At 31.4% G+C, this 118437-nt stretch overlaps 6 protein-coding genes, 1 non-coding gene and 1 pseudogene across 9 annotated transcripts; 4 read left to right on the forward strand and 4 right to left on the reverse strand.

Moving 5' to 3' along the window:
• The first annotated feature begins 13137 nt into the window (after positions 1-13137).
• LOC131847346 (U2 spliceosomal RNA) lies at positions 13138-13330 on the forward strand. The gene has a single exon (XR_009357708.1). It is a non-coding gene; the product is annotated as a U2 spliceosomal RNA (small nuclear RNA).
• Positions 13257-21880, forward strand: LOC131847309 (uncharacterized). Its single transcript, XM_059196854.1, has 14 exons — positions 13257-13378; positions 14232-14511; positions 14811-14926; positions 15208-15465; positions 16474-16604; positions 17339-17387; positions 18096-18188; positions 18638-18676; positions 18791-18832; positions 19389-19544; positions 19800-19988; positions 20637-20989; positions 21456-21520; positions 21799-21880. Exons 1-14 carry the CDS (start codon positions 13257-13259, stop codon positions 21802-21804), a joined length of 1899 nt encoding a protein of 632 aa, XP_059052837.1. The 3' UTR covers positions 21805-21880.
• Positions 21881-22125: 245 nt separating this feature from the next.
• On the reverse strand, positions 22126-35713 carry LOC131847304 (ATP-binding cassette sub-family B member 6). The gene is made up of 18 exons (XM_059196846.1): positions 35541-35713; positions 34549-34638; positions 34265-34306; positions 32771-32928; positions 31618-31817; positions 30718-30865; positions 29267-29438; positions 29016-29182; positions 28315-28552; positions 27133-27308; positions 26603-26672; positions 26208-26343; positions 25440-25647; positions 24682-24860; positions 24129-24243; positions 23859-23999; positions 23200-23321; positions 22126-22765 (listed from the first exon to the last, which is right to left on the reverse strand). The coding sequence occupies exons 2-18, from the start codon at positions 34631-34633 to the stop codon at positions 22588-22590; spliced, it is 2535 nt and encodes an 844-aa protein (XP_059052829.1). The 5' UTR covers positions 34634-34638; positions 35541-35713; the 3' UTR covers positions 22126-22587.
• A 653-nt stretch (positions 35714-36366) lies between these two features.
• LOC131847315 (G protein-coupled receptor kinase 1) lies at positions 36367-80280 on the forward strand. Its single transcript, XM_059196867.1, has 16 exons — positions 36367-36832; positions 42322-42398; positions 51305-51378; positions 51688-51789; positions 54914-54988; positions 55981-56042; positions 56483-56591; positions 57622-57756; positions 69102-69267; positions 72420-72561; positions 73705-73879; positions 74636-74736; positions 75139-75301; positions 75674-75842; positions 76219-76463; positions 76771-80280. Exons 1-16 carry the CDS (start codon positions 36720-36722, stop codon positions 76966-76968), a joined length of 2106 nt encoding a protein of 701 aa, XP_059052850.1. The 5' UTR covers positions 36367-36719; the 3' UTR covers positions 76969-80280.
• Positions 80281-80562: 282 nt separating this feature from the next.
• LOC131847331 (uncharacterized) lies at positions 80563-83624 on the forward strand (annotated as a pseudogene).
• Positions 83625-83644: 20 nt separating this feature from the next.
• On the reverse strand, positions 83645-88724 carry LOC131847339 (pyridoxal kinase). 3 transcript variants are annotated; one of them, XM_059196908.1, is made up of 5 exons: positions 88636-88724; positions 87208-87310; positions 86678-86921; positions 85362-85628; positions 83645-84982 (listed from the first exon to the last, which is right to left on the reverse strand). In XM_059196908.1, exons 2-5 carry the CDS (start codon positions 87295-87297, stop codon positions 84684-84686), a joined length of 900 nt encoding a protein of 299 aa, XP_059052891.1. In that variant the 5' UTR covers positions 87298-87310; positions 88636-88724; the 3' UTR covers positions 83645-84683. The 3 variants fall into 3 exon arrangements, with proteins under 3 accessions (XP_059052891.1, XP_059052890.1, XP_059052889.1); XM_059196907.1 differs by lacking the exon at positions 88636-88724 and adding an exon at positions 87995-88337; XM_059196906.1 differs by lacking the exon at positions 88636-88724 and adding an exon at positions 87745-88337.
• LOC131847340 (biogenesis of lysosome-related organelles complex 1 subunit 1) lies at positions 87232-89907 on the reverse strand. Its single transcript, XM_059196909.1, has 5 exons — positions 89733-89907; positions 89528-89596; positions 89279-89351; positions 88636-88897; positions 87232-87310 (listed from the first exon to the last, which is right to left on the reverse strand). Exons 2-4 carry the CDS (start codon positions 89586-89588, stop codon positions 88648-88650), a joined length of 384 nt encoding a protein of 127 aa, XP_059052892.1. The 5' UTR covers positions 89589-89596; positions 89733-89907; the 3' UTR covers positions 87232-87310; positions 88636-88647.
• Positions 89908-94603: 4696 nt separating this feature from the next.
• On the reverse strand, positions 94604-103268 carry LOC131847338 (acyl-CoA Delta(11) desaturase-like). Its single transcript, XM_059196905.1, has 7 exons — positions 103171-103268; positions 102332-102560; positions 101683-101813; positions 100228-100433; positions 98004-98189; positions 96599-96755; positions 94604-94938 (listed from the first exon to the last, which is right to left on the reverse strand). Exons 1-7 carry the CDS (start codon positions 103207-103209, stop codon positions 94765-94767), a joined length of 1122 nt encoding a protein of 373 aa, XP_059052888.1. The 5' UTR covers positions 103210-103268; the 3' UTR covers positions 94604-94764.
• Between the last annotated feature and the right edge of the window lie 15169 nt (positions 103269-118437).

The following is a 118437-nucleotide window of genomic DNA, read 5'->3' on the forward strand; positions in this document are numbered from 1 at the left end:
TTCCGGCATGGTCTCGGCCGGAACGGCAACATCGCATATGTTGCGCGTTGTTGCCAAATGTATTCGTCGATAGTAGTAGATACCTATACGCGATATATATTTTTTCAACAATTTCCTGCAATAGTGAATCCGTATCGGCAATTTTTTTTAAATGCACAAAGATTTTTTGGCTCTGAATATATTTAAAAATCATTTACTTGTGTGTTGATGAATTTATATACTAGTACATGAAGTACCTAATACTTGTTTTGATTTGAATAGGTAGCGATATTATGAATTTATTATACGTAATCTAAAGATTTTGACGAAATAAAAGTAATTAGTTATCTGTTAACCTTGACTTCATGCTGGCACCAGTATTATCAGATGATGAACATACTCTTCGAAAACTTATGTACAGCAGAAATATCGTCTTTGGACTCATTAGATAGGTCTCGATGAATAGAGTTTAAAAAACTTAAAATAAATGGTAAATTAGAAATAATGTATAAATACCACTTACGTAAAATTCAACCACTTTAAACTTAATAATAATAATAATTAGGAAAAGAAAAGCTATACATGTACTGAAAGTAATTGATGTCTTCCACACAATATTTTCACTATTAAACAACTCTGTTTGTTCAGTAAAAGTGTAAATACACTGGTAACCTTTAATCATATTTTATATGCAAACATTACATATACAAACCCTAAAGTTTTATTTCAGAATAGCCAGTAGTTTTGAAGAAATAAGTCTTTGAAATTGTACGTGTAACTTATATATATACTAGTTTTTTCACCATAACAAACAACACCAATATGGCCTAGTTAGTAGTTTACCTGTGTACCAATTAATAATAATAGTAATCTCAGGACAATTCACACAGCTTCATCTAGACCCAAGTTAAGCTAGCTGAAGATTATGTTATGGGTACTAGACAACTGATATAAATACAAAGATTTTTTTCGTAAATACATATATATTATCTATACATAGAAAACACCCAGACCGTTACAAACAATCCTACTCACGAATACAAATGTTTGCAGCGTGCGAGGAATCGAACCCTCGACCACCAAGCAGGAATCAAAGCAGTGTGCTAGCTAAATCGCTAGACTACCGACAACTAGCTGTACCGCGTGGAATTTAACTTCTTATATTTTAGAAAAATAAAGTTAAATTCCACACGGACGAAATCCCGTGTACAGCTAGTCATCAATAAAAAAACACGTAGGTATCTCTAATATATTATACAGTAGCTGTTCCCGCGACTTCGTCCACGTGGTTTTTAACTTTATTTTTCTAAAATAAAAGTAGCCTAAGTTACTAGGTAGTAGCCTTATTACATCAGCTACCTGCCAAAAAAAGTCCCGTCAAAATCGGTCCAGCCATTTCAGAGATTAGCCGGAACAAACAGACAGACGGACAAAAATTGTAAAATATGTTATTTTGGTGTATTATGTACCGTATTTATATTCATATGCAAGTAGTAAAAAACGGTTATTTCAATATTACAAACAACAGGCTTCAACATTCTCAAGTACCACAAAAAAGATGTTTTTATTAAAAACAAGCTGTTCCCGCGACTTCGTCCGCGTGGAATTAAACTTTATTTTTCTAAAATAAAAGTAACCTAAGTTACTCCTTATAAATCAGCTACCTGCCAAAAGAAGTACCGTCAAAATCGGTCCAGCCATTTCAGAGATTAGTCGGAACAAACAGACCGACAGACAGACAGACTAAAATTATAAAAATTGTTATTTTGGTATATGTACCTTATATATATTCATATGCATGTAGTAAAAAACGGTTATTTCAATATTACAAACAGACACTCCAATTTTATTTATATGTATAGATGTATAGATTATTATTTATTTATTTATTTATTTATTCATCCAAAATAATACAAATTGTGTAGGATAACGTAATAGTAACATTACAGTAAAATTTTGTCAACAACATAATAGCAACTTAAATATTAAATCTCGGTATATCTATAGACTAGCTGGCCCCAGCGACTTCGTCCGCGTGAAATTTTATTTTATTTTTCTAAAATAACAGTAGCGTAAGTTACTCCTTATTACATCAGCTACTTGCCAAAAAAAGTCCCGTCAAAATCGGTCCAGCTATTTCAGAGATTAGCCGGAACAAACAGACAGACAGACAGACAAAACTTGTAAAATATGTTATTTTGGTGTATGTACCGGATTTATATTCATATGCAAGTAGTAAAAACGGTTATTTCAATATTACAAACAGACACTCCAATTTTATTTACATGTATAGATGTATAGATTAAAAAAAAAGTAACAGTCATAAGGCTAGTCGTATGCCTAATATATATAATAATGTAATAAATTCATTTAAACAGAAATTGCGGGAATATTATTTAAATTTGTAACTTTTTTTACTGTCCTTCTCCTTTTTTAACATCTTTCTGTTATATCCCTATAGTTCTCTCTATATTTTCTGTTTTTCTTACTTTCAATTTGAGACTGTACTTATAATTTGATTATCGGGTCATTATGTATTTATTTATACATTTATGGGTTATATATTTATGTATGTATATTGTTATTTTTTTATAGAAATGTATATTTTGCTTTGTATTTATATATCTTTTTTTGACATTTCTTATTTATATTAGTGCACCGCCAATAATCTTTCGCTGCACCACTCATGGTTGCCTGGTAAATAACGCGGCAAGATATTAAGTCCGCCACATGTACAATTTTTTTTGTGCATTAAAGTTAAATAAATAAAAAAAATACAATACTGTTTAATGAAAATGCGTATTGTCTAGTGCTTTGAGATGTATCAAAATAAAGTCAATAAAAAAGTCCGTGATGGTATATGTCTATCTCTCAAGGATAACCAACAATAACCATTTTTTATCTTTTACATTTTACGGGATTTTTTTTATCGTATGTTTCCCTTAAAATCATGTAAACTATGCTATTATGTCATAATCTAAAGAAATAATAATATTTTATAGTGAAATATCCACTATAAAATAGTAATGTAAGTAGCAATGTAATTCGTTACGCGCGAATCAGCTGTTATAAGGTCAAAGGTCGGTGCACCCCGCGTATTTGATAAATAGTGCTTCTCTGGATGTCTTTAAGAGAAAATGGCAGTATGTACGTGTATATGTACAAGTCCTTAAGTGTTAAGTTTTTCAAATGTACAATAAAGAATAAATATTTTTAAGTACAGTACTTACGTACATTAATATAATACCTACTTTTTACTTGTATCTATTGTCATCAAAATTAAATTATAAGTTCTTAACTTGACCACGACTATGTGACCCTCTCTTGGCGCCAAAACGAGTGAAAAAATGAACAGCATACGACGACGACGCATACCTATAGAGTGGAGCAACTGCTTATTCAGTTTTATTCAATTATTTAGTCCCTCCACCGTTACAATGAATGGAGGCGGATATTACAATGTATGTAGCATTGCGAATATAAAATATCTAGATTAGGTATAATAAATTCATAATTGATAGTCCGTTACGGTATCAGAGCCAAAAAGTCTTCTTTCTTTATTTATGTACTGTTAGATGCGACATCGACTTTGTTTTATACTACACTATGTAATGATTGATATACCTATGTAAAATAAATAAAATATCTGAGGTTTGGACAAAAATTCAAAAGGTACTTTATTTTGAAAAAGTATTTTGAAAATACCTATTTTGCATTTAGTATTTGAAATACAAAACTATTTTTGTTTTTAGAGTGACATTTCTATGAATTCACTGTCGATAGCGAGCGGTGCGATGGAAAAAGATAACCGTTTATAAAAATATAATAAATAGCGCTGGACAATTAATACAGACTGATACTGAACTGATATAAATAGATATTTTTATCTTGTAAATACATATATAATATACATATAAAACACCCAGACCGATGAAATCAATCGATGACCGATGAGTACATATGTTTGCACCGTGCGAGAAATCGAACCCGCGACCATCGGATGTAAAGCGGTGTGACCACCGAGGCAGTCGAAATACATAAATAATCTTATGAATTTAATTTATTCTAATTTGTTTGTGTGCGCGGGGTGCGGTGTACGGTGCTCCCCCTGCCTCCACCGTTGCTGGAGCTTGCATGTATGGAGCATTGCGAATATAAAATATCTAGATTAGTAAATTAATAAATTCATAATTGATAGACCGTTACGGTATCTATATATATTCGGATTAAAATAAGTATCGCAGTAAGGACCAGTATATAAAGTGATCAACACAATTAATTGATTTTTGAAATATATATACAGAGCCAAAAAGTCTTTGTGTATTCAAAAAATATCTAATTTGTTTGTGTGCGCGGGGTGCGGTGTACGGTGCTCCCCCCTGCAACGGTGGAGTTACTATGTATGAAGCATTGCGAATATAAAATATCTACATTAGTAAATTAATAAATTAATAATTGAAAGACCGTTACGGTATCTATATATATTCGGATGAAAATAAGTATCGCAGTAAGGACGAGTATATAAAGTGATCAACATAATTAATTGATTTTTGAAATATATTCAGAGCCAAAAAGTCTTTGTGTATACCAAAAATTTAGCCGTTCGGAGCCAGTCATGCACGAATTATTAGTAAAAAATGTGTCGAGTATATCGTACTATCGACGAATATATATGGCCACATCGCAAAATAGAATGCGACGTTGCCATACCGCCTGAGATATACGCGATAGGAGTCAAGTTATTCAGTGCAAAAGGTGGAATCGGCAAGTGTTTAGGTTGTGGCGTGATCAACAAAGTGCCCAAAGAGGTGTTTATATATATATATACAAACACAAAGACTTTTTGGCTCTGAATATATTTCAAAAATCAATTAATTATGTTGATCACTTTATATACTCGTCCTTACTGCGATACTTATTTACATCCGAATATATATAGATACCGTAACGGTCTATCAATTATGAATTTATTAATTTACTAATGTAGATATTTTATATTCGCAATGCTCCATACATAGTAACTCCACCGTTGCAGGGGGGAGCACCGTACACCGCACCCCGCGCACACAAACAAATTAGATATTTTTTGAATACACAAAGACTTTTTGGCTCTGTATATATATTTCAAAAATCAATTAATTGTGTTGATCACTTTATATACTGGTCCTTACTGCGATACTTATTTTAATCCGAATATATATAGATACCGTAACGGTCTATCAATTATGAATTTACTAATCTAGATATTTTATATTCGCAATGTTCCATACATGCAAGCTCCAGCAACGGTGGAGGCAGGGGGGAGGCAGGAGGGACCGTACACCGCACCCCACGCACACAAACAAATTAGAATAAATTAAATTCATAAGATTATTCATATATTTCGACTGCCTCGGTGGTCACACCGCTTTACATCCGATGGTCGCGGGTTCGATTTCTCGCACGGTGCAAACATTTGTACTCATCGGTCATCGATTGTTTTCATCGGTCTGGCTGTTTTATATCTATTTACAAAATAAAAATATCTATTTATATCAGTTCAGTATCAGTCTGTGTTAATTGTCCAGGGCTATTTATTATATTTTTATAAACGGTTATCTTTTTCCATCGCACCGCTCGCTATCGACAGTGCATTCATAGAAATGTCACTCTAAAAACAAAAATAGTTTTGTGTTTTGTATTTCAAATACTAAATGCAAAATAGGTATTTTCAGAATACTTTTTCAAATTAAAGTACCTTTTGAATTTTTGTCTAAACCTCAGATATTTTATTTATTTTAGGTATATCAATCATTACATAGTGTAGTACAAAACAAAGTCGCTGTCGCATCTAACAGTACATAAACAAAGAAAGAAGACTTTTTGGCTCTGATACCGTAACGGCCTATCAATTATGAATTTATTATACCTAATCTAGATATTTTATATTCGCAATGCTACATACATTCTAATATCTGCCTCCATTCATTGTAACGGTGGAGGGACTAAATAGTTGAATAAAACTGAATAAGCACTTGCTCCACTCTATAGGTACTGCGTCGTCGTCGTATGCTGTTCATTTTTTCACTCGTTTTGGCGCCAAGAGAGGGTCACATAGTCGTGGTCAAGTTAAGAACTTATAATTTAATTTTGATGACAATAGATACAAGTAAAAAGTAGGTATTATATTAATGTACGTAAGTACTGTACTTAAAAATATTTATTCTTTATTGTACATTTGAAAAACTTAACACTTAAGGACTTGTACATATACACGTACATACTGCCATTTTCTCTTAAAGACATCCAGAGAAGCACTATTTATCAAATACGCGGGGTGCACCGACCTTTGACCTTATAACAGCTGATTCGCGCGTAACGAATTACATTGCTACTTTTTGGTATTTTATAGTGGATATGTCACTATAAAATATTATTATTTCTTTAGATTATGACATAATAACATAGTTTACATGATTTTAAGGGAAACATACGATAAAAAAAATTCCCGTAAAATGTAAAAGATAAAAAATGGTTATTGTTGGTTATCCTTAAGAGATAGACATATACCATCATGGACTTTTTGTTGACCTTATTTTGATACATCTCTAAGCACTAGACAATACGCATTTTCATTAAACAGTATTGTATTTTTTTTTATTTCTTTAACTTTAATGCACAAACAAATTTGTACATGTGGCGGACTTAATATTTTGCCGCGTTATTTACCAGGCAACCATGAGTTGTGCAGCGAAAGATTATTGGCGGTGCACTAATATAAATAAGAAATGTCAAAAAAAGATATATAAATACAAAGCAAAATATACATTTCTATAAAAAAATAACAATATACATACATAAATATATAACCCATAAATGTATAAATAAATACATAATGATCCGATAATCAAATTATAAGTACAGTCTCAAATTGAAAGTAAGAAAAACAGAAAACATAGAGAGAACTATAGGGATATAACAGAAAGATGTGAAAAAAGGAGAAGGACAGTAAAAAAGTTACAAATTTAAATAATGTTGCCGCAATTTCTGTTTAAATGAATTTATTACATTATTATATATATTAGGCATACGACTAGCCTTATGACTGTTACTTTTTTTTTAATCTATACATCTATACATGTAAATAAAATTGGAGTGTCTGTTTGTAATATTGAAATAACCGTTTTTTACTACTTGCATATGAATATAAATACGGTACATACACCAAAATAACATATTTTACAAGTTTTGTCTGTCTGTCTGTCTGTTTGTTCCGGCTAATCTCTGAAATAGCTGGACCGATTTTGACGGACTTTTTTTGGCAAGTAGCTGATGTAATAAGGAGTAACTTACGCTACTGTTATTTTAGAAAAATAAAATAAAATTTCACGCGGACGAAGTCGCTGGGGCCAGCTAGTCTATAGATATACCGAGATTTAATATTTAAGTTGCTATTATGTTGTTGACAAAATTTTACTGTAATGTTACTATTACGTTATCCTACACAATTTGTATTATTTTGGATGAATAAATAAATAAATAAATAATAATCTATACATCTATACATTTAATAAAAATTGGAGTGTCTGTTTGTAATATTGAAATAACCGTTTTTTTACTACATGCATATGAATATATATAAGGTACATATAAAAATAACAATTTTTATAATTTTTGTCTGTCTGTCTGTCGGTCTGTTTGTTCCGGCTAATCTCTGAAATGGCTGGACCGATTTTGACGGTACTTTTTTTGGCAGGTAGCTGATTTATAAGGAGTAACTTAGGCTACTTTTATTTTAGAAAAATAAAGTTAAATTCCACGCGGACGAAGTCGCTGTTCCCAGCTTGTTTTTAATAAAAACGGTTTATTTGATAGAAAAAACATCTTTTTTGTGGTACTTGAGAATGTTGAACCCTGTTGTTTGTAATATTGAAATAACCGTTTTTTACTACTTGCATATGAATATAAATACGGTACATATACTAAAATTTATTTTTATACAATTTTTGTCTGTCTGTCTGTCTGTTTGTTCCGGCTAATCTCTGAAATAGCTGGACCGATTTTGATGGGACCTTTTTTGACAGGTAGCTGATGTAATAAGGAGTAACTTAGGCTACTTTTATTTTAGAAAAATAAAGTTAAAAACCACGCGGACGAAGTCGCGGGAATAGCTAGTGTATAATATATTAGAGATACCTACGTGTTTTTTTTTATTGATGACTAGCTGTACACGGGATTTCGTCCGTGTGTAATTTAACTTTATTTTACTAAAATATAAGAAGTTTCATTCCACGCGAACGAAGTCGCGTGTACAGCTAGTTGTCGGTAGTCTAGCGATTTAGCTAGTACACCGCTTTGATTCCTGCTTGGTAGTCGAGGGTTCGATTCCTCGCACGCTGCAAACATTTGTATTCATGAGTATGATTGTTTGTAACGGTCTGGGTGTTTTCTATGTATAGATAATATATATGTATTTACGAAAAAAAATCTTTGTATTTATATCAGTTGTCTAGTACCCATAACATAATCTTCAGCTAGCTTAACTTGGGTCTAGATGAAGCTGTGTGAATTGTCCTGAGATTACTATTATTACTATAATAAATCTTTTCAAATCAGCCGATGTTTATTTTTGCCATAATACGTGCTGTTACCATGTGATAATATTACGTAGTTACTGTTTGATAATGTGATAATATTACGTACTTATTACTGTTTTAAATGTGATGTGTTCATTATTTATATTTCCTTTGAATTAAAGACAAGTGTATATATATATATATATACGCGCACTTAGTTGTACACTTTGTTGATCCAGCCACGACCCGTAGATACATTTGTTGGTTCCACTGTCTCTCTCTTTCTACCACTATAACGGTATCGTGGTGGAACGGCAACATGTTGCCGTTCCGCGTTCCCGCGTGTTCCCTAGATAAAGTATTCGTCGATAGTACCTGTACTCGATATATATTTTTTCAACAATTTCCTGCAATAGTGACTCCGTATCAGCAAAATTTTTTAAATGCACAAAAACTTTTTGGCTCTGAATATATTTAAAAAATCATTTACTTGTGTGTTGATGAATTTATATACTAGTACATGAAGTACCTAAAATACTTGTTTTGATTCGAATAGGTAGCGATATTATGAATTTATTATACGTAATCTAAAGATTTTGACGAAATAAGAGTAATTAGTTATCTATCTATCTGTTAACCTTGACTTCATACTGGCATCAGTATTATCAGATGATGAACATACTCTTCGAAAACTTACAGCAGAAATATCGTGTTTGGACTCATTAGATTGGTCTCGATGAATAGAGTTTAAAAAACTTAAAATAAATGGTAAATTAGAAATAACGTATAAAAACACTCTACGCAAAATTCAACCACTTTAAAACTTAATAATAATAATTAGGAAAAGATCAAAGCTATAAGTGCACTGAAAGTAATTGATGGCTTCCACACAATATTTTCAGTACTAAACAACTCTGTTTGTTCAGTAAAAGTGTAAATACACTGGTAACCTTTAATCATATTTTATATGCAAACATTACATATACAAACCCTAAAGTTTTATTTCAAGTAAATAACTAGTTTATTAGCATACAACGTTATAATTTAATTTTCTCATTGCTTTCTTGATTTAATTGATTGATTTTAGAAACATGAAAGCGTAGCGGTTTTTGTATTGATTGCCGCATGCATTCTTATGTAAAATGTGAATACTATAACTATCAGATGGCAATTGTAAGTAGCTTTGACGTAGTCTAGTGTTTTGAGTAGTCATGCTCACTAAAATGTCCAGACTTGTGGCGGCGTGGTGGGCCGGGTCATTGGGCTCCCTAAAATATGGTCGAGCGCAGTGATGGCTGGCTCATCCGTCATACTCGTGAACGGGTGCTGCTTGTAGGGACTGGTCTGCTCTAATCACTATGACTGATTTTCTCTTATTAATTGTTTAACCAGTTGGTTATATATTCAATATTTTTTCTATTTGAGTATTTAATTGAATTAGTGCTAATTGTTGGTTTGTATTCACACACTTAAACTTAAAAATGTAAAGTAATAATAAAATTATTTAAAAGAGCAACACGCAAGTTTCTTGCTCATTCTTCTTGTGATGAGACAGCTTTCCGAACGAGCGGTAGATTAAAAAATGTAATGACTATTCAAAAGTGCTTCAATGTAAGTTTATTTGAATAAATGATTTTCTATTTCTATTTCTATTTCAGAATAGCCAGTAGTTTTCAAGAAATAAGTCTTTGAAATTGTACGTGTAACTTATATATATACTAGTTTTTTCACCACAGCAAACAACACCAATATGGCCTAGTTAGTAGTGTACCTGTTTACCAATTTACCACATAGATACTCCGATTTCGAATCCTACACTTTTTTTTAATTATTTATTTTTTTGTTTTTTTTTTTATTTTATATTTTAATAATTAATTTATGATTATACACGATTATGAATTTATAATAAAAACGTAGTTAAGTATTAAATTAATTTTACTAGTTAGGAGTGTACCTGTGTTCCAACTTACCACACAGACACCCCGGGTTCGATTCCCACCATTGACTATTGTTATTTACTTCTTTTTTTTTTTTTTTAATTTAATATTTTAATAATTAAATTAATTTATACGATAAAAAAACGTAGTTAAGTATTAAATTAATTTTACTAGTTAGGAGTGTACCTGTGTACCAACTTACCACACAGACATCCCGGGTTCGATTCCCACCATTGACTATTGTTATTTACTTCTTTTTGTTTTTTTTTAATTTATTATTTTAATAATTAAATTAATTTATACGAGAAAAACGTAGTTAAGTATTAAATTAATTTTACTAGTTAGGAGTGTACCTGTGTACCAACTTACCACACAGACACCGATTCCCACCATTGACTTTTTTTTTGTTGTTTTTTTTAAAGTAATATTTAAAATTAACTATTTTAATAATTAAATGAATTTAATCGACAAAAACGTTGTTTAATATTAAATAAATTTTAAGTGACATTAACTATTATAGCATGCACAAAAAATATTTTGTAATAATAAAGAAAATACATTTGAAATGTTGTTGAGTTAATTATTTATAAGATCTTACTATAATTGTTAGCTGCTTTACAATTTAGAAAGTATAATAGTTAATGTAAATTAAAATTAATTTAATACTTGACAACTTTTTGTTCGATTAAATTCATTTAATTATTAAAATAGTTAATTTAAAATATAACATAAAGTCAAAACAAAAAAAATTCTATGGCGGGAATCGAACCTTGAGCGTCCGTTTGGTAAGTTGATTTGAAATTCAAAGGCTTATTTCTTCGAAATTACTGGTCATTTTGTAATAATACTTAGGGTTCGCATACCCTTATCGGATACTACTACTACACGGAGTTTCTTCAAAATAAAATATCTAGGTTAGGTATAATAAATTCATAATTAATAGACTGTTACGGTATCTGTATATATTCGGATCAAAACAAGTACTATGAAATAAGCACGAGTATATAAATTGATTAACACAAGTAATTGATTTTTGAAATATATTCAGAGCCAAAAAGTCTTCTTTCTTTATTTATGTACTTGTTATATGCGACAGCGACTTTGTTTTATACTATACTATAATATGTAATGATTGATCTACCTAAAATAAATAAAATATCTGAGGTTTGGACAAAAACTCAAAAAGTAATTTGTTTTGTAAAGGTATTTTGAAAATACTTATTTTGCTTTTAGTGTTATAGTACTTTAAGTGTTATATTTTAAGTAACAATGTTTAATTATAATTAATACCACTGCACCAACACTCCGATCGTGCAAAAAATTTAGCTGTTTCATTATTTTTTAGTTCAATTAGTGGTCTACCTAAGTCCTGGGCTAAGGGGGGGAGAGTCATGACCCCCCATGACTCCCAAGACCTCCATGACGCTCCCCCCTGGATCCGCCGTTACGTCTTCTCTTCATTCGCTCAGTAACGTTGTTACAAAAGGAAAAATTCCCGTCCAAAAAATAACAAGTATTGAGTTTTGATCTGGAGTCACGTTACTCCAGACTGATTTCAATAAATATTTAGATTAGATAGACTATTATTTTTGAAATACTAGCTAGACATTATTAAGTTACTGTAGCCATAATGTAGTAGCCCAAACGTGCCAATGAGGAAGCCCTTGGCAAATGCTGCGCCCTGATTGGCCTGTTTGAATTGGATCAAGAAGTGGTCGTATGCCAAAAAGGTGGATTTGTATAAAATCGTGTATAAATCGCTTAATTATTATTATTACTCGTCGTGACAGTTGTGGCTCAAAAAGGATCAACATTTATATATCGTCAGCTGGCATTAGATCAACAAAAGGCCTCCGGATCAACAAGTGAAAAAGGATCAACAAAAAACTACCTATACGGCACGTCTGAGCCACAAAGTGCCCAAGGGGATATTTATATATATATACTTAAGAGATACAATAATATATAACATAAATATATACAAATATGATACCTATATACACATAAATATATACATATATATGCATTAAACTTAAATATATACCAAATAGTCTGACAGTCACAGAACTAAAGAGAGTTAAATCGAAAAAAAGTGAATTCAGAGAAGAGAGAAAGTTATAAATTCAAATAATATTCCCGTAGTTTACGTTTAAAAGAAAATTTATTCGTAGCAGTTTTGATATCAAATCCACTTATGATTTGAAGAAGTAAGTTAATTTATGTGTTTCTTTCTAAAAACCTCACACGCTCCACAACTATTTTAGAGATCTACAATAAATTGTATAAAATGCAGCCCATGTTACTCCTAGTATTGTAACTGTGTCAGTAGACGACAGAATATATCATACTAGTGCTTCCGATAAGAACAGAATTTTGTTTTTATGAAAAAAAGAATATTATTATTAAAAAGGACATTAAACAGAAAGTGATGTTGTGTATAAATAAAATATCGCTGTAAAGCACCACGAACATTATATAAAACAAGAACATGAAATACAGCGACGTACAGTCAGCTGAAATGCTTGCTTACATAAGAGTTGGAACAATGGTGTAGTTCTCATACAGTCCTCCTAGGTGGCGCTGCTTAAAATGCACACAGAATCCTAGTTGGCGATGTTAAGATTTTTTCGCTTTGAATGACCTCCCCGGGGTACGAAATAGTTGTTATCGCTTCTCGGCCTTTTTGCTAAGATCAAAGTGTAGTATCTGTTCTTTTCAGCTTAATATCTGAAAGTTCCCTCACTGAGGGACCAGTATATTAAACTGATTTTTGTAAACTGACAAGATGTTGGGGGCTTGCTCCACTCTCGTCACGGGTCGGCCCAGCATTGCAGTGCCGCAGGGATTGGCCCACAAAATTCACACAACATCCTACTATTCGAACCCACAGCAACCACCGGTACGGGGGTAGTCTACACGTCGTACGCTTTGCATATAAGCGTACGACGTGTAGACAAAACCCAAAAACCTTAAATTAAATACAAATGTAGTAACTATACGACGACGTGCATACGTAGTACGTGTTACACAATTGTACTAAAGCAAGTGGCACAAGTTACTTTTGACATTAAATATACTTTAAACTGCAAAAACTGGAAAAATATCATCATCAAATCGCCGGAGCAAAAATCGTCTTTTGCAAAAAAAAGTTGGGATAGACAAATTAAAGGTAACATTACGAACATTTCCTTATAATGACGACCTTGGTGGTCTAACAGTTTATTACACCGCCTTACTTCCAATAGTGCGGATTCGATTCGATTCGATTTGTATTCCTGATTTATTAAATACCCGGTTTAGGAAACAAACGAAAACTTATTTGAACAGAAACAGGAAAACGGACGAGTGTAAGTGGTAACTTTCGGCTATGGTACGGTGTTGTTCATGTAACTTAGTTCAAGCAGTACCTAATCCACATGCGTTAATAGAAGTAGTCCTCTCAAATTGAAATCCGCATCGCAGATATCAAGTACGTGTACAAAGTTAAAAAATGGACATGTTACAAAATATTATTAAAATTTACTATCAGCTATTAATATAAATCGGCTACTATATTGCACGACTTCTTCAGACATATTGGCCTGTTTAGATACTAATTTTAAAGATACAGCTCAGCGGTTTATAACTAGCCACTGCTACATAATGACGACCGACGCTACATATATCAGTGCATTGTACCATATTAGGTACAATGTTCAGCAATAAGCCCACTGATCCCCATTACTAATAACACCTTTGCACTAAACTTCAAATTTTACAGGCATGTGGACTGTTCAACACAATTTTTCGTCTTACTACAACCCGCGCCGTGGATGGCTCACAAATACGTAGCGTTCGGACAATTAATCGATGGCGAAGAAACTTTGCAAAAGATTGAAAATGTCCCCACGTGGTACGAATCACCAACACAAGATATTATAATTTACCAAAGTGGTATTTTAAATATGGAATGCCAAGATATAACAATCAATAAAGGAACTAAAGAATATATTCATGGACACATAGATGATCTGGTAACAGTGGGAAAATTATTTTATGAGGTACTGTTTTCAAAATATTATTTGAGAACGTTGTAGCTTAATGGTTTAAGTCGCGAGTTTGAACAACGCCGACACCAAACCAACATGAGAAAAAAACAAATGAGAGAGAATATTCTCTTTTCCACGTTGTATATATCCCTCGAACTGTGTCAAGTGTTGCGTTCACCATTACACCTATTAGTTAACACTGTCGTACATCAATATATCCAGGATCCAATTGTGAAGGTATATATATTTTGTGTTAATTATTTCTCTGTTTTGTTCAGTTGGTGCACTGTAATTAAAAATTTTAATTTTAGGTATTAATAGAAAAGGTATTTCTAGAAATTGAATTTAGGTTTATTGCAAACGAAAAAATGGTAGCCGAGGGTGAGGATGCACAAGAAGTTACTGAAACTGTTCGGGCTACTGAAAGGTGTGAAATTTTTCAAATATTTAGACTATAAATAATCAAATATATGTCTATATATAAGAAATATTAATTGTATAAGATTGATGATGGCCTTTAACACATTAGTTTTGTTTCAGTATATTTGTACTAGAATAATCAGTATTTGTACGAGAATCCACTTACAGGTGCCCCTGAGTGTAATGGCTTTAGAACTCGTTTTTATCTTCCTACAAATCTGGAATACCATAAAACTTATATTAAAGCTTTGGACACTCATTCTAGTACACACATACCACTCTCTTCAGATTCAACCGTAAAAAGGAAGATATAGAAAAACAAATTGAAAAGAGTGAACTGGATAACCGCGGTGCATCAGTAGCAAGTGAGCCATACAACGGCGATGCTGTGGAAATGTATGAATATGAACCCGAAGAATATTCGTACCAGCATGTCTCATTAGGACATACAGCAAGTATTGAAGTAAATCCAGAGAAGCCGTATTATTTTCCACTAACTGACGTACCATACCCTGGTGAAGTAGATTCCACTTATGATTTGAAGAAGTAAGTTAATTTATGTGTTTCTTTCTAAAAACCTCACACGCTCTACAACTATTTAAGGGATCTACAATAAATTGTATAAAATGCAGCCCATGTTACTCCTAGTAACTGTGTCAGTAGACGACAGAATTTTTAAAATCGTAATGTTTTTCGGAGTATATTCATTAGGCAGGCTACTGCTGCCAGAGTCGTGTCTAGTATGACTGATAAACATCAGCTATCTTCCTTAAATATGTAAATAATAAAAATTACTTTGTTACTTTTGTATATGGTGATGCACCATACAAAACGCACCACTAAACGTAAGTCCCACGTTGGGTGCCACAGCAGCCAGCAGGGCCAACTCAAATATGTCTAAAAATAACTACCGGAAGTACTTTACTGCCATCTCAACTTGCGATATGAGGGTGTCAATTTAGTGGCACGTTTAGGGCTATTGCTACACGCTGTATATTTTATTTATTTGTATGCTTTGAATAGGATTAATTAGTTAATAGTTTCATATTGAATATTTAGAGCATTGAAATTTAAACCAACATTGGTTTAAATTTCAATGCTCTAAATATTCAATATGAAACTATTAACTAGACCTTTACTAAGAGACCTTTCACATTTTTTGGCGTAAAACAACGAAAAACCGGAGTCTTTGGGGTTCTGGTTCTAAGCAATTAAGAGTCGGATATACATTTTGATTCCTGAATTATATAGATAGATATCTAATCTTAAAGACAGCATCTTTATTATGTTAATTTTCTCTTTATTAGTCATCCTAATTTCTAAAAAAGTTTATTCAAGAACACTAAGAGACAGAAGATTGGGGTCGTCATTCATTAATAAATAAACATAAATAAATATGATATCTTTACTAAAACTTGGTAATTACTTTATTAATTGAGACAGCATCGTCTTTTTTTTATTTTCTACTTAAATATCTAAAAAATTAAGCATAATTAAACCAAAATTTATTAAAAATATAACAGCCAATACATTTTTCATTGTTCTAAATTACAGATTTTTGAAAGGAGACTACTGCCTGGAAACAGATATCGAGGATAATGCTCCAAAGAAACTTGCACCACAGAAAAGAATATCTTATCCATCAGAAATATTTAATGTACTTAACGACTCAGAATCTGCATCGTGTTAGTTTTAAACTTATCGATTTTCCTACAGCTTGTTTAATATGCGAACAAAATCGAATAAATATTATATAGTGTATTACTATGTAATATTATGTTAGCTGTGGTATTACTAAGATATTTAAAATGTAGATCATGCAGTTTTTGTTTGATAAAGAAAAATCTACTTTTACTTTAATTATTAATATGTACTTAGTTTATCTTTTTTTTTTAAGAAAATGTGACGTATCGTGATTTTTGTTTTATCCAACTAACAATTCTGTGAACCATTTTTATGGGTTATAAATATTTAATTACTTTTACATCATTACATTTACTAGCTCAACTGACACTGAAAGATCGTAAGTTCCTATCTTACTGACACGAATCTTTGCGTATCATTTATAATTCATATTATCTCTCTGGCTATGGAAATACAGATTATTATCTGCGTCTAACATAGATTGTTAACTAAATGAATATTAGAGACTACGCCAACGGTAGGTACGCCTTCAGCAACGTTGAATTAAAATATACCTATCGAAATACGGGCAGATGTCAAGAATGCTGTTCACAACGATGTCAACATTTGACAATGTCTCTGTCTAACCTATCTAGGATAACTGTCGTAATGGCATGTTTCTTTTGTTATAAACTTTCAGTATGGTTTATTAATATGGAGTCCGTTTATTATTTTAGTCAAAAATCGCGGTGTTTAATTATTACCTATGCTCCGATATTACTATTTTTGTTTTCAGCGGAATCCCTGGATTCTGACGAGGAGAAAGATTTAAATAAATATCTCAAGTAATTTAATGAATTTCATAATATTAAACATGTTGGTACACACACAGAGAATAGCTACACAGAATGCGATAACTGTTTGTCCATTGATACTGATATTGGAAATGTTTGTTTGTCACCTATTCACGGCTAAATGGCTGAACGGTTCTTAATGTTTATAATATGAAGATAAAATATGACGTGGCCGAATATAGGCTATCTTTTATTAAAAAATGATGAACAAAATCAATTGTTAAATAGATCGTTAGCAATAATACAGTGTTAGTTCATGAAGGGTACCGCTAAGTCGTAAGTCAGTGTTAACGATACCAAACTATTTTCCTACAGAAGCAAAATGGCAATTTGAAAATGATTTTTAAAACATAAATTAAGCTATCATATGTCTAATTAATAATTTTAAGTTCTAATACTATATTTTTTAATTTTATATTTTTTTATTGCTAAATGAGTTTCGATTTTAATGAGTACTAAGTATTATAGCTGGTCTTCGAATATGTACCTTTTACTACTAGCGCTGAATAGATCTATTTTATCTATTACTTTTATCTATATCAATATGTATAATACAGTGGTAAAATCGTGACGAGGTGAAAATAGACTGTCTCTGAATTAAAGCTGCTTGGCGACTGAAATGAATGGACTAGATACAAAGTTTACATCGAATACATAGTATATAATATAGTGTAAAATAACAATATTTTACCCTTCTAGGTTAAACATGGATCGTGTAAGTTTTGCAGGAGGCATCATAAAAGGAATAGCGCGAGGTGCAGCCCAATACAACATTTTTGAAACTCACAGAAAGTGAGTATTGATTAACCTTTAAACTATTTAGTCCTCCAAACGCGCTCTTTTATCAAAGTTTATTAGATAAAGGCAGATTTAGACTAAAATAACTCGTCATTCATCTACTACTCCAATTCTGTTTAATGTAAATATGGTAAGACATTAGCTTTAAGTTTCTTGGAGTAGTTATCTTACGATATGTACATTAACTTGATTAAAAAGTGTTATTGTTAAAAATATGTAATACACATAAAATTACATATTTTATGTGTATATTTTTAACTGCCACCATCGTAATTATATGATACCCAAGTATACTCACATCACTCACTGTGGGTTACCAGTGTGTGAAGAACATATACTTGGTACAACACTAACTGTTCCAGTGAAATGTCAGTATATATTTATATAGGTAATATAAGTATAAGGATAACTATAAGGATTTTCATGACATCATTTTCCTACAGGTCAGAGTTAATAACTGACGAAGAACTTAGAAAATTTCGGTAAGAAAATAGAACACATTCATACTCCCTTATTTCTGTGGATCTATCTTGTTATTCATATTTAGGTCCCATATATATGATGCCCTTATTGATAGGTAATAACCGTTATTGCAGATTAATGTCACTGGACTTACGCTCGCGTGATACCCATGAAAAGTGAGTTATTTTCAATTGTAACAGAAAAAGTACCGACTTATTTGTTAATGTCTATTTTTTATGACTAATATTCCCGTAGTCTATACGGGTACTTATAAAATCTATATCTACTAAACTAAAATCTTAAACTAAAGACTTTTTAATTTCACCAAAAAGCAAAGTGGAAACTTATAAAGAATTTTAATTTACACGCAAGTGACTACGTAGCCGCGCAGTTTCTGTGAAGATTAAAAAAAATATTTTGTATTAGCTGGCTCGTCGAACTTCGTTACGCTTAACAGCCAATGAAGCAACAGGATGGAAAAATATTCCTAAATATGACACTAAATTTTAAGTAAATTCTTGAGTTATAAATGGTAACTGATTTTGTTTTATGTATCCTACTGGTATATTGAATATGGAGACCATTCCTAAAATAAAGTTGGTGCATATTAGATATTACATTGAAACAAAAATATCATATAAATATAGAAATCCCGAAATCAGGTATGAAGTTATACTCGTATGTATATGGACATACTTACGTATATATATATATATATATATATACTTTCAGGAAGGTATCTATTAGTGTACCATCCACTGACACAGGGATACACCAAAAGATAAAGCGGAGACAAACTGGCTTCGTGCGACCCCAAGACTTGGAGAAAATACACTTGATAAATAAGAGCGAAGAAATTACTCCTGAGGAGGACGAACTTGTTACTCGGTTATTTTACATTATATACTTTTTATAACGGCCCATCTGATTATAAGAGGTAGCCGTCGCCTATATACATGAACAACGGACCAGTCCATGCGTTGCCATGTGAAATAAAATGATATTAGTAAGATTTTTTATTGATTGACACTTTAATTTACTGAACTTTACTAAAACACATATTTTAGCGTAGTCGTGTCAGCTGGGATCTATATGGAGCTGAGTGAATTTTCCAGGGTTATATAGTATTGTTATTTTTAACAGGAAGGTTCGCATAGCTCCATCATCGGATACTAATGCAACTCCTCGTCCAGCCCGGCGGCCCACGGGTTTTGTTCGTGCGGTCGATATAATTGATTCTGATACACAAGTGCAGAGGCCATCAGTGTTACAACGGCTGTACGATAATGTCTCGTTGATAGATAACCATGGTCCTACTTTGAAGGATTACAGGTACTGTTTCAATATCTAAATATATATAACTCAAAGACGACTGACGTAGTGATCTATCAACGCATAGCCCAAACCACTGGACGGATCGGGCGGAAATTTGGCATGCAGGTAGATGTTATGACGTAGGCATTTGCTAAGAATTAAAGAAGAAAGATTTTGATTAATTCTATCCCCAAAGGGATAAAATAGGGGATGAAAGTTTATATGAAACTTTGTAAATTTTGCATGCATAAAGCTACTATGACGATCGGGCTGAGATTTTGCATGCATAAAGCTACTATAACGTAGGCATCTCCTAAGAAAGGATTTTGATAAATTCCACCCCTAAGGAGATAAATTAACGCGAGCGAAGCCGCGAGCAAAAGCTAGTTATAACATATAAGTAGTAATTCGTACAACTAAGTTTCTTCTAAGGTGTCGCAGTAATAAAGTGCCGCCTAATTGCGGCGAACCCGTTATAAAAAAACAGGCAGATTATAGATAGATAATATTAGTATGAATTTTTGTAGAAAGATACTTTAGTTTATAATGTCCTGATTTAACTAAGATATATATTACAGTGGTCGTGGAACTCATAAAAGAGATTAAAGATTAATTAATAGTACAAAAATACTAAAGAAAAATTTACAAGTTTTGTATGATTTTCAGACCCATATCCGAATCACGGCAGAAAAGTATTCTGCTAACCTATTCACCCAACTCTCGAATCAAGAATGATGACAGCAGAGAGAAGTATCTCCGTCACTCCATCACAATCGAGGACGATTCCATTGAGCAAGTACTTAACTTGCAACATGGACAAAAGGTTGCACGTAAAATCTCTTCAGATTACGTGAAAACCATAGACCAAATGGAGCATAAACTAGAAACATCTATACGAAGCATAGAATATGCAAAGACACGTCCCGTAATGTCCGTAACCGAGTATCAATTAAAGAATCAGAGGTACAATGAGGGGGTAAGGACGTCCAGAGTACAAGTGAAAACGGTTCGAACATCAGGTAATTATAATCTCTGATGAAAAAAAATGTTAGTTTTTCTAATTACAGTCGTTATGCTATATTCTAAAGCTAAATTAGTTGAGATAGTGACCCCTTTGCTACCAAGGTACGGTATTAGGTCGTGGTCGCGGTCCCCTCTGGAAACCAATTCACCACGATGCGCGGACTGACCTGACTTCATCCCGATTAAATCATCCTCCACTCGTACCCCGCCAGCAAAAACATTCCATTATATTTTTGCTGGCGGGGTAATTCCAATTATCACAGGCGGGTACTAATTCATTATCATCCATAAAAAATATATAAACACCTATTTCCTTAAGTTTCATTACATAACAATAGAGATTGTAACTGGATTAGTTAAAAAATTGTTTTGATTGGAAAATGCGAGTATTGTATACAAGTGTGGAATATTATAAAATTTAGGACACACTCATACCATACCAACTTTTATCCTCTTTAATAGATGAAGGGTTACCAATAGGAGGACTGCGACTACCAGGAGATACACCGATTTACTCATTGTCAGATGTAAGTATTTGGATTCTTTATTAGATTCAATAATAATTCGATAAGTTTTAATGTTTGTATTTAAAGTTCAGACGTATGCCTTGTCTTATTTAAAAAAATAGGTTTATACTCTCCATCTAAGTTTTCTCAAATTAAAATTATAGCTTTAATGGTAGACTAGTTTCGTACTCACACAGTAAAAAAATTATGAGATGAAAGTTATATTCAAGTTCACTCAAATATGTTAATGCATTTTTCAATTAATAATTGAGTATTTCAAAGGATTTTATTTGCGGCAGGATTAGTACCAGCTCTCTACCAGCACTACCAGCGTATACGATAACACGAGATACTTTTTTACTGATTTTAATGTGATTATTATAGGAACCTATTATATATATTTTACATTAAATTTGAGTCCTTTTAGTATGTTGTTTCAATTGTATAAAAGAATGATATATTTTTACATCATTTCGTGTTGTATGCATGTTATTATGTAAAATACTTAGGTTCATCTTACAAGTAATATAATTGAATCTATGAACTAGTTTTTAATATTACCAATAACGAATGATTATTTATTAGTATTATTAAAAACCCGTTCATAGATTCAATAACATGTATAGAAATGGTTACATTTTGAATTGACTACGATTATTTGGAATTCGACAAAGAAGTAGAGCTGTTTTATAACCTCATTTTTTTTATATTACATTTTCAATAACGCCATAATGAAAAGATAAAATTAATAAAAACATTTTAATAACACTGAAATAGTACATAAAATTTCCACCGATTAATACTACTAGGTACAATATAGTTACATTATCACAATGTCAACATATATACACCGACTTTCTGAGTGTGCACTACAGCGAGACTCGCAATTACACTATGCACTTAGAGCACTAATTACAAAGGCCATACTGGTATTGCGAGCCAAGTTGACGGTAAAATTTACATGTCAGTTACAGTCAAGTTCAGTCATGTCCAAATGGCCCACTAAACAATTGACAAACCTACGTTTTCATTTATGATAGTGGCACTTTTGCCGACTAGCATTATCACATAGTTCCACTTTATACCACCTAGATGGCGCCATGGCCGTGTCCGTGGCCGATGGCGCTGACCCCATTGGTCTGGCTGGGTGTTGTTTCGCCGTTGTTATTCCTTTCACCATTGTTGCTATCGGTACTATTTCGACTCTCGAGTTGCTGTTGCCACATTCCCGCGTAAAAACCGTTTTGAGCAAGTAAAGTTTCGTGGCTGAAAAATCGACAAAATTTAATATAGGTGTAGTTTGAAAATCATTATTACGTTTCCTTATTCCTTGGTTTATTCTAAGATAATAACAATAAAACCTGGAGCAGAGTTAGTTCAGTTGCTCGAATACTTATTTGTAGCCTTTCTCTCTAACACAACATATGTAAATCTTGGAAAAATAAATTATATAATCATAAAAAATTATATCAGAGAATTCGATTAATGAAATTAGGATAGCGAAAACTTATCCACTCTAAGTACTCTCAGGCTCAATTATAGCTATGTTTCTTTACTATAGGAAACATTACAATCTAGTAAAATAATGAACACAATAACACCGTAAATAAGGTTTAAAATATTATTATTACTTTTAAAGGGCTTTACAGCGTCTCAAGATTTTTTTAGTAATATACAACGACATCCAAACATATACTCACTCTCCTCTCTCGATTATTTCTCCTTCTTTGAGCACGAGGATTTCATCGGCGTGAATAATAGTAGATAACCTATGCGCTATTATTAAAGTGGTTCTGTTAGCGCATACACGGGCTAACGCCGCCTGAAAATAGATAATCATACATGTACAGGCCACGAAAACAGCAACTTGCTTTAAGTTAACCTTACAAAATTTTCATAGAAACGGGGGATCTTGACGAAATTGAAAATCTCCTTTTTTCGAAGTCGGTTGATATCTAATATTACAAAATATAGAAACTAGAAAGCACATGATAGAAATATAGCTCACTTGCATTCTTAATAGGGCGTAATATTAACGAACAAAAACATTTTCATTGACTAATTATAAATGTATGCCTACTCTTCTTCGACATTTTGTGCTTTGAGACAAGAAGGTCTTAAATCACAGAATGTTAATTGATTACCTATGTTCTCTTCTTTATACTATTTGAATACTATACAGAAGTGGAGCTGTTTTTGAGCCTCATTTGTTTTGGCTCAATTACATTTCCATAATGTTATCCTTCGCTGGTTTCCCGCCAACAGAAAACATTATAGTACAGGCAGAATTATCTTTCCATCATTACAGTCAAGATTTCCTTCACTGATATACTATATGTACAAATATTCAAGGTTTTACCTGAATATTTCTTTCTGTGTTGGTGTCCAGAGCAGACGTCGCTTCATCAAGAAGAACGATCGCTGGATTTTTGAGTATTGTACGCGCAATAGCTATCCTTTGTTTCTCCCCACCACTGAGACGTAGGCCTCTTTCACCCACCTGTTTATAATAAAATAAATAATATATAAATAATTACGTGAATGTTTTTTAAATTAATTAATTTTTAAAAGTCAGTAAAGAATATAAGCCTATAGTATTAAAGTATAAATTTTAAAATATACTGTTAACCTGTGTGTCATAGGCATTGGGGAACGTTAATATTCTATCATGGATATCAGCATTCTTTGCTGCCGATATTATATCCGCAGCTTCCGCAGTCAATTTCCCATACTGAATGTTGTATCTGCAACAAATAAAACATAACTATAAACAAACTGTAGCATATGATAATAAGAAAGTTGAAGTATTCTATAAATACTAGTATTTAACTTTAAAAATACAATAGTGTTTTGTATTGAATATAATGTACAATGTTAAAAAAAACATGCATTTGTGGAAATTTATGGCGCATTATATAACGCGCCACTAATTCGCCAGCCTGATATTGCAAATTCCGGTGGCAATAGTGTAGTTCAGGTAGTTATCGGACATTACTTGATCCTGCCATAAATTTAATGAACTTACTGTGCTTTCGTGACAATTGTTTCTACCTCGACGCAATCGTTACTACCTCTCGCCTCGCACTTTGCCAGTGTCGAGAGTCAAAACGTGGGTCTACTAGTACCTATTGCTAACAATCTCCTCCATTACTCCCTCGTGTTTCATAATATCACATACTGACCGCACGGTATTGTTAAATAGCACGGTATCCTGCGGCACGACACCGATGTTAGCTCGCAGGGACGCCTGCGTGACGGACTTCACATCCTGTTCATCGACCAGCACAGCACCCTCGTTCACGTCGTAGAATCGGAACAGCAGTCGCATCACTGTCGACTTGCCGGCACCACTCGGACCCACCTGCCAGTGTATTATTTACTACTTAATATATTTATATTATTTTGTTTAATTCCGCTACTATTAGCGTGTGTGACTACAAACATAGTGCAGAAACTTCGTCACTACTACTAGAAGTTACGAGCTTCCCTATTAGTGATGAATTACCTACCGTTATTGTATCTATACTCATAATGCGAAACGTGTTCCGCCTCTGATCATGGGCATCATCGGGCAATGAATAGAGTTCGGATATAGCTTGGAAACCTAGTGTTGACTGTTCGGCGACCAAACTAAAACTTAATATTTGTAGTCTAACACATGCATATGGTAGTGAAATTAAACAAAATAAATCATTTAAGAAGTGAAATAGACTTCGATAAAATAACACATAATTCAATATTATTTTGTTTTCCGACCGAAACTAGGTTTTATAATGGAAACTGAGTTGCAGGGACTTCAATGATATTGATAGAACAAAAATTCTACAACACAGTACTAAATATATGTTATGAGTACATTCATACAAATAGATATTTAGCATAATATTAACTATGCCAGGTGTTATTGACATAAGCATATATATTATATCACTCTACTTACCAAAGCGACAGTACTGCCTGGCGCGACTTTGAAGCTAATATTGTTCAATATTAACTTCTCGGGTCCATACCCAAACGATACGTGTTTGAACTCAATACCGCCGCGACGGACGAGCAGATCAGGGGCGCCGACTAAGTCCTTTACGTCGTTATCAACACGCATTAAGTCGAACATGTTTTCCATGTCCACAAAATTTTTTTGGATAGCCCTAAAACAATATGGTCATAATAATAATATAGTGTTTCTAAGAGTTTTATTTAGACAATATGTTTAGATTAGGTGTAAATGAGTATAATACTATTGTGTGTTTAAATCATTAAATTTATTGGAGAATAGGATCTTCGCTTTATATATACATATATAAATAACTTAGAGCTCCTGCAGAATATCCATGATATATATTTTTAAGAATATCCTAGGACAATTCATACTGCGCCATCTAGTCACAAGTTAAGCAGAGCTTGTGTTGTGTAATAGACAACTAATATAAATACATAGATATATTATTTTGTAAATACATACATAGTATACATCTACATAGATGTATACTATGTAAACACGCAGACCATTACAAACAATCATACTCATTAAGAAAGGTTTGTACCGTCCGTGGAATCGAATCCGCGACCATCGGAAGTAAAGCAGTCCGCTTGACCACCGATTAATGGGTAAATGTAATGGTAATGGGCATTAAAATAATATATTGATGAGATTACAATAAATATAACACATAAATATTTATACGGGTAAAAATAATTGCCAACTCACCTATAATATGTACCAAACCAATTCAATGGCACATATAGCTGCACAATGTAGGAAGCGAACAGCACATAGTCGCCTACTGTCAGCTGGGATGTCTTCACCACCATAGAGATACAGAGCAGGGAGCCGGCCAGTAAACCTAATAATCAACTATATTTATAGCAGTGCCAATTCAGAATAGGTACGGTTTTAATGTATAATTAAATTAATAAATTTAGACATAAGGTAAAACAATACTAGACATATTTAAAAAAAGAATAAGATTTAAGTAAGTGACGCCTAAAATTCTCAACATATATAAGAATATCATTAAAAAGTTGAAAAACTACATTTATAGAGATTAGATATTGGAAAAAAATTAGTGACCACTAAATACAAAAATAATTATATTTACTCACCACTACAAATAACAATATTCTGAATAGTGTTGAGCATGTTGAGGGTGATTAAAGATCTGAATTCTTCTTTCTGTGAACACAAGATACAATGTGAACAATCAAAATAGTAATCATTCTATTTAAGTTGTTGATAAATTAACTCATAAGGGCCTCCGATCGATCCCCCGTCCAATTCAAATGGGAATCGAAACTACGACGGCCTAAGGATCGACCCCTAGCTGTGTCGTCAGACAAAAGTCGTATCCGTCAGTCAAAAGTTGGCCTCCAACCGCTCTAAAAGTCGTACCGCTGGTTTGTGTGCCACCTGCACTCGCTTCCTATCGTTCGATGAAAATGTAAAGGCCTGCTATGGTCAATAGCTTTAGAATAGTTCGCAAAATAATTCAGAAGGTAAGTGACATTAATCACCTGCAGTATCAGATATTCTACTGGTATAGTTTCTGCAATTTATGGACATTTATAATCGTTAATAAATACACAGTCTCATTTATAAAAAAAAAACTAATTTGATTAATTATTTTAATACACACCTGAAAATTCACAATGGCCTCTCTGTATGAAATTACTTCATATCCTTCAGCACCGTAATACTTGACGGTTTCGTAGTTAAGTAATGAATCAACAGAGCGCGCCTTCTGTTCATTGTCAGCGAGATTCATTCTACGTTGGTACTTCGTCCGCCATTCCGTTACCACTATTGTTGCAACTGAAACATAGATATGATTTATTTTAAAATATTACAATAATGCTATTGTACAATAGTATTAAGTAAATTATAATATTAACAGTGTATAGGCACGTGTATGCAAATTGTGTACTACGATAGAGTGCTATTACGAGACACAAGAATACACTATCACAACTTAACATTTGATAACTTCCAGATTTAGTCGTTAAAACCATTTATCAATGTTGTTATTGTGAACTGAACACTTAAAAAGCCCAAATTTCGCCAAGTATTTTAGAATCCAATGTAGTAGGGAACTCACAATCTTCTATCCACTACTACTACTACTACTGTTGTAGTAGGGCTCTCTTTGTGTTGAGATAATATGTTAACCAATAAATAATATGTGTGTTTGCAGAATTGTATTGCCTTTTAATATTTTTTACAATTACGTCAACGTACGTATTTGACATTAAAACTATATATTAAATCCGTAACGCTAAGGAGGTCGTATATACACCTAACAACTACTATATCTTATTTTAAATTAGATCCAATTAAGGATAGTAAACTAGTAGAAGAAAATCAATAGAATAGACACGACGGTCTCAGAGTGGTATAAAATAATAGTGTTATTAATTATTCAAAAAGCTACTTATACATCGAGAGCAAAGGATATCTAGCCGTAGAAATATAAATAACCTTTGAATCATATTCATTCCCTACTATGCACTTTAGAACACCGCATTTCTTTCGATGATCGTAGTGTAGATTCTCACACTACACAAACATTTCTATTCACGTGTACTTATCAGAGTAAGTATTTATAATGCATATTATATAAATGTTCATAAAATAAATATTTAAGTATTTTTATCAGTTGTTTAGTACCCATGGTACGAGCCCAGTTAGTATGGAATTGGATGGCATCGTGTGAATTATCATATATAACTATTTTATATAAGCAAAGAAGTAATATAGCAAACAGGTTGACTAGCAATAAATCCATCGACAGATTTTTAGAAAAATAAATACAATTACTCACTTATATACAAAACCATTGTGGAGAATACAATCAGTCCAAACCACATATTGAATTGGACAACGAAGTAGGCAATTGCCACGATTATGTCCACTATAGTTGGTGTGATAGAGAAGAGGATATATGAGAGCAAATTGTCTATCGAATCTGTTCCTCTGTCCATCACTCTAAGTACTTCACCGGTCTTGCGAGAGAGGTGCCACTTCAGAGGAAGATCATGAAGATGCTTGAATAGATCTAACTGTAAAAATGATGTTTAAATTTTATTAATAACTGTATAGTAATTACTATTTATATATTATAGCTGTTATCAAAACATTCGATTGATTTTTCAATTAATACATGAACTATCTTATTAGGTAAATATAAATATTGTGAGTAAATAATTCTTTGAAAATTAAATCACAGCATTGGCTAAATAGTATATATAAATAAAATTTCTAATATCTACATTACTAATAGTAGAAAATAGAGAAAGATATTAAAGATGAGTTAAAATAAGAAGTCTTATTTAAATTTTCTAGTATCATTCTTGCTAATTATATATTTTAGTTACACAAAATACATTTTTATGATATACATTTAAACGCTTGGATTTTGGCTGATAATTTTAGTGTTCATATATTAATAGTAGTCTCATTTCTTAAGATGTTGTGTATAAAAGAAAATGTAACATAAATCACTAATACTAAAACATTTTGTACCTGTAACTCCCTTGTAGTATACTGCTGCACTTTGATCCATAGAAATGATCGTAAATTATTGAGAAAACCCATGCCCCCTGTGCCGCCTCCCTGTAGGAACTTGAATAATACGTAGATAACTACTAGATCCCATCGGAAGTATAATGGAGGTATTGAAAGACTGTCCACTGTCGAAGAGAAAGATACATCAACATTAATAATTTTATTGTCAATATAGTATATATTGTGCAGTTAATTTGAATATTACTCACCTATTTTTTTACTATAAATAGGTACATAAAGATTCACAACGCGTCCTGCCAGTAGCGCCATAATACAGATTATGACGTTTATCTGCAGAAGAACACTCTTGCGGGGCCACAGGAAAGGTAACAACGTCCGCAATTTGCTAAATACATTGCGAAATGTTGACCTGTTGTCATCCTGAAATAATAAAAATATCGACCTGATATGAAATGAAAATCTTTACTATATATACTTTACTACTGTATTTTAATATATTGTTAATTTAAAATTTAATGAATATTTTGAATTAAATAAACAAAGGGAACAAATTCTTTCATATCCTGTCTATGTACATGTAATTGTACATAGACAGGATATATAAGTTCATAGTTTTTCGATAAGTGGCACATTTAGTGGAATTGTGACATAAAAATAGGTGGATGTGACATAATAATATTAAGAATCGTTTTATAATTATTGTGTAGGTATTATAATTTATTAAAAATAGTTCTGTTTATATTTAAATTACCTACTAATTTCCAGTTCACTTTGTTCACTCAATATGCCACATATATACTAACAAAATATTTAGAACATTACTAAATCAAAAGCTCACAAGTTTATATGAGTCATTAAAAAAATATTCCATTGCAGTTTACTATATCACAAATTAAATTTCACAATAGTCGGAGTAATATTATTTGTATCATCACACGTCATAAAGTAATAAATTAGTCCTTGTTTATATTTATTACTTTTAGTAATACTATACTTAATTTAGTCACCTTATCTTTAAATAATTTCTTTTCTCCATCTATCACGACATAATTTTGAAATGGACATGACATTATAACCTATAATAATTTATAAAATAAATAAATTATTGAAAATGACAATACTATACTGACATTGGTTATAAGCATGAGTTTTTGCTTAAATTATAGAAAGAAAAGAGGTATAATTCTTATACAAAATAATTTCAAATATCGCTATTTAGATTATAAGGTATAATTAATATAGCTAAAGGTATAATATTTATTATTATAGTATGAAGTAATATTGAAGTCGTCTTATTGAAGGTGTAATAAGAATGGATTATCTGTACTATAGTTCAACTGATTTCACAGTTAAGCTACTAGACCATAGATTACTAGTCAATAACGTAAGTCATGTTACTATAGTAATTAATATTTACAGTGCTAATATACAGTAAAAGATAAAGACCAAAAAAAAAAATTATATTTAACGAAATGTAATATTTCCTTCTTAGCGATAAGGATATCTATTATAAGTTCTTTACTTTGCTCAATCATAATAATAATAAAATATGTTTTTATCTTCTAGATGTATGATTTATATTTACTCTGAGACGAACAATAAAAGGTTTTCAATTAAATATAGTTTTTTTTCTTTGTAGATTGAATAACTTGTTTCTATTAATTTTTATTTGTATTTAAGTATATTATAGAATACGAACCCTGGTAGGGATGTGTGCGGTTGGGTCGTCGCTTTCAAGATACTCAAACTGATGCATGATGCCCGGCGCCTTCATGCCCAATACAAAGATTATCATGCACGACACATACCGACCGACGAATAACGACATTTCCAGCCGATCCTGAAGACTGGATAAAAAATAACAAATTTATAATTACCAAAATGTAGAAGACATTCTACATATATTTTCTAGTTACCGATTATTTTTCTCTAGAATCTCTTGAATGTGGCATATTTTATGTAAATGGACCTAGGAGTTCAGTAATGTATATGTATCTACCTTATCTACCTATGTGACACAAAACGCAGCATACATAATGGTCTCGACAGTTTACACACAATTTTACATGTGATGGTTGCGAGTTTAATTCAAATTGTACCTATATGTATAACTGTATGTATTGGTTGGGTGTTATCTATGTATGTATGTATTATAATTATATTTAACTTATTTAACAAAATGTAATCTGTTGTTTAGTTTCAACATACAAGTTTCTTGCTCATTCTTCTTGTGATGAGACAGCTTTCCGAACGAGTAGTAGATAAAAAAAAATTGTTATGACTATTTATATGTGCTTAAATTAAGTTTATTTGAATAAATAATTTTCTATTCTATTCTATTCTACCCATGGCACAAGTTCTGCTTAGTTTTGGACTAGATGTAATGGGTTGTTATGGGTGAAAAAAAATAGTTTTATTTATAGTAACTACTGCTACTATAACCGCTACCGCAGTTATAAGATATAAGAAAAATACATACAACTTTAAATTTTCACCCTTCTAGCATCAACCTCTCTTTTTTAACAGCGATTTTAATTTATATGGCAAAACAACGTTTGCCGCAACAGCTAGTTGATATATGAAATAAAAATAGACTTACTCTTTAAGATGCCACCACCATCCTTCCTTATTAAGATTTAAAAATGATAAATTTTCTGACACAAATATCAATGCCCAGAAGACCAACAGTACAAATCCGTGACCTCTGGGAGGGACGGATGGTAGCAGAAATCGCCTCTCGAGTATCGCCAGGTATGCTGACATTGGAAATACTATTAAGTTTATCACTACCGCTACAAGCTGAAAATAATAAAATATATATTTACATAAGTTATTGAAGCGAGAAAAAAGCACGACTGACATGTATTTTACACGTGATTGTAATGATTACTTCAGTAACTGAAGTGATGAGAGATTGATTGCAAACTATATTATGATGGTTCCAATTTTTTATTCCTTCCTGTACCTATATTAATGGCCACATGGACTCTCTTGGGAATGCCGTGCCTGAACTTGTCTAGTCTTCCTTTGATCGTTCCGAGTCATGGCAATCAAACTTGCATTTATAATAAACTAGCAAAAATTTAAGGATATTTGCTAAATATATCATTTAGCCATCTACAGCAAATATACGGAAAATGTGTTCATAAATAACAGTATATTAATAATGTTAATGACTCATTTCGATTCAGATGAAAAGCGGTATTTATAATAAAATAAAATAATCAAATGTAATAATAATACTGTACAGATTTTTATCTGTTAAAGCATATAAAAACATATGACTATATGAGAGATGTTTGCTTGAAATTTGTCAGCCTTTATTTTTTTGTGCAACTGGAATGGCAAAAGCTGACCTGTCATTTCTGAAATTAGGGAAACATATGTCCTTATGCAGACGCCTTTGTACAGAGTCTACCTCTAGTATCTATGAGTTGCCACAAATTCTGTATAGATATTGGTTTCCTATCCATATTCCTGTTTATATCCACAATTGATATCTATCGTATTATTATATAACAGTAAAATATATAATATGAATGGGAAAATATTGTGAACATCATTGTGTTCACATTTTTCTTTTCCTATGGGTATGATGACACCAAGGGTTTTAAAAGTATCATCTACAATATTTATCATAATTATAACAAAATATAAAAACCTCAAAAGTACACTGCTGTCTGACCTTATAAAAGTATAAATTGTTATGGTATCTTACAAAGAGCACCCCAAGATTATTGTAACATACATACCATATAGCCATATATATGTCCCGCTTTAAATACAAATGCTTGTAAAACAAATCTTATCACTGCTAATACAGGTACAAGTAGTGTAAAGCATAACTGAGTAACAAACATCCGAGATGGACGAACATCCATGACTTCTGTTGCATATCTGTAAAATAATAGTATCATTTATTACACATATGGGATGACTGTAATTAAAGTTAAACTTTGTACACAGCTTCTACTTTATATAGCATATATTCCTACACAACTTATTTTTATGCTCCATATCACTAATTTAGATTGACAAAACAGTTAAAGGCTTTTATTGTATAATTAAATAGATAGATAAAGATTTTTCTTAATGGATGAATATGAAATGGTGCATGTGCCTGTAATAATAGTATACACTGGCAAGGCACTGATGGAGGATGATAATATGAGGATGTAGTCGTATCAATTGGTACATTGCAGTAAATTCACCATGAATAAATGATGGGTTCCAGAGCGGATTATGTGGTTGACTTGAAAAGATGTTGCTGGCAATAGGGCCACAAATTCCCATTGCTAACAATCTAAATAATCTCTCTCCCAAACTACATATAGGTAAGTAATTATAATGCCAATCCTATACATTGCACTCATTATTTTAGATCTGAATAATGTTGCTGTCTTTGGATATTACATCATGTAGTATAGTTACATACAGAAGCATTGTACATTAATCATTTATCTTTATGTGAATGAATAGTGAAAGACTGTCTGCCACATAAGAAAATAATAAATAAATTCTTAGTAGATTCCTAACCATATTTTTTACTATAAGAAACACCTTAGACTTTCATATTGTCAATACATATTGAAAGCAATAAAATAACATTTAACAATATTATAATTTACAATGTTACTGAATTATTACTGCAAAATAATTGTGTAGGTAAAGTGGAAAAAATATATTAAATCAATCAGGCATAAGCTGCTATAGATGTCTCTATGATCTGCGAAAATAGATCCATCAATGAGAGGTATATACAAGATAGAGGTAACTGTATCGTGTACCTCATTAGGAACGATTCAAGATTCAATGTAAATGTGTAGGTATAATATCGTTAGCCGAACTCTGTAAAGACTTAATCCATTATGTAGTTTATTTTACATAGCCTATTTTTTTTAATGGACTATAAGATACATGAATCAAAAGATCATTTTGACTTTTTTATGGAATTCTTATAAACTTATAAATTCCGCTTATATATAATCATATATATTTTATATGTATAATTAATGAAAATATAACTGTTAGGGTTGTTACTTTTTTATACCTCTAAGTATACGAAAAAATATTTTTTTGTATTATGGACAATTTTTTATTTATTTATAATGTTACATTGCCTAAATTTTCACCCGTCTTTCACCAACCCCTATTTTTAATAGCGATATTCTTACAAATATTATAAATGCTAAAGTAACTCAGTCTGTCTGTTTGTCTCGCTTTCACGCCAAAACTACTGAACTGATTTAATTGAAATAGACAGATAATGTAGACCCTGAGAAAGGCTACTTTTTAATGCGAAAAAGTATTGAAAGGGGAAATGAAAGGCTATATGAGGATAATTTTTTTGAACAATGTGTAACGGGGCCAACACGTTATTTAGTCGAAATTGTGTATATTACAATAAAATTTAACGAGAAAATATTATAATGATGTCACTGGGACACTCATTGCCTTACTACTATATCGTCCGTTAGTCGCGAACTTTCTGGAAACACGAGAGGCGCGCTCCTGACGAGTCTCACGGCGCCGCAGATACTATACATAAAACATTGAGATATGCCATGATCCACCCATATCTCACCTAGAGTTACATTTGGAGGGCAGTACCCCATGGTAGCTGAAATAAACATGAATAATAACAATTAAATATTAACTTTACATGATTCACATTTTAGTAGCTGTGTTACCATTGACTGGTTTTCTATCAAATCCAATGAAATAATTTGTTTTTAAGTTACCTACATTAGAATATAATTTTTTAAATGTATGAGATTATGAAAGAAATATATAAAAAAATAAAAAGATATGGTATCCCTGTCCCCATACTACAATCTATTACCACATATCCATTTATTTATCAAAACATAATTTATGATAACATAATAAAGTATTTTAAATTAAAAAGGTAGTATAACCCAAGTCTTTATTGTCTCTTTCTGAAAGGAGGGGAATTTAATATCTTTACATAAAGCTAACTATTTAATAAAAAAATATTTTTACCAATTGAAATAGTAAGTTGTATTAAGATGTATTATCTGAATTACACAGTTCAGTTTGATAGCTATTAGACAGAAATAGATATTTATAAATTAAGAAAAATATCGATGATACAGATTAGTCATTCATAAATGACAGTAATAACAAGTGGATGTTTACAGTTACATACTTTGATTACAATGAGTTGCATAATATGACACAATTTAGGATATTAAAGTATTTATAACAATATCACAGAGTATATGTCCAATATATAAATAGATACTCCAAGATTAGATAAAATTATTTATTCTTAAAAAGTATAAAATTTCTAAACTGTTTTCTAGACATTGTAAAATTGTAAATAGTTCAGTTTTTGCTATACTTGCAGAGAAATAATGACATTAAATTAGTAAGGTACATAAATCGGCATGTTGTACAATTAAACACATAAAAGTCTTAATCTATTCAATATTAATTTCAATACAGTTTGTTGTTATATATAGTTATGAACTTTAGTAAAATAAACCATTAAAAACTTACCATGCGGGCCAATATATATATATAATTCGTAAAGTATTAAATCAGACTGGTTTCAGCTAATATATTATACCACCGGTATACAAGCATGAACAAACTGTGATGTTAATCTTCTATATGAAAGACTATCAAAATACCACAATCATCAAATAAAATGAACATAATTCATCAATCAAATAAAATAAATGTTGACAATATTGAAAATAGTAATGACATTTTGACTGACTTACTGACTGACTTCAAATGACAAAAAACCTTTTTTCCTACTACTATTTGATAATACTTAATGAGTAATGTTAATATAATATGTTACTACAATTTGCACTTAATATATAATACAAAATGACAAAAATAAATAGATATAATATGCTTTATTTGTAACATACGATGAAGAAAAGACATAAATAACATAATTAAGAACACATGTATAAACAATAAGGCGGCCTTATTGCTGAGAGTAGTCTTTACAAAGCAACCTTAGGAAAACGAAAATTAATTCGAATTGATATATCTATATCTAAATTGTACAATGGCTCAATTTTTTTCAAATATTATACAATTGCTCATAATTCAAATTGGCATTAACACATCTCGATTGTGGATAACGTTGAATAGAAAACAAGTACGATCAAATCTAAGAAAATGTTATTACTGTAAATACCATTTTAATATTTTAGCTTTTGCAAAATATCCAAACGTCTCGAATATGATTGGCTAACTCGAAGTTATGCCTGTGTGCGATTATGAATGTCACACTATGTCACACTGATATAATAGGTATAGTAAAATTTGCTGATGTGTGAAAAGTCTGTAGTAGTGTGTACAAACCGAGTGACGGGAGGTGGTGTACGGGTTTCCGCTATCTGTAAATGTAATTTTTACTAATTTACAATTACAAGTGTCCGTGATAATCTTTGTGAATGATTAGTGTAATTAATTACTTTTTTAACTATGTATTACTAAGTTTATCTGTGGTCCTAACTGGGTTCTAAGGCTCTTAATATGTAAATCATCAGCATGTGTCACCATTCATCAACAAATTTATAGTGAAACAGTGGACAGTCGTCATGTGAGGGACGTTATGACTATTACTTAAAAATCAATCAAAGTTACTTGGTGTTTGTTTTGTGGACAAGTGCTATTTATTATTGGCCCGGTGGAGGTGATAAATTCAGTCTCAAAATGGCGGATCTCGAGGCTGTGCTGGCAGATGTCAGCTATTTGATGGCTATGGAGAAGTCGAAATGTACACCAGCAGCGAGGGCTAGCAAAAAAATTATTTTGCCAGATCCAAGGTATATCGTTCTTGTATGGCATCATATACTTTTTTAAATTTAGGCCCGAATTTCCCGTGTTTACAAAAGCTAGAAAATACAACAAAATCACTAAATTTGTAAATAAACATCGAAACAATGCAGTAGTAAAATACAATTATAACTGGGATCTAGATAACCTAGTCCTAATAGTGGTCGGATGTGCTAAAACTCATTAGAAATAGCTTTGTTGTGGTTGTTCTTATAGTTTTTTTTAATAATATGGGAATAGAAATATGAATTACATATCATGTTGATATTTATTTGACTACATATTTTTGTTTCATAAGGTAGTCAATAAAATAAAGGGTCATTTATCTCAGTATGATTTTATAGTAAATTGTGAATGGTATAGCTGCAGTAGATACCAAGTAGTTATATTGATGTTGATATTATACTTTTTTGACTACACATTGTTGTTGTATAACATAGTCAATAAAATAAAAGGTTGCTTGTCTCTTTATAAAAAACTTTATAGCAAATTGTGACTGGTGTAATTGCAGTTGGTACCTCAACTGGATAGGTATGTTGTTTTACTTTTAGTGTGACATTTAATAAATAATCTGGGCATTTCTTTTTATCCAAATTAATCAAATATAAATTAGATATGAATTATAATAGATACTTATTTATGAAATCTGATTTATTTCCCTCTATTTATTATATATATATATATATATAGTCTTTTTTTACTCTACTAAGGCTACTATTATGATATGGTTGTATTTTATATATTGCCAGCCCTTTATTACACCTTTGTCTGCACGACTGGATGTGGTGCTGCTTATATTTTGGTACTTTTTACTACTTAACACTGTATTCAGCAACATTCTTGCTGTCTGTAAATCTAAAAATACTAAGTACTTGATGAATCTGCTGTAGCAATGTTATGCAAAATGATTTCCTTGCAAATGTGAGATATTTTGAAATCCTACAGGTTGAGTATCAGATGATATTATTTACAGTCAATTCTATCACATAACATGTACCAAGTGGCTTGCTTTGTAAGCTGTATTTTATGTTTGGATGGTACATGGCAGTGAATTTACAGTATGTAGGCATAACACCTTAGTTCTCTAGACTGGAATAATGAAAAGGTAATCCTGCTGATAACTGCTCAATAGTTTGAATTTTGAGGACCAACATTTCCATCCATTTTTACATTGTTTATATGATTTGCCTATCAAACCTATGATTATTTATATTATATATGCCCCAACAGAATCCTATATAGATAATGCTATTTGTATTACTTATAAATTGACTCCCTCAGGTATGAAATGATTAGATTACATAGCTATATATTTATATTATAGATTTGCAAAAGTATAATATCATATGAAAGAAAGAATCTATATAAAACTTTTTCTATTAAGTCTACTGATTAGTAAAAAATTAATATTTTTTGATTTCTTACACTAAGTAGTAATTTTAATTTACATTACAATTATAAGTATAGTTATTATTAGAAAAACTATAATAATTATCATTGTCATATAATGATAACTAATTAATCAGTGGTCTGTCTAGGTGGTGTTGGGTATAATTAATTTACTGCTAATACCAAAATCTTAATTTGTTGTGTCCGTTGTAGGAAAAATATTTAGGTACATAATATAAACATAATCTATAGATATAAATAAAATTGGAGTGTCTGTTTGTAATATTGAAATAACGGGTTTTACATGCATATGATAGATATATAAATACGGTACATAAACCAAAATATTTTTTTTACAATTTTTGTCTGTCTGTCTGTCAGTCTATTTGTTCGGGCTAATCTCTGAAATGGCTAGACTGATTTTAACCGGACTTTTTTGGCAGGTAACTGATGTAATAAGTAGTAACTTAGGCTACATTTATTTTAGAAAAATCTTTTATTTTAGTAAAATTAAGTTAAATTCCACACGGACGAAGTCGAGGGTACAGCTAGTATATTCTATAATTCGTAATATATTCGAAAAATAATACTTCATTTATATTAGATATGAGGTAAAACTACCTTATATTTAATTCTTATGGTCTGTGGATATTTGTAAATCTTGAATAAAAAATCAGTTTTGGCGATTGGTTTAGAGAATGACACTTCAGAATCAATCCCATTGTTTGTTTTGACTGTATTTGCATGATGGTCAGTCAGTATATGAGTAAGAGGGGTATTTACGCAAGCTTGATGGCAGTAAGGTTAAATGTCACATCCTTAGCTTATCTATCACGTTCTACTATATTATACTACTACTAGGATTATAAGTATTAAAGATTAGGATTTCAGTTTATTTGTTCTCTTTACATGTACTATATATATTTACACATTAAGTTGCTGGAATACCACGATTTCCTTGATATATGTATATATATCTATGATGTATGTATGCAAACGTAACGCAGGTCTGTGCGTATCGGCGTTTTAATATGCGTACACGTTGCGAATTTACGATGTTATAATTTACCTGGCCTATTCAGGATTGATGAAAGTTTTGGAGTGCCATCTGCATTCGCCCCCTGTTGTCCAGTGAATCTATAAATGCCAGCTGCTGCCAAATGCATTACAATAGGACTAAAAAAAAAGAAAAAAAACACGAGTCAATGTTAATTATGTTTTGAAAACTTGTCCAAATACTCTTTATAAGTATGCTTAACTTCATGATGATTTGTACAACAAACTCACACAATAATTGGCTATATGTACTCGTATATACTGCGTGAATTCCGATAAAAAATATATACCTATATGGATACGATCTATCTGTCTACCAAATTTTATTCTAATCCGCCCAGCCATAAGTATAATTAATCATATTTTATGTTATAAATATTGGATAATAAGTTCATGCTTATAATATTAGTCAGTAGGATAAAAATGACATTGTAAAGATTCTCGAAACCTCAACTTATATGAATGTAGTTGGAGAAGTAAGTATTTATTTTATTATTTATTGACTCACTTTTTCCAAGATATGTAATGTTTTATTTATGTTCACCTACATACCGCATACATGGACTAAAATAATAATGAATCAGAGGCTGCCATAACTGTCACCAACTTGCGTGATTTGAAATGAGTGCAAGTATCAAATAACACGCCAAATACGACCTACCGCCGACCCTGGGCCTGTTTGCAAGCACCAGCGGTGGAACACGAACTAGAAATAAAAAAAAAAGTGTGGATTAAATTCTAAAACAAAGACTTTTCTATTTACGTCCAAAATTGTTTAAAGGCTTTTAAAGCTCCAAAATTGTTAAGACTTTTGATACGTGGTGTCGAAAAACGCTGCTTTCTAGTAAGATTTGTTTTGTATATACCTACAAACAAGTCCTAGTAAGATTTGTTTTCTATATACCTACGCTGTCGGAGACAAAATTGCACACTTATTTAAGATTTGACTGTAAACTAAATTATCTATAGTAATTATTTGTTTTGTTTAAGTACATAAACAAAATAAAACAGATCATTCATTGCGTCTGTTCATAATGAAATACAAAATATCAAAGCCGCCCCGCAGAAGAAACCCACAGTTTCGTCTGAATTTTATTAGATAAATCCTGTTTCATTCATGTCCGTTTAATCCTTTAGTAGTGAAGGGTAAAAACGGATAGACTGATAGACATATTTTATTTATTTATTAAAACTTTAATGCACAAATAAAGGTGCATATGGCGGACATAACACCATAAGGTATTTTGTCCCATATTAATATACTAGGTGTTATGTCTGTACAAATTTTCATCCAGCTTTTACAGACTATTTTTTGAGCTAAAAGATACGCTACAAATACAACTTATCTTCATGTCAAATTTTATTAAGATCCTATTAGTAATTCATTTGTGTATCACACAGCCACTACTTTGCATTTATAGTGTAATATTAGTGTGGATAGATATTCAGTCAATCATAACAAACAACAAAAACATTAAATTCGATACGTACATTGTTTACTTAAACGTGGTGTAAAAACTAGTCAACAATTTTGGTAAATATTTTTAATAAAAAAACGTGTAAAACAATTCCTAATAGTTGTTTATTCAGAATTAGAATCAGCTGCGGATCACTGACGTTATAAGCCGAATGGGTAGATATGGACCTTATTACAATGCACTACGATAACGTCGTAACGCAAATTACAACTACATATTTCGTAAATTATGTTAAGGTCCCCTTGTGGTCGAAATTCGATATACTCATACACACATTACTTAAGTGTGCAAATATTTTCCAAAAAGGGTTACGTATCAATTATTACTATTATTTATATTAGGAAGTAATATATTGTTTAGTAATATATTTATTGTAAATTTGTATTATATCTTTTGCCTTACGCGTATCTGTTCTCATTAGAGATTTTATTACTGAAAATTTAATGGTTTCTACAGTTTAAAAGTTGTTATGCCAAATGGGACGGCTATCAAACAGAAACGGTCCATATTATAATGTGACGACGTCCACATTGCCGTTCACGTATCTGTACAATGATTACCACTTACCATCAGGTGGCCGTCAGATTAATTGCCATTTCAAAAGATATCACTACCTGTCTGATAACATACATACTGTATCAGTACCTGTAGAAATGTAAAATAAAATCTGGCAAAAAATAGAGGAATCGTTTCTGGAACATACCTAAACTAAACATTCCACAATCAACTTTGCTTTGCAATTATCTCAATATTTAAGCTAAATAAGTTCAGTCGAGGAAAGTTAAAAAAGAGAAAACATGTTTTTATTTACATTGGCATGATAATGTACGATTTTTCTGAAAATAATGTCAGGATTCTTTCATAGCAAAATAAATCCGGTTGCATGGAACAGATTTTGAATTTCTATCTACGATAAATCCTATATCGTCCATTGGCGATATTGTAAATTTCTACAGTCATATCCTGTTATAATATCATACATCCTATTACAAATATGTAAATTATGATGACGCCCAAAAAATGGAAAATATTATGCATAGAAATGAGTTTAATTAAAGACATCGGGAACATTATATCTACTAGGTGTTATTCGGAACTTTGCTTCCCGGCTACGACCGTCTTCGTAATACAATATCTTCTCGTCAAATCTTATTAGTATTTCTAGTCGTCAATAACTAACGGACACATACTTTCGCATTTAAAATATTAGTATGGATGAATGGATAAATCTGAATGAGAGTAAGAGGATAATAAAGGCAAAATAATTATCCCTAGAATGTATATATTTTATTATGAATTATTAATCTACAAAGTATGAAGAAGAATTCTTGACAAACAAGCTATAACCCATAGCTTCGGGTTATAGAGGTCATAAAAAAAGTCCAAATGTACGTAGTTGTACATAAAAAAATATCTTGTTGGTCGTCACAAAGTAAACAAAACGATAAAACAACATTTTAACTCACTGTGCCATGTATTACCATTATAATGCCTACACATAATACATAGGTATTTGATAATCATGAACTATATATATTGTTTTTATTTTGTTTCAGTGTTCGGAGTGTAATGCATAAGTATATGGAGAAAAAGAATGAAGTTAACTTTGACAAAATATTTAATCAAGTATTAGGTAAGTTCCTACAGTAAAATACCTGTATCTATTTTTATGCTGTACCTTAAGGTAGACACAGTGAACCAAAACTGAGAGTATTAGCCCTATATCATTAACTTGTAATTCTAGAGATTCAACTAGATTTATATCTTGAGACAGTTTAGTTTTAACTTTTTCTTCAAATTCAAGTACTTTTGAAACAAAAAAAATGGGGAGTCTCAACGGAATCGGTTTACAGATAAAATGTTAAATGCATGCTAGCAATGCACGACAATGGTTTCTAACACTGGTGGAAAGCATTCCTTGTGAATTTACCAGGTTGTTGAGCTAACTGCAGGTCAGTTCACTTCATGATCGTCTTGTCATACTGCGAGTACAACATTCCAAAATCCATTACAAAAGTTTGCGACCGGTAACCCCGTGATGGTCGATAGTATCTACTGTATACTGTTACTAAAGTCATCAGTCATCACCCACGAATACAAAAAAGGGTAAAATAAATAAAACCGTCAAGTTGGTATCTGTTCGGGGTGATAAAGTGCAGTGATACAAATAATTCAGTTAATTTACGTCGTCTTCGAAGAATAATAAGTGACTATTGTATCGCGATTTTTCTTGGTTAATCTATTCTCGATAGTCGCAAAAACTTATTATAATCAAGATCCAAAAATTATTATATAATAACACTGTTATTATATAATAATTTTTGGATCGTTGTTGTCTAACATTTAGGGGGATGAAAAATAGATGTTGGCCGATTCTCAGACGTACTCAATACGCTCACAAAATTTCATGAGAATCGGTCAAGCCGTTTCGGAGGAGTATGGGAACGAAAACTGTGACACGAGAATTTTATATATAAGATGATCGTTCTCCAGCCTACTTGTGACCACGTTTTATGAAACAAAAAAAAAATACCTAGCTTTACGTTTTACGCCATGCGATGTATTTTTTTTTAATTGATGTTACAGAATTTGTTTAAAGACCAATTGGATCTTCTGTTGTTTAGGTGAACAATATTAACATTATAAAATGTTTCATAATGACTATGTGTGTACAATAACGTGTGAAAAAAGTAACGTCTCAAAGCGTCTTTAAAACAGGACTAACGTGAAGCCTAGATTACTCTCGAGAAATCACAATTCCATTGAACTATGTTGAAAGATGTATAGTCTTGTGTAAACAGAAGGGCCTTTTGAGACGCTCTTTTCATGTCGATTACGCTTCAGCTTTAACAACTCGTTCACAGATTGAAGTAGCGCCTTTTACCGCTTACGTACCGTAACGGCAATTAGCTTTTTATTAGCTTGCACACGTTTGTGTTTAGTGTTTGTCTAGATGTTTCTTTGAACGAGCACTCCGCTTTGTTTCTTGAATCAAAGTATCTCACATGAAGAAGCTTTGCACAAACATATTAATATTAGGATTTATTTTTACCTCAACTCAAAAAAGTAGTTTTAAATATTTTTGCCAACGTAGAGCCGACGTTCCACAGGGGAGCAATTTGATTTTGAAGGAGGACAATTAAAAAATTGATTATATTAAAATTATATCGAACTGTTTCATGAACAATTTCATAGTATTTTCTTTATGCATGTTACGTAGGAAGAAGGGGGGGAGGGGGTGGGGGCAGAAAGGTCAATGTGGGACATGGCACAAGAAAAGTTGGGGGAGCACTGATTTAGATTATAATAATTGGAGATATGTGTCAATCTATCCTCTGTCATGTAATAAAAGGCCCTTTGTTAAAGTATTCGGTGAATTACAAATATTCAAAATAGATATTTGTCAAAGGCAACTTTGACAAATATCTATTTTGAATATTACAACTTTCCTAAATCGATTTCAAGAAATCGGTACTGACGCTTCTTAAAATAACAGATATTCACACAGATAGTTTCTAGCAAGAATAAGTGGGAGTTAAAGCAACATTCTATTGCACAACTCATAGAATTCTACGAGTCATTACTTTTTATTCTTTTAGTTGTTATTTTCAAATTGCTTCTTTTTGTTAACGTGAGTAAAATAAAGAGAAACTGCCAGTGTGTGGATTACTAGAGTGATCTAGATAACTTTAATTCAGGATCACTTTCGCAACAACTTTCTTGTCGGGATTTGTATCGTAAACAAGATTAAACGTGAGCTGCGCGAAGCAAGGCAAGTCGTTTGCGCACGCACGCCTCCGATTTATTGCCGCCCTGCGTACAATTGCTCACAGTAGGGTTGTCTATATATAAAAGCAATTGTCAGGAGTAGCTGCATAGATGCCAGGCCTGATAATATCTGACTCCTTATATATATCTTTATGGTAATAGCATCCTGATGTGCTATAAGATAATGAATGATCTTAACGGGTACTATAGTTTATATTATGTGAGAAGCATTTACAAAAATAGTTCTAGCAACCCTAGCTTTACCAATAATGAAGTTACCTCATGTCGCTAAGGATAATGCTCCACTCTATCCAATTCTCTTCGGATGTGTGGAACGAAGTATATTTCAACTGAAACATTATCTTGATGAAATGCATTATGGAATTGCATGCAAAAGTCATTTGCTGTATTTCAGTAGATTTAACGTGAACACAACATTATACGGCGTGGCTTCAATGGGATAATCTAAATTGAGTATATCACACATACGTACGGAATATTGGTTTCCGTTATATGACACCATGTAATATGCTCCTAAGCCATCTGAATTTCCATTACTGTCTCTATTCACTTCTAGCTGATGTTTTATTAAAATTTACTTTTGGCCTTAAAACAGCATGATCTCACGGCTCTTGATTACTTTAGTCTTGATTGCTTTTTTTTACACAAATGGTTTTATTGTACTTCATCGCATACGAGTTAATGTTAGCTAGTTACACTGTTATATAAGGAAATAGTTTCATGGCCTTGTTAATAACCTCATTACATGCTAGATCAATTACAGTTTCATGTAAGTAGGCAAAAATTCATAGTCGTCTGGATTTACAAGTTTAAAATTGTAGTCAGTTTGAGTATATGTGTGGGTTTGGCATATGCGATCCAAATTACTTTCAATAGTTTATGTCAAACATGTGTCAATTCCAAGCATTTGATGTTTTCCAGTAGCCATGCTGTTACTACTGTTCGTAGAAAAGCACTTTGTATGAGGGGGGTGATACAATTAAAACTTACGAAAATGAATTTAAAATTTCATCTTTAAATGTTTTTATTAACCGACTTAGCATAAAAGAGTGGAGCCACTGTCAATTACAGTGTATAAATATGAAAATTTATTACCATCGTTATTATATACGATTATGATGTTTTTTATTCCTTTGCATTTTGCAATATCCTGATTTTGTGAAGATTGAAGTCGGATTGCTCTGTGGAACAAAATATACAAGACATTATTATTTTTAATGTAGGCGTTATTTCATTGAGCCACGACTGGTACAACGTTGTTATGAATAACTGTTAGTGTTTATTATTAATGACGCTAAAGAGGCAAATACGTCGTGGAAATCTGTACTCATACATTTCAAAATATATGACGTATATATATATCGTGTACGCAAATTTTAGTTCGACAAATGTAAAATTTAATGTAACGGTTAGTCAATAATTTAAACCTTTTTTTTTCTACAAAGAGAACCGATTTAATTCCTATCAAAAAATACGGGTTGAACTGTGTAGAAACCTGAAATACTGAACCCATTAAAAATGAATTATTGTAATGGGTTCAGAATTTAACAAAATATATCACTATCACACTGAAATACAGCAGAATTTACAATCATTTCTATTTTATGATTGGTTGAAAAATATACTTGCTGATCAACCAAGAAAATAATATTAGGGAGTAATGTCACGTTCAGAACATGATATAAGCACAACGAAGAAGTACAGTTCTCTTATCGGATCAGACCATTAATCACGATGAACATTCAATGAATATTCAATAGTCTACATTTTTATTTTGTTAAAACCATGGTTTTAAAGAAACCTTCATGATTCTTTTCAAATTGCTGCCAAAAGAGGAGGTTCTCCAATCGTCGGTATTTTTTACGTGCATGACACCCGATGTTTTTGTCTAAACTGTATGATTTGCTATTGATTGCGAATTATCCCAGATTTTTTTGTGGAACAATATTTACCTAATTAAGGTCAGTAAGATCAAATGCTATAATGTTCAGACGCGGAAAATTATTTATTTCGCGGATCATTTCCTTAATCTCAGGAAAGCATACATGTAACATGTGATACTACGTATCCTTATTAATTATCCAAAGAGTAGTGTTAATGTCAGTATTATTTGTCAAACCGAATTTGAAGTAATTCTGTGTTAAGTTTTATTTCGTCGATTTGTATTATGACAATTCTTAATATTCGGTAAGACTGTGAGAGATCATTATTGTGGAGATTTCTATATTATGAATTGGCGGACTTTTTTCGGTGGCGTCAATGAAGCTTGCGCTCGTGAATTGGTTTTGATTTATGAGGTCGACTGGCTCATGATCGGAATTAATGTTATGTTTATTACGTTACATATACATGAGCACAGCTTCTCGCAATCTCAGATTTTTTTTGAGATCTTCGCTTGTTTCTGACATGCTATGATCCTTGTGAGATTCTAGTGCATATGTGGTAAATGCATTATACTTTGGATATTCTAAAGCCCGTTAAAGATGTCTACTTACTAGGTCTAAAACTAAGTTTTGGAAAAGCGTTACTGCTTTCAGAAACTTATTTCCGTCAGCCTTTGCGTTAATCACGGTCTTTCCTTAACATTGGTTTTAAAGGATATTTGTAGCATTGAATCGGTTAGTGATTAATATGCTATAAAATAAATTTTACTATTTGTGGTTGTTGTTAGTATTGAGTTTGAGGAAATATGACAGTTTTATATTATATGATTGCAATATTTAATTGATACTAATTATAATTAATATTACTAATAATAGAATTTTATACAAAAATTATAATGGCTTAAACATATTTCACTTGTTTAGTATATTTTTCTTTAAGGCTATAATTGAACTTCGTACAGGTAATGTGGAGCTATGTTTGTTTTGTGTGTAAATTGCTGTTATTGATTTAAATGAAATGGACCTTTGAATATAAAAGCGTCTGTGGACGACACGATCTGAGACCTGATCTGTCGTGGTTGAGGTCTTTCCTTCTTTCTACAGGGAAACTGTCTTGGAACTAGAGCTTTACTATCGTAATATATTGACCATAGTCATCGTCGTTCTTTTCTAATGAATTCGCTAATCATAGCGAATAAAGTAAAGAAAGTACAAAATCGAAACAGACTATCAAGTCTAACTGTTTCGATGTTGTACTTTCTTCTATGATTCCTCACTGGTAATCAGCCTGCGTAAAACGTTACGTGCAGGCGTGTGCACCATTCTATTACTATTATCTAAATCGTCTCACGTGTCTCCCTTTGACAGGACTCGACGAATCGGCCACACGTGTCGATAGTAAAACCGTGTTGTAAATTGATTTAAATTTATTGTAGGATGATTAAGAATTGGACATACTTATTGAACTAATTGAATACAGTCTTAAAGTACTTAGCTTATTAACGAAAATATAGACATAGGAACTAAATATTAACTTAATTTAAGAAATAGATCTAGTTAATATATTACTACGATAAAAGTTGACAATATCACATTTTATTTGAGTTATAATAATATTATTAATGATATTCATACAACACATACACAGTTTGCGAATCGGAGATAGGATTTTGAAAATTTTACTTTAAAACAATTAGTGATTTTTGTAAGTTATTTATAAAACTAAAGTCATTTTATCATTTAATCACTTAAACTACATTATGATACGATCTGAATCAATTTCATATTGTAGAAAGTCTAAAAATCCGATATAGCGGCAAAGCTCCCGAGCGAGTTACAAACCCAATTTACGAAGGCTCCACTTCCACTTGCAGTAAATAACTTTATCGACTGCACTGGACATTGTACAAAGTATGTAGGGCAAAGATTTTATTTGAACCGTGTATGTATGTCACGCACGTATTCTGAGGCTACGTATAGAACTTGTGGAATATGTTATTCAAATCTCCAAGTGCGCAGTATAGGTAAGTAAGATCAAGTGATATACGTATAGCCAGGATTCAGACTAACCATAAAAGAGATTATTCAGGTTTATCTAATAGAGAAAGGAAAGTAGGAAATAAAACGTAACACGACGACATTCTTTTGATTCTACTTCAAAAGCTACAGCTAGTTCAGTAATGTATATATAAATACTACCGTTATGTTGGTAGTATTTATATATACGAATACAATTCAGTATATATAGGAAACGTATAGTACGTTACCTATATGTACTGAATTGTATGAAATAGACATCGTCTTACGGATTTACAACGCAACATTATCAAATTTAATTATTTAAGTCAAAAAAGGTTTTAATAATTTTTATGATGTAACTCACTACCAGATACCAAAACTCTGAGGTACGGTACATTTTTAGGTTTTTATCAGGACGAAAGATTAAGGCTGAAAATATGTAGACCCACACGTATAACCACTGTTATGCAAGATGATGGCCGATACAATAATAATAAAATAATATTTTACGTTACCGTAAAATTTCAGTAAAGAGATTTTATAGAAATAGAATGAAAAATAGATGGAAACGTAGATCAGCAACAGCATCATCAGTAGGTTCAGAAAACGACCATAAATCAAATATAATTAAAATGTACTATTACTGGGTTTTCTTAAGACATCATACAGCGAATTTCGTAATGGTTACTATTTTTAATGTACTAGAATCCGGCCAAACAGAAATATAGGTGTTCTAATATCATTCATTGACTTTATACGAATGAAATTATTACAACTTAGGGATTTATTAAATTTTACGTAAAAATCTTTCATCATAAACTTAAAATAAAGTAATTTATTATAATATTAATAGTATTATTAAGTTTATTACGCAATAATATATATTAGAGCTACTTAACAACCACAGTAAAAATACCTACTCTATTAGTAACTACATTAGTCATTTATGGTTCGAATAATCCTATAGATAGTAATGTATTTCACGTAATTTTACTGAAATAAATTATTAACTATATGTATCGTGTAAAATCACTTATTTTTAAATAATGTATTCACAGAAATAAACAAAAGGCAGTGATAAAATAAGCAAAACATGTCTTATTTTGTAGTCCGTGCATGTTGTTTGTAATTGGACGATATTAAAAATCTATTAATAAATAACACGGAGAAGCAAAATAAACCTGCTTCTCTATGTTATTTATTAATGGTTTTTTTCAACAACTAAAGGTACCAGTTGAATGTTTTTGTTATATTCTGATACGCTGAGATTTTATGTTTTGGTTGACCACACAAAATGTTTTCATCAATAAGGGAATAGCAGATAAAATTTTATATCCGCTGAAACTGCACTAGTATCTACACAATAGCAGTGTATTTATAATATTTTAAAGTGATATATTACAGATATCAGCATTAACAGAAATTTGAATGTAAATATATATGTGGATAGGACTAATTATAAACAATTCGATACTTTATCTGTGCCAGTTGAAAAGTGATAAACTTTTATAGATACCAATGAGTAAAGCGAAATATATAGGTATCGGTTAAGTAAAATATAGGAAAAATAATTCGATATTTCTAACATTTTTAATAGATACCGATTTTAATATATCCAGGCAGTTGATATAAAACTAAAACCGTCCATTTAAATCTATCAATCTAGGAATGTAGTTGAGGTAGGAATGTATGGGAGAGATCCAACGTTTTTAATTTTTCAACACTTTTTTACGGAGACTAAAAATGTTTATCTTTGATTACTAGTGTTCAATTAAGTGTTTTTTTTATATGTTAATTTTAACTCAATATAGTCTTCAATCAGTTTTCGACAAGACTAGCACTAGAATAGGATTGCTATTTTGTTATATTTTTTGTCAAATTGTATATTAAATTATATATATAAAAATATGTTTTAGTCGAAAATTACTATTATCTTCTTAGTAAATTAATGTCGCTATGGCAAAAGCCTCAATCTTAGTTACCATAGAGGTGCCAATATACATATTGGTTGATAATATGATATTCAAACAGACTGTAAATATAAAAAATACTTATAATCAAAAATGATTATGGTGCTAACACGATTTACGTCATAAACGGCAAAGCGTGATGTTTGTAATTGTATGTATGTATATGTACTTTAGTGACGATGCTGGGCTCCATTGAATAGTAGCAGTGGAATTTGTCATTCAGATTACTTTGACGTAAGAGAGCGAGTCATGGCATTCGTCTTTGTAATTATGTGTTACAGCATTATAAATAAATTGTCTTTGACGTAATGATATTTATAATTACAGCTTGTAAATAAAATTAATTTAACGACATCCATTACTTAAAGCTTTTATTAATTAGAGCAAGAAAAAACAGCAGAATAAAATTGGAATAAGCATGAACTATTAAGTACTATTCGACCATAACTATATACGTATGTTTTTTAATTGTAATACTTATATTAAATACCTTAAATTACCATACTAATTAGAAAATACTTAATTAGTATGGTAGCAATGCGCTATTATACCCTATAAATTGCAAAACTAATTATTGAAATTGGTTTGGTATTGGCGAAGGTATCATGTAACGTAAAGTATTCAGACGAATTGACAACTTACTATTTTTGTAATTCGATTTAAAACTGTTCGCGAAGACAATCAGAGAAATAAAAATTGGAAGTACGAATGAGTAAACAACCGATACTCAACAAAAAAAAAAATGGAATAGAAATCGTATCCGGTGTTGGATGATTTAGGTTTTGGAATTGTTCCTTCGTTCGTATTTTAATTAATGTTGTTCGCTATTAAATAATATGTGTAATTTAGTTACTTTATATAGTTTATTTTTGTTTCAGGTTATTTATTATTTAAGGAATTTTGTGAACAAACGTCAGAAGAACCAGTGCCACAATTAAAATTTTATGAAGAGGTAAAATTCACAGTTTTTTCTATTGAAATTTTATAATTCTTTAAGTCTATAATCATAATAATATTTTAACTGCAAGCTACTGAGTAACTATTCAAATACTTGTAAATAACCTTTTTATTAGGTAGTAATATTAAAATTATTTGGTTTATTTTAAAAAAATATGTGTTATCTACATAATTTTCTCGTGGAAAAACATTGAGAACCCCTTGTATTTTGGAAACGAATCAGTTCAGCGACATTCAGCATTGTTTAGAGACAATTGCATGTTTGTGGAGCAATGTAAATATTACCGTGTTTTCTGTTCCACAGATAAAGTTATATGAAAAACAAGAATGCCTAGATGAGAGGCGGCGGATCGCAAGAGACATTTATGACAATTTTATTATGAAAGAACTGTTAGCACATTCACATGTAAGTATAAATTATGAAGGTACCAAACAGTCTGTGGGCCTAATTATGAGAGGCTGACAACTTTCTTTTTCTTATTATTTGTATCAACACGTCTTATTACGTGCTTATTTATGATATGCTAGTGGCTCGCCGTGGTTTCGCTCTGGTGACATTTGTAAACCTACCTTAGAAATGAACAAACAACAGCAAAATTAAGTGCAGTCATATCGCCTCTGTCAGGGTGTTGCAACTTGTCACATTAAACATTTAGTTCATAGATATTAACATTGTTGTGCTTATACACAGTTATATATAGTAAACTCTATCTCATAACACTCTCGGATCACTCTGTCTACCTCGTAAAAACGCTTCAAAAGCTATTCTGTCCTTACACATAATCGCTACTTAATTCATTTTCATGGTTTGTGTCATGAGTCATGACATAAACTAAACTGTTTGTAATTTGGTTTTGATATTTTAAATTCGATCTTCGGTATTCATTTACAATTGACTCCGTTTATAGTCGCAATTTTCAGTTCATTCTTGTATAAGTAAAATTAATTAATAATTACATTTCTTAATTAGTTTGTATTTGCATTAGGGACATCCTGACTTTGACTATAATGATTAAGATTCCTAAAAGATAAAACTACTAGAGTATACAAAATATGATGTTATAGAACCTTATCCAGCACTTTTGAAACAGATTCTATTTAACTGTTCAGCGTACGTACTATTTGAGTCTGAGTTAAAAACAGCCTCTCAAATGGCTGTAGATACTATTAATAGTTAAATTATCAGTTACAATTGGTCTCATACGTCAATTGTTAACAATAGAGTAACATAATCTAGCAGCAGGATAATTACAAATAATTCGAAACTCATTCATTGCATAAGTATGTTTACTTAGTGGCTAGTTACCAATGAATCAAGGGCCATGCTGTGCATCCGGCCGAAGCGACGGTTGTTTGTATAATGAACCTCGTTAGTGGACTCTTGGCTTGGTGCCCGCTCCGTCTGAACCTTCGATAACAATCATAGCCAATTCTCTCAAGCTATACATAACATACTTATACAGTAATCTAAAAAGTATTATGGAACTATCATTACATAGTATAAAACAAAGTCGCTGACGCTGTCTGTCCGTCCCTATTTATGTTTAAATCTTTAAAAGTACGCAACGGATTTTGAAGCGGTTTCTTTAATAAATAGAGTGATTCAAGAGGAGTTTATATATATAATACATGTACACCCGTGCGGAGCCGGGGCGAGTAGCTAGTAATGTATAAACATAGCACTCAGTTTTCGCTGAGCAGATCTTTCATTTTAAGGAGTTACACCAGCAGTTGTATATATACACTACCACAGCTGTATAGTGTAAAATCGATGTGATTTCACTACAAAAGGCGATCTAGAAACGAATGTTCATAGAATTGGTCCCTGATATTAGAGTCATTTCTTTAAAGGGCGTTAAGTAAACTTAACCTTAGGCTAAAAGAACATTTCAAGAGTATGGTAGAAAATTGTTCATGAATGTACTATAGTTTTGTACGAGTTTGGAACGCTTGGTGATTGTCTATATTTGTACTAAATGAAAATCGAAGGTCTATTGGCAGATTGAATGAAATTTCTTGATTGATGAACTTTAACTTAATGGTGTAATTAGAATAAGGAAACGTATTGAATGTCATTATACGTTTATTGACGACGTACATCTATAGTATACGTCGGAAATCTATAACATTTGCATAGATTTAAAACTTTCCTCAGCAGTGATGACAATCTTATTGTATTCGAGTAAAATCTGCTATTATAAAATAAGTTATAGACGGTTAATTGAGCATAAAGAGGCTGTTCAAATCACGCGCAATGTATTTGTTGAATTTAAATGCTAGATAGCACATTACCTTGGCATATACTTTCTATCTCGATAATTGTTTTCTATTCTTAGCATAAATTTATTTTCAGTACACTATTAGTTGCAGTGATTCTAGGTGTATGTACGTACTAGTGTATATTTATATAGTTACGATAAGGCAAGCCATCAGCTATAGATCCATAGGATTTGTAGGTTACAAGTAATAAAGTTTGTGCATTAACTTGGTATTTTACTTTTAAGGGTTTTTTATTATACACTTGAATCAATATTTCAAATTTCAAGATATTTCATAGATTGACACTACTTATGTCGTTTATAATTATTTTAACATTTTTTATTACGTATACATTCAATATATTTTTACTTGAGTGTATATTATGAACCCCAGTAGGTACCGAACTGATATTTTTCTTTTTATTTTTGATGTTTCATTGATTTTTTATTAGAATGTAATGCAGATTCCAACTTTAGTTATGGAATGGATAAAATCATGCATTTTAAATGCACTCTGTAGTCTATAAACACCTGACGAGTAAAGCTTGAAGGTTTCTACGGATTGTCTTTAATATGTTTATATTGGATGACGTTGTTCTATATTTACACTTTCCTTTTATAGGTTTACTATCTGCGTCAAAATTTAGATTATCCGTAAAATCCTTCCAGCTGTGGTTATCGATCGAGCAGCTTTAAGTTTCCCTCGAGATTTTACTTCGGGTCCAACGAGGTACAACTATATATAATGAAACCCGATTGAAAAAACAAATTTTGTTTTAGTTTAATTTTTGCAAACTTAAGATAAAATCCTCATTATAATATGTGTTACTTTATTAAGATAAAGAAAAATATATGATCTTAATAACTTTATACATATATGTTATATATATTTATTTTGCACTGATACTATTTAGACAATTTTAGTTGTTATTGTATTTATGTTCTGAAATTAATAGGGGTTAAAATTAATATTGTACAGTTTATCTATTGTCTATTAATCCTAAAGAAAACAGAATACTGTAGTAGATAAAAGACAATCCATCACACTTCAGATTTATCTAGTGATTTAATTTGACAATGATAATTTCAATAGTTGTAAGTATAACTAGATTAGATTAAAAGTGGTTGATGGGCAATATCACTTAAAATTTTACGTCATTATAAATTGTGACCTATATCATATATACGAATCGTGTTCATTTAGTACATAAGATTTAATAATTAAATTAAATCGCTTTGTAGATTTCCTTATTACGTCACGTTTATTTTCAGGATTATTCAAAGGAGTGTGTAGCGCATGTACAAAAATATTTAATGAAGCATGAGGTGCCACCGAATCTATTTGAAGTACGTATTTATGATTTGTTTCGACTCGTTGATTAGGTGATAAGTTGGTGTCGTTGTATTGTTTTAGTCAATACAGTAAAAAATATTACATTTTCAATGAAACTATTCTTAGGCAGGCTTTGTACAATCGTCTGCTTTGGTACCATTGTCCCATCTATAATATATCACTCACCAAAAAGCTGGCTTTGTAAGATGCGTTTCGGTTGAAGGCTGAGGTAAGACAGGGAAATTATAGTGTACGGATACATGACACGTAGTTCCCCGGAATAGCAATGCATTAGTGGCGCCATAGGTGTCATATTATAACATGTTTTTTAACTATTCTGATGCTGTTGGCCACAGGTGGCCTTTACATAGTCGCCGAACGATATGGGGAGAGTACAGTTAACACTCCAAATTTGCGGATGGAATTATGGAGCGGATGGCCTTCTCCTAGTTGACGTATATGACTTTAATCTGTGGGCCTTTAATCACAGCTAAGAGTTTGAACATCGGCTTCGCTAAGGGTTCGAAACTCGGCTCAGGTCGTCGTAGTTTTGATCCCCGTGTGAAGTAGACTGGAGATCGATCGGAGCGGGAGAGGGAGGGTGTTAACACTTAATATAATTTGGGTCGTCAACTAATTTGTTTACCATTTCAATTACGTTAAAAAAATCTTATCCGTTCGAGTTAATGAAACATTTTTTGAGTATATATTATAGTAATTTTTCTAATATTATGAAACATTTTAATATTAATTGACACTGAAATGTATCAACGGATTTTAGTGAAATTTCGTATACAGGTTATGTCCAGATTGACTGAGGATAGTTTTTATTCCAGTTAAAATGCACAAAGCCGTGGGTTTAATTAAATTCAATTTGATTATTAGGAAAAAATGAATGTCGACCTACTTCACCTGTAATGGAAAAATAGTTAGGGCTTCATACAGTTTCAGTTAGTTTTAATTATATTTTTTTGTTCAGATATCACGTGTATTATTTATGTTACAGCCATATATTGAAGAAATATTCCAGCATCTTCGAGGAGAACCATTTAAAAATTTCTTAGAAAGGTAAGGTTATAAATAGAAATACTTAAATGGCTATATGCTGAAATTACAGAATATTTAATACGCTCATACCGAAATCTCGTAACATCTTATTGTCAGTGATTTTTTTAAAATCAATTCTCAATATATGTCAATTATTATTTGAAAGTGCTCTTGTAAAGAACTAAGACGTTTATGATTCAATACCTTTCACTCAATTTAGATTTCGGTATCAAAAATATTATTAGAAATTTCAAATAAAAAATATAAAGCATTTGTAATTTTAGTGTAACATTTTATTTACATACTTTTTCAATATCGATCAAAAATATTTTAATGTTACATAGTCATTTGTATTGAAAATTAATATATAGATATAATTGAGAAGACGTTACAATACCAAATATTGGTGAATAAATAAAATTAAATACTGAATGATTATTTTCTGAATTTCTTTGTTTCAGTGATAAATACACAAGGTTTTGTCAATGGAAAAACTTAGAATTAAATACACAACTAACAATGAACGATTTTAGTGTTCATCGAATTATCGGGCGAGGTGGTTTCGGCGAGGTGAGTATGTTTAATTGATGATATTTGTACTAAATGAAAAACTATGATATGAGAAAAACCTGTTAAAGATTTTATACAATTTGTTACTGTAATACTGGGAACATTGACTGCGAAACGCAAACAAGCTGACAGCTCATCTGGAAAGTCATAACATCATAATCGTCGGCTATAGACATAAATCCCACATACGTCGCTATTTGTGAGAATTAAGGTGTTACAGATTGCTCTAGTTTTCTTGTCATTTAAATCGCAACACAATAACGCCTGTGTTTATATTTCTCAGGAAAATTTATGTAAATCGACATTCTGCTGGGTGGTTTGAGTGGTGATAGGGAATTTACCGCAACAAGTAACAGGAAATTACGTGTTGAACGTTTTTTACTATTTTCGATTCCGGCTATTTAGGATTACTACAATAGTGGGAATTCTCAAAAAGTCTCTTGATTTTTTTTATATTTTATTTCTTTTTTGATAGATTTATGTTCTAATATTATAAATGCAATGCAATGTTTGTTTTTCTGTCTATCTGTTTGTTACATTTTCACAGTTATTGTTTATACATGTTTCGATGTTCATATTACAGTAGTTTTTAGATACATATAAAACTAGCCTATGTCCATCCTCGTGAAAGAATCTCATTAATCAAGTCTTTCATTATTAACCGTTCAGTGTTCAGTCATTTAGTGGTGAAAAGGTAACAAATAGCCCTCGCAGTTATAATTTTAGTTGGAAATTTGTTGCCGTGACAGTTATGCTACTCGACTTATATCTATGGATATCTCGCGGTCACTGTATGCACATCTGCATATGCATATTAATAAACTTGAAACAATGAAACTGTCAACTTCTGTGTACTTTCTGTCTGTATTACCTTGAGTAACGATAGGAAGGTACTTTATTTTTAGTACTGATATGTATATTACAGTATCTTGTAAAAGTAAGAAAATCCCTTATCTGTACCTGAAGCTCGTAATATTTTGCGAGCAATGTCGATTAACGAATGCGACATAAAATTTCATCTTGTACACAGGTATATGGGTGTCGGAAGGCAGACACGGGCAAAATGTACGCGATGAAGTGCCTCGACAAGAAGCGCATCAAGATGAAGCAGGGCGAGACACTCGCACTCAACGAGCGGATTATGCTCTCTCTAGTCAGTACCGGGGTGAGTGCTGTTCAATTTTATATCTTTCTTAACAGACTACAAATAATGGCTGATATTCTCAATATTTGTTGTTATTTTTTTAAACCGCATACTTTGTTACATTATCATCTGATGACGATGAAACATGTTTGTTACATTGAAGACTTTTTTGTAGTAGATACTAAATTATTGTATTTTTTCGACAATAAGAGAATAGTATGAATGTGATGTATCTACTAGCTGTTGCTAGCGGCTTCATCTGCACAAAATTTCATCTCCTGTTACACTCCTTCCACATTAGTTCTTGAGATAAAAGATAGTCTATGTCCGTTTATGTGACAATATATCTTAATTTTTAATTTTATTAGAAACGCTTTAGTCGTTTAGCCGTGAAATGACTGTTTGTACAGTCAGTGTGGCTGTCAATTTGTACGACAAAAGTTTTGCTATAATAACATAATGGATCTATAATATATAAATTAGCGTACTGTGTAAGCATATGTGAGATATTTTTCACTCATATAATCCAAAACTGAAAATTTATTACAGAAGAATAGAAGTAACATTATGAAAAAATACCATAATACATTCCTGCTATTTTTTCGAAATAGTATTCATGGAGTATTTACCACTTTCGTTTCTTGGTAGAGGCCAACTAATTATGTATTTAAAACGCCGCTTGTCAACACGTAGTTTGTCCCTGGGGTGAAGATTGTAATCGCCATTGTCAAGGTGAATTCAACGGTGGCCTTAAATACGGTCAAAATAAAGATTATCTTTAATTACTATGACTATTTGTAGTAAATAGTTAGCTTATTAGTTAGTTTATCATCTATCGACGACGATATCATTGATATAGTGTTACAAGTGATTTATTTTATTATTAATTATATTTGTTATTGCCGCGAGACACAGTGTAAATTAAAATTAAAAGTAGTCAGGTCAATAAATTCAAACTAAAAAAAAATTTTGCGATTAATTATTTTTCTTTAATAAATTAAATTAATTGTCAATTAAAACTAAATAAATGTTCAAACTTCTTTAGTCATTACTATAGATATAATATCTAATATCTAATCTCACTGATGCCTAGAGAACAGTTAATCTCAATATTAAACGATTCTATGTATGTATGTATATTATTTTGTGTTGTATAATACGACATATACGTGAAATTGAATGATATTTATAAATATGATGATTGAATGAAAAAGTTTTAACGTAAAAAACTAAAAACTACTACAGAAGATTAGTGATACAACCTGTAAAGTTTCACTGGACAATTTCCAGATCAAACAGTCGGCTTCTGGCTAATACTTATCTAATTTATATACCTACAAACAAGACTTTGTTGGGAGGGACTTAACAGGTTTCGGAATTGGAGTGGATATAACACGCTCATATCGTTAACATCGCACCATTCACGCTTCGTTTAGAACAAAGGAAATGCGATTTAACCACAATAAAACCGCGTAGAACGTTTTGTACGTCACGTGTTTCATATTTACGTATAGCGGTTTTTGTATGAAAAGTTTCAAGTTTAATAGTAAAGTTTGAAACTATTTGTGACGCTTGTAATATTAATAAATAATATAAACTATATTAGAATTTAAAGGTTGTATTACTTTACTGTAGCTATAGAACCTTTAACTTTCTATTACCTATTTATTTCGTCGAATAAGCATTACATATGAGGTTATAGAATAATATAAGAAATACGGTCATATATTCACATAGACAGTTAAGTTTATTTGATTAAACAATTCACTTAGAATTATAAGTAGTAAACTTATTCGGTAGACTATTTGATCTAGTCGCTTAATCAAAATAAATGGCATTTTTTTATGTCTTCTGTGCGTTTATCAATAGCTTAGTAGCTAGCTTAGCATAATGTTAATAACACTCATATGATTATAGTTTCCAAATATGGTGGTGATTTAAGAATTAGCAATGATTAGCCTGAATATCTGCTTCCCTTGTGTACAAATGCACTTTTCGGTACACGATTTGTTAGGGTATATACGCTAATATGATAGGGATAGATAAACAACACTATATACATCAGTGCATACTGTCACGCCTATAGAACCCATAATACGGTTGCGATTCCTGAAGATTATGGTGTTATCGCTCCGTATCCAGTCATTTCAATTTTTGAAGCTAAAAAACTAAACTTGCTAAAATAAAATTGTTGTCAAGATTAGTGTTGATCAAGTTTATAATTTATTTCTATGCCAACTTCAGAGTATTCCATTTCGCAATGGTGAAAAATCCAGATTAATTCGAATTTATTTATGATAGACCTACAACTATTTTACTACTTGTCACGTATCAGTTGTCAGGGAGATGTTAACTACAAATAAATACGATATTGTTATCACTGTGCTATTTATAACCCCAAATGAAGTACGTACATAATGTGTTCTATCGAATACTATACTTTATTTTTTATGTTTACTGATAGTGCTTTTTGATTCGTTCAATTCTAGATTGATCGTTTTTATTAAATAAATTTAACTAAGTTACTTATTTATATACATATTTAAGAATACCACGGTACATTTACTGGCAGTGAATGGCGATGACATTTTTTCAAACCGTTCACAATTTTACACCAACCAATTTGTAATTTTTATGTTGCACCACTAAACCCAAGGATGTTTTCTCTACAACATTAATAATTTTAGAAAATTCATCTCTAGGGGCCTGTTCCGAGTTCACTCTGGAGCTTACAATTTTGTGAATTTTAATAATGTCTCTATAAAATAGTGGAATACTAATCTAATCGAATCTAAAAACGGACCACTACACCACTATGACGGAGTTCATTTAATGTCAGTATAGTTTGAATCCTATTCTTTGCATTGATATGTTGTTGTTTTATATTTACTTAAATGTGGCATCAGATTTCTTATCTAAACATACTATATCTAATCCATTCAGATAATTAAGCTAGATATTAGTCTATAAATTTCTCTATAGAAAAAGCCACTATATCAGCTATATGAAGATCAATGAGGATAAAATCTCGACGTCGAAGGATAAAAAGTTTCCAACAAAGTATAGAAAACGATGCTGCAACTTTATATGTGGCTAATGAAAAACTGCTTAGATACGGTGTATTTTGATTCTCTCTCATTCGCTAACAAACTTGTTTAGTACAAACAAATGATTGATTTCTTACGTATTAAACTATTATTACATTGCAATTATCATTTGCCAATATTTTATTATATAAAAGAAAAATTACATAATGTATACAATTGTAGGTGTGTTATAATAGAATATTGTCTAAGGAGAGAATTTTATACAAATTCTATGTATTGACAAGATACTGATTTTCGTATAAACATCAAGTAATACGACCCTACAGTTGTTAATTGTTATTGAACTCAGTTGATAATTATTACGTTATCCACTAACTGCTTGATCTGTAAGGTAACGAGTTATAAATACTTGACCCAGGTGAAATAGACCACTTTGTTTACATTTCTAAATCGGAAACATCTGCCGTTTCACATCACAAGCATGAAAGTATCTAAGAATTACGATTATTGCTATTTATTTTAAGATCTTTGTGATGTCGATATCGCCACCCAGTACCTAAATATATATTTTGAATGTCTACGTTACTCTTTACTTACGATATCCTTGCTATTTTTTATAGTTACCGGTTCGACAAGTAACATAATTCATTAGCTATTAGAAATAGTTTGGTCGTCTGATAGTGTTATGCATTATAACTGCCAAAATAGAAAGTCAAATAAGCTGACAGCCCACCTGATTGTGAGTGGTAACTATCTTCTATATAAATGGGCATCACGTTAATATATACTGGCCGTGTAACACTGATGCGTTGTCATTTCTTAGGGCTAAGGTGTCATGCTGTACCTTGTAGTTTTACTGCCTTGTCATATATTTCATACGATGTGTGAATGCATAATTATAATGGGAGCTGCATGGCGACCGACATACAGGTACGCAAGCGATGCCCACGCAGATGATATCGTACAAAGTCTACTTTGGTAATATTATAATTGTAAAAAGTATTCACAGTGTATTATTAGCCGAATTTAGCCATGTCAAATGTCTTGTTTCAACAACAACGTCGATATTTAATACTTCTATCTCTATCCACATTGAAGTTACTGTCGTGATAATATCTATTTTCTCTCACAGTAATAAGATCTTATTACGCACCCATTCCGATGAATTTATACTTTTAACCTACGCATAAGATGACCTATACAAATAAGTATGATAACACCAGTTTGATTAATCTCGGATGAATAAGGTCTAATAAATGTCAAAATTTTCTTGGATCATTTGCACTTGAGGAATTCATACAAGACTTTCAAGCAATATTCCTTTAATACGTTAACATATATTATATATCATGTACTAAAATCAGTAAATATATAGCATGTTGTAGTATAGTATATATAGTAAAATAACAACATCAGCAGCAGTTGTAACGCGGTCTTATGAAAATTAAACTTTACCCAGTCTTTTCGTAACTGAAATATGTCTACAAATTATTTATGGTTAATATTATAAATATGTTTATGTCTCTGTCATATAAATCTCTAACAAAACATCTTTAGAGTCGTAATATATTAATACCAAATATAAGTCTTTTGTTCAGAGAAACGTCCATGCTACATGCAAAATAAATACTTTAACCATGCTCGACCCCAATTAAAGGAACGACCGAGGGAGTTGGGTGTTACGGGGGTAACATTTTGAATTTTTTGATTTATTTTTGTTTTGCTAACGAGTACAAGGTTTTTATTGGCAAGACCTTGATTTAACACGAGGGGTTGGACATATATAAAATAATCAGTAATTGAATGTGTGGACAGGGTAACAACACGAGCTTAAATGATTTTCTCCGGCAAGGAACAGTCGTAAAGTCTGAGAAAACGGCAGGGAAGCAGTGAATGTATATAACTTATATCTGCAGTCAATACTGACCCTTCATTGTTGAATACAGTAGAAATCAGAATTGATTCTTAGGAAATAGAGAGAATAGCATTAGTATGCAAACTCGGCGGATGAAGAAGTTTCTACATTGCACCGCATTGTAAGTTAGCATAGGAAATGTTATGCATGAAGTAAACTACTATATTGTACCTATTACAACGTTTGAAATTCAGATAGTTTTTGAGGTTTAGAGAGATCAACAAACACCCATTTATTTTTATATACATAGATTTAAAACTCCACAAAGTTAGAGGTTTGCATTTTGATGCTTTTTTAATCGGTGACGTGGTCATGATTTATATGTTTGGTATAATAAACTATACTGTTAAGCTTTTTTTTTCCTTTTTGGGTAGCCTGATGCTAACTACAATTTGTCCAAACATTCCTCCACAATCAATAAGGCCTCGGTGGTCTAGCGAATTAGCACACCGGGTTCGATTTCTCGCCCGATGGAACAATTTTTTATTTATGATATGAATTGTTTTCATATTTAAGTATTGCTAACTGTTATAGTAGCCGTAACATAGACATCGCTTAGCTAAAGACTAGATTGCTCTGTGTGAATTGTCCAGAGTTATAATTATTATTATATTATTACTTTCGACTTCATTCACACTCCGCACTTGGTACACTTGGCATGAAGCTCACTTTATTTTCCACACCAATAGCCGTCTGCGTCTTCATGTTTATACTGTAAGGAATTCGTTTAGAAATAACACGATTTATTTCTTGACTTACGCCGCTGATAACCGTAAACACTTCATATTAAAATCGAATGTTTCGTAAGGTACTCGAGTTATTTTAAAATGAACTAATTATAATACATATTACATATGTAGGTAATGTAAATATAATAATATTATCTCAGGACAATTCACACAGCGTCATCTAGTCCCAAACTAAGTGTAGCTTGTGTTAATAATACTCAATACTCAATATTAATTGTATTCCATAATATTACAATGAGGGTTCTAGACGACTGATATTAATATATATACACCAAGATCGATACAAACAATTATACTCATGTATATAAACGTTTGAACCGTGCGAGGATTTGAACTCGCAACTATCGGAAGTAAGACAGTGTGCTAAACCGCTAAACCATAGAGGCTGTTAAATATAAATAATAATGTCAAAATTAGTAATTGCTAACTGAGGAATGTTAGGATGTGTCTACAATTATTCAGTATTTTAATTATCAAAACAAATATAACATGACATTTTTTTTAAATTATTGTATAAATATGAAAAATATTGTAAATTTATTACTCAATCACTGGTGTTAAAACATTGATATTTTTTGCACGAATTTATGAGAAACAACATCGCAAATCTGTCTAATCTATACTAATATTATAAGGAGGTAAAACTTGAGAGTTTAGATGTTCGCGATAAGGCCCGGTATTGCAGATCTGATTTTCAAATCTGAGTGTTGAATAGTCCATTTATCGAGAGATATATATCATCACGCTGCGACTAATACCGCAGCGGAACCGCAATTTAAAATTTTGCAAAAACGGAAATTGCGACGCAGACGAAGTTGCGCGCGTCAGCTAGTATAATATAAATAGCAATGAACTAGTGTTTCTTTTGTGAATTTATTATGGACTAGCTGTTCCCGCGACTTCGTCAACGTGGAATTTAACTATATTTTTCTAAAATAAGAGTAGCCTAAGTAAGTCCTTATTACATCAGCTACCTGTCTAAAAAAGTCCCGTCAAAATCGGTCCAGCCATTTCAGAGATTAGCCAGAACAAACAGACAGATATACAAAAGTTGTAAAAAATATTATTTTGGTGTATGTTACGGTATTTATATTCAAATGCATGTAGTAAAAAACGATTATTTCAATATTACAATCAGACACCAATTTTATTTATATGTATAGATATCGATTACAATTTGACTAGATTCAGTACAACATAGTGCTCTAGATAATATACCTATAGGTAATACGTGATATCCCATCGCATTGCGGACATAAACGATACCCGACCAATTGGACTGAAACGAATTGAATCGCCCTCGATATCACTTCCGTCCGATGCTTTTAATTTTATAATGACATGGATATGAATGTCCTAATCTGACTGGACATAACATCAGAATATATGAGAAAGCTCGATACAAACATACACGCTATATCATATAAGAAACCTTAACTTTAATTTTTTTTCTACTCTTTTTAGTAGTATACAGGCAACTATAATAATATACTTACTACAAACCTATATATAACTCTTAGAGATTCTTACCTTTCAAAAATTAATAATAATATCGTTATAAAAATCTATCATTTTCTTCACAATTAATACATACATATGAAGTTAGAGCCTTGTTAGGGACTCAAAAATAATTGTAGACGTTCTGATGACAGTAGATTTGATTTATTTTATGGTAAGTTTCTTTAAAAGACAATAGAGATTTAAAAGACAATTAGCGATATCTTTGTAAGTATTAATAGGCGACTTTAAATAAAAATACGTAATATTTTTCAAGTTCTCGTGTTCTAATAGTTTTAGACCGATACACATGGATTTGTGAAAATAACGTATAAAAAGATATGTATTCGTTATCCACGTAACAAGTAATATTTTATTCCTCCTGACCTAAAAGGCTTCCCGTAAACTTTAACAAGGCCAACGGTATCCAAAGCAAAGTTTATAAAACGAGAAACTGTCTGTTACTACGTTTATATTATTATGTAGTCAAGTTTTGGCATGAATTTTCTTTCGCCATGGCCTCGTTTTGAAACTTTATGCTGTGTGGAACCCAATAAACGTTTTTATGTTTACGGACAAGCAAACTCAGTTTTATAGCAGGGGCGGGCTATGTGGTTGACAAATTTTATCGATATCGAATTATGGATGTCCGTCGCGAGTCGATCGTTCGATTATTTCAATATAAATAAACACGCGGCATGTCTTGACTTGTCATTTTTTACTTTTGGAATACAAGGCTTTCTCCCAACCAGACTGAACACAGTATGATTTTTACCACCCACGTTCATGACATCATCGCAGCTGTTCAGTTGTCGATGTTTGATTTATTGAATTTGAAATCTGACCATTTAATAACTTGCCGATTAATGTCTGCCGTAAAATGCCGTGCGTTAATAGTATATTTCTGTAGTTCCAAAGCTGTAGTACTCCTCTGGGGACTCTTTTACTTGTCAATTAGCTGTGATGAGGAAGGCTAACACCGTTCAATTTATTAATTGACAACGTTAATTTTACACAATGTTGGAGAGCTCTTTACTTGTTAGTTATTGTGGTACGTGGATCATGAAGTTTATAGAGTGGATGATAGAAGTGAAGTCAGCAGAGAGAGTGATTTTAGATATTTGAATCGAATCTAAACTTTTGAACTAGTTGTCGTGACTGGAATTGACTTGTATTTGTTATACATGTAAGTCAAAACAATACCTGTAGCCTATAGTATAATAACATACAGTGCTGAATTGATTATAGGTTTGTAAGATCAGGATTTCCGCAATTACTTGTTCTCGCTATAGTTATCGTGGAGACAACGTATCTGTCTCTGACTTCAATCTATGATTATCTTAGTTGCATTTCGATGTGCTGTCGAATGACAAATCAGAAATTCTACCTATAAAATACTTATATAAAAGAATTTACTACTATATTTTTTTGTTATTTTCAAATTTAAGAAATGTAATATTGTGGAAGTAAGTAACCTTACATTGCTTTTATGGTTCGTGCAAAAAGTTTTAATGCACTTTAGTTAATTTCGTTCAACGTAGCAGCTTATCTTTTATGTGCGGTCGTCTGGTGGCCGGGTGGGCGCCGCGTCGTCTGTCTTACAAATAATACCACGGGATCGTGGTTATCATCACCCTGACACGCCTCCTGGTGGGCGGATCACCAAACTGTTATTAGTGTACACAAACTTTTATAGAGACCAAACTTCTTATCGTAGCAAGAAGAGTGTGCGTACCTCATGTTATATGTACATTTTGACTCTAAAACTTGTACTTTATGGAGTGTATTGTCAAATAAACGTTTTATCTATCCATTTTATTGTTTTTCACCACAACCTATTTTTATTATACCATGTTATTATTTTGTTGGCTGTCAGATTTTTAGTCCTCTATCGTCAGCCAAACTTCATGAATGGCTATCATTATACTATAAACATACGCTACATGATTAGGGTTACTTTCTATAAAAATCGATGTTGCTTAATCCCATTAACAAGTTCTGAAATTAAATTAGCTGTCAAATGAAAATGTAAAGTTTGTTCTATAAGTTGACCAGTATATAGTAGATATATATATATATATGTAAAGAGATAAGAAGCGTTATAATTATTAACGCTTGAAGGAATATTACCATCGTGAGCGGCAGTAATCGATACGATCCGGCCGAATGTTCAAATCACACGCCCACCAATCAAACAATGGGAATGCACTAGTCGTTACATGCAGTTAAATATTTCCGCAACCCATTTATACATCCCGCAAGTACGAAGTTTTACTGCTATTAATGCTATTTTGCATACCGCACAGTTATTAAGTTATATTTGACGCGAGAGAGCGGCGTAGGTTTCTGTTAGGTAACTGTTCATCGGTACGTAGTATTATTAGGTGTTCTGTGGTATAAATAAGCAACTGGGCTTATAGTGTTTATCCTATTCAAAACAATTCACGTGACGATAATTTTGGGTTATACGGGGTTATGCTATCAGTTTTAAAAGGGTCATATGTTATATCAGATCACATTTCGATGGAAATCTGCTAACATTAACATTGCATTCCTTAGGTAATAAGAGTAAATGAAATTAATGTAGAATCGATTTTTATGTCCTGTTAATTTTCAATTCTTATTCTTATTATAGAATTGATCATTGTGCCGTATAATTTCAGAGTACAAACCCATTATTTGCGTAGTTTACGTCTGATCAATATAACAACTTTGTGTATCAATTTAAACTTATATAGGTATGCAAACTATGGAGTGTATTGCAAAATGTGGATTTTAATGTTTCTTACTCGATCACATAGTAAATGTTTGAGTTTATTTAGATGTAGTTCAATAAATATTGTTTACTCAGATATTTTCCCATTAACCAAAAATATGTCATATTTCGACTTACCTTTTTGTGTTGTTGAATTTATCCTAATCGGCTCGATTATGCTACATGAGTCAGGATATAGATTATGTACATAATACACATTTGATATTACAGTATCTGGCGTTAGGTCATCATTATTGATAGCATCATATGTAACACATGGCTAATTATATCGATAAACCATACAGTCCATTCTCGAATTACTTGTATTGGGTCTCAATTTCGACAAAAACAAACATCTCATCACTGCAAGCCATCGAAACCCGATAGCATGTAACAAACAGAGCTTAAATTTCACATGTGGTAGTCTAGCGTATTAGACATGAAACGTCAAACGTCTGTTATATGAAAACACAACAGAACATTTACACTACATTACTTTATAAATAAATTATATGTAGGTATGCTCATAGTATGTTTGTACGTACTATATTATTATGTATATGTATACTCTTATATTTATATAATATTATTTAGTAAACTAATCATCTTCTAGTATATCTGCACTCCCTAAGGTTATGTGGTAGAGAATGCTATTCGCATTATGCGATATCATCTATACTATCCGCCTATCGATTCAAATTCAATAAAGTTTAAATAAATAAAAAAATAAATTTCATGATTTAAAAGAAGTGATAGTAGATTTCAAATAAACCATATTAGATTCCTGTAAAATTGTAGTGATAATTTTGCCAATGTTGCAAAACTGATGCGCTTTGCTTATCTTATAAAGCTATCCTGCAGTTTTATAAGATAAGCAAAGTACCGGACTATCCTCCCTAGAGGTACTGGACTTTAATACCCTATTACGGGTTGGTTGCGTCTGGAAGTAGGTATAGACATATAAATTAAATTGTTTATTATGCTCTATACTGATCTAGTCCATAAATCCTATTATTAGCATGTTATGGATCATAAATTCCAATCCAATCGAAATAAATAAATGTTTTTCTTGTCTAGAATTTTCTCTGAGGTTAGATGACTGTTTCTTAAAGCCTGACGTTGACGATGTCTACACATAGACGTCGTGCAAATAAATAATAGTACAGGTTTTACTGAGATATCGCAGTGAAATTACTGAGTTCCTCGGCATATTAATATTTTAGATCATCTTGTATGTTACTGCATTAGTTGTATCACATATATCGCAGTATATTCTATTCCGTATATGGCACTGTTCATGTATCCAGGTTATGGATACCAGTTTCCATGAAATCGGTTTAATTTAACAATTTACCCACAAACTACTTTTATGATGTCGCTAATTTAAAAAATGTATTTCTCAGGTGGACTGTCCATTCATCGTTTGCATGACATACGCATTCCACACACCCGACAAGCTTTGCTTTATTTTGGATCTCATGAATGGAGGCGACCTACACTACCATCTCTCTCAGCATGGCGTGTTCAACGAGGCTGAAATGAAGTTTTATGCTGCGGAAGTTATATTAGGTTCGTATACGCTCAAATATATGTAAATCTAACTAATCCTAAATAGCATTTCCTAATTGGCAATTGTCGACAAAGATTTCTTTTAAGGAACATCTACATAATATTGGATATATTTATGCCAAATGTTAGTTGGTGGCGAAATCTATGACGAAGTTCAACTACGGATAGCAACAGTCATTGTATACTTAATGTTTTATTTAATTAATAATTTAGCAAATTACACTCGCAAATAAATCCATTTGAAAGAAATAAGCTTAGCAGTAGCTTGCCAATTTTTGGCTTGAACATTGTTCCGAACTGATTGTAGATATGACTTAAGTGCATGTAATGAATAAATTAATTTAAAAAAACTAAATAGTCACTTACGATTGATATGAAACAGCTGATCTAGTATACTTGGATGGTTAGATGTAGAAGAAAAAAGTGTTAGTTGTTTTAAAATGGCTACGCCTCAATAGTAAATCAGCGTCATAGTATATTCAAGTCCGTTAAAAACTATTAAAATATCAACTTACTCTCAATCGGCGATGCCTGGTCCATAGAGTATTCCTTCCTCTTCCTCGTGAAACTTAGAATATCAAGATAATAACTGCTAAGTAGCTAGCAATTTCAACAACTTTGGGACCAGAAGATTCTGTTTCTATTTCGTAGATAATGGTTACTACTTTTCATCAGTTGGGCCGTCAGCTTGTTGGCAGAAGTATAAATATAAATAAATGATCAACCATATAATAGATCGCCATTCTTAACCTTGCTTAACTTCAATGACCGCAACTGCTCATTGCGTTGTTCAAAATTGACTTACATATTAGTTTAGTATTCCGATTGTATGATTCGCTTGACTGATATATATGTACGTGAGGTATTAATCTGGTTGATGACGCACCTGCTCTGATCTGATTAAGTATGTATAGATGACATTTACTTTCTGTTCACCATTAAGTATATATAAATAGTTTGGTTCAGTATAATAGTTTTTATGATAAATATATTTTTATTTGTATATTTATTTGTGGTATGCTATCAAAAATTATTCATTGATAACATACCTACTACATAAATTATTCTGATATATATTGATGATACCAATTATTCATTCAATTATAAATAGTTTGGTTCAGTATAATAGTTTTTATGATAAATATATTTTTATTTGTATATTTATTTGTGGTATGCTATCAAAAATTATTCATTGATAGCATACCTACTACATAAATTATTCGTTGATGATACCAATTATTCATTCAATTTATATATTCATGCTGAGTTTTTGGCATTTCTTTCAAATTTTCACTTGAACTACTTAAAAAGTTTTAAGTCCAATATATATTTTTTACATTGTATCTGATTCATATTACTGTATTTTGAGTGAGTGAAAGAATATTAATGACAATGCATTCATTAATCTATATAAAATTTCGTTTTCTCTTCGTTGTTAATTTTTATAGTATTTTTATAAATAAGCTAATTTTACCTAAATGCCGTCTGCACAAAATCAGTAATTCATTCATACATGGTAATTGCGTAAAATTTTATAATAAACTCCCAGAATCTGCATGAAATCTGACAGAGGCAATTCAAATCTTATATTAAACAATATTTATTTAAGAAAGCCTATTACAGGATAGACGAATTCATAAATGACAACATATCAAGTAAATAATTAGTTTATTAGCATACAACGTTATAATTTAATTTTCTCATTGCTTTCTTGATTTAATTATTTTAGAAATATGCAAGCGTAGCGGTTTTTGTATTGATTGCCGCATGCATTCTTATGTAAAATGTGAATACTGTAACTATCAGATGGCAATTGTAAGTGCTTTTGTTGCAGCTTTGACGTGGTCTAGTGTTTTGAGTAGTCATGCTCACTAAAATGTCCAGACTTGTGGCGGCGTGGTGGGCCGGGTCGTTGGGCTCCCTAAAATATGGTGGAGCGCAGTGATGGCGAACGGGTGCTGCTTGTAGGGACTGGTCTGCTCTAATCACTATGACTGATTTCCTCTTATAAATTGTTTAACCAGTTGGTTATATATTCAATATTTTTTCTATTTGAGTATTTAATTGAATTAGTGCTAATTGGTGGTTTGTATTCACTCACTAAAACTTAAAAATGTAATGTAATAATAAAATTATTTAAAAGAGCAACTCGCAAGTTTCTTGCTCGTTCTTCTTGTGATGAGACAGCTTTCCGAATGAGCGGTAGATTAAAAAAATGTAATGACTATTCAAAAGTGCTTCAATGTAAGTTTATTTGAATAAATGATTTTCTATTCTATTCTATTCTATAGTTCAATGTTATTATAATATTTTGTAAAATCATTGATTAATCCCTTTTATATTCTACTCTGCAGTATGATATCGTGTGTAAAGTAGATTATACAACACAATAGTACACGAACAAGCAATATAATGTGTACAATTAATTATGCTACGGATGACTCAATGCGCATAGATGTCACAAGTGCATGCACTTTGCATGTTAATCAGTCTTAGTTCTGTAGTGCCTAATTGACTGTCACAAATGTATAATCAGAAGTTCCTACATAAAACTTATGTTCGGAAATAATACATTTTGTGTAAAAAATGTAGTTCATGTAGTAATGTATTCAGTATAGTATAGTATAGACAATTTCTAAAAACGGCATTTAGTCCAGACGCTATTTTATTGTGGCAGAGGTTTGCTATCAATGAAAAGCTTTTTTATGCTAGAAAATAAATACTAATAGAAATTATTGGATAAGAGGCATGACAACTTAGTACTATGGAATAGCAACGCGACGCGTAAATTGTGTCACGGGAGTGACATGATAACGTGATATCAGTAGTGCTGTTTATGTACATAGGCAATAGTTATCGCTTACCATCAGGCGGTCCGCAAGCTTGTTTGCAATTCCAATTACATAAAAAAAGAAACTAAATATTTAGTTTCTTTTAAAATGAATACAACTTGTGATTAAGAATAGCAATGCCTATTATATTATATTGCTATTATTATTATATTATAGCCGATTAACTTTATACGCAAAATATTGCGTATAAAGTTATTGGCATACATCTACTTAAAAAATTATAATTTTAAATTAAGTTTGGATGTTCAACATATAAATAATTAAATAATCTGTACGTTATATGTTTTTATATTGTTTCAGGTTTGGAACACATGCACAAACGTCATATAGTTTATAGAGATTTGAAACCAGCGAATATTTTGCTCGATGAGCACGGTCACGTTCGAATATCGGATCTCGGGCTCGCCTGCGACTTCTCAAAGAAGAAACCGCATGCAAGCGTGTAAGTAAATTACTACAAGCTCTTATAACGTAACTTGCAAACTAGCAAAAGTATGAAGTGTGTAAAGTACTAGCTGTGCCCGCGACTTCGTTTGCGCGGCGCACGCAACGGTAGCCCTCAAATATGAATAATATTCCCCGTTTTTGCAACAATTCTCACTGACGCTTCGCTTCTATTGGTCGTAGCGTAATGTTATATTATCGTAAAGCCTTCCTCGACAAATGGACTATCCAACACAAAGAATTTTTCAATTCGAACTAGCAATTACTGAGATTAGCGCGTTTAAACAAACAAACTCTTCAGCTATATAATATCAGTATAGATTAGGCGTTTGATCATGAATATTACATACTGCACAAATTAATGTAAAGTTTTTATATTCGTATTAGTTTGGATTCCCACAATATTTTGTTAAAAATTTAAAATTATGTAGTACAATATTTGTTAAAAGAGCAACGACACATTTTTGCGCATTCGACTTGGTTGGAATCTACATTAGTGTAAAAAACTAAATACGTTATTCATAAGTTCCTAAAATAAAGTTTATTTGAATAAAGATTGATTATACTTTAGTATGTGGGTTCGGAAAACAAAAGGTAAAACGGAACAGTTTTATATTGTGACTTTTTCTATCGTTTGTCACAGAGACATATTACATTACTCATACCCAACTATTCACAAATATTGAATAGTATTGTTGGCACAATATTATTAGAAATATTTATAAGCTTTGTTGATGTGATGTGAAATTTTTACAGCTGCATATTAACTCTATATAGAACTAGGAAGTATTTTGTTTGATATTTATGTTTATTTAGCACAGTTACAATAGTATATATAAAAAATATAATATGAAAAATAACCTGTTTTAAACTTTAATCGGAATTCTAGCTGCGATACAGATTCACAACTTATTTTGATTAAATTTTGTTGTTTACTATTTTATTACTTTAAATATAGGTCAAGAGTTTCCTTATTATAATTTTCGGAAATCAGTACTTTATTGTAATTTAGTCTATACTTGGTTCAAGTATAATGACTTAAATGAGAATGATTAATCGATTAATGCACTTAATTATAATAATCATTTTTATTATATTACTGATTATTTAATAATAATTCATTATAACATCTTTTTTACAGTGGCACTCATGGTTACATGGCGCCGGAGGTTCTCTCCAAGGGCACCGGCTACGACTCCTCCGCGGACTGGTTCAGTTTCGGCTGCATGCTGTACAAACTGTTGAAGGGTCACTCGCCGTTCCGCCAACACAAAACCAAGGACAAACACGAGATCGATCGGATGACACTAACTATGGTAAATATAGAATTGTTACATACATTTGTATTATTTTTTTCAACTGCTTGAATAGTGTAAAAATCGTCTTTTCCTTGAGCACCAAGGTTCGATTCCTGGATTGCTAAAATAGATTTTTGTTATTTTGCCTAAAACGAAAGTTAGGTATAAACCTATGTGTGATTGTATATTGAAAAATATATTAGCGTTTCATCTGTTTTTTATGACTAAGTTAGTTACTATAAATACGTTTGTTATAGATATTTAATTTGTAAATATGTTTAGTTTGTAAATATATTTGCATGTTTAAAAATATAAATTTATTGTTGAACCACTTGAATTCAGTTTTATTTTATGACAGTTAGTAATATTACAAACAAATCATATTTTTATGTATTTATTTGAAACAATAGGTGATACGGTATCTTATTGGCATATCGATTTTTAACACATCGCCTGTGGTTGCATGTCGCAGGTTCGATTCTTGCACAATATAAAAGTGATTCACTAATATATCTATTTCTGTTGGTCTGTATGTTTTTATGTATTATATAAATAATATTTAAGTATATTTATCGGTTGTTTTGTATCATACTATTATTGACAGCTGTATTGTATTTATCGAACAAGTTCTCTTATTTTGGGGCTTGATGGTACTCTGTGATGTCTTGGGCTATTTTTTTTCTTTACTTTTAAAAGGCGAAATGCATGTATTGTGAATGATAAGCTTTTATAAAGATGGAGTAATGTCTGCAATAGAATTACAATGTGTACCAGAACGTGGAACTGCCGGAGTCATTCAGTCCCAGCTTGAAGAGTTTGCTTGAGGGTCTGCTACAGAGAGACATCAACAAGCGTTTGGGATGCAAGGGGCGGGGGTAAGTGCAGTATTTGCTTTTACTACCACCTAGTTTAATATATATATACATAAATATATTAAAGATGAATAATGATTTTTTTGTGCATTTGTATTGAAATGAATCATTAAACTTATATTAATTCGCATATTATTTCGCTTACAGTTAAATTATTTTGTAATATATTCTCTAAAATCCATATCCATATTATATAGTATTTACTATTTTTACTTCATTAACGCTGATACGGATTTTATCCTATTGTATTTATCTATGTGCCTACATAATCTTTTTTAGTAAAAAGGCAATAAGTGAATAGGGAAATAAAGCAAAACCTATGCTAACAATATACTACCATTCGTAGATATTTTGAAGATTATGAATGTTTTTATAATTTGTATTCTGCATGAACGTGCATTGTAGGGCTGATGAAGTGAAGGAGCATGTGTTCTTCGCGGGAATAGACTGGCAACAAGTTTATCACCAGAAATATACGCCGCCGTTGATACCACCTCGTGGTGAGGTGAACGCAGCTGATGCTTTCGACATTGGGAGCTTTGATGAGGAAGACACTAAGGGTATCAAGGTAATTTTTTCAAAATAATTGTAATTTTATTAATTTTTAATTTAAATTGCGGCTTTGAGACTCGGACAAGCTGTATATAATATTCATATTAATGTTTTTGAACATCAATGATTAATTTTATACTATGAACCCAATTTGTATTTTATCAGCCTCATGCAGCCAAATATTTGTTAATTATAATTTATTATCACATAATCAACTACACTAAGATAAGAATCTACCAAAGGGAACAATATTGGTTAATTCCTGGTGAATGATAAGTCCACTAATAACCTCACTTCATTCTTATTCTATTATTCTGTTATGATGCCTCGTCATTTAAATTCATAAAGATTATTGTGTACCCATATTACTATTATTATTATGTTACAGTTAACTGAATCAGATCAGATGCAGTACAAAGACTTTCCACTGGTGATATCCGAACGCTGGCAGTCGGAGGTGGCAGAGACTGTATTCGACACCATCAATCAGGAGGCCGACAAAATGGAACAGAAGAAAAAAGCCAAGCAGAAGCAGAAGTTCGACGCAGATGAGAAAGGTATCACTATATTATTTATTATTGGGAATAAAAGGTATTTTAAAGAAAGATAACCATGGTGTCAAATACAACAATTATATTATAGGAATTAGGAAAGGTAAGATTTTTAAGAGATTTCATTTAGTTGTCTATATACATGCTGTTCATGTATATAGACAACTGAACTCGGACGCCACAGTTGTGACTCTGTGGTACCACTAATGCACAGCAATTCTAAAGGATTAAGGTGTCTGATCTCATATCCTGTGGTCTCAGTGCCATTTATTACCCTTTGTTAAAACAAAAGTAGAGACGCTAACATGGTAGGTCTGAGAAAAATGATGACAATGAGAATATGAAATTAGAAAATAATAATTTAAAATTTTTTCCATTACAGAATCGGATTGCATTTTGCACGGTTACATAAAGAAGCTTGGAGGGCCATTCGCGAGCGCGTGGCAGACGCGTTATGCGAAGTTATACCCGAACCGACTTGAACTCCACCTAGAGAATAGCGCCAAGCCTGAGATGATCCTTTTGGATACCGTCGAAGAAGTCTCTTCCGACTTCGTCTCCATTAAAAGCGAGCAATGTATAGTGCTAAAGACGAGGAACGACACCAAAGTCGTGCTTACAAATACGGTAATAAATATATTCTAATAGTAAATTAATAATTTAAATAATATTTTTAGCACTGGATTAGTCAAAGCAACAGAAGAGCCTAATACTATATTGAAACTTAAAGTAATTACAAGTACTTCCACTATTTTTTTTCATTTTTCTGATATATAATTATAATAATGTGTTTCTTCCTGTCTTCATACCGTAACAGAGCTAAATGAAGAAAGTATTTGTAAATGTACCCTGCGCCTAAAGTGAGGTAGTGTGTTTAACAGTTATTTCAATGAAGTCTTTGTGAACTAAAAACTTTTTATGCTTTTTTTTTCAGGATGAAATTGGACTAAAGGAGTGGGCAATATCACTGAGGTCAGCGCACAAGTGCTCGCAAGAGCTGCTCGCATCAATGGCGAAGAAGGCGGGCAAGATCTATGGCACGGATGGCGCTAAGGAATCACTGGCGCTAGGGCGACCGCCACCACCAGCCGCCTCGCCGGCGTTAGCGCGGGCGCCCAACGGGAACAACTAGCACGAGCTCCCCGCGCCCAATAAGGGCGCGAAGATGTTCCGCCGCTCCAAGAGTGCTGCGCAACTCATCAAGTGAGTTGCTGAGCCTCCGCTTCGCCCCGCTCGGCGTGGACATGGACTAGTTATTTGTCGCGTGTGTTATACGCAAGCGCACGCGCGTTTGCGTGCACGTGTACGTATCGCGGTCTACCTTAGCGCCGCTAAAGACTATAGTGACTCTTAGGACTGCCAATTATTACTAAATGAATGCTGTTCGCATTTTATTGTTGTACGAATTAATGTGATAGGACCGATCAAATTTAATGAAAATGTATAAATATATTTCGTTGACCTACAGTGATTTCTCGAATGTGGATAATAATAAAACTTTTGTAATCATTTGCACCGATTGGATTTTGTAATTATTAATGTAACGTTCTAGATGTTGTATTTAACTTTGTAGTAGATATTGTAAAAATTTAATAACTTATAAATCGAGTAGATAAGTATAGTGATTATATGTGTTTGTGCAATAGATCAAAAAAATATGATAAAATAAAAAAATGTTGCTATTGCTCTCGAAACGGTTCAAATACTTAAAACATCGTGACGATTTTGACAAAAATTGAATTGTTCGTTGTGCGTATATTTATAGAAGCTTCGACTTAATCGATTTAAATCGTAATTAGAAATCCTAGCACTTTGGTTACACGTCTGACTATTGCACGTAATACTATTATTATATTATCGACATTGTGTTGTCTCCGGTTGCTCCCTTGACAATTATATTACAATGTACAGTAAAAATAGTTCCTTAACTGAATTTATGGAACAAATGACTACATAATATTAGTAAAAAGTACTTAAATGTTTAGTTACTCTGTTTTTATGTTCCGAACTAGCTATTTGCAATAAATAATAATATTTATACTATATTATTTTATATGTATAAAAGATAGGAAACAGTATAAGTAGATCTAATAAAAAAAAATCTCTTTGGTATTATAATATTTAGAGGCAATACTTTTCTAACAACATTTAGGTGTGGTGATTAATATAACAATAGTTGTAAAGGCAATATTTAGAAAATTTTGAAGCATGTTCAATGTCCATATATTTATGTGGGGTTTTATTTTTTATATTCCAATAGAGGTTTATTGTGTCGGGTAGTCGTATTTTACGTCACAGTAATACATTTAACATTCGTTACGTTGCAGTTATGTATATTTAAACTTATACACTATAGTCTTGATTCTTCCAAATCTCAATTCCGTGCGGTATGTGTAAATTGTATAAAGGCAAGTAGATATGGTAATGATTATTTGTGTGTACGTGGAGTTAATGTGTGTTTAAGAATGTATGTAATAATATAGTTAGTGTCAGAGGTCTAACTATGGAATAATTCTATTAACAATTCTCATCTGTAACAGACTAAAAAAGTGCTATTTTGTATGATCCATTTGAGAGTAGCAGATACGAGCCAGATTTTACATTTTGCAATTGCAACTGTTAAATGGTTCATACATAACTGCAAAATTGTATATTTTAATCATTTACAAATGAGAATTGCTAATGGAATTGATACATAGTTATACTGAAATTATCGTTTAGACCTAGAACGAATGGGGTTTAGATGTCATGTGTGCTCTTTATATTGAGATACATGTTATTTTTTTCCTTTTCAAAACTAATTATTATGATTAACTTAAATGTTATCGGTTTATATCAATATTTAATGATATATCAATTTCTTACTTGACTTCATTTTATTTAGTAAATAATTGTGCCATGTTTTTTGGCAATGTAATGTATCATTTTATTTACCATTATTTCGTAAAATACATGCTACAATTATTTACTAACAAGTGAGCAAAAAGAATACGTCGTTAAGTGTACCGATATGCAGAATTGAGAAGTGGAAATTCTATGCTTGTGGACACAATGTGATAGTGCGAAACCTAAATTGTCCAGAATTGTGAAGTGGAAGAATACAGATCGACCCATAGTGGCCTCGGCAGAATGACATTTTGTATGTTGTGTATGTTTTATATGTGAAACAATGCAATCTACTTTCGATTGCTATAATTGTTTGAGTCTGATGCAGATTTAGTTTTTATATTTTCTCTGTAAATGTTCCATGTGTTGCCATAATATTAGATTGACTTTATAATAACACATTGAATTTATTGTTTGTTTTTAGCGCACGACACAACGCGCGGCGCTACTGCTGACCATTTTATTACTAAGCAATAATGTAAACTCATAACATGACAGGGTGGAATTGTATCGCGGACATGAACATTATTATTATATCGTTTCTGTAATATACTTTAAATTAATCATTAGATTACTTTAAAGAAATTTAAATGTAGATTAGTTCGCAATAGATATTAGAAGTGTATATATTATAATAATGGAATTGGATAATATAATGTCGCCATTAGTATGACATGTAATGTATAGATAATGCCTAATTTAGTAATCAAATGGCGTTATGTTGAATTATGGGGAATTACGAATTTAAGTTATATTAATTTGTTATATTATAATAAATTCTAATATTTATTTTCAGATACATAGGTATTGGAGTATATGAATATCAAAATGATTAGTGTTGGTATACTATCATAATTCTAACTAGATGCTAGTCAGTTTATTACACTGCATTGAAGTCATTGTTTTTTTTATGAAATTATTAAAAATGTAATGTATGAGCAGTATTATAGGTTAATTGTTTGTTTTTCAATGAAATCATTCTATTAATTGTGATATATCTTGTAAAGAATTTGGTAGTCGCACCCGATGCGGTAGTGTGTTTCTCTGTAATGGTGATAAACTTTGCTTGTGTACTTAGTATTGATTTGTCATCACAAATCATTATTTATTCCTGTATTTGAATAATATATTACAAGGTGTATACACATAGTTAATATTGGTAGTAATAATCCGGGTGTGGCCTAGATAAATGAAATGTGTAGTCACCCTCACTACATACAGAACAATGCAAGCATATCATAGCTTTGTGAATTATTTTGTACACAAATTTGAAGGCCAAAGTTGTAGAAAATGTTCAACATTCCGGTATGCCAAATTAGCTTACTATAGAAAATAATTGTAACGCATTTAAGAAGATTTTATTTATTTATTTTAATGAATTTCCACAAATTAAGCACAGTAATTGTATAATGAGGTTTGTTCTAAGATAGAATGGCTTGATAATAGGCTCTACGTGCACCTGACTAGATCTGCATCGGACATTGTGTTACATACCTCCGTTAGTGAATATTTTTATTGTGAACCTACATTACGTGTAGTAAATTGTTTATTTAATCAATTTGTTGTTTCATTGAAATATTTGATAAAATGGAGATAAAGTTATAAATGCATACATTCTAATGATATTAATAAGATGGGCAACGATGACTATTGATTACTATGCTATGAGTTAGTATTGTAGGCCATTTTTTTTTCAAGTCTACGAAATTTTAATGACTACCTTAGGTTCGACTTGGTAACAATAACATATTTTTAATCAAGAATTTAGAGGATAACCTCATAAAATGTCCAAAATACGTTTACTCTGGGTAATAATGGTGGAAACACCACATAAAATAATTGTGGTCATCACATTTACCACACAGTGTTTCTCTTTTGGGGCAACATTATTATAATCAAATGCTGTGATAAACGGTAATAATATACTTAACTAATAGAACTATGTATATTATTTTCTGTAATAACTAACTCTCTAATGATAGCAACACTTGTAACGAAACAAAAAATATTCCAAGAGACTGTATTTGAGACAGGCTCTACCATATTGCGTTTAAATTTACCCAGCTGATATATCTATAGGCCCGGTGTAAAATAAAAATACTTTCTATTAAAATAAACAAGTTCAGTGATTTTGAATAGACACACTTCAATTTACTGCGTGTTGCGTTTATCACGAAGTCAACTGCTTAAATGCCTCTGTCTAACCTATCGGGAACACCAGTGATGAACGTATATATTGTTAACTATAAAAACCACAATAAATAAGTCCCTGAGATATGATCTATGGAGTGTGGTAGAGTTCTAATTATGAGAGTACTTGAATACTCTTATATATTTCTTTTTCAGTTATGTTCACCAAATGAGTTTAGTTTATACTTGGACCTACCTTTTATATTTGCATTTTAACTTGACATCCACTATGTACATTATACATATATAGTGAACCCATCACCAGACTATGGCATTGAGACTTGTCGGATTAGCTTTTGAAGTTAATATAGCTGACAAGAGTAAAGTCTTCCAAAGGCTTCCAAATACAAAACTCTGCATCAGTGATAGTCATAAGGTGGCCTTGGAACCGAATGCTACTGATATAATTGCGTATTCTCATTTCTTTATTGGATTACATAAAGTGTCAATTCTTTATTAGAACATAATTTATTTCCGATTGGATTGTCATATCTTTATTATTGGTGATGATTCCTGTTACACACAAAATATCTGAATAATGTAGATTCTGTAGATCTTGAATAATGAGTATTAATTTCAAATGGTGAAGGAATTTTACTGAGTACCTTATAGCGTGCTGTTTTTTTTATTTAGTGTCGTTTTACTTAACTTCTAGGCCCATATTATAGATAGAGAATTTTTAATGACCATATCTATGGACCCTTTGGAGGGTTAGGAAATTGGAGAATTGTTACCGAAAAAGAAATAAAATAAGCTTGCTTGTATACTCTTGGATATCTGTTGTAATCGTTAAAATATTCTCCTCAGGTACTAACTATACATCTGTCTATCTAGCTATAGATATGCTTTTCATAAAGGGCCCAAAACAGCGTATACGGCATGAGATGATTTTTGTATATGAATGAAATAAAATGTATAGGGAAGCTTGTTATAAAATTTAATTGGCTCCATGAAAAGGTTGCACCTGTGCCACCACTTGCCTAGCATATAGGCAATAATTTCTTGCATGGACTGTTTAGTGCGGACCTACGCTGCAACACGTGATATTATCCGCTACTTTGTGGGTGTGGCTCCACGTCCATTTGGAGTCTGAATATAGCCAACTTTACAACCCAGTAGGCTCGGTAAATTCAATCAGGACATTTACAATATGCTTTTCACAAATATTACTATAATTTATTCATATTACTGTGCCGTTGCTCGGCACGGTAATTTTACCTATACACCCAGGTAGATTACATAGATAGTTGCTTGTGTGGATCCTTAATCACCTATTTTAGCCGCCAAGTAATTTGCTTATTACAATTAGATTTGTAATTCGGATGGATGAAATATTTGAGAAATGCCAACTAAGTAAACAAATGTATTTCACATTAGTTTGTTCTTATTATCGTATTGATTTATTGGATACGATTATTTAAACACCTTGTTGTATGATTGCTCCGGATTGTGGGCCAAGCCACTGCCTGCAGTCTGCAATAACGCTACTCATATCACAAAATATAATTTGGTATTCTCCTTCTACCGAGGTACGTATGTATGTGTTACACACACATACATGTGGCTGTCTATGATTGCCGTCTCTCTCTTTTTAAACTGGCAGGACACCAGGGGAGGATGATAAGATCAGTATGAGATTCAAATCAGTTAGCCCATAGTGACAAATTCACCATCACGATGGTTTCCAGGGAGAATCGCGTGGAGGTCAACCTGACATGGTATATTTCTAGCATTGGGGACATGGGTCCACTTTACCAATAATCCCCTCTCCCTCCAATACTTGGTAACGAACACCGTTTAGCTAAGCAGTAAAAAACAACTAAGTAAAAATAAACTTACATCACGTTTCAGATAAAATTAGCATGGGACATCGGTTTCTCAATAATGCGATTACTCTGTCTAATCTACTTGACTCCGTGTTTTGTCATCTCAGACATCGGTACAGTGCTGAAATACTATAACTCTATATTTTGGATGTATCATTTTGTTTATCGCTTATTGTGGTAGCTGTCATCTTAAATAAGAATAATGAAGTATTACGACTACAAAATTATATGACATTATTTATTATTGAATTTTTACTTAACAACTTGTATTTTATTAATATAATTATAAAAGGCTAAAAATATATCCTTGATAGGTTAACTCTCTTGAATTCATGTGTCTCGCCAGCGAATATCCTTAGGGAAGACCGATGTACCGTTTCATTAGTCTATTGAGAAAAACTCCTAGGAGAGTTCAGCTTCGAGTTTTCCTATGCTTGCACTAATGCTGTGCTTAGCTTAATTATCAATTAAAAAACAGTAACACCAAATCAAAATCGATACCAATTATAATTAATACTACATTTTAGTGGCAAATTAACTCATATATTTTTACGACAGTGAAGTGAATGGTCTGTCTGTTACATAGTAAAATACGTAACATACATAAAAATACGTCATAGAACATACATAGTTTATTGCACTTAATTAAATAACAAAATAGGCATATTTAACACGGATATATGTATATACGATAAGCCTCTACATGAAGCACAAACTATTTATTGATGTACATTTATCAATCACAGTTCTCACCAAAACTAATGGAAGACTAGTTAGTTGCTTGGTCAAGTATCAACCTAAATATCAGACAATAGAATATATATATGTATATATAACAAGTGTAATTAAACTATTTAATAATAGTCAACTTCTAATGACTAATTACGACGTAATCAAAACCCGATAATTATCAAGCATAGATTATTAAATGTTCGTTAACAAATATGATACAACTATTACAATGTTCAAATACATTAATACTACGTAATGTATTTGAACATTATACATATACTATGTACTAATATATTAAAATAAAAAAAATAAAAGAATTTTTGGAGAATTACAAAATCAAATGTAAATAGAATCACATCAATACATGTGGAAATACTATTCAAGGCCCTATTTGATTAAACTTATCATTTATTTCAAAATACGAGTATAGTTTGTTATAATTATTCTAAATTAATCAACCTGTCTCTACATGGAAGGTTTTATTTATTTTTCGTGTTTGAACTTTAATTTCAATAATCATATACTAGTTCTGTTACAGCCTGCATGCTTCGTTATCTATGTACTTTCATACCATTAATGTATAAACACGTTTATCTTATTTGTGTAGTAGACTAATAACTTTGTAAATACGAACTATTTGTAAATTAATATTACTATCATAAAATATATTTTGTTACATATGATCTTTGATTAAGTGTGGTAAATATACAAGTAAATTTTATTATTAAATTATATACACATAAAATTAGTAGCAAATAAAACGCTATTAGCTAATTTTCTTAGTACGGTTTAAATTCGATTTTTCTAAATGATTTTTAATTCTAATAGGTCTATTCCGTTTCGTTTGTACAAGCACTAATTTTCTATTTATGATACTGAGTTTTAACAGTATATAAAATTTGTAACAATATTATTAGACACCCATTAGAATGGGTTGCTGTGAATTATTTTTTTACATATTGACTAAGCCCAACCTTGGCACGGTAGTCAATTTATATAAAAAGATATAAATAGAACCCTAATTCCTTAAAAAACCCAAGATTGTTAATTAGGAATTATATAATCTATAATTATGTATTGGACTTATTTTTAAATACATTTATTGTCAATTTTGCTTCTTGATTGATGTAGCATAATAATTGGGTACATATAACAAATGATTCTGAGCATTATTGTCTTTTCAATATTGTCTTTCATTTAATTTATATATAAATCAATTTCTCTTAATTTCAACTGCATTTATATTTACTGTGGGGTTTTCAATTGAATTTTTATTCTGCACAAGTCTCAATTCAATTAGTGCTGGTGGAATTTTTCCAGTTGGGTGTATAGCCCTTGCTTTATCGTATGTATTTTGTACAATGCTTTGTAGTGTAGCTATAGTCTTTTCAAGTGTTTCTTTAACGTTATTTTTAGTTTTGTGCGACCAAGCAAGAAAGAGTGCTGCGAACAGATCCCCTGTACCCGTAAATGTGGCATCTACCTTTGGTATTTCTATTTTATAGCAGGTATCTGTAGACAAAGACAAAGCTGTAATGTTAATGATGTGGTGATAACAAGACGTTAAAATGTTTATCGTAGGTATCAAGTAAGTAGATAAAATCCAGATCAAATAGATAAAATTCATTTATTTTTATGAAACCAGACATTTTATATTAACATTATAATGTCTGGATTTGTGTTTTTAAACAAACATTGGACACCTTTTTATTTATAATTAAAATAAAACAGTAAACAGGAAAATTTATATATGTGAACACTTATGGTAGAACCTTGTCACATTACCTATTCATTTTAATAAACTAGAAAATATATATAATTCCAATATTTTAATTAATACAAAATAGTAAACTGTTTTAAGTGTTATCATATGACATCTGAGAATTATTACCTTTAGTGCTTGCAATGCCAATCATACTAGTATCATTTCCTAAATCAGTACTTGACAGTACTACAGTATTGACTCCTTTCTGATGAAGTAGATCTATGACCTTCAGAGCGTCATCCAGATTTTTTACTTTCACTCCTGTAATTAGCTCAGCTTCGAACTGGTTTGGTGTGAGGATATCAGCAAGTGGGACAACCACATCTCGGTATACTGGCAATATATCTTCAGGGACATACATTTTCCCATTATCTCCCATAACTGGGTCACATACTGTAAATAATTAATCCTTATAAATGGTCATATCTCATTAAGGATATTTTACACATACAGCAATGCAGGTAGGAACGTTTATACTCAAAACTGTCAGACAAGTGTTGGTCTTAAACCCTCCAAATTTTTTTTGTGCATTCTGTAAAAAACGGTAAAGGCCATCCTCTTTTATCCCCATTTTAATTTCTAATACTGTTGTATTAGAATAGTTAGAATAGAAAAGACAGAAAAGTGTAGGCATCCATTTCTACAATGAAGAATTTGTAGTATATATTCTTACAATATATTGGCTCATCATGATCAGATAGATAGGTTGTGTATTATCTAATTGAGCAGTCAGAAAAGTTTAAGAAATTTAGGTAGGGTATTTAATACCAATGTGACAAAAGTGTAAGTCTTTGTAAGCTGTTTGGTTGGAAGGTGAGATAGGGCTAGTAATCCAAAATAACAATGAGGGGTACAAAATGACAATGTAATAGAGATCACATAATGATGTTATGGGTGTGGTGCTATTCATGTGATGGATGCCATCGTTATACATTATCGTCAGATGGGTAGGCAGATTGCTTGCTATTCCAGTTACATAAAAAAAATTAGACCAATAGAATATAAGTTAGGCATATATTTTTAAGAGTATTGGATTGTCACACAGAAGCAGAAATACAATGTTTTAGGTTATCAGTGCTGATAACAAACTATCAAAACACATAGACTCAGTTGTAATATAATCGACATTTACCTTTCAATGAGTAGGTAGGTATAGGAATAATGAAAGTATAACAAAGATAATTTTCGTAAGGAGTGCATTATCATGTTCATTGTTACATAGTACTCATATTATTTAACCAATACAAATACCTATAGCTACTTAAGAAGTTACCTATTTTCATAATCATTTCAACCTTTTTGTCCTGAATGTCACATAGATAAATAATTTATATTTGTTTTCTGGTAAATAAAATTATTTGTAATAAAACTATATAATGTCAGATACATAAATAGTTATAAACATAATAAGAAGAATATACTCAATTTCTACATTTACTCACCATAGATAAGGTTGGGATTCTTTTGTTTCAATTTTGTAATTATGCCAGCAATCTGTTTCAAAGAGTCTGGTGACCTTGAGTAACCAGTTAGGAAGTGTGTGTAATAATCAACCTCGTTTATGAGCAGACCTTCAACTAGTTCCTCCAATTCATCATTCTTTAATATATTCCCTTTGATATGTTTGTATCCTGTGTGTGTTGAGAACTGAACAGTATTTATGGAATCCACCTCAAAACCTAAAACCTGGAATATAAGTGTAAAAATTTACTTTGTACCGTATTATTAAACACATACAGGTAGTTAATTACAAGTATTCCTATTTGAGATGTTTACCATTATTTATTATAATTTATTCTACTTTGAATTTTTGCATGAAGCCCAGTTATACTACAAAATCTTGATTTATTATATCAATATTGAATACTTCATAATAAACTCCATGGAAAAGAATAGCAAGTTAAGTTTTAAATTTAAAATATAATGAAACAAAATATATACTTTACAAGTCAATCTTATTTTACATACTTACTTGAAGAGGAAATGTAGCACTTTTGTTGCCAACATAGCCATGTACTACATGACTTTGGATGGAGAGAACTGTTGGGGTGTCCAATGGCATTTTGTCTTATTTCCTGAAACATAAATTCCACATTCTAAAAAAGTCATCACCTAACGTATTGTGGAAAGTACAAGGGAACCACAAAAATAATTAATCAATTAAAAAAATTGTTTCATGTATCTTATTCTTCAGCTTGGTATTAAATAACTAATAATAGGAAATGAGAACGGAATAATTGAAGCATAATAAATGTTTAAAGTGAAATCAGTAGTTTAAGAACAAACATAATAATAATACTTATATTACCATACTATAATTTTTTTATATTATTTAATTTATTTACATCTAATGGTAAACTTAATATTTTTCAGACAAATTTGTAAATCTAAGGAGATCAATATCTCATATTAATAGAATAGAATTCTAATATTACTCAAATAATCACCATTATGGCTATTGACCTAATTAATAGTTTCATTATAAAACATTAAGGTAAATTGTACTTACAAAAACTCCAACAAAAAGTATGGCTTAAAACTCTCTTCTAATTCAGTGTAGTGAAGAAATAATTGACCCAAATGAAATTAGTCAATAACAGTATCACGTTTCTTTTAAATGATTGTAGTTAGCAAAGAGAATAGTAAATATAGGGGCAACAGCTAGCTCGATGGAACATTTTCCGTGACTGCGAGAGCGAGATTAAATGTATACAAATGATAAATATTCCGATGTGTGCCACTGTTGATTGGTTACTTACACTGCTTATCACTGCATTAAGTATAAGACGGCTAACTGTTCATATCTATCTTATTTACACCTAGTGACTGCAAAAATGCATTTAAATACCTATAGTAAAATAAAAATATAGTATTTTTACAGTTTTGTACATTAATTTGCAATATTATAATTTATGTCTTTATTTTTAAATTCAATATGGATAAACTGAGATAACTTCTTATCACAGCTGTAACCGTCAATGTCAGCTCGGACTGTCATGCAATGTGTCGTTGTCAATCTGTCAAGGGCCATTACAAAGTTAAGTCCAATTTTCATTACGTTTTATGAAATATACTGAAAGTCCCAATATCAAAAGAAATAATATATGTATATTAATATAATAATCAGTATTAACATTTATATAAATTAAATATAAGGTACTATAGTAGGTTACTACAATATTTTTATTACAATTGATGCTTGATTGAAGAATACTATTTCCATTAACTTTACAGATACACAATAAACATATTACGCCAACCCCAGATTAATGGAATAAGGAAGAAGCAGATGCCAAAGTATAGTATTACTAATATTATTGGATTAACAAAATACAATCAAATTTGTTAATTGTCCATAATATGATGATACATGTTTAAAAAATATAAACAAACATCTTACTATTAATACTTTTTATTGACTGTTACTTGGTTGTTCTTGGGTAATTTCATAGGCTTTTTCTAATGTATCTGTTATAATTTTCATGTCATTTTCAATGCTTCTGGCCCAGTTCTCCACATCACCAATTTCCTTTAATGCGCTACTAAAGTTCTCAACAAGAGCGAGCCACTGTTGTGTTTGTTTAGCAAAATTGATTGCTCCTTGGTGTAGTAATTTTGCTTCAGCATCCAATTTCTTCTGGTTCAAGTATGCTTGTGCAACTCTGAAAATGTTATTAGTATGTTACATACTCATAGAACCGCTAACTTAGAAAAGAAATAGATGATTTTCTCTAATTTTATTATGCAGTTTATTTCCTTAACAACTGCGGTTTACATAGGTACTCGCACCAACAATTCAGTTTATTTTTAACTAAATATACACTATGAATATTTTTATAACACAAACCCCATCTCTTTCCATTTCTCTACCGCACCTACTAAATATTCTCTGTTTAGAGAAACTATTTGAAAAATCATTCTAGAATACAATAAGCAAGTTTTGAACCCCTAATTAGAATATATTTATTGTATGCCTGTAACCATTTCACATGTGTATCTGAAATATTATTTCTGTACTTTAATAAATAGAAGTATCCACATACCCCACATTAAGATGATCTACAAGTGCTTGAGTTAAGTCATTAGCTGCAGCAATACATTCTTTGCGTTTCTGTTCTGAAATTATTAAATACTTGTGTATAATACAAAATGCAAACAAAGCAGTAAATAACAACAATTAGATAGCTTCCGAACTAATTTACTATTATACAGATTGATAAATTGTGCCAACTAAAATAATGCTATGCCTGTAGACAAGGTATTAATTGTTGAATGTTAAAATTAATTCTTACCTTGTACAATTCGTTTAGCAGCTTGTTTCGTTTGATGTTCTTTTATTATAGATGATAACATTCTCCTTTCTGTACAATAATTAGTAGTAATGTAATATCAGCTTTGTTTCATTAGGAATTATAGTCTTCAATAAATCAATAAATGTATGTTCGTCCAGTAAATAGGTACACTAAATGAAATATTATTTATATTTTTTACACGTACACAAATTACATAGTAATTAAGAGAGATAATGAATTAATAATGTTTACTGATTTTTCTATCACGAACTGAAAATTGACAAGTTTTGATGTCTGTTTGATCTATGAATTTCCTATATATAATAAAACACTGTGTCTGTGAATCTCTGAGTTTGACAACGTAACACTACAAAATTATACCACAGAACATACTATAGAGAACAGAGTTACTAACTCTAGAACTTGTCAATTATTAAAAATACGCGGGAAATATGAAATGATGAAAAAATTAAGTTCTTATCGTAAAGACGTCCGAAGAGAAATAGTAATATATCCTCATCTGTTGTTTGATAATAACAATCTTTATATGTTAACATTTTTTAAATTTAGAATCGTACATATTTTGTTGGACCAAATTCTGGGCCTAATATGTCAAATGATATACATTTTTACTTTTTTTTGTTGATTTATCTAGATTACTATTATGAAAAATTTATAATAATAATGAAGAATGTTAACTAATTTTGAATATTAGCTTTCCATATTCTCTGTCAAAAATTAAAAATATAAGTGAAAGAATTACTTCAATACGTCAATTAGTTTCTGATTTATAGAAGTAAACGTGCGATGCGGACTCGTGTGACGGTGTGACGTCATAGTACAACACTCGCTCTGTCCGCTCGCGCTCTCAGCACGGAGTCGTCTTAGAGACTATAAATATCTTCAAAAATTACCAAACCAAATACTAGGAAATCATGTGTTGTGCCGAAATACATAAATACAACCACCAAAGTAATAGTTATTTTTGTAATAATCACAAAAAATCCAACAAATTTGATGTCAGTCGTCGGGTCCTCTCTTCGACGAAGTAGCCACATTAAAAATGCTATAGTACGTTTACAGCCTCTGTTGGCGGCACAATCTTCGCAAGTTACGTTTAAAATGTCTTGGTTGTTTTCATTACATTCTAAACTGCAACGATAACGTGTGGTACGCGGTGTTCGCGTACGTACCACACGTTATCTGCGTGATTCTGCATTTAACCATACAAACATCACTTGCTCTTTTTACTTGTATGTAACCGATAGCATCATCACCAAAGCTGTCTCTTGCCGACTTGGAATAAGTTACAAATAAAAATAAATATTACTACGTATTTTATTAATAAGACAAATCAAAATTTAAAGAAGATTTAGTACATCTGTTCAACCCAGTATAAATCAATATATGTGTTTAGTTAAATTTACTAAGAGAGGTACCTATATTTACAGATGTACATACGTACCTATAGATATAAAACTCTAACACAGATTTGTGTTAGAGTTTTATATCTATAGGTACGTATTTGTTGTCTATAACGTAAAACTTAAAAGGTTTGGTACTTCTGCCTATTTGAGTTACAATACTTGCAATGTGACATCAGTTGGGTATTTCTTTTAACAAAACACATTAAAACAGATAAATTATTTTCTAGATAGCAAGAAAAGTTAACTTGCCTTTGCATTTTTATTCCTCGTATTTCGGCGTCAACGAAATCACTATTTGTTGATAAATAATGGGCAACCATTATTGCATCTATTTTAAGCATATTATCCGATTGCCATTTTTCGAATCCCTCATCCATTTCAATAATTAATTGAATAATAACGTAATGCTCGGATGAAAACAAAACAAAATACTGATGAATCGCTACTAAGCGGAGCGGACCGTTGCAAAATGACGTCACACGTCACGTGACTGTTAGCGGGACTCGAAATTTATCGTAAGTTTAAATGTCTATAAAATCAAAACTAATAGATATTTTTGACTAAAACAAAAACTAGTATATTTGTATACATACAAACTTTACTATATCAAACTTTCGACCGATTTGGCATACCTATTAACATTCTTCATTAATAAGTTATTCATTGACTTTAGTATACTTCTGTATCCAATTTTCCATAGAATTACGTTGTTCAAAGTTATAATGAGATAGTAATATGTAGATGTTTTAGTTGGCTTTATTTTACAATAGAAAAATATTTTATGAGATTAGGCTCGCTTTACTGCTGCCCCCCGATTCCTCCTGCCGTAGTGCCGTAGAAATGTTATTTATGTTATGTACGAAGTGTTTTTTTAATAAATAGTTTAATATTTCTAAGTGTTTGTTTATAGGATGACATTAAAAAAGACAGAAATAAATAATGTAATACTTAAAATATATCTATACCGAAATTTATTCTTACTATCAAATCATCTGACAGCTTTTCATGATTCTTTCGCATTAAATATTACATTGTAGGTAGGGTACTGGCACTAGTAGTCGGCCCCTCACCAGTACTCAGCCTTTTTCGGTTTAAAACCAATAGGAATAGCGCTATAACAGAAAATACCTAATCAAATTATTTTAAATTGCTTCTATGACTTCTCATTGGTAGAATTAAATCCAAACATAATAGCTACGTGGCTGTGAAGTACATTAAATATGAATCTATTTCGACGTCATCGGCTGACGAGGCGACATGCGGCGTGCGCGCCATTTTTTTATTAGTGAGAAGCGTTCACAGAAATGGTAATTTATTTCATCTTTTTGTTAGATTTAGGCCACATTGTATTAAAATTTACGTTAATTAATAGTTTTGGCATTGTAATCAATGAAAAGTATCATGTTTTTCTTAAGAATTATTAAATAATGAAGTGGCCGACTACTGGGTTCCATTTTTATATACATTATCTGGTACTCAACCACCCCTGGTTGACTACTGGTTTTAACGCTGTTTGTCAAAAACCCAATAGTCGGCCACTAAAATAGTTAGAGTTTGTTACATGGCTGAGTACTGGTGAAAGTAGACCCAGTATTCAACCGTCCATATTTAAATTATTTTTTATATAGTTTTTTATACAAAAAAAAAGAAAAAAAGCAGATCTAGATTCTACCAAAAGTAAAGTGAAGGAGACTACAAAGAAGAAAAATTATGAATATGATAAGGAATTGAGTGTAAAATGCACAAAGACAGGCTGTGATTTAGTGGAAATCAAAAGAAAATAAAATTAAAATTCTCAGTAATATACTTCTATCTCCTGAAACTCCTGACACAGAAACCTGTAAGGAAGATAAGCTCCTAAAAAAATTGTTAATCGGCGACTTTTACAAAGAAGAAGAAGAAGAAGAAGAAGAAGAACTTGTAATCTTTTTAAATACTGATGTTACTAAAGAAGTTTCCGACTGATTTAAATATAAGTTAGATAGGTATTTGATTGTTGTGATTGTTAGGGCACAGTTAAGTCCTTTTAGGTTCTATGACCGGACTAATTGTTTATTAATGTTCTTAATCTTTAAGCTTAAAACTATTGATCTTAAGAGAGGCTGACCACTGGTGGCAATATGGCTGAGTACTAGTTTTTGGCGGCTGAGCACTGGTGAAAAGTGCCTTATTTTGTTAAAAAGTATTTTTCACTTTATTAAAGGATAAATTTGTAATTTTTGTTGATTTCGTAACAAAGTTTAATAAATGAGTAAGTTAAATTATACAAAAGACTTTCAATTTACTATTTCTAATATTTTCTTATATAAGTTTGAACCCAGACTTACCACTAAAAGGCTGACTACTGGTGCCAGTACCCTAATATAGTTATTGAATATTGACACAGGGCGTTGAAATAATTAATATGTAATAATATTAGTATTATTATACTAACACTAGTAATCTACTCGACCTATCAATATCAGTAGTTAATTATCTTTTTTAATGACCGCAATAAATAAACTGCTTTCTTATATTTTACATACAGTCGACAGGTTACACGAGTAGATCTAAAAATTTGTAGTTTTTTTAACGACGATGGAATAATGTTTTCCCCTTCGGTTATGATAGTATTTCTAACTTGAGTATGAGTAATGGAATCTGATTGCTTTTTATAAATAGACCATCCAAAGTACTTACGTAATCCGAATTTAAACGCCTAAGTAGGTAGTTATCATTTTGTAGAAAATAGATATAAAAAAGTAAGTTACGAACTTTCACATTTAATAATATCACAGATAACATAATATTACATAGTAACATCTATATTAGGTATAATTGTTGACTTTTTTATTTCTGAAAAAATAATTCTATATTAGTAAAATAGAAACAACGAATAAAATAGCAAAAATATCTTTGCATATTTTAAAGTTATTTACTATTATATTATTTTTTTATTATATATTACTATTTTGCAGTGTGACGATAATTGCCATTATTAATTACATCTTATATTTGAATCGACTTTCTGATTGTGTGGCATTAAAAAAAGAAATCTTTATGATCGTTATCATTTACGAATTTTATATGAGTGGTATTATTACACTGCGGCACACGATTAAGTACATGATTGCATTGCATTAATTAACCACACTAATGGAGAAGGCAGTGTATCGATTTTCGCTTATCGCCTACGAAGGCGCCAGCTGCGATTCCGACACCGGAAAAAGATTTTAACCTGGTTTCAATTTACTTATTTATTTTTTCAGAGTAGCGTTGGGTGCAGGGCGCACAGCTACGCGAAATGTTCTGAATTCCTTGCGTCTTCTGGATATTTCGACACCGATTGTACAAGAAATTGTAATTTATAGTGTATTAACCTTTTATTAGATAAAATAATATTAGAATGGTAGTCTCTGAAAATAAGTAATTTTGTCGTCGTGATACACAAAGTTTTTCGAGTTACATTACCTTAGACATACATTTAATCTAACATCATATATAACATACCTATACCTACTATGTATACACTCTAGGGTGTGAAGCAAGTAGTAATAATTCTTTTGTAATGTATAAACTCAAAAAATACTTGACTTATTTTAATAATTCTCTAATCTTTATTCTTGAATAAAACAAAAACTTCTTGTATAGAATAAATAAAACAAGAATGTACATTTTCTCTAACCCATAGAGAATTTAATTCCACTCACTTTTTTTTGTATAAGTAACAAAATGTTAAAAATAGCACTGTCTCATATACACAATAAATTCGTATTTATTATAAGCTCTGATATTAATTTGTGTATTAAAGTAACCTGAATTAATAAGTAGTTATATCATCTTCTTTTCTTCCGGGCAGTCGACGTGTCCGTACTTTTCTTTAAGTTTTTCAGTGAATGCGGGATCATCCCAACCCCATAGATAGTGTGTACCATCTCCCGTTCGTTGTGAACGTTGCTTTATAATATCTGGTGATACACTTTTTAAATCGTAGGCCTGGCCGATCTAGAAATTAAATAGAGATTAAATTTTGGTTTAGTTAATTTTATCTATCCTTTTAATGATTATAATTTATTAATTCGGTGTTTTTTTACTGAATATCAAACTTAAACACTACTTTTTAAATAATATTGTATTATTTATTACAATATTATATTTTTAAAATTTGTAGAGAATATGATTTGAATACATTGACTATTTCAAAATAATACAGAAATAAAAATATAGTCATGCTGTCGAATACTTTTTATTCCAACTATTTTTTTATTTTATATAGATACTTTAATTAAACGATATTTTAAAATTTAATTATTTACTGAATATTTTATGAAGTATAACGTATACAAAAGAGAATATAGTTTAAATAGTGTTTGTAAGGACGTATATTACATTATATGGCAACCTAATGCCATTTACTACCTAAATATATGTCTCTGTCTTTTTGATTAATCTGTCACCAAAAGAGTAATAAAAATGTAATTTATAGCGGAGTACGCTTTATTTTATCCATCGCCATAAAAGTCATGATAGCAGCTGGTAGTACCTATGATATAGATATTAAAGCATTATATTTATCCAACGATGTTAGACGTTTTGTGCAAATTGCCTAACTATGTGGAAATAGGGATGATGGTAGGTTTTTAATGGATGACTTTGGAATGGTGATCCACTTGAACTAATAGTGTGTATATGTGTATAACAGTGTAGGATGAAATGAGGAGGACGAAATTGGGCCATTAGCCCTTCATAGCAAATTACCCACGATGGTTTGTTAGTTGGGGTGACCGCGTGGAGCCTTCTGAAATAATGTAATAGTAATAATAATAATAGTACTCCTGGACTATCCACACGTCATCTAGTCCCAATGTAAGCATTGCTTGTATTATGGGTACTAGATCGCTCATATATATACTTAGATATTTTTTTGTATACATGTAGGTAACATAGAATACACCCATACCGATACAAACAACCATCCACATGAATAAAATACAAATGTTTGTACTGTGCGGGAAATCGAAACCGCGATCGTCGGAAGTAAAGCAGTGTAATAAACAGCTAGACCATCGATAGACTTATAAATTCAATTATATATGTAAGTAGATTTAAGGACATGTTAAATTTAACACCTGTTTATTTAAGACTTTATAACTCAATCGCGTTAAGAACTACTACTTGTCAACGGACGTCTTGTTAGTCATGCTTTAGAGGTTCTCTTTAAATGTTGATACAACTTAACGTCAACTTTGTCTTTAATGTACTTCATGTAACTTTGTAAAAGGGGATAAGTTCGTAAAAAATATTTATTTCAGTCTTACATACCTATGTATTTCAGCCGCCAAGCACTTGGTGTAAATTAATTAATATTGTATATTGTGTTTCGGGTCAAGGGTCAAATAAGGCAGTGAAATTACAGAATATATATACATACCAGGCTTAACACTATAGTCCTCGTAAAAAAAACAACGCATAAGCGGTATGACAGATATCGTCACTAGATCGATAGATTGATATCGGCGGTGCTGTGCATGTAATATATATACATGCACATGCGATGATTACCAGTTACCATCAGGTGAGCCGATATCTTGTTTGCCACCCTAATTATATTACATAAAAAATGATAATGCAATAACTCCTTAAGGTGTGTATTTTGTCCACTTACCATAGCCATAGCATCAATGAATACGATTGTTGGTGTAAGCATGTTGTAAAAAGGGTACTCTGTGGCCCTATAATCCCATGGGAACGTGTGATGGTAGTTGTGAAATCCTTCCACGCAAATCATCCATGTGCCAATGTTGTCGCGTGGATTCAACGATCTATAACGATTGAAATGTTACTTTAAGTTATATGGATATTTATAAATTAATTTTTATACGCAATTTCGTTCTCATGATAATAATAATAACCCAGAACAATTCACACATCGTCATCCAGTCCCAAGCTAAGTACGCAGAGCTAGTGATATGGGTACTACAATACATAGATATATTTTATTCTAAAAACATACATAATATAGATATAAAACACCTAGACCAATACCATAAATCATACTCTTGCTTAGTGCGAGGGATCGAATCCGTGACCACACGAAGAAAATCGGTGTGCTAATTCGCTGGATCACTGAGATACGGCATGACTTGCACATATTGGTTGATGTTGGCAAATGTTCCTTATGTCTAACTTAGTAGGTCCTGATTCGAGGATTAGACTTGACACAGAGTGATGTGGCGTTTAGGTACGTACATTTATTATTTGTAATTATATGTTTGCGGTCGGAAACACAGTGAAATCGCAGGGTATGGAAACAGGATAACTTAGTGCTCAGAAATAGTGCAGCATGAGGAGGAGAACGGTTTTTGTTTTTAATTGGTTTAAGTTAGTTTTTGGCATTTTTTTTACCAGTCATCGTGTTTGTCTTTAGTTTATGTTACTTCAGTACATTTCTTATTAGCATGTAGGTATTTTGTGATTATAATTACAATAAGCTTGTTACACAATTCTAAATTACAATATCTGAACGTGTAATTAGATAGGTAGGTAATGAATTAAATTAAAGGCGAACTTTGACTCAAGTTGGAATTGAAAACTTTGTAACAATAATTTATATAACATTTATAATTATGTGCCTATATTTGTAAACTTTGGAAAATTTTAGAACATTATATTATTCTTCTATAATTCAGTGTGTATTTTTTATATACAATATTATATTTAACGCTCACAATGTTGATACTTGAAATGTAGTCAAATTATTTTAATTTTCATATTATATCTAAAGATGATTATTTATTCACGTAGAAATATGAATTACATGACTTCAACCTCATAATTTATTTAAAAAGTATCAGAGACCATATTATACGTGTATAGGTATGTACAAACTTAAGAATTTTACGGAAGTATCTACAAAAATAATTGATTGTGTTATTTGTAACCAACCTGAAATATTTTTTTATGGAGGAACGTAATACACATACTTGGAAATTATCCAGTAATATACTAGTACCTAAATAAGTAAATAATACATTACGTTCAACTTTAACCTCTTAGCATAAATTACTTACTTGTCATATGGCCTGTATCCAAATGTGTGAGCGAAACTGTTGATACTCCACACGACGTTGATTCCGATTGTATACCTTAGTATAGTTGGAATAAAGAATGCATTCGTCCACGTCTCACCCCAGAAGTAAACAGGAATGATAGTCGGCAGTACGAAACACAGGAAAGGCATCATTTTCATGTAGTGCCTGTCAAGGAATATTATTTTTTACAAAATGTTGGTCTAAGTTTAATAGTAAATACTATCCTCATGATGTTACTGAAGAAGTAAGTTTAAACTTACTTCTTCGGTCGGAATTAATTCCAATCGTTTCAAAAAGGTTCTAAAATCAAATTTAATAAAAATTCCAATAAACATCGGCAAACTTAACAATAATGGATTCAGTAGAAAATGGTTTAAAATCAAGCCTATTCGTAATTATTTTTTATTCTTGAATATAACTTGTATCCCAGAAAGTGGAGCCGAAGTTTTGTGATGAATGGGATTCAACAGAGTATTAGGTACGTTTTCTGTGAAAATATATTAAAGTTAATGATACACATACTGGCTAATCCTATGTACCAAGATGGTGTAGAATGCATAATGCGATACTTAAAATGCATGTGGAGAAGTTGGCAATAGAGTGGATAGGGAATACATTCTGATAGGTAAGTAATATATGCATACTTTGTGTAAAACGTAACGTGGTAGACTCGAGTACAACAGTTGAAAAATTGCTCTGATTAGCTTGCCTGACAGCTGTAATCGTATTTATTATTGTCCCAAATATTGTTTGCAAAAGTTTTGAAATGATAAATGACAACCAGTACTAAATATAGACTCCTCAACATTAGGTTGGTACGCGCCCTACTACAAGTAAATGGATTGAATATTTAAAACAAAACAATAATACTGAAATAAATGTAAATAGTGTCTTTTAGTATCATACGAAGACTTTTTTATAACTTTGTAGTATTTACATCGTAATAAACTATATTTGGTAGACAAGTAGTAAGAATGTCTTACATATATGTATGTTGAGTACCTATATAAATTTTACATACTTGATATACTCGTATATGTATAAGTAGGGCACATTATTACTGTATAAAGAAGTCTAAGTGTTACCAACCACGATATATAATTATATATTTCTAATATATAACGGAATTACATGTCCACAGTTAATGAATTAGTTCGTAGTTATTTAGCAGTATACTTTTGATTTTGTACAATAATACTATACTCTTGTTATTTTATCGCAAGTCTTGTTATTTTATGTGTGATGTGCATGTTTAATGGCTAGAAAATCTTACTCGATGTTATCGTCATGGGATTTAAACTTGTTTATTATCTCCTTGACGCCGCGCTCTCCGTAGTAATAAATAATATGAATATAGGTGTTAAGTATGACGATATTATTTGATTTATTCATTAAAACAACTAGGCAAAGATCAATAAATAGTTTCTACTTTCCAAATTAATAGATCTAATAACTATGCATATAATAAATCTAACAATATAATATTTTGGGAATCTTTTTAAAGGTTTAATCAAATACCTTAATTAATTTAAAATGCTTTATAAAATATCAGATGTATATTTTAATAGTCGATATACTGAATATATTTTATTAATATTCAATTAATAAAATGTATTCCCTTAGAATATTGATTTTTTATATCAATACACGATCGTCAATATCAATAATAAAGTAGTAATATCGAAAAACCTTTTCATTGGAATGTTATTAATAAAATTATTCATTAGTATTTACTAAAAATATTATCATGTATCATATAATATACATTAGGTAAACACACAGAATACCTAATACATATTAAGATCTGTTTTGTGATTTTATTGAAGAGTGTAGACAGCAAGTGTTTAAAAAAAGTGAAACGCAAATATTTTATACTTTGGATACATACTCATAGGATATTTTTAATTTATTCTTCCGAGCAAATCGTGGAGTACAGTTAGTCATAAATGATAAATAATCTATCCTTATAAGGTGATTACCATAGTTATGAGTAGTTAGTCATCAAAGGACAATTAAGAATGTAACTTTGGGAAATTTAAATTGTCATCATTACCTGCAGGTTTGTTTTAAAAGTAAGCGTCCGTTAAGAAAAAATATTTTTGAAAATTTTAAACACGCATTCAAAATCTCGGACGGCAATGGGAAATTACGACACTTGGGTATGACCGTTTAGTAATAGAAATTATAATAAAAAAAACCTTACTTCTTTTGAAACATAACAACAGGATCAGCGTAAAGGTCAGTGAGGTCTATTCTGCGGCCTCCTTCGATGACTTCTGGACTTTTCTTGCAGCACAGCCAGCCCATGTGGGAGAAGAACAAACCTCGCTCAGCATTATGTGGATCAGCATCTGTGTCTGCATACTTGTGGTGGGTGCGGTGATCTCTAGCCCATTCGAATATGCAATCCTGTCATTTTTATATGTGTAAATTACAACGCATTTAATTTTTCTTTATTTGTTCTTTTTTTGTAATTCGATTTTTTTTATTATAACGGCCCATCAGGTGTCAAGCGGGAACTATCATTTGTGCATATATAAATATGTATATATGTATCATTAATGAATAGCTCCACGGTGATTCGTTGCAATTTAGGAGGACTAAGATGTTATACTTCCATATCCTGTAATTTCACTGCTTTGTCTCACCTTTCAATATATATACACCGAACACATCCTGCAAAGTAGACTGCCGCCGAAATAAGTGAGATTGAAATATGTATGCAGACGACCTTTAACAAAGTCTACCTCTCTAAGTAGGTAAGTTCTCTAACTATTAGAACCTATAACGTAGTAGAAGAATTGTTGTTCGTCGGTAAACGCACTAGTTTTCCATAAATTTTAATTGCAAATTTTACTTTCATGGTCAAATGAATCTGATACTAATTTTCCCTTTACTTTGCTACGAAAATAAATAAAATATTATTAATTACTGGCCACCACAATTTAGTTTCAGTTTCGGCCATTTAGATAATTTTAGGCCAATATTACAAAACTAAAATTGTAATTTAGTAATAGATTTGATATTGAAACGGAAACTTTGAATGCTAAAAATAAATGCCTTTTACAAAGAGAATAAAAAGTATATTTTTAGAGTTGTTTAAATAACCTTCTTCCAAGAATTCACTGAAGTTTATTTTTAGCGTTGTTCAAATAAAAAGTCGAAATAACAAAGTCGAGACAAATCTTATGATAGGTACTATATTTTATTCAAACTCATCAGGCTTGTTCATTTATATGTTACCTCTGAAAAACATTACCTGCCTTACTTAGATGTCGTAAAAATAATTATTTTTCTATGAAACAAACTGAACTTACCTACTGGTAAGCAATAACCATCACCAACATATAAGATCAGCATGATGGATTCAATTGTCATTACGTGATACACCTCAAATTACTCGAGCATTGCCATTCTGTCGGTCTAAAGTGCCATGACTTCGTACACTGTAATTTCACTGCCTTATTTCTAATCAGCTTACGAAGTATTAGAGCTTATGTTTGGCGGCTGAAGTAGGTGAACAGAAGTGCGTACATGAAGTCTACATCACTATAATTAGAATAAATTATTAATATTATATAATCTGACATTGATCAAGATTGAAACCGAGGGTGAGTAGAAAAATGCGTACCATTACAGTGTCTATTTATTTCATTACCTGAAATCCCATGGTTTGCCATATCATGAGGAGAATCCTTAATGGGGTTCGAGCCTTAAAACTTCTATGTGTCCACAAACGATGAGATCCAGCGCCGATGCCTATGGCGCACATTAAATGTACTGCGAATGCTGAAATATATTATTGGTAATTATATTTTTGTATTATGAACACAACCTGCGACTAACATGAATGTGATCTGATTAAAACCTACTGAGACCGAAAGAAGAAAATGGTAGATATCACATTTATATACTCTAAATATATTTCATTTTCATGTTCTGTAATATTTTTACTAATTTAGACATTTTATTGCCAGTTTTTACTTCTTTGTTAGTTAAATGATATTATTAAGGTATTTTGGCATAATTAAGCATGGATTAACTTTTTTATATTTAGTTTCTTAAAATAACTCTAGACAGTTTGTTCATATGGTTGTTATCTAATTCGTATTTTACCTACCAGCTGTAGGAAACTATCAGTTTCTATATGTTTCAATATAGAACTCTTAGCAGTCGAGTTACAAAATACAGTCGAGTATTATTAATTAGAAAGATTTTGTGTTATTGCAAAATAGACAATACTTAATGGGCATACAGATTGAAATAATTTTCTATATTGATTGACATGTTAAAAATTTGGCACTTACCGAAAACATTAGTCTGCCATTTTGCCGATGTAAATACTAAGTACATTCCATATAAAGAAGCTAGATGCAGGTAAAGAAACCAAAAAATATTGAACCATACATATTCATGTTTCTTTGGCGTTGCTTTTTTCAATATGGTTACATCCTTATCGAGACCGAGATCAGGAGTCTGTGTGTCTGTTTCGAATAAAACTCCACTCGGTATTGGATCTACTTGAGGTGGCATAATCTGAAATAAAAGTATTGAGCACCTAATATATATTTGTGATATATAATCTAATTGTTTTATTAATAAATAAATGTGTTCGAAGATATGTATTACACCAAGTGCTAGACAAGTCATTGCGTGTTATTTCATTGCGTAATATTAAACTACATGAGCTGATACTATAACAGGTAATTAATAATAACAACCATTTGACCAATTTTATACATATTTTTATGTCAATCACTGAGCATTGAGTACTGAGTACTAGCACTATTAAACAAAAATATTTACGAGCAAAACAAATATATTACATATACTTCTACATATCTACTTAAATCTATGCCTAGGTCTAGGACGCCAGCTCTATGCATAGGATACTCTCAGATCAATACAATACAAATAGATTTAATTTAATGAGCGGGAATCGAAACCACAACATTTTATAACTAAAATCGACAAGTGCAACTAGTTTGTCAACTTTTAAACAAAACTACCGGCATTTTAATCGGTCCATAGACACATGTGAAATATATAACCCCTCTAATTCCGCCGGTGATTAAAAAGTACTGCCGTGTGTTAAACCATCACTTAACCAACATTAAAATTAGTATAAAATAATAAATAAACATACTTGTTTAACACAGCACGGTTCCCGATGGAATAATTTCATTATTCACCTCACCTCTATTTATAAGCAGTTAATTATACAAAATGAGTTACATTGCAAACAGTAATGGGTCAATGGTTTAATGAAACTAAGCTCCTGAATTTATTACACAAGTTTCTTTTGACTGATTGTATTTAAATCGTATATACATAGATACTTCATTATATTGTGGATGATACAAAGTCTGTACGTTCTTAATTTAAATGAATAATAATTAAGTAATTTTGTTTTTTAATGTCTATGGATTACATCATTATGTTTTAATCGAATATCGTGTGAAACGCAAAAAATAAAATTCTTAGATATAGGGTATGTGTATGTAGTGTTTTGGCAATATGTATGTATATGTTTTACATCTACACCTACACTTATTCTATATTCACGAAGCAGATACATACGGTTTTTTTGTTTGAATTCTGAAAGTACCAGTTGGGTTTGAAGTACATTTGATAATATAATATATAACATCACGCTTCGATTATTAGGAAACGAGCAAAAAGAAAAAAACAGAATAAACACTAAACGACTAAGAAGTATTAGGGCGGGCGGGTGCGATAGGATCTGGTAGTTCGGGGTCCTATGGCCGACATTTCTTTCAAATTAAAAGATGGAGCAAACCGTTGAACACACCTAGTTGTTTATATAGTCTGTTATGGTTGTATCCATTACATTCATACTAATAGCACAGATAAGATAATACTAGTACGTAAACTAATATTATAAATACGAAAGTGTATTTGTCTGTATGTATGTGCCTATGTGTTTGTTACCTTTTCACGACTCGGTTGCACGGATGTTGATGGAACTTAAAATGAAGATAGATTGTAGCATGAGGATATTTTTTATCAGAATTTACTTGGGCAGCTGCAGGATACGGAACGGACAAACACACTTTTTTACGTATGAGTGCTCAAATAGGTTATACTAGATTACACTAACGACAAATGAGATTATGCGAAAACGGCTGAAGTATCATCCATACGCCTTCTTTGTATCTGTACGGAGAATACACGAGGGAATGAATGGAATATCTTCCGGTTAACAACTGGGGCGCAAAACGGTGATTTTATTTCGAAGAGCTCGCATCGGGACCGTTGGATTTCCACTTGGATGATAATCCATATTTCGATGATAATGCTTCAGCTGAGCGCATCTTTGGATAAGTAGGTAGATTTATATTTTTCTGCAAATGACATTATAGGACGTTTTAGATTAGAACAAATACCTATATATTATGTTGCGAACCTTAGTACGGACCTTATAAGCATTATTAAAAAATTGTTAAAAGGCGGACAACAGACATGTATTTTTTTATTATTTCCTGTGTGGTATCGCTGAAACAGACAATTTCTCTAGTAACAATGAACGTATTTCTTATTGTTTTATACAGGAATAAGAGCAATGTTATCTCATAAAAAGAATAATCGAAATGAATTAAATTTTGATGTCGATGCCCTAATTCAAGAAAGAGTTGAATAATTTGCAGTATATAATTTTCAATTGGAAATTAAATGATTCAATAAGACTAAGATAAAAAAGATTCAGTCCTAAGATAAAAAGATTTTTTCTAGCACGTCTTGACTCTAATCTTAATATCGAATTTTCATGGCAAAACTATCAATATAAAAGTAATCACATTTTTAACCATTCTCTTTAAAGGCAATCACGAGTAAACCGAATACATTACTTGCAATAGTTTATATAACTACCACAAATTTAAGTAATATCATCTAAAGTCGCAATTAATGTACGAAATATATAAATTGCTGTAGTCGGTACGTACTCAAATTTATAATAATCTGCCATCCTAATAATACCAAAAAATTCAAGCATCCCTATGGTAAGTAGGGCGCTGTTGGAAGGCAATTTGCCCGGAATTGTACCGTCCGATTACCCGTTTTGTGGTTTAAATGGCTTCCTATCTTTAAAAACGATTTGATTGTGTGGTCACGAATTGAATTGGGCGTACGGTGAGACCACCATTTTGATTGAATTGTGCGGATTAAAAGTGGGCTAGTTTTATGCTATATTATCATTCTGTTTGTCAGAAGTAGAATGCTGTTGTGATGGGCATATATAGACGTATATTATTTAGGGTCACTGCAATAAAGTAACTATTGAGAAATTGAAAATTTAAATACAAAGGTACAGTAAAAAGTACCAAAATGTCTAGTACTATCATTCGCACTGCCCGAGTTAAATTATATTTAAGTACTTATATATTTAATAAAACACTGATGGATTTCCATATCAATCAACTGTATATACCCATAATGGAGTGGCACGATTAGGTTGAATACTCATAAAATGCCCTATCAGCTCTCTCAACTCTTCCTTGAAATTGGGATGTCATAAGGATTTCTAGCGAGCACATTTGAAACGAACGTAGGTGGAGAAACGAGGAGAATCTTTTAGAGTTTCACTAGGATTGTTAATGGCATTTACCATTATCAGAGAGTTAATAAATATTACATTTAAACATAAATTATAAATAAATTTTGCTTAAATAGCGCTTTCCAATTCACTATAAGATTGTTGAATTCAATATCAATTCAGACATTGTCACGGTATACTATAATATTAAATATTGAATTCGAGAAGCTTCGTGTAATTTAGATAGGTATTCATAGTGCACTTTGTGCAATGGCGCACAACAAAGGACCACCAACAGCATCACAGATTCAATTTAGAGTAGGAACAAACCGGGCGGCTATTGCGAATAGTTCCTTAACTATTAACTTCGAGTGCGCTCGATTTTCAAAGCGATTTATGTAAGCGGATTGTGGTATATATTGATGGTAAGTCTACTAATAGACGTTTAATCAAAGTGATCATATTATCTATGAAAAGTCTCTACTCAATTTTTGTGCAATTTTATAATAGGTTGTAATGAGTGTTGTATTTAATTATTATTTAATTAAAATTTTTGATGTAAAACCATTTATTACGGTGTTAAATATTGAAAACTGTACTAGTCTTTTTTCTAGTCTTAGTCTCAATTTATGCATTTAATCGGTACAAAATAAATTCGATATTTTACAATCAGCTATTGTATTTATAAGTTCTGCGACGGTGCATTTGTTGATTCAACTAAAACTGAATAAATTGCAATATTAAACATATTACATAAAAGTTTCTATGTAGCGATATGTATTAAACTTTGACTTTATTTTATTCAGAAGTATATTTAATATGTTTAAAGAAGGGAACTAAAATATAAATTAATTTAGTTTAGTAGATTAGCCATTTCCTCTTACAGCGGATTGTATAGTATTTAAACATCAGGCAACGTACTTTCTAGACAGGTAACGAGAATGTAAATTTAGTTAATTGCTAAAACAGCGTACTCTTTCTCTTACGCGTAAGTCCTGAAACATTCGTTATGTTGCAGCAAGAGCTTAAAGTTTTCACAATCAGATTATCCCCAGCTTTGGACTTGCTAATGATTTTAGTTCCCCCGCAGAATAGTTCAAGCAAAATATACTAAGGCGCTTTACTTTGCTGTACATCATAATGGAATTATAATTGCGTTAAGTTAATAGAAATAACAAGCGATCATAAAAGAATATTTTCACGGGTATTTTGTGTACCTAAACAACTAGGTTGTCGGAAATAATATAACGCTCTATTTGACGAGATGAAGATAAATTAGTTGTATACAATAATCTTGACGGATGAGGTCCGGTGATTTCACAACAAAGGCCTTTTTAAAATCCCATCAGTAGTCTGCCCTATCTCAAATTCCTTGTTACTACAGTGTATTTCGTACATTGGTTCCGAACTTTTTAAAACAAATTTACATATTTTTGGGCTTTTGTATTTGCTATCTGAATAGCATCTATTATAGTCGCAGTTGCAGCGATTATGCAAAAATTGATGAATCTACTTACCGAAGCATTCGCTGTAGATATTTTTAATTGTTGTTGGAGTAAAATCTTTTAATCTAATATATGTATACAAATATTATATAAAGTAAATAATACATTATAATATAGATAGATTTTTTTTTCTAAAGTAAACTGAATTTTACTTATTCGTAACAACATATACGAGTAAAATTGATACAATTGAAAGAAGCCCACAACTTATAATTTAACTATAGGCTGAATAGCTTAATTTTATACTTCAATAAAAAGTACTTAAACACTTAAACTGTAGATATTAAAACTGATTTTCTTGAACGTGACTTTATTGAAGTACCTACTTTATTGGACGCACGGTCAAGCAATTAAGTGAGATACATGGTGGCGAAATTGGACTTTAATCATCTATTGAGAGCATTTCACGTACAAAACTCAGGAAAGAGGCGGTCGGCCTTCTTTCCTGAGTCCGAAATTACATCGCTTCTTTCCCACTAGAATTGAAAGGGTCTGGAAAGTATAAAGGAATCACATTGTACTATCGCTTAGAAGTTATTATATTTACTGTTATCATTGAATATGTGAGTGACAGCAATGATGGCTGTATCGTTTATCATATTCTGCTTGTAGGACTGTTCTACTCTGATCAAGCTATTGATTAGGTAGTATTCACACAAATATTGAGTCAAAAAGGTAATATTATACAACATTTGTTTAAAAGGGAAGTGGTAAGTTTTATCTTAAACATTTAATGGATGGTTACTCAGTGGTTACATATATATATATATAACTATTACGGTTCTCGTATTAGTGTTATCAATGAAAAAAATATAAACTTATCTATTTTTTACTCATTTTTGTTGACGTACTGGCAGCTGGTTTTATACACATATTTATTATACAAAGAATAGAATGATTTATTAAAAAATCATAAAATTTTCTATCCTCTTAAAATATTTGACAAACATTTGGTAAGATATGGCATTTCTAACCACATGTTATTTGTAAAATCGTTTATTGAAACTTATGTTCATGTAAATTATTTATAAAAATATAAAGCATAAACTTATATGTATTTTATTGTTTTATATACAACATTGAACAGTCGTATTAGTAACAATTGTTAAGACATCACCATAGATATTTATTTATATCTTTTTTAATCCTATTACAACATAGAAAATCCTGTCTATCCTCAGAGAGGGTTAGGATGCGGATTACGGTGTCGTACAAAACGTACGTCGTTGATGGCAAAATATTTCTCGTAAAGCGTTGTACGTGTTAATGAGGAATTTAAAACTTATCTTTTGTAAGATTGTACTTAGCCATGTATTTATAAATTTTGACAGAATTTTACAACAGATACGAGTGTCGTGTAACCGAGTGTAGTAAACATTAGAGGGTTATCTTATTACAGAAGAATATAAAAAGAGCAGCTTAAATTAAAGTGTTTGTTTGACACTTACTATAATTAGACTATATATTATCGTAGATTCTTAGGTAGGTATTTGAAAATAATTTTACTTCTGTTTTCATCAAAATAGGTACATGTTACTTGTTGTGTTTGAAACATATGTTTGGAGAAGCCGTTCGTCATGACAAGTATAGAAACAAAAATAATATTATATTGTATATCTAATTAAATCAATTTTATTTATAGAGGTATGTTCTGTTCTGATAATAGACCTGTTACCAGAAGAAGACTGTAAAATGTTGTATGCGTGGATTCCTTAGTCTGACTCATTTTAGCTGCCAAGCAGCTAGCAATCTGGGTTTCGGTTGTATTTTTGGTATCATATCATTATTATCTACAAATGACGGTTACCTCATTCCATTAGGTGGGCCGTCAGATTATTTGCCACATTACGTGAAAAAGCAAGCAAAGTCCCGAGCACAACTAATACTCATATGAAACAAAGAAGACTATTCAACATGGCTGCATAATGTTAGTATCTCTGTGACAATAATCATTAAAATAAACTAACAACTACAGTCAACGCGTTGTTTTGAATACAGATCATGACATTAAATCGGCGCAAACTTTTAATAAGATTCTAGGTTAAATAAAGTAAGGTGGGTGACAAGGTTACACGGTGATAGCACGTACCTAGTTACCTAATGTTTCGTAGTTGACATTTAAAGTTGTTTATTGTCTGACTTATAATCTGCAGCAATTTATTTTGATTAAATATTCTGATGGTAATCCACAGCTTTATGGCCTCATTTAGGTCAGAAGTAATAAATAGTTGGTATTTTATTAACATGAAGTTTGTTTCGTTTGTTTGTACATTTATAAAATATTATATGTCTAAATCATCAATGTATTTTGATTAATCGGATCCACATGAATAAAATCTTCAAAATAACACAGGTATTGTCGTTTATTACTGAATATCTACTTAGTTATACATACTATGTACATTTTCAAGTAGAGTAAAATTGTTTTAGAAGTTTCAAGAAGAACAATTAGTCAAAGGGAATCAAGTTGAACTTAAGTGGCGACATTTCGTCGTAGTGTCTTACGTTGGTACTCGAGGGAGGTATTAAAGTACAAACGCCATGCAGTGAGAACTTATAACAAGATATGGAAGTAGTTTCAGATATTCACATGTTAGCTAGACGAGTTTCGACTCAGTTTGTGTAAGGATAGTGTATTCTATATTCCATATGGAAAATACTAAATAGTTTGAATATAAAGTCAGTGACTTGGATAAATAGCAAAGAGCATGTTTTAAAAATAATTTTGAAAATATTATACGTTTTCACTAGTGCGTTTTTTAGTAACTTGTTTGGAAAATATTTGGTAATCCACCTGATGATACAACCGTCACCAATATACGTGAACAGCATAATAAACAAGTCATTACATAACGCCCTTGGTGTGCTTATGTGCTTATTATGCAATGCGATTCTAGAGATTTATGCCAAGTATCCTGTAATTGTACAGCCATATCTTGCCTTAACTGAAACACAAACTACAAAGTAACTGGTTCTCAGATACCCAAGTATGCGACTTCATATAAATTCTACCTTTGATAACCCCCAAACTAACTTATTCTAATAGACTAATACTATTGAGTAAATACAATATATGCATTATGACGATAGCCCGCATTGATCACTGCAGATTAAACAGATAGCAAAGTTAGACCAGTGTTTACCAAGATTTGCAGATTTTTGCCAAATGGAAATAGACACGCCACTACACATACTATGTGTTGTGACACACTCTTGTATAAATGAAATGTCTTCTTTGGAAAGTTCTCTTCCCTAAGAAGATAAAAACCATTGCACCTAAGAATATCCTTCAATTCTTACACCAGATGGGCCAGGCAACGAACTCGAAAATAAGGGCGAGCACAACAGATATACGCAGGTCACAGGCCCACAGGTCTTTTTAGCACCGAATAATAGCCCAAACCCCTTAATAAAAAACACTAAAGTTATGATCATAATAATTACGTAAATTTTTACTCGAAAATGTAATTCTCATAGTATCTATCAATTTAGTTTTAGTTATGTTATCTGTGGTTTTAGTATTTACCAGAAATACTGACGAACGGAACGATAGAAAAAATGTATACCATATCTATGAGACCAAAACGTAAGTAAGTGAATTCTATCGATTGCAAAAAATAAATTAGTTCAGTATTGTCGAAAACAAAGCGAAGCGTGCAATGGAAAAAGTTTGTCGAATTGAGTTTGACAGTTGCTTGAAACCTAACTGCGTTATTTATAAAATCTTTAGACCAAAAACAAAAAAATTAACTCACCAATGTGGTATGTTTTCATGGAAGAAGTAATATAATAATCTACGATGTAACTACTGATTAGTAGTAATTTAAAAATAAATACTATAGAGGTGATGATTCTATTTTTGTACGTTCAATTATTAGTTTATAATTAATTATTTTTTATGAAATTAATATTTCTATCATCATTCTCCTGGCTATTTGGCTAGCTTTGATTGGTCGTTAAACTCGCCGTCAAAAAATCTTGCTGGATTGTTCAAACTCAGGTCGTCAGTGGACGTCCTTTATCCCGCTTGCCTTCAACAAAGGCCATCATTTTTCTGGTTACCTTACGTTCCATACCAACCCTTTTTCTGCTTTATTATGTGTATCCATCTTTATAGTATTTTCCGATTACACGTTTACATTGCAGACTTTGTTCAGCTAGTTGACTCCCCCCGCCCTGCACAGCATTTTCATCTCAATGACATGCATTTTCTCTTATTAGTGGGCATTTTTGCGTCACAGAGAACCCCAAATAGTATCCTTTATTTATGCTATCTTAATTCCGTTCTCTGTGTCCTTTTCAATATTCGCTTTTGTGTTACCTATGAATCTGATATATTTGAATTTAAATTTAAGGAGATTGGAATAAAATATTTCTATAATAGTAAAAAATGTAATTAATAAATATAAAAATACTTCAATGATTTTAAAAATTCTTTCACTTATATATATATATATATATATCTATTTAGCGTATAACATCAGCCAAATTCCACATGGACAGCATCGATTAATATGGCTAGTAGGTATAGAATATAAAAGTATACTAAATCAGTTTAAGAATTCCCGTTTCATATATTGCAGACGTCGTGTAGGTACAGGCGGTTCTAGCAATTTTTATTACAAATCAAAATGGCGAAGTTTTATACACGTCACGTACATCACGTTTTCGCTTTATAGTGAGAAAGTTTTGGAAATTATATCGCGTATTTTATGATATGAAAACGCTAGGATGTATGCGTGGAAAAACACAGAAAATTAGGGTTAGGGTTAGTAGGTTATAAATATTGATACCTATTTGTATGTTATAAACTAGGTATATTATCAGTTAGAAAATTAGGCTGTACTACTCCATGCAAACAGCTCCGCGGGATTCTGGTAGGTAGTTTTAAATACTTCAACATTTTCTTTCTTAACAAAACTGGTCACGATTAATGTTTTATTTTTATTCAACAGTCACAACAAATGTACCTAATAAAATATAATAAGTGAATGTAAATGAAATATACAGGGGGAGCTTTATCTGTACTCTGTAAAGAAATTACTTCTAGGAAATCTTTTTAGCAAATTTTTAGTGTTCATTATTCTTTCTTTGTGGCATGAATCATGATTGCCATGTAAGTTTGGACTTTGTACATATCGTTTCCGAGTTCGGATGTAGAATGTCTCTTTATTAAGAAAGATGATTAATTATATACATGCTTCGTACGTGATTTGTGGTCTATACAATTCATTTATGTATAATCATTTTGTAGTGGTCTTCGATCAGTCCAAATGAAATTTTAAAAACTGGTCGTAACGTATTATAGACAAAATATTTACTATTAACAGTATTTCAAACGACAGTCAGTAATTTATGACTAATTTTTGATTCTACATCTTTATATTGTAACGGATATCACGATATCAGTTAAGTAACAGTGACTTGGTATTAAGTCCATAAATCACGGCCACAGCAAATTGTTATCGAATGAGACAAGTAGGGCAGAGTGCAGAGGGGAGCAGCCGTCCCTCTCACGGTGACAAATAGATTTCTGATAGACTCTTGTGCGAATAGGAAATAAGAATAGGTATTTTATCAATAAAATATTTTTTATATGTGTATAACATCCACGGTTTTGAACGCTGAAGGAATATCACAATAAAACTGGTTTTGGCTTTTAAATTTTAATAAAAGATGTTTTTGGAATTCGTTGGCTTTGTTATCGTCATATTATATTATTAACAATTATGCAATTATAAAAAAAAATTAAGTAATAGCAAATGATTAATTGATGGGGAAATTTTATATCAATTTTATAGTGACTTATGTTGTTGTTTTGTAGAACGAGATGCTTTTAGATACATCCTTTTTATATAGATATCTAGAATGGCAAATAAGCAGGCAGCCCACTTGTCGGATATGGTAAACTTAGTCTATGTACATGAATAGCAACACAGTAATCACGTTATCATGTGATGCCCGTAGTACCCTCCATGTTGCTATTGCGTAGGACCAATGTATCATATAAAACACACGTTACTGCTCTGTAATTACAAGGTAAAAAAAAAAAGCTTCTTTAAAAGTGTTATTCATAATTCACCGCCAATTCACACACATCAGAAGTAAATCTCGTATATAATATCTCGTATCTCCTAGTTAGTATTTCCAGCGAAAAGCATAACGAAATTTAGTAACAAAAATAGTTTCCGTTTTTATATGTGCCCATTGCAACCCACAGTGAATGAGTTATTACATTTTCATTTTATTTGCACAACATTTTTACGCAGCAGATATGTTTGGAACTTGGAACTCCAAGCTGATTTGCAGCTGTAATATTTTTCAATTTCCCATTCCATACGGGTATTCTCGAGATGAATTTCAACTAGAACATTTGATATACTGTACAACTAAACCTATATTTCAAATACATACCTACACGGTTTAGTAGCAAGATGTATATAATATAAGATATAACCTCATTGATTGGGTAAAAAGGACATAAAATACTGTAGTATAAACAATATATTTATAACTTCATCGACACAAGTATCACAGACTAACCTATTTTAGCTGCCAAGCAGCTTCCTTTGTAACAAGTGTTTCAGTTCGAACCTAGAATTGGGCAGAGAAATTACAGGATATAAAGGCATTATATTTACACTGTTATTATTTGAATTATTATTTGGGTTACTGTCATTATATAAAACTTGGGATTAGACGGCGCTGTGTGATTTATCCTAGGTTACTGTTATTACATTTTAGTCTTCTGGAATAGCAACACATGAGTAAGGCACGGAAGTCACATGATAATCTGATGTCCGTGGTGCTTTTTGTACCTACGTATACGTGCGACATTTATAACTTACCATCATGTGGGGTGGTTACTTCTTTTTGTAACTGGATAGCAAATGAACTTTTGCCAATGCAGTTTCATAAAGAAAAGTGATGGGCTATCTATAATCTGTAGTAACCGTTACTACTAATAAAAAATATAATAACCAAGGACAATTCACACAGCGACATCTAGTCCCAAGTTAAGCAAAACTTAATACACTGAAAACACCCAGACCGATACAAACAATATAACAATGTTATATAACAAAATGCAAACAAATCTAGAATACAAATGTTTTTACTTTGCCAGAAATCGAACCCGCAAGCCTTGGAAGTATGTTGCTGTGCTATATATATATCGTTGGATCATTGAGGCCGTCGACCTATAAAGACATGAACAACTTCTTCGTGGTATTTCTTTTACAATCTTATTTTTGTTTCAACAAGGTGGACTGTTACATCGTCTTGGAACAATGTAATAATGTCTGTAATAAATATACAAAAGCTAATATAAAGCAAGGATTTTAATTAAAGTCAGTTATTTTAACAGTACTATATCAATCAACGATAAATTTGGCTACTTTCACAAATTATAGTACAGTAATAGCATTCCGAAGCGTCAGTGGCTAATTTGCGGGCATTCAGGTTGCTATAAATCTTCATTATAGCAGTTGTGAATTGCGCGCTGTCACGACGGTGGCCGACGATTGCACGGAAGCATGTTCCTGGATCAAATGCTCTATTATTAAGGTTATATTATTAACTATTGTAATAGGTATGTTTCTTCCGGATTAGACATAAATGCTTGTTTTTGTGGAAAGAAATTAAAATATCAAAATTAATCAAACTCGGGTAGAACTTTGCAGCTGAGTCTTATAGGCTGCTACCAAATAATCTGCATATGCATTCTTCATCAGCTTAATCGATACTTCTCTGCACCATTCATAAGTATGGGCAATATTAGTTGGACTAATCAAGTTTTCATATTCTTTGTGATTTTTAGTTCCTCTATATTTTATTCAGCTTATTCACAGCATTTCTCACCATGGCGATACGTCTATTATTATTCACAGTGCAGTAATCTCTATTTGAGAACAAAGAGAATAAATTTTAGTGATCGCAGTTCGCTAATTGAGTGATTTCGAACGCATTGTTATTTGGGCGATCAAGAATAATTTAAATTTATTTATTCAGATTACAGAGATCCCATTTGTTAGTAATAATTGTACTTAGCCTATGTGAGTATACTTAAAATTACATATTATCATTTAACGGGGACCCCCCGTAACAATTTGGGTCTAAAAACAAAATTTTGGGCTGTCAAATTTATTGTACAGCATTTTTAGAACGCTGTTACTGCTGCCCCGCTGTCTGTGCAATAGAGAGGCGATTCGTTTGCGTCTGATGGCATACAGGTCGTCTGTAGATGCTGCTGCAAACATTGTGGATGCACTAAAGAAGCGCGGCAAACGCAATAACATTTTGAAAAAAATATTGTATTGAACTCACAGAGCGTGGATTATGCTGTGTATTTAACCCACAAGTGATCGTGTAGCCAAATTAACATTTTAAATGATGTTATTTTTACTTCAGTCGAACAGCGAGCGAACCTGCGAGACAGCATCATAACATCATAGCATAACAGCCAGCAAGCATACTGCTAAGTTCAGCGATCAGGCTATTAATATACACATTAAAAAGTGTGGGTGAGGATATACTACCTTGTCTCACCCCACACTCCAGTTTGTACTCATCAGAAAAACAATCCGCCCATTTAATAATGTTAATTTGGCTATCATACCAGTACTTAAATACAATAATAATATACGCCTTTTTACGATTGACTTTTAACCCGAATTCATTGTTTACTCGTTCCATTTTCTGATTCCATCTTCTAACTGGTATAACATTTTACCTTAGTAAATATACACATATTGACGACCTCCGTGGTCTAGCGGTTTAGCACACCCCCTTAAGTCAGATGGTCGCGGGTTCGATTCCTCGTACAGTACAAACATTTGTATTATGAGTATGATTATTTGTATCGGTCTGAATGTTTTCTCCGTATAACATGTATGTTATAAAACAATATATATCTAAGTCTTTTATCTGTTGTCTAGTACCCATAACACAAGCTCTGCTTAACTCAGAACTAGATGGTGCTGTGTGAATTGTCTTAAGATATTATTATTGTTATTATTATATATATATATATATATCTTATTATAACATAAATAACGGAATCTTGTACGTTGTATATATCCGATATTAAATGAAGTATAGAAACAAGGCAGTGAGTAGATTAATCATAAGACAAACGATAGGTATTCATCATATTTTTTTATTGGAATCGTATAATTATGTCAGACTGTGGTTGTAAATCTGTATAACTACAGTATAAAATAGTTGAATACAGAAAATAAATAATATTTCCTGTTTATATACTAAAAATTAACACTTTAAGTAATAATAAATGAAAAGAAAGAGATATGCTTGTAACCGTTTAATACAGCAGAGCGCAGTGACAGATGTGACTACGAGTACAAAACAAATGTATAAAAAGATTACTCATCCTTATACAAAACTGCCAGTGATTTTCATTTTAGTTCTAACACTTTATTCTGGATATATAACGCCATCGAGTAAGATAAACAGACGGTACTACAGTTCCGTAGTTGATAACGAATGTATATATGTTTATTTAAATATATGTAAATTTATATATTTATTTAGGTCCATTTTCTTTTGCATATGAATATATATGTATATATGTAAAGTATTTGTTCATAAAAAATGCCTAGAATTATCAAACAAATTACCAAATATCTCATATCTGTCTGTATTATTCTATCTATCAGTATCATTAATTATAAATATTTTTAATGGGCAGAGATTCAAACTGGCACCATTCGACATTGAGGCAGTGCTTATAGATTGTTAAAAATGCTGTGACGTTCTACATTTTTATTCGTCTATTTATGTAATATACATCTTGTAAGAAATTCGATCTTTACGAGTCTGGTTAGACAAATAAGGCCATTTTTGTTCTTTTACTATATATACTAGCAATCAAATAAAATATGTATGTAGGTACGTGATGTGAAATTCCTGCGAACATTTTTATCTCTTTGTTGACTTAATAAAGACCTTTCCAAACGTGTTTCAGATATAAAAGGGTTAGAACTGTTTGCTAAAAATGACAACAAAAACACCAATTAACAGTTACATTAACGACTTTTGACGAATGGTTCATGTGTTAATGAACATTGGGACAAAGATACAATACAAGTAGTGACGAAGCTGTTCTGTGTCGGGGATCGGACTAGGAGGGACGTTATCGGACGATCACTAACGCATTTTTGTTAATAGCACTCAATGTTTAAAGTCTAATGTAAAAGCGGATAGCGACTTGACTCAAAGTCAAAGAATGAATTCAGTCGATCAGAGAGTCATCATTGTTGTTGTAAGGTTAGGCACATCTCTAATGTCAGTATTTGACGTTGATGTGTCAGGTCGATGTCCCGGCCTTTAGTCCACGATAGATTTTCTGTCTAACTTACAAGAATCATCTAAGAGTTACTAATTGAAAATTATAATTAAAGTTATTAATTTGATCACACTAAGTCTACAGTTGTTATGTAAATTGATAGGATAAATTGAATAAAGATTGAATCCTAATATTTATTCTATGGCAATTGGCAAGGGATTAGATTTTTTTTAAGACGAAATGAAGAAACAGTTATTTTTTCTAATGAGACCAGAGAGACCGTTTTGTAAACTGCAACTTTTTGAACAGTTGTTTAGACCGATTTAGTACTATTCAACATTTTTGTACGTATCTAGTATTTTCTGTAGGTACATTATACTGATCCTTGACAACATATTACAATAGTAGTTGGTATCACTATAACTATTATTATTAAAATTAGGTACATTACCTGTTAAAATATTAGAAAATCAAGTTATAAATAAAAATAGAACATAAACAGAAGAAAACACTATTGAATTTTTAGTTTAAGTTCCATAACTAAACTTAAGCCAGCGATGTATAATAATGTATGTTAACTATTCGAATATTCTGCTAGACTACATCCAATATTGTGTAACTCACTGTAATAATGTTCGTTATAAAATTATTATATTATTCCAAGAGTGTAATCTTATAACTTGTACCAAGCGTCGCTTCCCCCACAACGAGGGTCAGTGTAACAGTGGGGGACCGATGACAACCCCAAATAGAAAGGGCTCTCGGAGAAAACTTCTTCCCTTCCTTTTATATGAGCTTCATAGAATTCCGCTTAGGAGAGCGACGCGATATATTGCGATTTAGTTACATGTGTTTATGTTTGGTTTTACTGACGCTACTTTTCTGCTTTTCTTTGTGCGGAAGTGAAATAGGTATCCTTTGTGGGATATAGTCTGATTGTTTTCATTGTGCTTGTTAATATGTTGTTGTTGTAAAAGAACTAACTGGAAAGATGAACTAAAACAAACGAATCTTTGTTTGGATCCAATTTAATTTCAATAATAACATCCG

The sequence above is a fragment of the Achroia grisella genome, unplaced genomic scaffold (assembly GCF_030625045.1).
Source record: "Achroia grisella isolate CSIRO2021 unplaced genomic scaffold, CSIRO_AGI_Agris_v1 utg5201, whole genome shotgun sequence".
NCBI classification, from domain to species: Eukaryota; Metazoa; Arthropoda; class Insecta; order Lepidoptera; family Pyralidae; genus Achroia; species Achroia grisella.

Bases quoted from the DNA above. Each gene is read 5' to 3' on its own strand.
- LOC131847340 (XM_059196909.1), bottom strand. From the start codon at position 89,588: ATGTTATCATCTATAATAAAAGAACATCAAACGAAACAAGCTGCTAAA. The intron at 89,352-89,527 runs GTAAGAATTAAT...TAATAATTTCAG, and splicing joins TGCTAAACGAATTGTACAAG to AACAGAAACGCAAAGAATGT. The intron at 88,898-89,278 runs GTATGTGGATAC...TAACATTTTCAG, and splicing joins GTAGATCATCTTAATGTGGG to AGTTGCACAAGCATACTTGA.
- LOC131847339 (XM_059196908.1), bottom strand. From the start codon at position 87,297: ATGCCATTGGACACCCCAACAGTTCTCTCCATCCAAAGTCATGTAGTA. The intron at 86,922-87,207 runs GTAAGTATGTAA...CTTATATTCCAG, and splicing joins GTGCTACATTTCCTCTTCAA to GTTTTAGGTTTTGAGGTGGA. The intron at 85,629-86,677 runs GTGAGTAAATGT...AATTATTTACAG, and splicing joins GAATCCCAACCTTATCTATG to TATGTGACCCAGTTATGGGA.
- LOC131847309 (XM_059196854.1), top strand. From the start codon at position 13,257: ATGTTGGGGGCTTGCTCCACTCTCGTCACGGGTCGGCCCAGCATTGCA. The intron at 18,189-18,637 runs GTGAGTATTGAT...ATTTTCCTACAG, and splicing joins ATTTTTGAAACTCACAGAAA to GTCAGAGTTAATAACTGACG. The intron at 18,833-19,388 runs GTGAGTTATTTT...ATATACTTTCAG, and splicing joins TCGCGTGATACCCATGAAAA to GAAGGTATCTATTAGTGTAC.
- LOC131847315 (XM_059196867.1), top strand. From the start codon at position 36,720: ATGGCGGATCTCGAGGCTGTGCTGGCAGATGTCAGCTATTTGATGGCT. The intron at 56,592-57,621 runs GTGAGTATGTTT...TCTTGTACACAG, and splicing joins GGCGAGGTGGTTTCGGCGAG to GTATATGGGTGTCGGAAGGC. The intron at 73,880-74,635 runs GTAAATATAGAA...AATGTGTACCAG, and splicing joins ATCGGATGACACTAACTATG to AACGTGGAACTGCCGGAGTC.
- LOC131847338 (XM_059196905.1), bottom strand. From the start codon at position 103,209: ATGAAATTATTCCATCGGGAACCGTGCTGTGTTAAACAA. The intron at 102,561-103,170 runs GTATGTTTATTT...CTTTTATTTCAG, and splicing joins AACCGTGCTGTGTTAAACAA to ATTATGCCACCTCAAGTAGA. The intron at 96,756-98,003 runs GTAAGTAATTTA...CAATCGTTATAG, and splicing joins GGATACAGGCCATATGACAA to ATCGTTGAATCCACGCGACA.
- LOC131847304 (XM_059196846.1), bottom strand. From the start codon at position 34,633: ATGGGGTACTGCCCTCCAAATGTAACTCTAGGTGAGATATGGGTGGAT. The intron at 31,818-32,770 runs GTATGTATGTTA...TATTATTTTCAG, and splicing joins GACATATATATGGCTATATG to CTTGTAGCGGTAGTGATAAA. The intron at 22,766-23,199 runs GTGAGTATATGT...TCGATTTTTCAG, and splicing joins GAAATAATCGAGAGAGGAGA to CCACGAAACTTTACTTGCTC.